This window comes from Oncorhynchus mykiss, chromosome 20, assembly GCF_057628025.1.
Source record: "Oncorhynchus mykiss isolate SJ-2025 chromosome 20, ASM5762802v1, whole genome shotgun sequence".
NCBI lineage: Eukaryota > Metazoa > Chordata > Actinopteri > Salmoniformes > Salmonidae > Oncorhynchus > Oncorhynchus mykiss.
Genome location: NC_143041.1, coordinates 17820803 through 17959434, shown reverse-complemented (window position 1 = coordinate 17959434; position 138632 = coordinate 17820803). Strand labels below are relative to the sequence as shown.

General features: G+C 42.4%; 3 protein-coding genes across 5 annotated transcripts; all 3 read left to right on the top strand.

Annotated features, from left to right (window-relative positions):
• The first annotated feature begins 11291 nt into the window (after positions 1–11291).
• On the top strand, positions 11292–29759 carry LOC110499008 (leucine-rich glioma-inactivated protein 1). Of its 2 annotated transcripts, XM_090212424.1 has the most exons (9): positions 11568–11941; positions 12172–12243; positions 12891–12962; positions 13057–13128; positions 16113–16534; positions 22579–22650; positions 22805–22974; positions 27990–28154; positions 28332–29759. In XM_090212424.1, exons 6-9 carry the CDS (start codon positions 22631–22633, stop codon positions 29150–29152), a joined length of 1176 nt encoding a protein of 391 aa, XP_090068550.1. In that variant the 5' UTR covers positions 11568–11941; positions 12172–12243; positions 12891–12962; positions 13057–13128; positions 16113–16534; positions 22579–22630; the 3' UTR covers positions 29153–29759. The 2 variants fall into 2 exon arrangements, with proteins under 2 accessions (XP_021431469.3, XP_090068550.1); XM_021575794.3 differs by lacking the exon at positions 16113–16534 and having other exon boundaries at positions 11292–11941.
• Positions 29760–30374: 615 nt separating this feature from the next.
• On the top strand, positions 30375–36275 carry slc35g1 (solute carrier family 35 member G1). The gene is made up of 3 exons (XM_021575792.3): positions 30375–30823; positions 35181–35352; positions 35457–36275. Exons 1-3 carry the CDS (start codon positions 30529–30531, stop codon positions 36247–36249), a joined length of 1260 nt encoding a protein of 419 aa, XP_021431467.2. The 5' UTR covers positions 30375–30528; the 3' UTR covers positions 36250–36275.
• Positions 36276–52057: 15782 nt separating this feature from the next.
• On the top strand, positions 52058–134672 carry plce1 (phospholipase C, epsilon 1). Of its 2 annotated transcripts, none has more exons than XM_021575790.3 (31): positions 52058–52224; positions 62659–63463; positions 79238–79499; positions 87989–88302; positions 96768–96913; positions 97970–98210; positions 98619–98815; positions 100962–101574; positions 101839–101979; positions 102082–102199; positions 108621–108735; positions 108979–109101; positions 109575–109711; positions 111802–112040; positions 112265–112326; positions 112448–112613; positions 112871–112978; positions 113165–113281; positions 113469–113627; positions 115431–115548; positions 117011–117135; positions 117321–117438; positions 117798–117920; positions 121046–121339; positions 122841–123004; positions 124437–124698; positions 124950–125068; positions 125223–125351; positions 125461–125658; positions 131487–131693; positions 132209–134672. In XM_021575790.3, exons 2-30 carry the CDS (start codon positions 62981–62983, stop codon positions 131652–131654), a joined length of 5559 nt encoding a protein of 1852 aa, XP_021431465.3. In that variant the 5' UTR covers positions 52058–52224; positions 62659–62980; the 3' UTR covers positions 131655–131693; positions 132209–134672. The 2 variants fall into 2 exon arrangements, with proteins under 2 accessions (XP_021431465.3, XP_090068549.1); XM_090212423.1 differs by having other exon boundaries at positions 52061–52256.
• Positions 134673–138632: the final 3960 nt, after the last annotated feature.

The following is a 138632-nucleotide window of genomic DNA, read 5'->3' as shown; positions in this document are numbered from 1 at the left end:
CCTTTACTGACCAGTGCACGCAATAAAATTGCCTCCCCTTACTATTAGCATCCCACTCCCTTTGCCAAAGATCAAGCCCCTTTGCCCCGACCAAGGACTTGACTTCCCTGCGGCCCAGCGGGACCTGAATATCTACCCCCTCTCTCCTCACCACACTCTTAGCCACAACATCAAGCCTTCTCATTACCCTCCACAACCAAATGGGCGGGAACCCAGCAAAAGCTTACCACCACTCCCATCCTCTCCAATCCCATTAACAGCACTATCATCTCCACAAACAAGTCTCCCCTATCCGACCTGCCCGCCTTCACACTACTCAACACTGCAGCCGAATCAGAGCAAATCACCACTCAGTGGTTTCACCTTCTCCACCCATCTCAGACCTATAATCATGTCCATCAACTCGGCCGCATACACCGACACATAATCAGTTAACCGCTTACATACTCTAACGTTGAAATCTGGGATATACACCCCTGCCCCGTACCCTACCACTAACTGGATCCTTTGAATCATCTGTATATATCCTTAAAAACGAATAAAAATGATTATCTACAGTATATATATCTCTCCACACACCTTCTCACGTCCTCATCCCATTCTCTGCTACCCTCAATCCTATCCACATCTACACTTGGTTTCGTAAAAAGCCACAGAGGAACATTCCCCACTGCAATTGCCGGCCCTATCTCTCTCTCCCCCAGTCCATATTCTACCACTTTCTGCCCAATTGTCCACCAGTACACGCTCTGCTTACCCACTCCTCACTCCCAGCAGTCCCCAGTTTCCGTGACTGCAGGATGTCCTTTTGAACTCTTTCAACCTCGCCCAGTACGCTAATGCAAGTTTGTCCCGGTCTTATCCTCAGTGGCAGTTCCCCACTATCCAGCTGCAATGCCTCAACAGGTGTCGTATTGGCAAAGTCGCGTATTGATTACGTATAAGAGAACGTTCACACATTTTCTTTGTGATTGAGGTCAGGGCTTTGTGATAGCCACTCCAATACCTTGACTTTGTTGTCCTTAAGCCATTTTGCCACAACTTTGGAAGTATGCTTGGGGTGATTGTCCATTTGGAAGACCCATTTGCGACCAAGCTTTAACTTCCTGACTGAAGTCTTGAGATGTTGTTTCCATATATCCACATAATTTTCCAGCCTCATGATGCCATCTACTTTGTGAAGTGCACCAGTCCCTCCTGCAGCAAAGCACCACCACAACATGATTCCTGCCACCCCCGTGCTTCATTGTTGGGATGGTGTTCTTCGGCTTGCAAGCCTCCCCCTTTTTCCCCCAAACATAACGATGGTCATTATGGCCAAACAGTTCTATTTTTGTTTCATCAGACCAGAGTACATTTCTCCAAAAAGTACAATCTTTGTCCCCATGTGCAGTTGCAAACCGTAGTCTGGCTTTTTTTATGGCGGTTTTGGAGCAGTGGCTTCTTCTTTGCTGAGCGGCCTTTCATGTTATGTCGATATAGGACTCGTTTTACTGTGGATATAAATACTTTTGTACCTGTTTCCTCCAGCATATTCACAAGGTCCTTTGCTGTTGTTCTGGGATCAATTTGCACTTTTCACACCATCTCTAGGAGACAGAACGCATCTCCTTCCTGAGCGGTATGACGGCTGCGTGATCCCATGGTGTTTATACTTGCGTACTATTGTTTGTACAGATGAACGTGGTACCTTCAGGTGTTTGGAAATTGCTCCCAAGGATGAACCAGACTTGTGGAGGTCTACAATATATATCTTTTTTTTTTTGGCTGATTTCTTTTGATTTTCTCATAATGTCAAGCAAAGAGTCAGAGGAGTTTGATGGTAGGCCTGGAAATACATCCACAGGTACACCTCCAATTGACTCAAATTATGTCAATGAGCCTATCAGAAGCTTCTAAAGACATGACATAATTTCCTGGAATTTTCCATGCTGTTTAAAGACAGTCAACTTAGTGTATGTAAACTTCTGACCCATTGGAATTGTAATACAATGAATTATGAGTGAAATAATCTGTCTGTAAACAATTGTTGGAAAAATTACTTGTGTCTTTGTAACGGTTTTCTTTCGGTGAAAGAGAGTCAGACCAAAATGCAGCGTTGTGATGATTCATGTTTAATAAAGACGACACACGATCAATACAAAACAAGAAACGTATCGAGAAAACCTAACAGCCTATACTGGTGCACAAACAAACACAGAGACAGGAACAATCACCCACAAACACACAGTGAAACCCAGGCTACCTAAATATGGTTCCCAATCAGAGACAATGACTAACACCTGCCTCTGATTGAGAACCATATCAGGCCAAACATAGAAATAGACAAACCAGACACACAACATAGAATGCCCACCCAGCTCACGTCCTGACCAACACCAAAACAAGGAAAACACACACGAACGATGGTTAGAACGTGACAGTACCCCCCCCCCCCTCCAAGGTGCAGACTCTGGATGCACAACCTAAACCTATAGGGGAGGGTGTGGGTGGGCATCTGTCCGCGGTGGTGGCTCTGGCGCTGGACGTGGACCCCACTCCATAATAGTCTTAGTCCACCTCCTTAGCAGCCCTAGATAGGCGACCCTCGCCGCCGACCTTGGCCTAGTTGTCCTCACCAAGGGCCCCACTGGACTGAGGGGCAGCTTGGGACTGAGGTAGCTCGGGACTGAGGGGTAGCTCGGGACTGAGGGGTAGCTCGGGACTGAGGGGAAGCTCAGCACTGAGAGGAAGCCCAGGCAGGTAGTTGGCTCTGGCAGATCCCGGCTGACTGGCAGTTCTGGCAGATCCTGGCTGACTGGCAGTTCTGGCAGATCCCGGCTGACTGGCGGATCCTGGCTGACTGGCGGATCTGGAAGATCCTGGCTGACTGGCAGCTCTGGCTGCTCCATGCTGACTGGCAGCTCTGGCTGCTCCATGCTGACTGGCAGCTCTGGCTGCTCTATGCTGACTGGCTGCTCCATGCTGACTGGCGACTCTGGTTGCTCCATGCTGACTGGCGACTCTGGCTGCTCCATGCTGACTGGCGACTCTGGCTGCTCCATGCTGACTGGCGACTCTGGCTGCTCCATGCTGACTGGCGACTCTGGCTGCTCCATGCTGACTGGCGGCCCTGGCTGCTCCATGCTGACTGGCGGCTCTGGCTGCTCCATGCTGACTGGCGGATCTGGCGGCTCCTTGCAGACTGGCAGCTCTGGCGGCTCCTTGCAGACTGGCAGCTCTGGCGGCTCCTTGCAGACTGGCAGCTCTGGCGGATCCTTGCAGACTTGCAGCTCCTTGCAGACTGGCAGCTCCTTGCAGACTGGCAGCTCCTTGCAGACTGGCAGCTCTTTTTTCTTTACATAGTTGAATGTGCTGACAACAAAATCACAGAAAAATTATCAATGGAAATCAAATTTATCAACCCATAGAGGTCTGGATTTGAAGTCACACTCAAAATTAAAGTGGAAAACCACACTACAAGCTGATCCAACTTTGATGTAATGTCCTTAAAACAAGTCAAAATGAGGCTCAGTAGTGTGTGTGGCCTCCAAGTGCCTGTATGACCTCCCTACAACGCCTGGGCATGCTCCTGATGAGGTGGCGGATGGTCTCCTGAGGGATCTCCTCCCAGACCTGGACTAAAGCATCCGCCAACTCCTGGACAGTCTGTGGTGCAACGTGGCGTTGGTGGATGGAGCGAGACATGATGTCCCAGATGTGCTCAATTGGATTCAGGTCTGGGGAACGGGCGGGCCAGTCCATAGCATCAATGCCTTCCTCTTGCAGGAACTGCTGACACACTCCAGCCACATGAGGTCTAGCATTGTCTTGCAGGAGGAACCCAGGGCCAACCGCACCAGCATATGGTCTCTCAAGGGGTCTGAGGATCTCATCTCTGTACCTAATGGCAGTCAGGCTACCCTTGGTGAGCACATGGAGGGCTGTGCGGCCCCCCAAAGAAATGCCACCCCACACCATGACTGACCCACCGCCAAACCGGTCATGCTGGAGGATGCTGCAGGCAGCAGAACGTTCTCCACGGCGTCTCCAGATTCTGTAACGTCTGTCACATGTGCTCAGTGTGAACCTGCGTTCATCTGTGAAGAGCACAGGGCGCCAGTGGCGAATTTGCCAATCTTGGTGTTCTCTGGCAAATGTCAAACATCCTGCATGGTGTTGGGCTGTAAGCACAACCCCCACCTGTGGACGTCGGGCCCTCATACCACCCTCATGGAGTCTGTTTCTGATCGTTTGAGCAGACACATGCACATTTGTGGCCTGCTGGAGGTCATTTTGCAGGGCTCTGGCAGTGCTCCTCCTGCTCCTCTTTGCACAAAGGCGGAGGTAGTGGTCCTGCTGCTGGGTTGTTGCCCTCCTACGGCCTCCTCCACGTCTCCTGATGTGCTGGCCTGTCTCCTGGTAGCGCCTCCATGCTCTGGACACTACGCTGACAGACACAGCAAACCTTCTTGCCACAGCTCGCATTGATGTGCCATCCTGGATGAGCTGCACTACCTGAGCCACTTGTGTGGGTTGTAGACTCCGTCTCATGCTACCACTAGAGTGAAAGCACCGCCAGCATTCAAAAGTGACCAAAACATCAGCCAGGAAGCATAGGAACTGAGAAGTGATCTGTGGTCACCACCTGCAGAACCACTCCTTTATTGGGGGTGTCTTGCTAATTGCCTATAATTTCCACCTGTTGTCTATTCCATTTGCACAACAGCATGTGAAATGTATTGTCAATCAGTGTTGCTTCCTAAGTGGACAGTTTGATTTCACAGAAGTGTGATTGACTTGGAGTTGCATTGTGTTGTTTAAGTGTTCCCTTAATTTTTTTGAATAGTGTAGACTTTTCTGCTGTATTATTGATTGTATGTTTGTTTATTCCATGTGTAACTCTGTGTTGTTGTATGTGTCGAACTGCTTTGCTTTATCTTGGCCAGGTCGCAGTTGCAAATGAGAACTTCCTCTCAACTAACCTACCTGGTTAAAAAAAAGGTTAAATAAAATAAATAAAAATGTCCTAACCGAATTGCCAAAACTAAAGTTTGTTTACAATAAATTTGTGGAGTGGTTGAAAAATGAGTTTTAATGACTCCAACCTAAGTGTATGTAAACTTCCGTCTTCAACTGTATATAATTTGGTCAGTATATATGCCATCTTGACATTTCTTATGCCAATAGGACATGGTTCACTGACTTTTGGGTGTCGGCAGCGGACTTCCTATGATCATATATGGCAAATGGACATAACATCCTGATTTGGTACTTTCAATACGTATATATGTCATTTAGACATTTCTTATGCCATTAGGACATGATTCACTGACTTTTGGGTTCGGGAGCCAACTTCCTATGATCACATATGGCAAATGGACATAACATAGGCCTTATGGACAAACTCAATAAAATAAGACAAATGTATGTCCATACGGTTACTACATATGTATAATTGGCAATATTTCACCCTTGACTTTGTGATCATTTCCCATATGAAATCCTACGGTGGGGCACTCTCGCCCCCCAATGGGATTTTTGGTTTATGAAGCTTGGCATTTGCAATATTCCGGTTGCAATATGTTTTTGATGAACTGCCGTCTGTTTGAATGGTATTTGCGATCGTGTATATGGTTTGCCCAATGCCAATAAGATGCCATTCATTTTTGTCCATTTCATGGGGGTCTTCCCTTACCTGAACACTAACTTTAACCCCTACCCTTACCCTAACCATAATCCTTACTTAATCATAACCATTTAAAATGTAAACTTTAATGGGGTAGGGACATCCCAAGGATTTCACATATTTTGCTCATTTGCGTAGTTCATTGTTTAAATCCAGCATTCACATCCAGCATTTTATTCAATGTCTTAATTTTCTGCACTGTGTTATCATTTACACACTGTCACATTTATTTTGTCTTAGTATCCCTCTATTTCAACCACAGCAAAAACTTTTCCTTGACAGAATAATTATTCTCCTCTGACTGTGCATTTTCTGCATTTATACTTTCGCCAATAGAGGTTTATTGACCAATTTCAATGGGTTCTGTACTCCTGAAGGCGTTGACTGTTTTTGTGCTTGCCAGTTAGCTAGCAGTTCTCAGCTGTCAGCAGCCATTGGCTAGCAGTTTCTGACTGGCATTAAAAACTGATGATTCCCATCATTTTTCGAGTCATTACTAAATCAAACATTAAACCTTGTAAACAACTAATGGTAATTTATGGTAACCTGGTAAACAATTAATTTAGACCCAATATTTATTTGATACAGGCGTTAATTTGCTGAAATGTGTGCCATTGCGCGGCTATGAGAAGGAAGATGAGGCTATTTGAGACTCGCCGATTTAATTGAAGTTTCACAGTAGGTTAATAACAATATAATCAAAACCAAATCAAAATCATAATAATAATACAATTGTAATAGCCTATGTAATATGATGCAGCTAAATATATTATCCTCCCCACAGATCTTATTTTAATCAGTTTTGTTCCCAGGGGGCTTACTTACCAGTTACATTTCTGTGCTCAACCAAATGTTTATTTCTTTGCTGCTCTCTCAGCGAACATGCTGAATCACATGCTGTGTCTTTTTGTTGACTTTAATGGGGGATCAACCCCAATAACAGTGGAGTTCTGTTCAAGACTGGAAAAGTTCACTCCTACTATCCCACCATTTTCCGAGGACTTCAATTACAGCATTCAGAAGAATAAGAGATCTATTGTTCCCATTTGGCATAACTGATCTATAACGTAATCTTTGCTGGAATCTATGAGCACACAGAAGTACAGTCAGGTAGCAGATATGACTAATGGTTACTTCTCCACCACATTTCCCTACACAAAAAAATATTGTTTTCACATATTAGTGTTATTTAACACTGTTCAACGCTGTTAAACATAGGAATTTGTGGTTTGGGGTGGATTATCCCTTTCAAAAGTTTGGATATCGGCAAACAAAGAAAGGCAAGCAACAACAAAGGACACATACTGTAGGTACATACTGCGCAGTGGAGCTTGGTAGGAGAAGCTATAGGAGGACGGCTCATTGGAATGGCTGGAATGGAACAGCGTCAAACATGTCGCTTCCATACAGTTGAAGTCGGAAGTTTACATACACTTAGGTTGGAGTCATTAAAACTCGTTTTTCAACCACTCCACAAATTTCTTGTTTACAAACTATCGTTTTGGCAAATTGGTTAGGACATCTACTTTGTGCATGACACAAGTCATTTTTCCAACAATTGTTTACAGACAGATTATTTCACTTATATCACTGTATCACAATTCCAGTGGGTCAGAAGTTTACATACACTAAGTTGACTGTGCCTTTAAACAGCTTGGAAAATTCTAGGAAATTATGTCATGGCTTTAGAAGCTTCTGATAGTCTAATTGACATAATTTGAGTCAATTGGAGGTGTACCTGAGGATGTATTTCAAGGCCTACCGTCAAACTCAGTGCCTCTTTGCTTGACATCATGGGAAAATCAAAAAAAAATCTGCCAAATTGTAGACCTCCACAAGTCTGGTTCATTCTTGGGAGAAATTTCCAAACACTGGAAGGTACCATGTTCATCTGTACAAACAATAGTATGCAAGTATAAACACCATGGGACCACACAGCTGTCACACCACTCAGGAAGGAGATGCATTCTGTCTCCTAGAGATGAAGTACTTTGGTGCGAAAAGTGCAAATCAATCCCAGAACAACAGCAAAGGACCTTGTGAAGATGCTGGAGGAAACAGGTACAAAAGTATCTATATCCACAGAAAAACTAGTCCTATATCGACATAAACTGGAAGGCCGCTCAGCAAGGAATAAGCCACTGCTCCAACAGCCATAAGAAAAGCCAGACTATGGGTTGCAACTACACATGGGGACAAAGATTGTACTTTTTGGAGAAATGTTCTCTGGTCTGATGAAACAAAAGTAGAACTGTTTGGCCATAATGACCATCGTTTTGTTTGGAGGAAAAGGGGAGAGGCTTGCAAGCCCGAAGAACACCATCCCAACCGTGAAGCACGGGGGTGGCAGCATCATGTTGTGGGGGTGCTTTGCTGCAGGAGGGACTGGTGCACTTCACAAAATAGATGGCATCATGAGGCTGGAAAATTATGTGGATATATTGAAGCAACATCTCAAGACATCAGTCAGGAAGTTAAAGCTTGGTTGCAAATGGTTCTTCCAAATAGACAATGACCCCAAGCATACTTCCAAAGTTGTGGCAAAACGGCTTAAGGACAACAAAGTCAAGGTATTGGAGTGGCCATCACAAAGCCCTGACCTTAATCCCCAAGACAATTTGTGGGCAGAACTGAAAAAGTGTGTGCGAGCAAGGAGGCCTACAAACCTGATTAAGTTACACCAGCTCTGTCAGGAGGAATGGGCCAAAATTCACCCAACTTTTTGTGGGAAGCTTGTGGAAGGCTACCCGAAATGTTTGACCCAAGTCAAACAATTTAAAGGCAATGCTACCAAATACTAATTGAGTGTATGTAAACTTCTGACCCACTGGGAATGTGGTGAAAGAAATATAAGCTGAAAAAAATAATTTTCTCTACTATTATTCTGACATTTCACATTCTTAAAATAAAGTGGTGATCCTAACTGACCTAAGACAGGGAATGTTTACTAGGATTACATGTCAGGAATTGTGAAAAACTGAGTTTAAATGTATTTGGCTAAGGTGTTTGTAAACTTCCGACTTCAACTGTATATCACTATGTTAAGTCAGAATTTCTCGTTGGTGTTGATTTAGCATGTCCATTTCGTAATGGGAAGTCCTTATGGATATATATTGGCAATGTACACTGTCAACTTGCAGTTGAGCATGTTCACAGTGACAATATAGCATATGTGTAATGGACACTGTCCAATCGCGCGTTGGTGTTAATTTCATTTGGTGTCCATCACCATTTGGTGATGGTAAATCCCTCATTAAATACATTTGCAATGTACACTGTCCATTTGCAATGTATTACAATGGGCATTTACCAACATGGATTGGATAGGCTCTAATATACTGCAGAAAGGCCCAATTTACTGGTTTGTTGAACTCGGGATGGCCAAGCAGTGATAGTGGTTCCTCTCCACAGCTCGTTGGGGTTGATTTCAGCCTGTCCATTTGGTGATGGTAAATCCCTCATTAAATACATTGGAAATGTACACTGTCCATTTGCAATGTAAAATGTACAATGCCAGTATATTATACTGCCATCAAGTCAGCCATCAGTCAATAAGATATCATACTGACACCAAACTTATACATACTGACACCAAACTCACTTTGTCCAACTTTTTTAGAAGCCAACTATAACATATTTCAGATCCGGCCCACAATTCACAGCGCCTTCTGTTAAAGCCATAAAAAAACCTTCCAAAACATAGTTACATTCAACCTGCGGGTCCAGTTCTGACATTATGTGTAGGCATAGCTGAGGCGACCCCGAATCCCGAGTTTCGGGTCGATAGGTAATTCAGAGGCCGAGCAAGGACCTTAATTAATGGCCAGTAATGTGTAGGGTCAGTTTCTATGGGTCGAGGCTGTTTCAATGCACCTAGTCTTGTAATTCTGGGACTTTTCTAAATATCATAATTTTCACGATGTTAAAGATGAATTGAGTACATTGCAAATGAATGAGGCTGTTTCTCGGCCTGAGAACCTTCTAAAGCCACATAACTCACTGTGCACAACCAACTTAAGCTCTAGAACAGGTTTATAACGTTTCAGAGCTCTAGGTCTGACAATTCTTTGATGGTTCGGACATCGATATCTATTACAGGCTCTGTGTGTGTGTGTTTTTTCTTGGACATCTGATTGGAGAACTGACTGATTTACAGTTAATGAGGGTTGCCTTTTTAACCCTTCGAAACATCTCCTATCTCCCATTTAAGGCACTTCATGATGTCACAGAAAGCTGAAAGTAAACACATATCCTCATTGGGGCAGGTTTTTACATAATCCTGAGTTTCAAGTCTGACTGATTTACAGTGGGTTGAATGCAGTGTTTTTCACTAACTGTAGGTTGTGAAATAAAAACCACTTGTAGGGTCAATTAAACCACTTTCGGTTGCCCCAGGAAGCTTAAAATCAACATAGTAATCCTCATAGTGGCCTGATGGAATGTCATTGAAGTCAGTTTGATATGGCAATCATAACCCACATAGGCATCAGGTTGAAGTTAGGGGAGCAGGCAATATATTCTGTTAGAAGAAAGCACCATGTTTTCACTGTTAAGGGTTAATTCCACATGGTACAGATCGGAAAACGTTCCTGTTGTTGAATTGTGCCTCTAGCCTTAACGGTTCTACCACTGTCATCCAAAAGCACCTCAAATGTAGGTCAGGCTTCATTTTGGGCTTGTTCTATGACCTTTCTGGATGTCAATATATTACCCCAATAACATTAGAGACAGCTGCTACTCACTAGTGGCTCTTTATATGCCCCCCAAACATAATCTGGAAATATATAAAATTCAGACTATACATGGATACGGTCAGACTTCATTTTGGCCTAATGATGTCATTGATCTTCGAGTCGGAATGTCGTAGCACTAGAAAGAGGCCAGAGTTCCCAGAGTTGGAATTCCAAGTTGGATGACTGTTCAAATCGATTTTTCCCAGTCAGAGCTTGTTTTTCCCCAAGTTCCCAGTTGTTTTGAACGCAGAAAAACCCATAAAACCTACCATTCATTTTTTCCCATTGAGTTTTTTAGAAACACTTCAAATGTGTGTAATGTGTAGGCGTACCCCGGCGTGACATTTTGAGAACCGTGTAAATCTCTTTAGGACAAAGTGACTTATCAATATATTTGCCTGTATTTACCCCCCCCCCCCAAAAAAAAATGCTAATTAGCTGCTAATGTGGCTTTCATAAAGAATTACAAATGCCATGATGATCTGAAGAAGACTGAATCGAGGCAAAGGTAAGAATCTCTGTATTAATGATAAAATGTTAGCTAAATGTTAGCTAAATGTAGTAATGAATAATTGGCTACATTTATTTAAATAGTCTTAAGTAGTCTTGTGTGAAGTCTACTTCGATGCTAATTAGCATTTTCAAATCTGAGTGTATATAAAGCCAATTATTTTGATAAGTCACATTGTCCGAGAGAAATGTACATGGTTATGAAAACGTTACGCCAGGGTTAGCCTATACGAAACAAAATCCTTGTTTTAAGTGTTTCTAAAGTCCCCTATGGAAAAAATGAATGGTGGAAAAACAATTGGAACCATTTTCCTGTTCAACAGCTACGTTTTATGGGTACTAGGACACCTCCACTGTGGGGCTCCATACCACCTAGCCATAAAATAAGCGCAGCTCTCTGAGCTCTCTCTAAGGGGACTGAGGCTTTCATCGTTTCTTATATATATGCACAAGCCAAATAGATGCTCAGTCAGAGCTTCATAATAAAACACAGAGCCAACCTAGTTACAAAAATATACAATATAAAATTGTGTAGCCTACATTGTGTACATTTTCACTTTTGGAATGACAACGTATTTTGGAGGATTTTAATCCGTCCAAGGATCGGTGACGTTTGCCGTATTTTCCCTGTCCTGCATTTACATACTGCGCCTTGCAGAACGAATCTTTTGGATGAGTGCCTGGTCATTGAGATACAAGCTGCATGCATCACTGCATAACTCGAAGCAAATACAGACATTCAAGATTTGACATTGAAACATTTTAAGTTTGGATATTTAATTGAGGTTCATGTTCAGAAATCTTCGACGGACTGGTTGTCACCAGAGAGCACCAAAAGGATGGGATATGGAAACAAAACCCTGAAAGAATGCACGGTCTTGCTTTGCGTCGCCACCATCCTGCTTTTAGCGGAGAGCAGAAGAGTGAAGCAACCTAGATGCCCCGCATCTTGTACGTGCACCAAAGATAATGCATTGTGTGAAAATATAAGATCGGTCCCTCACAGCTTTCCACCTGATGTCTTTTCCTTGTAAGTGCTTGGAATTAAATATTGTAAATTATTTAAATAATAATATTGGCAATGGCATTATGATGGGGATATCGTATGATCTCTCTTTTGTCGAGTATTAGGAACATGTTGAATGGAATAAATAACACCGTAAACAAAGCAGCTAATTTAAATAATGTACGGCTACAATCAAATTAAATGGTTGATATATTATCAATAACGTGAATCTTTTGTACCATGTTTCTATTCAGATCTTTTCTCAAATCAGGATTCACCCAAATCACTGGAGGAAGCTTCTTACACTCCCCAGCGCTACATCTTCTGTGAGTTTTGACGTTACTAAACGACGTTTTATAATATACGTTAACATGATGGTCCATGTGCATTAACATAGCACAGCTCTGCTCCCTCAGAGGAAGAGCAGGATTATGTAATAACACACTACATGAACTCAGTGGGGCGTAGGATATTGGCTGCTTAGCTCAAATAAAAGCTGCCCAATGAAATGAAACCAAAAACTTTTCTCGGGAATACTGTTACTCCACTGCAGTAAATCGATTGTCTGAGGACCCACCCATATCTCACCATGATAGGCTACAGTGTGAAAACATTTCAGGAAAACATGCATTTGTGGCATGGTGGTTTCCCTCATGCCTAATGATGCAAAATGAGTCAAGAGTTTGTGGGCAATATTAATAATACTGAATAGGCTATGTTATGACAAGTTATGTTGGGACCACATATGTTATTGTTATAGGCTTGTGAAACAGAGTTGTTTTGGAAACGCAGAGTAAGAAAACATTACAAGTGTGAACAGAAGGATTAGGCTACATGAAAATGAAGTGGTTCACATTTTTTTTAGCAGTGGGTTGCTTGGAAACTCAACCACAATGTGAAATATTTATATTCAAGTGTGAGTAAAAGCAAAAATGTTATAGAAATGATGGAATGTAAACTATTTTCTTAACAGCCTATTCACTGCCAACACATTTGACTCAATTGATGAGGATGCATTCCTAGGTCTACCGCATCTGGAGTACCTGTGAGTTGTACTCTCTCTATTGGATACGATCCTCAAATGCATCATATGATGATTAAATCTCAAAATATGTTATTAAATGTTAACTCATTCACAGGTTTATCGAAAACAACAAAATTGCAACAATATCACAATATGCATTCCGGGGCCTAAAAGCAGTTATACACCTGTAAGTATAAGAATGTCATTTTTTACTTAATTACAATCCGAAATCATGTAAAATGTGTTAGAACAATGGACTTGTGTCATTTGCATATTGTGTTAACCATACTTGAACATTTTTCGAGTCACAAGCTAGTCTCAAGGTCTGAGTCTCAAATTGAGTCCCAAGTAGAACGTCCAAGACGTGCATTCTTAGTCACACGTTTTTTTATTAAGTCAAGTCTCAAATCAAGATTTAAAAAAATATCTATACATGCAATGACTTGTTCAAATACAAATATTTGTCAATTGAGGCTACCAGACAAGTCTTTTTCATTATTTTGTCTACAACACATTTTGATGATGTAATAATTCATTAAAAAAAACAAATTCCAAATGCAAGCTTCATAAGTAAATTATGCATTTCAAGCCATATTGACTTACCAAAAGAACCGTAGGCCTATGCTAGTAATTGTTGCTTGATGCCAAATTGCGGGTGAGATTGCAAAGTAAACTGTTAGCCTAATATTTTTGATCACCGAACAATTTTGGAGCTGCATATGACAATCCAACGCACCCGATCCTATAGCTTACAGCAAATCATAGGTTCTCAAGCTTTGAAACACGCATTTTTAGAGGTTGCGGATCAAAGAGTTTGTGAACCTATGAACGAGCGAACATATTGCTGATTTGCGTCAAATTGTAGGGAGAGGATTGCCATACATGCAGTTCCAAAAATTGTTTGGTGATCACGTATAAGCAAGCGCACGCACACAGGTCGAACCAGCGCGCACAATCGCTGCGCGAATGTTGTCTGTCATTACAGCCGTAAACGGTGCTGCATTTTTTAAACGCAATATACACAAATAAACGATGTTTTCCACCAGCATTTTGAGCTGAACGTAAATCATGTTTGCAATGTCACCGCCTACCTGTAGCCTATTGTCAGGAGAATTCTATACTCTTGTTCATTTACCAATTCAATTATGATACCCTCAGTCTGTTTTATCAGGATTTGTAAGATACTGATAGAAACGAAAACAGACAGAGGCCCAGTCTACCAAAGTTAAATGTTTATTCACGGGAACGTTCTGAAGTCAAGAATACAAATCTATTTATTTTATACTGACTTCTCACGCCCACACATACACACAAACATACGCATACACATGTCCTGCTACGCACACACTGTCTGTCTCACTTCCCAGCCGACAGAGAGAGTGACTTTGTCCTTGAGACGTACTCCCCGTTCTCTCCCAAATCTCTAGTCAGGTCAGCACCAAGCTGAGACAGTGTGTTTAGAATACCATAAAGACATATTGTTTTACCCTAATTCTGACTAGGACTACACATTTATTGATTATGATTTCATACATTATAATCAATTCCATACAATTATATGTTTCAAGGCGGAATATTCTAATCCTTCAATTAACAGACAATTCTCACCTATCACCTATGCAGCGGAGGTTGAGGATCAGTTGGAAGGCATGGTCTGTCTGTAGCCTTTTTCTTCCTCATAAATATCGTTCTTGATTTAATATGTTACATCTTCATCCTATAAGTATTGAAGGAAGTGCTAGGTTAGTTATCTTTAGACATATAACCAGTACCCACCACTGAGGTATATAATTCACCCAACCAAGGCCTATCATCTGAAATATGAAAATTAACAATTAAATCACCAGGTAGCCTATTGTTCTGGCAAAGATCCGTTGCAGATTGCTAAACTGTATTTTATATGGATAATATGAATGCAGGCTACTCAGTTTTTTGACAAACAAAACCAGAGAAAATGAAACAAGTGCTTTATGGTCACTAATCGGGAAATGTGCCTTTGCTCGCCAATGCTGATGTCTGGTCATTGGTCAAACGTCTCTGGCTGCATGGAGAGTAAGTGTCCCACAAAATGAATGACAAAACATTACACAACCTGGCCAGATCATTTCAAGTCATCAGTCTCAAGGCAAAGTTGAGATCCACGTCTTGAGTTTCCAAATCCAGTCTCAAGTCATCAAATTTGTGACTTGAGTCCGACTCAAGTCAAAGTCATGTGACTCTAGTCCGCACCTCTGTTGCTTTTCCCATGGTGCATAGCATTATCAAAACCATTGTTCACTGAGGCCTCCCATAGGTACATTCAAATATTAAGCAAATGTACCTCAATTGTATTATTGTGAAAACTGCATATGATGCAAATCCTATTTCAGTGATATTAAGCAAGGTTAGCCTCCTTCACTTCTGCCATATCAAGTTGCCAAAGGACACTGTGGTGGGTCTATGTAAACTTGGTGACCTCTCTGACTGGGAATACTTCCAGTTTTCATTTCAGAATATTTGCTAATAGGGGAGACCGGGGATGGTTGTAACACTTTATTATATATACAAACTGCAAATGCATGGTGTTGTCTTAAATACAAGGAGTGAAGTGTTACAATCTACCCCATGATCTGGGTTAGTTGTAAAAGTGCTTGAGGTGAATTGTAACAGATTGAAAAAGTTCATAAATCATGACATGCAACACATTTTTGAACGCCTTCATTGAGACCATGAGAGCAACATTGCCATGTTTAACATTTTGTTTGGCAGAAATAATAATAAATATAAATAATAAAAATGTTAATTTGTATTTTTTTTTAACTAGGCATGTTATTTAACCCTCCACTAAATGGTCTTTCTCAACCAGACAACAACTAGGCTAAACTAAACACCTGAACATTTCTGGTGTGTGTGTGATTGTATGTTGAACATTTAATCAGTCACAGTTGCGACAGTGGTACAGGCTTGGTGCCTACATAATTTGCATTCCTAGCACTGCAACCAGACCTCCTCGGACTTGGAATTGTTAAAGTGCTCCATGCACACCATGCAGAACTTTTCCTCGATGAAGGAATCTGAATCTTCTGGTTCAATCTGCTTTATTTTTTATTTTTTTTCTGAAGCAGGACAGTTTTTGTTGTTGTTTGGTGTGGTTTGTTTTGGCTTTCTTCTTTCGATCTGTTTTTCTTTTAGGAAGAGCAACATTTGTTTTGCCTTCCGAGTGATTGAATGGGTACATCAACTGGGTTGAAATCAGAAGAGTAATCAGGCGTTTCCACCTGGCCTAGAGAGTTGGCCTGGAAGGCAGCTGGAGAGGTGGCCTGGAAGGCAGCTGGAAAGATGGCCTAGAAGGCAGCTGGAGAGGTGGCCTGGAAGGCAGCTGGAGAGGTGGCCTGGAAGGCAGCTGGAGAGGTGGCCTGGAAGGCAGCTGGAGAGGTGGCCTGGAAGGCAGCTGGAGAGGTGGCCTGGAAGGCAGCTGGAGAGGTGGCCTGGGAGGCAGCTGGAGAGGTGGCCTGGATAGCAGTGGGCACAGTGGGCATAAATCAGCTGCCCTCAAGAGATACTCTTGACAACTTCTGCTCCTGCTCGTCAACGAAGACCCTGTTTCCACTACGGTAGCCTACAAGCTCTCTCGACCCCTTCTCCAGTGGTTTCTTTCTCTCTTTGCAGAATCTGCACAGCATCACATGACATATGCCATACAACTTTGCAACTGATCTGATTGATTCCCCCTGCTCTGTTACATCATTTTACGTTATTTTCAAAGTGTGGAGAGGTCCTCCCCTGTCTGTCTTTCTCTTCCATGATCTAGGCATGCTGAAAGTAAAAGAAAACATGTACCAAAAACATCCAGTTTTAGTCGGGGTTAATTGTAACATGTTACAACCAACCCTGACCCTTGCAGCCATTAGCTAGCTTCCATTTTAGCTAAATGTTAAAACTTTACCATTGCTAACTTGCATCAAATATCTCTACACAGACTGGTTATAAACCTGATATAAGTTTGGTGAATGAAGCTACTGTCAGGTGCGTGAATGAGGACCCAAAAGCGAATTAACAAACAGAGTTTCTTTAATGATGAACACACGTGGGCTCAGATGGACAGGTAGATTCCGACAGGACAGGACAAGGTTGCAGCAAACACGATGATAGTCTGGTTCAGGCATGAGACACACAAACAAGAATCCGACAAAGACAGGAGCAGAAACAGAGAGAGATATAGGGACCTAATCAGAGGGAAAAAGGGAACAGGTGGGAAAAGGGGTGAATGAGGTAGTCAGAGAAGACAAGGAACAGCTGGGGGAAAGAGGGACAGAAACGGTAACCTAGTACGACCAGCAGAGGGAGACAGGGTGAAAGGAAAGGACAGAAAGACACAACATGACAATACATGACAGTACCCCCCCACTCACCGAGCGCCTCCTGGCGCACTCGAGGAGGAAACCTGGCGGCAACGGAGGAAATCCTCGATCAGCGCACGGTCCAGCACGTCCCGAGAGGGAACCCAACTCCTCTCCTCAGGACCGTACCCCTCCCAATCTACGAGGTACTGGTGACCACGGCCCCGAGGACGCATGTCCAAAATCCTACGGACCCTGTAGATGGGTGCGCCCTCGACAAGGATGGGGGGGGGGGGGGGAAGACGAGCGGGGGCGCGAAGAACGGGCTTGATACAGGAGACATGGAAGACCGGGTGGACGCGACGAAGGTATCGCGGAAGAAGAAGTCGAACTGCGACAGGATTAATGACCCGAGAAATACGGAACGGACCAATGAACCGCGGGGTCAACTTGCGAGAAGCCGTCTTAAGGGGAAGGTTCTGAGTGGAGAGCCAAACTCTCTGACCGCGACAATATCTAGGACTCTTAGTTCTACGCTTATTAGCAGCCCTCACAGTCTGCGTCCTATAACGGCAAAGTGCAGACCTGACCCTCTTCCAGGTGCGCTCGCAACGTTGGACAAAAGCCTGAGCGGAGGGGACGCTGGACTCGGCGAACTGAGATGAGAACAGCGGAGGCTGGTACCCGAGGCTACTCTGAAAAGGAGATAGCCCGGTCGCAGACGAAGGAAGCGAGTTGTGGGCGTATTCTGCCCAGGGGAGCTGTTCTGACCAAGACGCAGGGTTGCGAAAAGAAAGACTGCGTAAGATGCGACCAATAGTCTGATTGGCCCGTTCTGCTTGACCGTTAGACTGGGGGTGAAAGCCGGAAGAGAGACTGACGGAAGCCCCAATCAAACGGCAAAACTCCCTCCAAAATTGAGACGTGAATTGCGGACCTCTGTCCGAAACGACGTCTGACGGAAGGCCATGAATTCTGAAAACATTCTCGATGATGATTTGTGCCGTCTCTTTAGCAGAAGGAAGCTTAGCAAGGGGAATGAAATGAGCCGCCTTAGAGAACCTATCGACAACCGTAAGAATAACAGTCTTCCCCGCTGACGAAGGCAGTCCGGTGACAAAATCTAAGGCGATGTGAGACCACGGTCGAGAGGGAATGGGAAGCGGCCTGAGACGGCCGGCAGGAGGGGAGTTACCGGACTTAGTCTGCGCGCAGACCGAACAAGCAGCCACGAAACGACGCGTGTCATGCTCCCGGGTGGGCCACCAAAAACGCTGGCGAATGGAAGCAAGCGTACCCCGAACGCCAGGGTGGCCGGCTAACTTGGCAGAGTGAGCCCACTGAAGAACGGCCAGACGAGTAGGAACGGGAACGAAAAGAAGGTTCCTAGGACAAGCGCGCGGCGACGGAGTGTGAGTGAGCGCTTGCTTTACCTGCCTCTCAATTCCCCAGACAGTCAACCCGACAACACGCCCCTCAGGGAGAATCCCCTCGGGGTCAGTGGAGGCTACTGAAGAACTGAAGAGACGAGATAAAGCATCAGGCTTGGTGTTCTTAGAGCCCGGACGATAAGAAATCACGAACTCGAAACGAGCGAAAAACAGCGCCCAACGCGCCTGACGCGCATTAAGTCGTTTGGCAGAACGGATGTACTCAAGGTTCCTATGGTCAGTCCAAATGACAAAAGGAACGGTCGCCCCCTCCAACCACTGTCGCCATTCGCCTAGGGCTAACCGGATGGCGAGCAGTTCGCGGTTTCCCACATCATAGTTACGTTCCGACGGCGACAGGCGATGAGAAAAATACGCGCATGGGTGGACCTTGTCGTCAGAGAGGGAGCGCTGAGAAAGAATGGCTCCCACGCCCACCTCTGACGCGTCAACCTCGACAACGAACTGTCTAGAGACGTCAGGTGTAACAAGGATAGGAGCGGATGTAAAACGATTCTTGAGGAGATCAAAAGCTCCCTGGGCGGAAACGGACCACTTAAAGCACGTCTTGACAGAAGTAAGGGCTGTGAGAGGAGCTGCCACCTGACCGAAATTACGGATGAAACGACGATAGAAGTTCGCGAAGCCGAGAAAGCGCTGCAGCTCGACGCGTGACTTAGGGGCGGGCCAATCAATGACAGCTTGGACCTTAGCGGGATCCATCTTAATGCCTTCAGCGGAAATAACAGAACCGAGAAATGTGACGGAGGAGGCATGAAAAGTGCACTTCTCAGCCTTCACAAAAAGACAATTCTCTAAAAGGCGCTGGAGGACACGTCGAACGTGCTGAACATGAATCTGGAGTGACGGTGAAAAAATCAGGATATCGTCAAGGTAAACGAAAACAAAGATGTTCAGCATGTCTCTCAGGACATCATTGACTAATGCCTGAAAGACAGCTGGAGCGTTAGCGAGGCCGAAAGGAAGAACCCGGTATTCAAAGTGCCCTAACGGAGTGTTAAACGCCGTCTTCCACTCGTCCCCCTCCCTGATGCGCACGAGATGGTAAGCGTTACGAAGGTCCAACTTAGTGAAAAACCTGGCTCCCTGCAGGATCTCGAAGGCTGAAGACATAAGAGGAAGCGGATAACGATTCTTCACTGTTATGTCATTCAGCCCTCGATAATCTATGCAGGGGCGCAGAGACCCGTCCTTCTTCTTGACAAAAAAAACCCCCGCTCCGGCGGGAGAGGAGGAGGGGACTATGGTACCGGCGTCAAGAGCTACAGACAAATAATCCTCGAGAGCCTTACGTTCGGGAGCCGACAGAGAGTATAGTCTACCCCGGGGGGGAGTGGTTCCCGGAAGGAGATCAATACTACAATCATACGACCGGTGTGGAGGAAGAGAGGTGGCCCTGGACCGACTGAACACCGTGCGCAGATCGTGATATTCCTCCGGCACCCCTGTCAAATCACCAGGCTCCTCCTGTGAAGAAGAGACAGAGGAAACAGGAGGGATAGCAGACATTAAACATTTCACATGACAAGAGACGTTCCAGGAGAGGATAGAATTACTAGACCAATTAATGGAAGGATTATGACAAACTAGCCAGGGATGGCCCAAAACAACAGGTGTAAAAGGTGAACGAAAAATTAAAAAAGAAATGGTTTCGCTATGATTACCAGAAACAGTGAGGGTTAAAGGTAGCGTCTCACGCTGAATCCTGGGGAGAGGACTACCATCCAGGGCGAACAAGGCCGTGGACTCCCTTAACTGTCTGAGAGGAATGTCATGTTCCCGAGCCCAGGTCTCGTCCATAAAACAGCCCTCCGCCCCAGAGTCTATTAAGGCACTGCAGGAAGCTGACGAACCGGTCCAGCGTAGATGGACCGACAAGGTAGTGCAGGATCTTGAAGGAGAGACAGGAGTAGTAGCGCTCACCAGTAGCCCTCCGCTTACTAATGAGCTCTGGCTTTTACTGGACATGAAGTGACAAAATGACCAGCAGAACCGCAATAGAGACAGAGGCGGTTGGTGATTCTCCGTTCCCTCTCCTTAGTCGAGATGCGGATACCTCCCAGCTGCATAGGCTCAGCTCCCGAGCCGGCAGAGGAAGATGGTAGTGATGCGGAGAGGGGGGCAACGGAGAACGCGAGCTCCTTTCCACGAGCTCGGTGACGAAGATCAACCCGTCGCTCAATGCGAATAGCGAGTTCAATCAAGGAATCCACGCTGGAAGGAACCTCCCGGGAGAGAATCTCATCCTTTACCTCTGCGCGGAGACCCTCCAGAAGACGAGCGAGCAAAGCCGGCTCGTTCCAGCCACTGGAGGCAGCAAGAGTGCGAAACTCAATAGAGTAGTCTGTTATGGATCGATTGCCTTGACATAGGGAAGACAGGGCCCTGGAAGCCTCCTCCCCAAAAACAGATCGATCAAAAACCCGTATCATCTCCTCCTTAAAGTCCTGATACTGGTTAGTACACTCAGCCCTTGCCTCCCAGATTGCCGTGCCCCACTCACGAGCCCGTCCAGTAAGGAGAGATATGACGTAGGCGACACGAGCAGTGCTCCTGGCGTAAGTGTTGGGCTGGAGAGAAAACACAATATCACACTGGGTGAGGAACGAGCGGCATTCAGTGGGCTCCCCAGAGTAACACGGCGGGTTATTGATTCTGGGCTCCGGAGATTCGAAAGCCCTGGAAGTGGCCGGTGGATCGAGGCGGAGATGGTGAACCTGTTCTGTGAGGTTGGAGACTTGGGTGGCCAGGGTCTCAACGGCATGTCGAGCAGCAGACAATTCCTGCTCGTGTCTGCCTAGCATCGCTCCCTGGATCTCGACGGCTGAGTGGAGAGGATCCGAAGTCGCTGGGTCCATTCTTGGTCGGATTCTTCTGTCAGGTGCGTGAATGAGGACCCAAAAGCGAATTAACAAACAGAGTTTCTTTAATGATGAACACACGTGGGCTCAGATGGACAGGTAGATTCCGACAGGACAGGACAAGGTTGCAGCAAACACGATGATAGTCTGGTTCAGGCATGAGACACACAAACAAGAATCCGACAAAGACAGGAGCAGAAACAGAGAGAGATATAGGGACCTAATCAGAGGGAAAAAGGGAACAGGTGGGAAAAGGGGTGAATGAGGTAGTCAGAGAAGACAAGGAACAGCTGGGGGAAAGAGGGACAGAAACGGTAACCTAGTACGACCAGCAGAGGGAGACAGGGTGAAAGGAAAGGACAGAAAGACACAACATGACAATACATGACAGCTACACTTTTATACAATCACAAAAACACATTCGGTCAAAATAATGACTTTCTTACCTCAAAATCAGATTTCTGTCAATAGAATTTGCAGAGTTTATCACAGTGACTTGCTTTTTCACATAAGGATTCAGGACTAAACTGAGCATGTGCACAGTGAATCATATGATTCTACCTCGCTCCTGATTGGAGGAATTGCAAGTGTTACAACTGTCCCGTGTCACCACCATCCCGTTTTACCCTACACTCCTTTGTATAGAAAAAAAAGGCAAACATGAGTGGACATATAAGTTTGTCGAATCGTAATTCTAAGAATGTATCGCCTTTCACTATTTTCAGTAGATTGTCTGAGTGTACTGTGTACTCTTGACAATCAAATTATAACCAAGAACAATATGTCCTGGGGTGCAAAACAAAACATGATTTCTGCTCTGTAACCTCTCCTCCTTACTCATTCTGGACCGAAGTGACAGTCAGGGCAGTGACAGGGGGGAAACATAATGCTGAGTTCCAAGAACAACTCTTTTTAGAAGTCAGACACAATGTATTGTGTTGATTCAGGACATACTGTATTTTGTGGTCTAAAACACAATGTTTTCCTTTTTTAAATTTTTTATCAGGAGCCTGGCCTATAATAACCTGGGTACATTACCCAAAGATGTTTTCAAGGGCATGGATGCTTTGGTGAAAGTGTGAGTATTTTTTTATTTTCTTCACATAACCAGCCGCTTAATCTGCAACATCGCCATCTAAAGTGTACTTATGTAAAACAAAAAAAAGTGTTTTATTTTCATTCAAAATATTCAGGTTTTGATTTATGCATACTGTGTTAACCTGTTTTACCAGGGATCTGAAAGGGAACAACCTGGAATGTGACTGCAAACTAAAGTGGCTGGTGGAGTGGATGCATACCACCAATGCGATGGTTGATCAGATCCTCTGCAGTGGGCCCCCGCTTTTTCAAGGGAAACTGATCAATGACCTTGTGCCCGGGTCTTTTGACTGCATAACTGCAGGTGATTGGTGCAATTATTTAAAATAAAATAAAATGTTATTTGTCACATGCGCCGAATACAACAGTGAAATGCTTACTTACAAGCCCTTAACCAACAATGCAGTTAAGAAAAACACATGTAATTAAGGAAAAAATAGATGAGTAAAAAATAAGAAATAAAAGTAACAAATAATTAAAGAGCAGCAGTAAAATAACAATTGCGAGGCTATATACAGGGGGTACCGGTACAGAGTCAATGTGCTCGGGCACAGGTTAGTCGAGGTAATTGAGGTAATATGTACATGTAGGAAGAGTTAAAGTGACTATGCATTGCACACCTTGCAATGTTAATCTCCTTAACCACTGCTGCTTCATGCTATTCAGCAGTGGCCATTACACAATAGACTCAAAGACTGTAAATTAATTACAAGTCAGAATAAAGTGAAAATGATAACACTAATACTGTAGAGTATGTACCTAGAGTAGCCTACAAACACTAAAAACAGTCACCAAGGAAGAATGCCAGTAATGTTGCCTTCTCTGGTAGTGATGGTAATCCTTATCAACTTCGACTTCAAGTCATCTGCCCTGGGCTCTTTGTGTACCTCTGACCCAATCTTCGGGATACCCAAGAGGAAATGCAGGCGAAAAAGAGAAGAGTGGGCATCCTGGTGGGACTAAGGCAAAGGGAAAACCGGCGACCACTTCCCTGTATTCTATTGGCCACTTGATAATAAGATGGAAGACTGATCGCAGCTTTGCTGTCAACGGGACTCTCGTAACTGCAATATTCTGTTTTTCTGAAACATGGCTTTCAGACCCCCCGCAGCTATCCAACTCAGTGGATTCTCCATTTACTGAGCGTACAGGACATTGGATTCAGGGAAATCAAAAGGGGAGGGGTAAGTCTCTTCATCACCAACAATGTATTGTTCACCCGTCTTGGAATTTCCACGATGGTGAAATGCAGACCCTCCTACCTCTCGAGAGTGTTGATGTATATATTCCACCTCAGGCCTACTACAACAACAAGCTGGCACTTAACGAACTGTACGAGGCTGCTTTTCTTGGTGCCAGTAATTTTATTTCCGTGTCACTAAGACACTTGATTCCCAACTTCTATGAACACGTCTCCTTTGCCACTAAGGGCGATAAAGTCCTAGACCACTGTTACTCAACCCACATGCAAGCATACAAGGCCCACCATGATCCCCCTTAGGCAAATCAGATCATGACTCATGCTTCCTGTTTACAAACAGAAGCTCAAACAGGAAGTACCTGTGATGCGTTCCGTGGACATTTATTTACAATGACGGTAGATAAATGATACCCAAAGCGGAAGCTATACTGCAGGACTGCTTTCCTAGATCTGACTGGAATATGTTCTGGGACTGCACCGATAGCATCAACGAGCTGGCAACCACAGTCACCGGCTTCATCAGGAAACGCATTGCAGATGCTTCCCCAATCAAAAGCCCTGGATTAACACTGAGGTAAGTGCTAAAATAAAGGACAGAAATATTGCACACACAGGGCTACCACAGCCAACCCCGGCACTATGGCTGACACAAACACGTACAAGAAGTTCCGCTACAACCTCCGCAAAGCCATCAAACAGACGAAAGGACAATATGGGAATCCTATTACACCGGCTCTGACACTCGACGTATGTGGCAGGGGCTACAGTCCATTACAGATTACAAAGGAAGGCCTAGCCGTGATCTGCCCAACGATGCCTCTCTACCAGACGAACTCAATGCATTTTATGCACGCTTCGATAAAAACAACACCAAGCTGTGCATGAGGGCCCCCGCCATTTCATTGGACTGGGTGATCTCGCTCTGAGGCCGACGTGAGTAAAGCTTTTAATCTGTTCAATACTCGCAAGGCCACGGGGCCAGACGGTTCTCACAACATCTGGCATCTTCACAGTCATTTTCAACCTCTACTGATCCCAGTCTGTAATCCCCACGTCTCAAGCTGACCACCATCATTCCTGTTCCCAAGAACTCAAAGGCTACCTATCACAATGACTATGGCCCTGTAGCACTCACATCTGTAATCATAAAATGCTTTGAAAGGCTGGTCATGGCACACATCAACTCCATCATCCCAGACACCTTAGTCCAGGTGTCTCCAAAAAAGTTTTAAATTATTTATGTCTATCTTCAATCTACACAAAAACAGGTTTTTCTACATTTTTGCATTATTTACTAAAAATAAAAAATAGAAATACATTATTTACATAAGTATTCAGACCCTTTGCTATGAGACTCAAAATTGTGCATCCTGTTTCCATTGATCATCCTTGTGATGTTTCTACAACTTGATAGAGGAGTCCATCTGTAGTAAATTAAATTGATTTGATATGATATGGAAAGGCACACACATGTCTATATAAGGTCCAACAGTTGACAGTGGATGTCAGAGCAAAAACCAAGTCCACAGGTTGAAGGAATTGCCCGTAGAGCTCCGAGACAGGATTGTGTCGAGGCACAGATCTGGTGAAGGGTACCAAAAAATGTCAGCAGCATTGAAGGTCCACAAGAACACAGTGGCCTCCATGATTCTCAAATGGAAGAATTTTAGAACCACCAATACTCTTCCTAGAGCTGGCCGCCCTTGCCAAACTGAGCAATAGGGGGAGAAGGGCCTTGGTCAGAGAGGTCACCAAGAACCCGATGGTCACTGACAGTGGTCCAGAATTCCTCTGTAGATATGGGAGAACCTTCCAGAAGGACAAACATCTCTGCAGCACTCCACCAATCAGGCCTTTATGATAGAGCGGCCAGACGGAAGCCACTCCTCAGTTAAAGGTACATGACAGCCCACCTGGAGTTTGCCAAAAGGCACCTAAAGGACTCTCAGACCATGAGAAACTCTGGTCTGATGAAACCAAGATGGAACTCTTTGACCTGAATGCCAAGCTTCACGTCTGGAGGAAACCTTGCACCGTTCCTACGGTGAAGCATGTCGGTGGCAGCATCATGCTTTGGGGATGTTTTTCAGTGGCAGGGACTTGGAGACTAGTCAAGATCGAGGGAAAGATGAACGAAGCAAAGTACAGAGAGATCCTTGATGAAAACCTGCTCCAGAGCGCTCAGGACCTCAGACTGGGGAGAAGGTTCACCTTCCAACAGGACAACAACCAGCCAAGACAACACAGCAGTGGCTTCAGGAATAGTCTCTGAATGTTCTTGAGTGGTCCAGCCAGAGCCCGGACTTGAACCTGATCGAACATCTCTGGAGAGACCTGTGCAGCGACGCTCCCCATCTAACCTGACAGAGTTTGAGAGGATCTGCAGAGACGAATGGGAGAAACTCCCAAAATACAGGTGTGCCAAGCTTGTAGCGTCATACCCAAGAAGACTCGAGGCTGTAAACGCTGCCAAAACATTTCTAAAAATATTGTGTATTTATTCCTCGTGTTATTATTTATTATTCTTTTATTTCTCTCTGCATTGTTGGGAAGGGCTCGTAAGTAAGCATTTCACTGTTAGTTTATGAAGCATGTGACAAATTCGATTTTATGCTTAGTCTAATACAGTGAAAACAAACTTAAAGATACCAAAAACGTTTTAGTCCAATCAACATTGCTAAATAACATGTGGCAGTCCATGGTGTTGATTTCTCTGTGTGTGTGTGTGTGTGTGTGTGTGTATGTGTGTGTGTGTGTGTGTGTGTGTGTGTGTGTGTGTGTGTGTGTGTGTGCGTGTGTGTGTGTGTGCACCGTGCGAGCAAGAAGAAAAAACATGTTGACTCACCCTACTTGTACATTAGATGAATGTCCAGGGCCGACTCTAGCCTTTTGGGTACCCTAAACTAGAGTTGGTTGCCCCCCCCCCCCCCCCATCTTGCAGCAAGACATTTTAGTGGCCACCCTCTTAACAGCGGTGAGAAACATTTAGGATTGAAAGTAAATTTGACTAATTTTACCATGGGGCAGAGAGAAAAATGCTAATTTCCTACAATTCTAAACATTTTGTCATGACTTATGCCATGTTAATATGATATATGAGTGAGAATGACTGACAAAATCAATGGGGGCCCCCTGGATGTCAGGGCCCTGGGCATGTGCCCTGCGTTCCCTTCAGTATTTGGCCACAAATACTACAAGTTTAGATAGTCTAGCCAGATTAACTACCAATCTACAAATTGTTAGCTGGCATGGCTAATTGAGTGTTTTTCAGTGAGTGACATACTAAGAGAAAAACTGTTGAAGGATGCAAAACCACATGTAAAAAATTGCACCTGGTGTATTCTACTATTCTTATTCTCAATAGTAATTTGAGACCATGACGGAGTTCCAAAAAATGAAAATTAAGTGACCGCTTATTTTGCTTATGCCTGTAGCCGGCCCTGTGAATGCCAATGCCTCCTCCTCTCTTTCATGTTGGCAAAACGGTCTATGACTGTCAGTATACGCAGTACATGCACCTTCAAAAAAGATAGCTCAGATGTGCGAGTGCCTTTTGAATTTTGTATTGTGGAGTAACTACAATATTGTTTTTCCATCCTCAGTTTTTTCCTATCACAGCCATTAAACGCTGTAACTGTTTTAAAATCACCATTGGCCTTGTGGTAAAATCCCAGAGCGATTTCCTTCCTCTCCGGCAACGGAGTTAGGAAGGACTCCTGTATCTTTGTAGTGACTGGGTGTACTGATACACCATCCAAAGTGTAATTAAGAACTTCACCATGCTCAAAGGGGTATTCAATTTTTCTTCTACTTTGACATTAGAGTATTTTGAGTGGACAATAAAATGACAATTTAATCCATTTTAGTCTCACTTTGTAACACAAACAAATGTGGAAACAGTCAGGGGGTGTGAACACTTTCTGAAGGCACTGTACTTGCATTCTTATGTTCAACTTACATCATACATCTTGTTTTTTTATTCCATTTTCAATGATCTACATTATTATTGCTTCATTTTTGGGAAATAGCTCTCAAGTAAGAATTTCACTGTACTGTCTTACACCGGTTTTGCACTTGTCGAATAAACATTGAAACATGAAATCTGTTTTGTATTGCAGAGTTTGCCTCTTATCAGCCACTGATGTTTGAGTCCATTTCAGTGGAGTCCTTTATCTTTGGTATGGATACATTTGTTGTGTTTGCCCAGCCCTTTACTGGAACGTGCAGCTTCCTGGAATGGGATCACGTTGAAACTGTTTTCAGAACCTATGACAGCATTCAAAGTGAGCAATGTTTATTTTATATCACGAGATGTCGAAATGATATGCCATGAATACAGTGGCGTACTATATCTTGTGCATCCTAAAAATGTATAGTGTATATGTATTTAGTGTTTCTCGCAAATGTTGACTTCATGTTCCTATGTTCTAATACTTTGTTTTTTGGTCCTTGTTTTACAGGTACATCCACTGTGGTATGCAAACCCATGGTGATTGATAATCAGCTGTTCATCTTCGTAGCCCAGCTCTTTGGTGGCTCTCACATTTACAAGCGGGACATTTCAGCCAACAAATTCATCAAAATCCAGGATATTGACATCCTAAAAATCAGGAAACCTAATGACATTGAGACTTTCCTCATAGACGGTGAGTCCTTCTTCGTGATCGCAGACAGCTCCAAGGCCGGTTATACCACAGTGTACAAGTGGAATGGCTATGGGTTCTACTCTCACCAGTCCCTCCATCTCTGGTACCGTGACACAGACGTGGAGTACCTGGAGATCTCTGGAAAGCCCCATCTGATCCTAGCCAGCAGTTCCCAGAGGCCTGTCATCTACCAGTGGAGCAAGAGTCTGAAGCAGTTCGACAGGCGCACTGATATCCCCGAAATGGAGGACGTGTATGCGGTCAAGCACTTCAAGGTGAAGAGTGATCTTTTCATCTGCCTGACGCGTTTTATTGGGGACTCCAAGGTGATGAGGTGGGACGGCGCCATGTTCAAAGAGGTACAGACAATGCCTTCGCGGGGCTCCATGGTCTTCCAGCCAGTCTCCATCGGCAACTGGCAGTACGCCATCCTCGGCAGCGACTACTCACTGACGCAGGTCTATCAGTGGGATTTGAAGAGGGGCCAATTTGTTCACTTCCAGGACCTGAACATCCAGGCACCAAGGGCATTCTCTGTGGTGTCCATTGACAACAGAGAGTTTCTGCTGGCCTCCAGCTTTAGAGGGAAAACTCAGATATACGAGCACATAATGATTGACCTGAGTAATAATTAATTAATGAAAACAATTAAGGAGTGTGTAGTTGATAAATGCAGTATCACATAACACTGGAGGGGATGACTATACTGTAGGGCTATATGCATGATATAGTCCACTAATAAGAATTCCTGATGAATGCCTTGCTAGAAACATCTACTGTATCCCTTTCTTTCACAGCACTCTCCTCTTTTCTTCCTTGTAGACAAAGCAATTGTTGACTGACTGCAACTAAGCCCTATACTACGACAATAGCTGTGCTTTAGGTAAAGAAAATAACGAGAATACATTCAAATGTAACTCAAATGTTAAATTGAACATTTCATTGACAAACAATTTGCCAAATAAAATGTTTACGTTTTTATAATGAGCCAATTAATTTATACGATACCGCATTTTGTATGTAGAGGGGACCACTCCAATCATGTTATATCTTTCATATGGAGCTAGTTTTAGATTTTGAAATTACATTTTGAATTTAACCTAATGTAGGCCAAGATATATAACTGCAATACTACAAAAAACATGTGTATTCTAATCTGTAGTAAGAGTGTATTTTGTTTTTACTTTAGCTGTATTTTATGTGTAGTAGGCTAGTAATAAACACATTTCATAAAACCATAAATGTGTTATCTTCATGTCCTTGTTTAATAAAACACCACAATTGCATTAGCCTACACTAGTGGCGGTTGGTGGGAGGAGCTATAGGAGGACGGGCCCATTGTAATGGCTGGAATGGAATAAATGGAACAGTATCAAACGTATGGAAACTGTGTTTGACCCTGTTCCAAAAACTCCATTCCAACCATTACAATGTGCCCATCCTCCTATAGCTCCTCCCACCAGCCTCCACAGGCCTACACATATTCAAATCTTGATCATTCTATAACAAGAACAGCACTTTAGTTTAGTACCCCAATAATGTCCACTATTCTTTCATATTTTTTGAATAAGGTGAAGGTTGAACCGTTTTTTGAACTAGACCTGTATTTAGGGTAACGTTTTGGTTGGCCAACTGGCTTGCCCCTTACCGGTATGTCATTTGCTTGAGCGCGGCTAGAAGGGATCCATCTTTTGACAAATTAACGTCAAAAGTGTATTTTTTTGTGAATTTTAGCTACCCCTAACTCTTTTCCTACCCCAAAACGAATTCTCCTAACCTGCTACCAAAAGTCAAATCTGAGGTTAATTTGACAAACGCTGGATCCCTTCTAGCCATGACCCCGGAGAGCTGCCCACTGGAGCTGTCCCCCGTGGTTAAAGTAACTATTGCATGCTACTACAGTGGCCACTAAGGTTACATATTAAACCGGTCTGACAACTCACTCACCCTCAGACATAAAGGGTGTAAAATACATCCAAGGCATGCTCACCTGTTGCAGTTGCATTTTACAATGGGGGATTTGAAGGACAGTAATAGTATAGACGACAGAGTTCTATCGGCCGTTCCCTTTAGACAGGGGGACATTAAAGTTGTATTTCACAAAGTTGGCGATGACGACGAGGATGAACACACTACTGAGAGGATTAATTTACAAAGTAACAGTCATGATGAGCGGGGTAATGAAGAGGCAAGGACTAGAACAGTGGAAAGCAGTGCGAAGCAAAGATTATGTCCTCCCTTGTGTTGTAGAATTGGCGGCGGCGGGGATCCCATCTCAACGGACGCAGGAGACACAGTTGCCAAAGGTAGCCTTCAAGCTAAAACTAGAGATAATTTATATAATTTAGCTAGCTATCTTTAGAGGTCTACCAACGTAACCACTTGAACACACTTGTTTGCGGTTTATTAACACAGTCCATTATATGACTGGATCTGCTTCCATCTAGGTAAAGTTGTATGACCTTTTGAGGTAGATGGGAATGAGAAATTATAACCAGCGGAGTAGCCAATGACGACCTCCGTAGCAGCACGTTATGTAACGGACCTAATCGTGGTTCTCTAATTACTATACTGGTAATAAACATTGCCTCACAAACTCTTTCAGATTAAACTAGCTAATATTCCACATTGCATCATTGTGGCTGCTTCACCCCCACTTTAATCTGTCTGATTATGAATTATTGAATGGTAATCCGTTTAAACATTTTCATCATCCTCAAAGGTGATGATCAGGCAATTTCCCACCAGGATGAATTATATTATTATATTATACCTCTAGGATGGTGGGCATTTATTTAAAAACATATAATTTAATAGACAGGGAGGGGTCTCCAACCTTGTCTATCATTTTTTATAACCTTTTCTACTTAAAAAATGTGTAGTAGCTACTTATTTATATTTTTATATATAGCTTTCAAATAGGAACATTCTTGTCTTCTTCTCTACCCTGCAACTCTTCCCCTCTTCCCCGGTAACAAGAGGTTGCTCTGTTATACCTGGTAAGATACACAAAGTGTACAAAACATTAAGAACAACTGCTTTTTCCATGCCATTCACTGAATGGGAAAGACAAAAGATTGAAGTGCCTTTGAACGGGGTATGATAAGTAGGTGCCAGGCACACCGGTTTGAGTGTGTCAAGAACTGAAATGCTGCTGGGTTTTTCACGCTCAACAGTTCCCCGTGTGTATCAAGGATGGTCCACTACCCAATGGGCATCCAGCCAATTTGACAACTGTGGGAAGCATTGGAGTCAACATGGGCCAGCATTCCTGTGGAATGCTTTCGACACCTTGTAGAGTCCATTCCCCAGCGAATTTAAGCTGTTCTGATGGCAATGTTTTGTACACTCAGTGTAATGGCTAATAAACGGCATTTGGAATGACAGGCCCCATAAAAGAATCTTCTGTGTTTTCCCAAATTCTGTTCTCAGTAAAGAAAAAATCCTGGTATGGGACTTTTCTGTTTTTTACTCTCATATTACACTTATTCATAGAGAAACAACAAAAATGTATGTGCGTTAGAGACCTCTCTAACACCCAGGAAGCTCTCCCATTCACCAGCTCTGCAAGTGTTATAATATCAAAATACGTTCTGTACTCAACAAATATGTTTCACTGAACAACTATCTTCCTTTACTCCCGTTACGGCCAGTAGAGTGCCTTCAGAAAGTATTCATACCCCTTGACTTATTACATATTTTGTTGTGTTACAGTCTGAATTCAAAATGTTCTCACCCATCTATACACAATACCCCATAATGACTAAATGAAAACATGTTTTTAGACATTTTTGCAAAATGTATTGAAAATGAAATACAGAAATCTCATTTACAAGTATTCACACCCCTGAGTCAATACTTTGTAGAAGCACCTTTGGCAGTGATTACAGCTTTGAGTCTTTCTGGTTACGTCTGTAAGAGCTTTCCACACCAGGATTGTGCAACAATTTCCCATTATTCTTTTCAAAATTCTTCAAGCTTTGTCAAATTGGTTGTTGATGATTGCTAGACAACCATTTTCAGGTCAAGTAGATTTAATCAAAACTGAAACTCGTCTACTCCGGAACATTCAGTGTCTTCTTGTGTTTTAGGTTATTGTCCTACTGAAAGGTGAATTCATCTCCCAGTGTCTGGTGGAAAGCAGAAAACCAGGTTTTCCTCTAGGGTTTTGCCTGTGCTTAGTTCCATTACATTTATTTTCTATCCTGAAAAACTCTGCACTCCTTAACAATTACAAGCATACCCATAACATGATGCAGCCACCACTATGCTTGGAAATATGGAGGTTCAGTAATGTGTTGTATTGGATTTGCCCCAAACATAATACTTTGTATTCAGGTCAAAAAGTGAGTAACTTGCCACATTTTTTGCAATATTACTTTAGAGCCTTGTTTCAGTCCATGTTTTGGAATATTTGTATTCTGTACAAGCTTCCTTCTTTTCACTCTGTCAATTAAGTTAGAATTGTGGAGTAACTACAATGTTTCCTATCACAGCCATTCAACTCTGTAACTGTTTAAAGTCACAATTGGCATCATGGTGAAATCCCTGAACTGAGTTAAGAAGGACGCCTGTATCTTTGTCGTGTATGGAGACCCTCGATTTAAGGTATGATTACAAAATGGGGAAGGAAGTCACACAATGGTGTTGTCTGTTCTCAGATGAGTAATGCTCTTCTGTGTCCTTCCACACTGTTTTCCATATATCTAGTCATATATATTTTTTTCTTTTTTATTTTACCTTTATTTAACTAGGCAAGTCAGTTAAGAACAAATTCTTATTTTCAATGACGGCCTAGGAACTGCTTTGTTCAGGGGCAGAACGACAGATTTGTCAGCTCCGGGGTTTGAACTTGCAACCTTCCAGTTACTAGTCCAACGCTCTAACCACTAGGCTACCCTGCCGCCCGATATATATACACCATCCAAAGTGTAATTAATAACTTCACCATGTCAGCTGTCTGCTTTTTTTTAATTTTTAGCCATCTACCAATAGGTGCCCTTCTTTGCAAGGCATTGGAAATCCTCTGTGTTTTTATTTTATTTATTTATTTAACCAGGCAAGTCTGATAAAAACAAATTCTTATTTACAATGACGGCATACACCGTCCAAACCCGGACGATCCTAGGCCAATTGTTTTGATACAGCCTGGATTCAAACACTGAGATGCAGTGCCTTAGTCACTAGTGGGCGATGGCACAAGAACATCCCGGCCAAACCCTCCCCTAACCCGGACGACGCTGGGCCAATTGTGCACCGCCCAATGGGTCTCCCGGTTGCGGCCAGCTACGACAGAGCCTGGACTCGAACCAGGATCTCTAGTGGTACAACTAGCACTGCGATGCAGTGAAGACCACTGCACCACTTAGTAGGCCTCAAAACATCTTATGTTAAATTCAGGCTGGAATAAAACAAAATGTGGAAAAAGGCAAGGGGTGTGAATAATTTCTGAAGGCACTGTATGTATGTACTTCCAAAAAAGGTCTAAATAAAAATGTACAAGTAACCGGAAAAAAAAAATGCATATGTAATTCACATATTTCTGCCACGCACACGTCGGAGGTCTACAACAGCTCAATACATTGGTGGTGCCGAAGAGGCATTTTTTTCTGTTGCTTGTACATTTATATTTATACCTTTTTTGGATGTCCATACTGGCCGTAACGGGAGTAAATGAGATATATTTGGTGAGTAAACAAACGTTTTTTATAATGCTTGCAGAGCTGGTGAATGGGAGTTTGAATCTGAGCTTCCTGGGCGTTAGAGAGGTCTCTCAGACAGAGATACTGGGGCAACTGACCTGGTTACATACAAATAGCCAGCTATACAGCCTAGTGCACACCAAACGTGCACACCAAACAGACAGAGGAAATATTGCTGGAAATTAATTGGCAGACTGTGTTACGTTTGACTTTTTAAGACAAAAGTGCCTAACCAGGGATGTTGTCAATGTGACTTTGATTGGATAGTATCCGGGAGCTTTATGTTTATGACAGATGGAACACATGAAAAAATGAATGTACTTTCAGAATAGATTGGCCGAGCTATTGATACAGTAGGTGCGCTGCGAGCTACTGGTAGCTTGCAATCTACCTGTTGGAGACCCCTGATTTAAGGTACGATTACAAAATGGGAAAGAATGAGCACCTACAGTGCCCACAGGGTGTTAATCAAACTCACAAGGAAGTCTAACAATGGTGTTGTCTGTTCTCAGATGAGTAATGCTCTTCTGCGTCCTTCCACACTGTTTTCCATATATCTAGTTAGTACAGGCTAAAATGGCCCCTTCTTATACTTCCTGTTCAATTTGAGTCTCCCTCTATTTAGGGGACATTGGTTCATTGCCCTCTTTCTATGTTGGCAATAAACATGAGTAATCAGTAGGTACAGTGTGTGACAGGCCAACTCCCAGGTAGATATATCTAATAATATTCAACACCTCAAATCACCCTGCAGATTTCAATTTGTCAAGAAGCTGCCAGTAACTAAGCTTTAGCAGGGATTCTTTTCAACAAAGTTGCATTTGATATCACATTTGAGTACTGTACCTCTTCCCCATCTCAGACAAACAACTATTAAATTACTTCCCTCTTAGTAGGTTAATGTTCAGTTCCATTCAAGCTATTTTAACCAGTTCATGTGTCCTTCTCCCTCTGTCCTCAGAGAATAAACATTGTCCAGGACTGGGCCTGTTTTATGGCCTGCTGGCAACAGTATTCTTCTCCATTATAGCTCTTCTGGTGAAGACAATAGATGGAGTCCATGCTGTAGAAATCAGTGCCTTTCGCTGCTTCTTCCAGATGCTGTTTGTGATGCCTATGCTTATCTATTACAAGTAAGTTATTACATAACTGTATTTATACTATATTGGACCACTTGACCCCTTGAACCTTGATAATCCCATACAAATATTTAACCTATCAATTTTCTGTTTTTCAGGACTGGCTTCCTTGGACCAAGAGACAAGCGGATCTATTTGGTGATGAGAGGGTTCTTGGGTTCCAACGCCATGATCCTATTGTTCTATGCAGTTCAGCAGATGCCCCTGGCTGATGCAACAGTCATCATGTTCAGCAACCCAGTGTTCACTGCCTTGTTAGCCTGGATCTTCCTCAAAGAGAAATGCACAATCTGGGACTGTGTCTTCACTGTCTTCACACTGGCTGGTGTCATAATGATAGCCAGGCCTCCCTTTATATTTGGTGCTCGTAGAGAGGGAATAGAGGGAGACTACACCAATCATCTCAAGGGGACTATTGCAGCCTTCGGTGGAGCGTTAGGAGCAGCCTGCACTTTAGTTATACTCAGGAAAATGGGCAAAAGTGTCCACTACTATCTGTCTGTGTGGTACTATGCGGTCATTGGTTTCATTGAGTGTGTCATCACTTTGTTTATACTTGGTGAATGGACCATTCCATTCTGTGGGAGAGACAGGTGGGTCCTTATGCTGATAGCAATCCTGGGTATTGCTGGCCAAACGTTCCTCACCAAAGCACTTCAGATTGAGAAGGCCGGCCCTGTGGCCTTGATGAGGACCGTTGACGTGGTCCTGGCCTTTATTTTCCAGTTCTTTTTTTTCAACCGTAAGCCCACCATGTGGAGTCTCGGTGGGGCATGTTGTGTGGTCGTCAGTACCTGTGGTGTGGCTCTAAGGAAGTGGTACAGCAACACACACCCAAGAAAGAGCCGCGAACCACGCATCAGACAAATATTTGATTCCAGGAATAAATGAAAGGTTATCAATTAACATGATGTTAATGTTCAGCAGTCAAGAGTGTTATTTAAACCAAAGAACCAATATTACATCCAAATGTTACTGTGAGGTTTTGAGCACAAAACTGGAAATGTTTTAGTATTTACATCAACACACTTAGAAAAGAGGGTTCTTTGGTAAGGGTGATGGTTCTATGTGGAACCATAAGGACTCAAAATAACCATTTGAGCTCTTCAATGGTTCTTTGCCGTTCAGAAAACGGTGCTTTAATCTTTTAGTGATAATTCAAATGTAGGGGAGGTGGCTCATTCTAATATTTTGGGGCGTGGTTTTCTCACAGCTCTTTTTGTGCAGCCGAGAGTGAATGTCATTCCAGTTGACATAATCTGTTGTATTATGTCACTGCATGTTAAATATGACTGGCCAGTAATAGTGTCTTGTGAGAGACTTATGTAAGGCCTCGTGTCAACTGTTGACTAAATCTCAATTATCTATAATATAATATGGCTAACCCTCTTTATAGCACCATAAAGGTTCCATTTAGAACCTCATGAACATGGTAGAACCTTCAAAAAGGGTTCCACTATGGTTACAAGACAAATTACCCTTATTTGGCAGTGGCACTATATACGGTGCCTTCAGAAAGTATTCATACCCCTTGACTTATTCCACAATTTGTTGTGTTACAGCCTGAATTCAAAATCGAAACCCCATAATGACAAAGTGAAAACATGTTTTTAGAAATATAAGCAAATTGATTGAAAATCAAATACAGAAATAATTCATTTAACATAAGTATTTACACTCCTTTGCTATAACACTCCAAATTGAGCTCAGGTGCATCCAATTTCCTTTGATCATCCATTAGATGTCACTACAACTTGCATGTCTGAGCAGAAACTATACCAAGAAGTCCAAGGAACTGTCCATAGATCTCTGAGATAGAATTGTGTTGAAAAATATGGAACTACCCAGACTCTGCCTAGAGCAGTCCGTCTGACCAAACTGAGCAAACAGGCAAGAAGGACCTAGGTAAGGCAGGTGACCAAGAACCTAATGACCACTCTGATAGAACTACAGTTCCTTGGCTGAGATGGGAGAACCTGCCAGAAGGACAACCGTGTCTACAGCACTTCACAAATCTGGGGTTTATGGGAGTGTGGCCAGACTGAAGCCACTCCTGAGAAAAAGGCACGACAGCACACCTGGAGTTTGCCAAAAAGGCAAGTGAAATACAAAAATATTATTTGGTCTGATGAGACAAAAATTTGAGTCTTTGGCCTAAATGCAAAGCGCTAAGTCTGGAAAAAAACAGCAATAACTCATCACACATTGAACACCATCACTACCTACCGTGGAGCATGGCGGTAGCAACATGCTATGGGGATGCTTTTCAGCGGCTGTGACTGGGAGACTGGTAAGGATAGGGAGAACAATGAATGGAGCCAAATACAGGCAACTCCTTGAGAACCTGCTTCAGAGTGCAAACAACAGACTGGGGCAAAAATGTACATTCCAACAGGACAAATGACCCCAAGCATACAGCAAAAGCAATGCTGAAATGGCTTCAGAAGAAGAATGTGAAAGTCCTTGAGGCCCTCAGCTAAAGCCCAGGCTTGAATCCCATTGAAAATGTGTGGAAAGACTTGAAGATTACTGTTCACCGCCACTCTCCATCTAACGGAGCTTGAGAAAATCTGCAGGGAAGAATGGGAAAAAATCCCCAAATATAGATGAGTATGTCTGTATCAGCTTTGCACAAGACGACTCAAGGCTGTAATCATCACCAAAGGTGCTTCTACAAAGTATTGACTCTGGGGTGTGAATACTTATGTGAATTAGATATGTCTGTATTTCACTTTCAATACATTTGCAAAAGTTCTAAAAATATGTTTTCACTATTGTGTGTAGATGGGTGAGAAAAAATATCAATTTAATCCATTTTGAATTCAGACTCAAACACAACAAAATGTGGAATAAGTCAATGAGTATCAATACTTTCTGAAGGCACTGTAGAACCATTTTTGCACGTGTACTGAGTGTCACGGTTTTCTTCCTGGGAAGGAGAGGCGGACCAAAACGTAGCGTGGTTATAGTTCATGGTTCTTTAATAAGAAAACTCAAACATGAACAAACTACAAAACAATAAACTTGAAAACCGAAACAGCCCCAACTGGTGCATAAAACACAAAGACAGGAAACAATCACCCACAAAATACCCAAAGAATATGGCTGCCTAAATATGGCTCCCAATCAGAGACAACGATAAACACCTGCCTCTGATTGAGAACCAATCTAGGCAACCATAGACTTACCTACACACCTAAACTGAACACAACCCCATAAATCTACAAAAACCCCTAGACGAGACAAAACACATAAATCACCCATATCACACCCTGGCCTAACCAAAATAATAAAGAAAACAAAGATAACTAAGGCCAGGGCGTGACACTGAGGTTAATCAGCTAAGCTTATATTAGCATATATTTCTATTTAAAATGGGCTGATGTCCTTTATTTTATTACACTACTGGTCAGAATAGTTTTTTTGTGGAAATGTTAAGTGTGACATTATTTTTTACAAAATGCAAAGATTTTTAAAAGATTTGCTTTGTGCGATGTGTCACAGCTAGCAATAATATTTTGTTGACCCATAGACAGATGACTTTATGCATCTCACATTTATGCTGCCTACAGTAGTTAAATAGTATAATATGATGGAAACTTGACATTTACAGTACAAATAGCTTTATGACAGTATACCCCAAAAAACAACTTGTTGTGCCTTCCTTTTGAAATGTGTACTACTAATTCAGAACTAATCACTTGACTTTGCACATTTCTGTTACATGCCGTGTCGGTTGTGATGCTTTGTATACGTGTTATACTCCTAGTTATGCCAGCGTGACTGCTGTTTTATAGTATTTATTTATCAATAGAAATCAAATACATATTTCTCTATCAAAAGCACTTTCTCAGACTGATTGAATGTATGACTTGTTTATCAAATATGTGGCAAAAATGCTTCTTAACATTAACTGTGTTCAATCATTTAATTGTAGGTCTACATAAATTGGTTATAAACAACAGTATGAACAATTTAAATGAACCATTTAATTGTTCAATGTAATTCTGAGCCTACTGTGCCCTGCTCTTTCATATATTGTTTCTACAACTTGAAATAACTTTACTTCTTTATGGGACCATAATTCACAACATGTTTGTCCTCAATTAAGGTGGACACCGAGACATATAGGATATCTAAACCTTTGTGTGGTTCATGTTCGATTTGATTTGATTGATACGGATTTGATTGACACTGAAAAGTTGGATGCATTTGCACAAAGGAGAGAGCATAACAGATGAGTTTTTTTAAACTTATTTTTTGACAGTTGAATAGAATGTTACCACCTTCATGCCTTGCTAAATCCTTTTTTAACTATGTAATTATTATACTACTATTTCAGATTGTTTTATTGGAGTTAAGGATTACTCTAAAAGTTGTATATTCATACACAATGCCGGATGTCATTTTTGAATTCTAAAATAAATGACATATACATTTCACCTATGTGTCTTGATCTCTTGAACTAAGGACGTTTTCCGTTTTCCATTTGATCATACATGAGCATGGCTGCAATTCCTGTTGTGATTTAACAGATCGGACAGAATGATGTTTACGCCAATGTTGCCCACAGTTGTTCCAACCTGGCTAAACAAAGTACTCAGTTATGAACAATGGTAGAAACAAGACGACACTATAGCTTTTCACAAAACACTGAGTCAGAGCCTCTAAGGGGAACCATTGTCATGTTACCCTACGTTTGAGGTTTTGGACTTTGCCATGACCTTTCCATGGTTCTCCCTTGACCCTTCATTGAACAACAACGCTTGTGTATTGTTGTATTGTAGAGGGGACAGATAACTTGATACGGTATAGATTATTTTCTGTGTAACCCATGTATAAAATGTGTAACCAGCAGAGGGCAGAAGGAACTTTAAAATCATGCAACGTGTTCAGACTAATGATGTATATAAACTCTGGACTGCAGATACTATTCACTGAGTAGCAGGCTAGTGATTGCTTTGCAATGCTTGCAGTTAGCCACTGATTCCTTCCAAACCAGTCATTGTTGAATTTGCAATTGTATGGTCCCAATTCTCGGTTTATGGGTCTCTTTTCCAAGCTTAAAATTATAAACATTCCACATTGGCCATGCTGTCAATCCATTTCTGCTGTGCTCAAAACAACTGTTAACTCAGAATTGGGAAATCTGACTTCAGTGAGTTCAAGACAACTGGGAACTCAGGAAAAAACTAGCTCAGACTGGGAAAATAAGTTTTGAACGGTCATCCAACTCGGAATTGTAAGTCAGGAACTCAGGCCTCTTTCTCAGGCCTCTTTCTAAATCCAGAGAACACCAGACTTTGTGGACAAAGTTTGATGACGAAATTTTCCCACGAACGACCGCCTTGCCACTTTACTGTTCAAGTGAGCACAGCACAACAAGGTGAGTCCAAACATGTATTGTATGCTGCTGCATAAATTATGTAATATGCCAGGGAGATATGTACAGTCAGCCACCAATTGTGCAAGTTCTCCCACTTAAAAAGATGAGAGACCTGTAATTTTCATCATAGGTACACTTCAACTATGACAGACAAAATGATTTTTTTTAAATCCAGAAAATCACATTGTAGGATTTTTAATGAATTTATTTGCAAATTATGGTGGAAAATGAGTATTTGGTCAATAACAAAAGTTTCTCAATACTTTGTTATATACCCTGTTGGCAATGACAGAGGTCAAACATTTCTGTAAGTCTTCACAAGGTTTTCACACACTGCTGCTGGTATTTTGGCCCATTCCTCCGTGCAGATCTCCTCTAGAGCAGTATTGTTTTGGGGCTGTTGCTGGGCAACACGGACTTTCAACTCCCTCCAAAGATTTTCTATGGGGTTGAGATCTGGAGACTGACTAGGCCACTCCAGGACCTTGAAATGCTTCTTACGAAGCCACTCCTTCGTTGCCCGGGCGGTGTGTTTGGGATCATTGTCATGCTGAAAGACCCAGCCACGTTTCATCTTCAATGCCCTTGCTGATGGAAGGAGGTTTTCACTCAAAATCACACGATACATGGCCCCATTTATTCTTTCTTTACACGGATCAGTCGTCCTGGTCCCTTTGCAGAAAAACAGCCCCAAAGCATGATGTTTCCACCCCCATGCTTCACAGTAGGTCTGGTGTTCTTTGGATGCAACTCAGCATTCTTTGTCCTCCAAACACGACGAGTTGAGTTTTTACCAAAAAGTTATATTTTGGTTTCATCTGACTATATGACATTCTCCCAATCTTCTTCTGGATCTTCCAAATGCTCTCTAGCAAACTTCAGATGGGCGTGGACATGTACTGGCTAAAGCAGGGGGACACATCTGGCACTGCAGGATTTGAGTCCCTGGCGGCGTAGTGTGTTACTGATGGTAGGCTTTGTTACTTTGGTCCCAGCTCTCTGCAGGTCATTCACTAGGTCCCCCCGTGTGGTTCTGGGATTTTTGCTCACCGTTCTTGTGATCATTTTGATCCCACGGGGTGAGATCTTGCGTGGAGCCCCAGATCGAGGGAGATTATCAGTGGTCTTGTATGTCTTCAATTTCCTAATAATTGCTCCCACAGTTGATTTCTTCAAACCAAGCTGCTTACCTATTGCAGATTAATTCTTCCCAGCCTGGTGCAGGTCTACAATTTTGTTTCTGGTGTCCTTTGACAGCTCTTTGGTCTTGGCCATAGTGGAGTTTGGAGTGTGACTGTTTGAGGTTGTGGACAGGTGTCTTTTATACTGATAACAAGTTCAAATAGGTGCCATTAATACAGGTAACAAGTGGAGGACAGAGGAGCCTCTTAAAGAAGAAGTTACAGGTCTGTGAGAGCCAGAAATCTTGCTTGTTTGTAGGTGACCAAATATTTATTTTCCACCATAATTTGCAAATAAATTCATTAAAAATTCTACAATGTGATTTTCTGGATTTGTTTTTCTCGTTTTGTCTGTCATAGTTGAAGTGTACCTATGATGAAAATTACAGGCCTCTCTCATCTTTTTAAGTGGGAGAACTTGCACAATTGGTGGCTGACTAAATACTTTTTTGCCCCACTGTATACTGTAGCTAAGAAAGTAATACTAAGTGTATGTTGTGAAGTAAGCTGATCGAAGCCCATGTGCCTCACCCTAATAATTTGGTCCCTTTCCCCTCTTAATTAATTTTGCCTACTGTTCTGACTTGGTGGTGCACATGTAGCCTATAGCCTGTTTTAGAGAAATATAATCATCAAATATTATAAGAGCTTTCATTGTCTGCTTATATGCCTCCTTTATTTATCCTACGGTTCTGACATGGTGTACAGGGAGAATACTGGAAGAACGGCTCATGTTCTGAATTCAGTCGCTGTACATTTTCAAAAGAGCTGAATAAATAGTTGTATTGCCTGAGTCCGTCCAAGCTCTTAATCGAAATGACTGATTGCCTCTTATCCTCTTGTCATCCCTTTATGCCATTGTTTGTACATCTCAATTGTCAGTAGAAACCACATTTGCTTAAGCAATCCAGCCATATCAGCTAAGTTTTTTAAAAAGGCAGTAAATGAGGCTGAAAGAACTGTTTCACTGCCAGACAAGGCTCCACTGATAGCCAGGTGTAACATTGGTAAGATGCTTTTGTTGGGACAGCTTTATGTAGGCCCTAAAAGTTTGTGGGCACCGTTTGTAACCGTTATAGTGCAATTAATGTATTGTTTAGTGTTGTGTTGTGTAGTGGCTTTGCTGGCACGCATCCCCATATTTGGGGGGGGGCTACCAAGATTTACATGCTAAAATTGCCACTGATGTAATCTCCCTGAGGAGGATGAGCTGGCCAATCAGCAGTCTAGAGGAAGGATGAGCTAGCCAAACACTACTTGCATGAATATTTTTAATGACCAGTATACGCCCACAGAAAATATGCTTTTTAACATACTTATAACAATTTTTTGGAGGGAAAACTATTTCTCTCATATTGAAGGGAAACTACTTCATTCATATTATGAGTAATTATAGGTCATATTTCATAGAAATCTGGAAACATTGGGCAGTTACTTTAAGTATTTGTTTGTTGTAGTGGAGACAGTAACATCAGTACTATAAAATAAATTATACTGTCAGGATAATGTTTTTAGATATTTTTTATTTTACATCTTTAAATTTAAAAGTATGCATTATGTGTCTGTAATAGAATACAAGTGTCAAAAACAAATGTAGATAGTAATACATGCATTTCTATATCTTCCTAAATATTTAAACGGTGGGGGTGTGCCTGATTTTGCTTTTGTTTGTTTTGGATCATTGTCTTGTTGGAAGACAAATCTCCGTCCCAGTCTCAGGTCTTTTGCAGACTCCATCAGGTTTTCTTCCAGAATGGTCCTGTATTTGGCTCCATCCATCTTCCCATCAATTTTAACCATCTTCCCTGTCCCTGCTGAAGAAAAGCAGGCCCAAACCATGATGCTGCCACCACCATGTTTGACAGTGGGGATGGTGTGTTCAGCTGTGTTGCTTTTACGCCAAACATAACGTTTTGCATTGTTGCCAAAAAGTTCAATTTTGGTTTCATCTGACCAGAGCACCTTCTTCCACATGTTTGGTGTGTCTCCCAGGTGGCTTTTGGCAAACTTTAAACAACACTTTTTATGGATATCTTTAAGAAATGTCTTTCTTCTTGCCACTCTTCCATAAAGGCCAGATTTGTGCAATATACGACTGATTGTTGTCCTATGGACAGAGTCTCCCACCTCAGCTGTAGATCTCTGCAGTTCATCCAGAGTGATCATGGGCCTCTTGGCTGCATCTCTGATCAGTCTTCTCCTTGTATGAGCTGAAAGTTTAGAGGGACGGCCAGGTCTTGGTAGATTTGCAGTGGTCTGATACTCCTTCCATTTCAATATTATCGCTTGCACAGTGCTCCTTGGGATGTTTAAAGCTTGGGAAATATTTTTGTATCCAAATCCGGCTTTAAACTTCTTCACAACAGTATCTCGGACCTGCCTGGTGTGTTCCTTGTTCTTCATGATGCTCTCTGCGCTTTTAACGGACCTCTGAGACTATCACAGTGCAGGTGCATTTATACGGAGACTTGATTACACACAGGTGGATTGTATTTATCATCATTAGTCATTTAGGTCAACATTGGATCATTCAGAGATCCTCACTGAACTTCTGGAGAGAGTTTGCTGCACTGAAAGTAAAGGGGCTGAATAATTTTGCACGCCCAATTTTTCAGTTTTTGATTTGTTAAAAAAGTTTGAAATATCCAATAAATGTCATTCCACTTCATGATTGTGTCCCACTTGTTGTTGATTCTTCACAAAAAAATACATACAGTTTTATATCTTTATGTTTGAAGCCTGAAATGTGGCAAAAGGTCGCAAAGTTCAAGGGGGCCGAATACTTTCGCAAGGCACTGTATATATAAACCATTTGTTCAGACCAATGACATAAATAAACCCTCGGTTGCAGATGCTGTTGTGTAGTTGCCATGGAGAGGCTTTGAAGCCACCAGTCAGCCATATTGGCACTCTCTAATAGAGCAGTCCCCTATAGGAATTTCTGGAATTCTACAGTATTTCAATTAAATGTTTCAAGGACAAAATTACATGTATTTAAGTATTGTTTTGATATAGTGGGGACAGTAACATTAGTAGCAAAAAAAATTAAGGAACATTTTTAGGTTTAGCTCACATAATATAATGTAAAAGTATGCATTAAGGTGTCTTTAATATAATAAACATGTCAGAAACTAATGTAGACATTAATAAATGCATTTCTATAGCTTCCAAAATATTTTTTACAATTGAGGAGTGCCAAGATGGCTGCACTGTGGCTTCAATACAGCGCCCCTGTCAGTCATCCAGGGTTTATACACATCATTGGTTCAACAAACTCCTCATGCATAGATTTTTTTCTAAACAATTTAAACATATGGGTAACATTAATTTGCTTATGCCTGTGTAGTAACTAATTACTTTGGTAACATTGTTAATGCATAATAATGTAGTTATAGCTTTGCAATTGCATAGCAGTTTATGTTATTACACAAGCGGAATAATTGAAACAGTCCCCGCTGTGTAATTGCAATTAAAATGATATTACTGAAGTGGTATGTGTTAATAAAATAGGTAGGCTTAAATAGCATATTCATCTTGTTTTAAACTTAATACAAGTTAAGCAATTATCTTTAAAAGAACTGCTGAACTGTTTGTGCAGATATCGTAAAGACTGGTACCTAAAAAGGTGAACAATAGCAGTGTCGTGTCTTTTGCAGAGATCTCCACCATCTCCTTTGTGGTAAATTATCTGTCATGATATTGCCTTACACTCATGTTGCAAAATAACTTGAGGACATGAATTATGAAAGCCCCATCAAGTCTTTTATACATGTGTATCTGACTCATGCTGCAGTTTTACAGTCAATTGTGAAGAATCTGGTTTAATTGGTGAACTAAGATAAAAATATTTATGGTAAATCAGTTGAATTTAATGTGCCAATTTGATTGGGAGTTGAGGGCTTGTGCTGCACATTCTTCCTGGATGGCATACAAGTTCCTTTCAGAGGAGGATAATGGAAAACAATCTCACCTTTTCCAGGTTAACATAAGTGCAGCTGACAACTAGCAATATCTTGGGAAGTGGTTAGATGAAATATACGACTCCATACCTCCCAGTCTTCTCCATCCACACACACACACACACACACACACACACACACACACACACACGCCAGAGGTGGGTTCAGTTAGATATTACATTTTCTACATTGAGTGGTGGTTTGTACTGAATGCAGGGGCGCAACTTTCACTGAAATGTCATTTTGGTCGCCCCCAGCTTTAACACTGGAATGTGATACAAAGCGTGGCTCCGGGGTGCTTTAGGACACCACAGAGCGTGCTGACAGGCTGTGTGAAGGCAAAGCTTCTGGATGGCTGGCTGGACCAGCATGGGAGAGTTGAGCATGGTTCAGTGTGTACGTGTTGCACTCTTTCACCGAGTTGTAAAGCTGGCAAAACAGAAACGACCTACTCTTTAGTTGACTGATGACCTTTGCTTCCTTGGGCACAGGGACTATGGTGGTCTGCTTGAAACATGCAAGTAATACAGACTGGATCAGGGAGAGTTTGAAAATGTCAGTGCAGACACTTGCCAGTTGGTCCACACATGCTCGGAGTACACGTCCTGGAAATCCGTCTGTCCCCACAGCTTTGTGAATGTTGACCTGTTTAAAGGTCTTGCTCACATTGGCTACGGAGAGCTTGATCACACAGTCAGGAACGGGTGGTGCTCTCATGCATGCTTCAGTGTTGTTTACCTTGAAGCAAGCATAAAAGGCATTTAGCCCATCTGAGAAGGCTCAGATGGGCAGCTCACAGCTGGGTTTCCCTTTGTAGTCTGTAATAGTTTGCAAGCCCTGCAACATCCGACGATGTGTAGTAGGATTCAATCTTAGTCCTGTACTGACGCTTTGCCTGTTTAATGGTTCATCTGAGGGCATAGCGGGATTTCTTATCAGCGTCCAGATTAGTGTCCCGCTCCTTGAAGCAGCAGCTCTAGCCTTTAGCTAGGTGAGGATGTTGCCTGTAATCCATGGCTTCTAGTTGGGATATGTACGTATGGTCACTGTTGGGACGACGTTGTCGATGCACTTATTGATGAAGCTGGTGACTGAGGTGGTATACTCCTCAACTTCACTTGATGAATCCCGGAACATATTCCAGTCTATGCTAGCAAATCAGTCCTGTCGCGTAGCATCCGCGTCATCTGATCACATCCATATTGAGTGAGTCACTGGTACTTCCTGCTTTAGTTTTTGCTTCAAAGTAGGAATCAGGAGGATAGAATTATGGTCAGAATTGCCAAATGGAGGGTGAGGGAAAGCTTTAAAGGTTGTCTAGAGTTTTTTTCACTTTGGTTGCACATGTGATATGCTGGTAGAAATGAGGTCAAACAGATTTAAGTTTGCCTGCATTAAAGTCCCCGGCCACTAGGAGTGCCACTTCTGGATGAGCATTTTCTTGTTTGCTTATGGCCTTATACAGCTCATTGAGTGTGGTCTTAGTACCAGCATCTGTTTGTGGTGGTAAATAGACGGCTACGAAAAATAGATGAAAACTCTCTTGGTAGAGAGTGTGGTCTACAGTTCATCTTGAGGTACTCTGCTTCTGGCGAGCATTACCTTGAGACCTCTTTAATATTAGACATTGCGCACCAGCTGTTATTGACAAAAAGACACCACCACCACTCGTCTAACCAGACGTATCTGTTCTGTCTTGCCGATGCACGGAAAACCCGGCCAACTGTATATTATCTGTGTCGTCATTCAGCCACAACTCATGAAACATAAGATATCCAGTTTTTAATCTCCCGTTGGTAGGATAGTCTAGAGTGGATATCATTCAGTTTATTTTCCAGTGATTGCAAGTTGGCCAATAGAACAGATGGTAGTGGCGGGTTACCCACTTGCCGACAAATTCTCACAAGGCACCCTGATCTCCGCCCCCTGTATTTCCATCTTTTCTTCACGCGAACGACAGGGATTTGGGACTGGTCTCGGAGAAGCAGTATATCCTTCACGTCGGGCTCATTAAAGAAAAATCTTTGTCCAGTGCGAGGTGAGTAACCACTGTTCTGCTATCCAGAAGCTCTTTTCAGTCATAAGAGACGGCAGCAGCAACATTATGTACAAAATAAGTTACAAACAATGCGAAAAAACACATAAAATAGCACAATTGGTTAGGAGCCCGTAAAACGGCAGCAATCCCCTCCAGCGCTATTCTTCTGATCACTCTGGCCTTGGCCTAACACACCTGAAACCAATAAGATCCTAAAGCTGAGTGGGGTGTGTTGGGTTGGGGTGGGGTGCTACAGGGCTGTGGACCCATAGGGGCAGAACGGGGTGACCTAGCTATATTGTGTCCAAGTAAGCTGATCTAAAAAATAAATGATATGTCCCCCCAACTTCTAAAACCAAAGTTGTGGCCCTGACTGAATGACACGTTTCCTCGAAACAGCACGCACTGTACTTCAACTGCCGTAGCAGTACATTTGCTCCAATTTGGTGGGTGTGGTGAGGTGTGGCTTGATCAATATAGGTGTGACCAACACCTTACCACTGCTACACCTTGCTATCAGCGGAGCCTTGTCTGGCAGCGAAACAGTTCATTCAGCCTCATTTACTGCCTTTTAAAAAAAACATAGCTGATATGGCTGACTTGCTTAAACAAATGTGTTCTAATGACAATTGAGATGTACAAACTATGGCATAAAGGGATGACAAGTGGTAAGAGGCAATCCGTCATTTCGATTAAGATATTAATGAGCAAGCTTAGACGGACGCAGTCAATATAACTATTTGTTCAGCTCTTTTGAAAATGTACAGCGACTGAATTCAGAACATGGGACGTTCTTCCAGTATACTCCCTGTACACCAAGTCGGAACCGTAGGATAAATAAAGGGGGCATATAAGCAGACAATGAAATCTCAAACAATATTCGATGATTACATTTCTCTAAAACAGGCTATAGGCTGCATGTGCACCACCAAATCAGAACAGAAGGCTAAATTAAGGCACATAGGCTACTAACACCTTACTTCACAACATACACTTAGCATTACATTCTTCAAATCAAATAAAATTGTATTGGTCACATACACATGGTTAGCAGATGTTAATGTGAGTGTAGTGAAATGCTTGTGCTTATAGTTCCAACTATGCAGTAATATCTCACAAGTTATCTAACAATTTCATGACAACTACCTATTACACACAAGTGTAAAGGAACGAATAAGAATATGTACATGTAAATATATGGATGAGCGATGGCCGAGCGGCATAGGCAAGATGCAGTAGATGGTAAAGAGTACAGTATATACATATGAGATGAGTATTGTAGGGTATGTAAACATTATATAAAGTGGCATTGTTTAAAGTGACTAGTGATACTTTTATTACATCCCATTTTTAATTATTAAAGTGGCTAGAGATTTGAGTCAGTATGTTGGCAGCAACCACTCAATGTTAGTGATGGCTGTTTAACAGTCTGATGGCCTTGAGATAGAAGCTGTTTTTCTGTCTCTCGGTCCCAGCTTTGATGCACCTGTACTGACCTCGCCTTCTGGATGGTAGCGGGGTGAACAGGCAGTGGCTCGGGTGGTGGTTGTCCTTGATGATCTTTTTGGCCTTCCTGTGACATCAGGTGGTGTAGGTTTCCTGGAGGGCAGGTAGTTTTCCCCGGGTGATGTGTTGTGCAGACCTCACTACCCTCTGGAGAGCCTTACGGTTGTGGGCGGAGCAGTTGCCGTACCAGGTGGTGATACAGCCCGACAGGATGCTCTCGATTGTGCATCTGTAAAAGTTTGTGAGTGTTTTTGTTGACGAGACAAATTTCTTCAGCCTCCTGAGGTTGAAGAGGCGCTGTTGCGCCTTCTTCACCACGCTGTCTGTGTGGGTGGACCATTTCAGTTTGTCCGTGATGTGTACATCGAGGAACTTAAAACTTTCCACCTTCTTCACTACTGTCCCATCGATGTGGGGTGCTCCCTCTGCTGTTTCGTGAAGTCCACGATTATCTCCTTAGTTTTGTTGACATTGAGTGCAAGGTTATTTTCCTGACACCACACTCCGAGGGCCCTCACCTCCTCCCTGTAGGCCATCTCGTTGTTGTTGGTAATCAAGCCTACCACTGTAGTGTCGTCTGCAAACTTGATGATTGAGTTGGAGGCGTGCATGGCCACGCAGTCATGGGTGAACAGGGAGTACAGGAGAGGGCTGAGAACACACGCTTGTGGGGCCCCAGTGTTGAGGATCAACATTGTGGAGATGTTGTTTCCTACCCTCACCACCTGGGGGCGTCCCGTCAGAAAGTCCAGGACCCAGGGCGGGGTTGAGACCCAGGGTCTCGAGCTTAATGATGAGTTTGGAGGGTACTATGGTGTTAAATGCTGAGCTGTAGTTGATGAACAGCATTCTTACATAGGTGTTCCTCTTGTCCAGATGGGTTAGGGCAGTGTGCAGTGTGATTGCGATTGCGTCGTCTGTGGACCTATTGGGGCGGTAAGCAAATTGGAGTGGGTCTAGGGTGTCAGGTAGGGTGGAGGTGATATGATCCTTGACTAGTCTCTCAAAGCACCTCATGATGACGGAAGTGAGTGCTACGGGGCGATAGTCGTTTAGCTCAGTTACCTTAGCTTTCTTGGGAACAGGAACGATGGTGGCCCTCTTGAAGCATGTGGGAACAGCAGACTGGGATAGGGATTGATTGAATATGTCCGTAAACACACCAGCCAGCTGGTCTGTGCATGTTCTGAGGACGCGGCTAGGGATGCCGTCTGGGCCTGCAGCCTTGCAAAGGGTTAACGCGTTTAAAAGTTTTACTCACATTGGCTGCGGTGAAGGAGAGCCGCAGGTTTTGATAGCGGGCCATGTCGGTGGCACTGTATTGTCTTCGAAGCGAGCAAAAAAATAGTTTAGTTTGTCTGGAAGCAAGACAGAGCTACAGTATACATATCTCCCTGGCATATTACATCATTTATGCAGCAGCTTACCATCCATTTTTTGGACTCACCTTGTGCTCACTTGAACAGGAAGGCGGCGCGGCGGTCCTTAAATGGGCAAATTTGCACAGTATAGGGGATTTAACAAACACTTAAAATATAGGCTGTGTTTTGTGTAGGTTTACCCTGGTGTGACGCTTTGATAACCGTGTACACTTCTCTAGGACAAGAGGATTTTTAATCAATATAGTCACCTGTATTTACCCCCCAAAAATGAAATGTTAATTAGCTGCTAATGTGGCTATCATAAAGAACTACAAATGCCATGATGTCTGGACGAGACTGCCGAATTTAGGCAAAGGTAAGAATCTCTGGATAATTATCTATTGTTAGTTAAATTTAGCAATTCATTAATTACCTACATTTATTTAAATAGTACATTTTGTGAACTGTCTTGAGCAAGTTTTACATTTACAGGTCTATTTTGATGTGAATTAGTATTTTCAATTCTGAGAGTAAATAGATCCGAATATATTGATAAAAGTCACCTTGCCCGAGTGAGATTTGCATGGTTATCAACACATCACACGGGGGTAAGCTGACAAGAAACACAGCCCTTATTGTAAGTGTTTCTAAAATTCCCCATGGGAAAAATAAGTGGTGGAAAAAACGATTGGAATAATTTTTTTGTTTGACCGGAAGGTTTTATGGGTATTACGACACCACCACTGTGGAGCTCTATAGTTAGGGGGTCTAACCAATATACAGATTCCCAATGCTAGATTGCCTATTTAAACTGCATACTACATACTATTTACAACGTACTGTTTAGTAAAAACGACTGTAGTAAGCAACAAATATCAGCATGCTAGGCTCATCCCACTGAGAATGCATAATCTAATGCACAATTCCGTTGTTTCCCACCAATCGTTAATTTTGGTACAGCTTGTCCCTTCAGCTATTGTCATACACGTGGGTCTGGAAAGATAAGTATCTTCCTCAATAGTGCGCTGCAAAATCCTACTAGATGAAAATCCGAAATGTGTATGAAATCCTGGAATTAAAAGCATACCACATTTTCACATACTATAAAACGTTATTTTATCGCATACTATTTAAAACGCAAGTATAAGTATTTGGACAAGGCCACTGTCAAACTAATTGCCTCGTGAAACGCTAGCCACAGACATTCCAATGTAGTGACAGTGCATTGAATTTGCATATCTTAACTACCCAGCGGCTATTGTCCAACCGCCATCGCAGCAAATGGGCTACCAACACAACAGCAGCAGGTCCTAATCAATGCTACTAAGGGGTGGCCTTTTCATCTCATTCGGCAACTTTCACGGTTTCGTGATTCGTCGTGGGGGATAAAAGTCCTATAACTTTTTCATTGAATCGTTTTTGAGGACTGTTTACCGTGAGTTTCCACTACATTTGCCTACATTTTTGGTACGTTATGCACATTTTCTGGGAGATGTAGCTAAGTCTTGGCTAAATGTAGAGAAAGCAAGTTGGAGCGCACATGCATATGCATACACGTGCCAAGGCATGCTTCAAATGACTAGTGATTCCTTACTGCCATTGTAACTATCGATTTTCATAATGTTTATGGGTACAGACTTCACGATGCTCTGCTCTTGTATATCTCATCTTGGTGATTATTTTAAGTCCATTCATTGAAATGAATTTGTTAAATGAACCTCAGTCTGCACAGATGAGTTATGTAGGCCTAATTGTCTGATTTCATTGTTGACTCAGAAATGAATAATTTGCTCAGGACCGGGTGTAACAGCCAATGCTATCCATGTTTGAATTGACTTAGTCATCCAATCAAAGTTTATTGGTCCATACACAGTTTAGCAGGTGCATGAAACTGCCTATGTTACTTACTCCTAACATTGCAGTAAAATGTTTGTATACAGTACCAGTCAAAAGTTTGGACAACTTCTCATTCAAGTTTAGTTTTTGTTGTACTATTTTCTACATTGTATAATAATAGTGAAGACATCAAAACTATTAAATAACACATGGCATTATGTAGTAACCAAAAAAAGTGTTAAACAAATCAAAACTATATTTGAGATTCTACAAAGTAGCCACCCTTTGCCTTGAAGGCAGCTTTGTACACTCTAGGCATTCTCTCAACCAGCTTCACCTGGAATGCTTTCCCGTCTTGCAGGAGTTCCCACATATGCTGAGCACTTGTTTGCTGCTTTTCCTTCACTCTGTGGTCCAACTCATCCCAAACCATCTCAATTGGGTTGAGGGCAGGTGATTGTGGAGGCCAGGTCCTCTGATGCAGCACTTCATCACTCTCCTTGGTCAAATAGCCACTTTACAGCCCGGAGGTGTGGTTTGGATCAATGTTTTGTTGAATAACAAATGATAGTCCACACTAAGCGCAAACCAGATGGGATGGCGTATTGCTGCAGAATGCTGTGGTAGCCATGCTGGTTAAGTGTACCTTGAATTCTAAATAAATCGCTGACAGTGTCACCAGCAAAGCACCATCACGCCACCTCCCCCATGCTTCATTGTGGGAACCACCAGAGATCATCTGTTCACTTACTCTGCATCTCACAGAGACACGGCGGTTGGAACCAAAAATCTCAAATTTAGACTGAGCCATTGGCGATTTTGGCATATAATTCTTGGTGGGGTAAACCCCCCCCCCCCCCCCCCCCCCACACTTTTTCTTTTTTTGGGGATGCATGCCAGCAAAGCCACTAAACAATACGTTAATTGCACTATAATGGTGACAAATGATGCCCACAAACTGTTAGGGCCTACATAAAGCTGTCCCAACAACAGCATCTTACCAATGCTACACCTGGCTATCAGCTGAGCCTTGTCTGGCAGTGAAACAGTTCTTTCAGCCTCATTTACTGCCTTTAAATTATTTTTTGCTGATATGGCTGACTTGCTTAAACAAATGTGGTTTCTAATGACAATTGAGATGACGACAAGCAGATAAGAGGCAATCTGTCATTTCGATTAAGAGCTAGGACGGACATAGTCAATATAACTATTTGTTTATCACTTAATGTACAGCGACAGAATTCAGAAACATGGGTTGTTCTTCCAGTATTCTCCCTGTACACCAAGTCAGAACCGTAAGATAAATGAAGGGGGCATATAGGCAGACAATGAAAGCTCTTATAATATTCAATGATTACATTTCTCTAAAACAGGCTATAGGCTTCATGTGCACCACCAAATCAGAACAGTAGGCAAAATTTAAGAAGGGGGAAAGGGACCAAATTATTAGGGTGAGGCACATGGGCTACTAACGGCTTACTTCACAACATACATTTAGTATTAGTTTCTTAGCTACAGTGTTACATATGTCCCTGGCATATTACATTAATTTATGCAGCAGCATAAAATACATTTTTGTACTCACCTTGTCCTGTGCTCACTTGAACAGGAAGGTGGCGCGGCAGTCCTCCGTGGGCAAATTTTGTAATCAAAGTCTGGTATTCTCTGCATTTATGGCGCTTTCAAAACAACTTGGAACTCGGGGAAAAAATCAAGGTTAAATCATGATGACGTCAGGTCGTAGCTTTAGAAAAAGGCCGGGTTTACAATTCCGAGTTGGATGACCGTTCATAACCTTTTTTCCCAGTCGGAGCTCGTTTATTCCCGATTTCCCAGGTAACTTGACTTCAGGGAGTTCAAGACCTCATAGTTCCGAGTTAAGTTGTTTTGAGCGCAGCACAAATCATACTTCATTGACAGCATGGCCAATGTTGAATGTTTATCATTTTAACTTGGAAAAGAGCCCTTAATCCCAGATTTGGGACCACACAGACACTCTACTGAATAGCAGGCTAGTGATTGCTTTGCAATGATAGCAGTTAGCCACTGGCTGTCACTTATTCCTTCCAAACCACTCATTGTTGAATTTGCGATTTCCAACTTGTTGCCTAATGTTTATGTCCAATGGCAGATGAGCACTGATACTTTTTTATCTATAATTTCTCTTCTTATGACAAGGTTTAAAAATGATTTGCAAGTAGATTGTCAATTTGATTCACCTGGAATTCACCTGGACTGCTAGCTAAGATTTTTGAATGTATGTTGACGACATGATCAGTCCAATCAATGCTACTGTACATATATGTGATTTGATATCATTTTATCTGTGGCCAATGACCTTGTTCCTTCATGGATGGGCACTTCTATTGTAACTCTATGGCAGCATCCAAAGGACTTTTCTAGCTCTACCATTAGACTTGGCGGTGATGTAGTGTCCCCATGGGTGACAGAACATTGAGCCAAACACGGCGCAATGTTCCGTATTTTCTGCTGGCTTGCCCCACCACAACAGAAATCACTGAGCTAGGCTGAAACACCTGCATTTTGGAGCTGCCTTACTCAAGAAAACAAGAGACCGTGTTTGTATGCAACTTTTTAAACTAAATTATATATTTTTTACATTGTTTACAAATTGATATGTGACGCGTATTAATGCCAAAATAATATGCAAAACAGGCAAGCCCCACCTGCTCTGAATGACGGGTCGGCTCTGGACTCGTCAGACCAAAGGACAGATTTCCACCGGTCTAATGTCCATTGCTCGTATTTCTTTGCCCAAGCAAGTCTTCATCTTATTGGTGTCCTTTTGTATTGGTTTCTTTGCAGCAATTCGACCATGAAGGCCTGATTCATGCAGTCTCCTCTGAACAGTTGATGTTAAAATATGCTGTTACTTGAACTCTGAAGCATTTATTTAGGCTGCAATCTGAGGTGCAGTTAACTATAATGAATTTATCCTCTACAGCAGAGGTGTCTCTGGTTCTTCCTTTCCTGTGGCGAACCTCATGAGAGCCAGTTTCATCATAGCACTTGGTTTTTGCGACTGCACTTGAAGAACTCTAAGCTCTTGACATTTTCCGAATTGACTGACCTTCATTAAAATAATGATGGACTGTCGTTTCTCTTTGCTTATTTGAGCTGTCATAATATGGACTTAGCCCTATTTGGTAAAATACCATCTTCTGTATACCACCCCTACCTTGTCACAACACAACTGATTGGCTCAAATGCATTAAGAAGGAAAGAAATTCCACAAATTAAGAAGGAAAACCTGTTAATTAAAACACATTCCAGGTGACAACCTCATGAAGCTGGTTGAGAGAATGCCAAAGGTGTGTAAAGCCGGCAAAGGGTGGCTACTTTGAAGAGTCTCGAGTATAAAATACATTTAGATTTCTTTAACACTTTTTTTTGGTTACTACATGATTCCATATGTGCTATTTCATAGTTTTGATGTGTTTACTGTTACTCTACAATGTAGAACATAGTAAAAATAAAGAAAAACCCTTGAATGAGTAGGTGTGTCCAAACCTTTGACTAGTACTGTATATTTTTAAGAAATGTCGGAAACAAATCTAACAACCCAAATATCACTAACAGTACAGTATGCAATCTATACATATGTAAACGATATGTTGCCTGTAAAAAAAATAAAATCAGTTGACGTTTTCAGGAATAAAATTCATATAGTCCCGTTCTTACCACATGCTTTGGCTGGGATAAACCTTTTCATACCTAACGTGCACATGTCGGCAAGTTAAGGAGTGGAAAGAGGCGTGGGCCGATACGGGTGCACGTCTATTTTAATAAATTCATTTTATTCATTTTATACACCATCACAAAGAGATCCATTATACATTTGTTTAGGCAGGTCCTAAAAGATGACTAATGTATTTTCTACAGACAATTTGAGCATATTTTGAGTTGAATTATGTTACTGGTTTGTGCAGCCAATGTACTACATGGCTGTGTCATGCACATGAAATCCATAGTTATTTTGTTCATTTAACAGACAACAACTTACCCTGATCACAGTCAACACACACAGCCTAAATTGTATAGTAGGCTAAGAATATAATGGAATATAGAATAATATTTTTCCCACAACTTCCCACGTCAACGTGGGCCATGGGCTCCCTAGTGGCGCAGTGGTCTAAGGCACTGCATCTCAGTGCTGGAGGTGTCATTACAGATTCTGGTTCAATTCCAGGCTGTATCATAACTGGCCATGATTGGTAGGCCCATAGGGCGGTGCACAATTGGCCCAGCGTCGTCCAGGTTAGGGTTTCGCCGGGGTACGGTGTCATTGTAATGAAGAATTTGTTCTTAACTGATTGACCTAGTTTAAATAAATAATGTTTTTTTTTTAAGGGTTAGGGTTAGCCTAACCCCTTCCTACCTGTACTCCTCTGATAGGGTGTAGAGTCTTACATTGCCATTTCATTATCAATATATTTTCAATCTCTAATCCATAAAATAGCAATCTGTATTTTCAAAAGCATGTCTCATTTAGCACTAATAACTGTAGAGGTAAGGACCGAAATTGACCATTTATAGGCTATATAAAATAGTTTTGAATATGTTCATATCTGCTGTCTCTGCAGTGTCTTCTCGGTGACCTGACCTGATTCCCCCTCCCCAATTTCTATTGCACCAAGCTGTGATTTGCAGTTCAAGAGCTCTGTTTGTATAGTCATAATTGCAGCTAAGCCGATAACAAAGGAACTTTGATCAGTTGACGTGTGGACTGAGGCGGTTGAGTCCCAAACTCTGCAAGGGATAAGAGGAATTTAAGCTATTAGTGCTTCGCCTTTGCAATATTCTGTATGGGGGCCCAATGCTCATTTCCATTGAGTGTTGACGGAGAGGTTCACTATTTTACAACTTGATGTTAGATAGTTCCTCACCCTGAAAGTAGTATATGGGCCAAGTCGAAACTGAACCATGGACTACAGTTCTCTTTAAACAGCCACCACAAACCTCAGCGAACCTTAGCCACTACAAGCTACCAATTAATGGAACTGATGGGGGCATGTGAGCATGATTTAAAAAAACAAAAACAATGTCCAAATCAACTCCATATTTGGTTTGATGTTTCTTAAAGGTGATTTGGCCATAAAAAAACATGTTGCTTGCTTTCCCAGCTTTCCTTTGCTTTCAAGATTAATGTTTTTCCTCATCTGATCTGTTAGTTTAGTGTGATTCATGGATCATAGACGTTTCCAGTGGATTGGACACCTACTCATTCAAGGGTTTTTATTTGTACTATTTTCTATATTGTAGAATAATAGTGAAGGCATCAAAACTATGAAATAACATATATGGAATCATGTTTGTTAAACAAATCAAAATGTATTTTAGATTCTTCAAAGTAGCCACCCTTTGCCTTGATGACAGCTTTGCACACTTGTGGCTTTTTCTCAACCAGCTTCACAAGGTCACCTGGAATGCATTTCAATTAACAGGTGTGCCTTAAGTTAATTTGTGGAATTTCTTTCCTTAACTGATTTGCTCAAACGTATTGTGTTGTGACAAGGTAGGGGTGGTATACAGAATATAGCCTTATTTGGTTAAAGACCAAGTCCGTAGTATGGCAAGAACCTCTCAAATAAGCAAAGATAAAGGACAGTTCATTACTTGAAGACAGAAAATATCAAGAGCTTTGAGTTTCTTCAAGTGCAGTTGCAAAAACCATCAAGCTATGATAAAATTGGCTCTCGTGAGGCCCGCCACAGGAAAGGAAGACCCAGAGTTACCTCTGCTGCAGAGGGTAAGTTCATTAGATATAACTGCACCTCAGATTGCAGGCCAAATAAATGCTTCGCAAAGTTCAAGCAATAGACACATCTCAACATCAACTGTTCAGGCCTTCATGGCTGAATTGCTGCAAATAAACCACTACTAAAGGACACCAATAAGAAGAAGAGACTTGCTTGGGCCAAGAAACATGAACAATGGACATTAGACCGGTGGAAATCTGTCCTTTTGGTCTGAGTCCAAATTTGAGATTTTTGGTCCAACCGCCGTGTCTTTGTGAGACGCTGAGTAGGTGAACGGATGATGCGGTTCCGCATGTGTGGTTCTGTCCCGAGAATTAGGTTCTCAATGTTCATAAACCAATTCATTTAAATTACTCAGTCTGTGACCAGGATTTGTAATATACTGGTTGGAATGAAAACAGAGGCCCAGTCCACAATAGTACAATATTTATTCACGGGAACGTTCTGGCGTGCACAGTACAAAGACCTTCGTTTTATAGCGACACACATACTTCCACACCAAACATTAGGTATCCTACGCCCACACTGTCCTGCTACCCAGCCGACAAAGATTAGGGGAGTCCGTGAGAATAACTTCTTCCCGCCCTCCCTCAAGATCGGGAGAGACCCTGGGAAGTTCTCAGTACCCCCAGCCAAGGTCTGCACCGAATCTTGCTCAGACAGTCTGTTATCAAGGTACTAGACATATTGTCACCAAAACATTAATTCTGACTAAGAACTACACTCCAGGATATAATTCTACTAACTAAAACCACACACAGCATTAAGATAATCTAATGATTCTAGTCAATTTCATACAATATGGTTTCAGAGTTATAGTTTCAGAGTGTAATATTCTAATAATTTATTAAAGCATAACCCATTAATAGGTTCCCACCGTGAAGCATGGAGGAGGAGATGTGGGGGTGCTTTGCTGGTGACACTGTCAGTGATTTATTTAGAATTCAAGGCACACTTAACCAGCATGACTACCACAGCATTCTACAGCGATACGCCATCCCATCTGGTTTACGCTTAGTGGGACTATCATTGTCCTGTTGAAAAACCAATGACACAAACCACACCTCCAGGCTGTATGAGGGCTATTTGACCAAGGAGAGTAATAGTGCTGCATCAGATGACCTGGCCTACACAATCACCCAGCCTCAACCCAATTGAGATGGTTTGGGATGAGTTGGACTGCTAATGTAATATATAAAAAAAAAATAGATTTTTTAAAATTTTTATTTATTTATTTATTTGGTTACTACATGATTGTAGTGATGCACCGATATTACATTTATGGCCGATACCATATTCGATATTTTCCTTGACAAAAAAACAATACCGATAATCGATATTTAACATTTTAGCGGCCTTTCAAGCATTCTAGTACAGTTAAATAGTTACACACACATGTACGCAGAGGTCTTAGGCACTGCATCTCCGTGCTAGAGGCGTCACTACAGTCCCTGGTTCGAATCCAGGCTGTATCACATCTGGCCGTGATTGGGAGTCTCATAGGGTGTCGTCCGGGTTTGGCCGGGGTAGACCGTCATTGTAAATAAGAATATGTTCTTACCTGACTTGCCTAGTTAAATAAAGGTTACACACCCATTGACCCAAAAGTTTTCTTGGCATTTACGGCTGTCCCCATTACCAGTAAAACATAATTGAAATCTATTTCTTTCACTTACTTGCTGTGCTGTTTTGTTGTTCAGTCATTTTCATTCTCAACCAGGATTTCGCCCTACATGTCAAGCAGTGAAGTTTCAGCTCTGTCTGTCCATGGCCTCTCTTCCTCGGCATGCACTGTCACTGTCCAATTCCATCTTGTCCAGCTGTGTATGTAACATTTCACGTAAACCCTGTTTCTTGTCTGCATCGAAGTAGCGGTCCTTGTACATGGCATCGAGCATGGTGGCGACACAGTAAAGAGAATGCCAACAATTGCTTGTTCACAGCCTATGTCGGCAGTTTTGTTGAGCAGGCGTTTCAATGCCATGACAGAGGGTATCGCGTTTGCTGTAGACGTAGTTGATGAGCTTATTTCTCCAGTCAGTTGTTCGAATGGAGCTAGCTAGTGTGTTCATGTTTCAAAAATGTTCTCAAATGCCATTGAAATGGCGGCATCAGTATGACAACCAGCACATTCATGAGCATGCAATACGACTTTCCTCAGTACAAACTTTTAATAAATTTTTATTTCACCTTTATTTAACCAGGTAGGCTCGTTGAGAACAAGTTCTCATTTACAACTCCGACCTGGCCAAGATAAAGTAAAGCAGTGCGACACAAACAACAACAGTTACACATGGAATACACAACCATAGTCAATAACACAATAGAGAAAAAGTCTATATACAGTGTGCAAATGAGGTAAGAGAAGGGAGGTAAGGCAATAAATAGGCCCTAGTGATGAAATAATTACAATTTAGCAATTAAACACGAGTGATCGATGTGCAGAAGGTGAATGTGCAAGTAGAGATACTGGGGTGCAAAGGAGCAAAACAATAAATAACAGATTGGGGATGAGGTAGTTAGATGGGCTTTTTACAGATGGGCTATGTACAGGTGCAGTGATCTCTGTGAGCTGCTCTGACAGCTGTTGCTTAATAAAGTTAGTGAGGGAGATATGGGTCTCCAGCTTCAGTGATTTAAAAAAAAAAAAAAAAATTAGCAATTCGTTCCAGTCATTGGCAGCAGAGAACTGGAAGGAAAGGCTGCCAAAGGAGGAGTTGGCTTTGGGGGTGACCAGTGATTCTTGAATTATAACCTTTTACATGCTTCATGAGCTTAGTTTAACTGTGAAACCCCATCAGAACCCCAAATATATTATATACTCAATGACAGTGAATTTAGGCCTAAACTTGTTTTACTCCAATGCTTTGTAACATAGTATAAATAAACTCAGCATAGCCTCCAAAGGCTTTGTTGTTTAGGTTTGCCCCTTTTAATAAAGAGATTTAAACACTTGGTACTTGTTTTCTGTCATTGTGATGACAGCTTTTCATTAAAGGGCACAGAGAGTCGGGCAGTCAACTGAATTCCATTGTATTGAGAATTGCTGCAACTTCCAAACTAATGGATTCTTCCATTGGTCTAAGTTCTTTTAATTTTTCTTACATAATTTGACATTTATCTGTAAAAATAGGCTGTTGCTCTTCAGACACCTTGCTTTACTGTGTGTCTGCTGTGTGGGAAGTTGGCGGGTTACTAGGCCTTGACTACTAGATAAATTCACCCAGGATCAATGGACCCAATTCTCCTCCAACTTTTCTAAACTGGTCCTCCCTTGTGCAGGCCTGACATTCCAATTACCCACGCCTTTTTTACAGCAGGATTTTCTGCTGCAGTCCGCAGTAGTGGATGTGAACATCAGCTGTTTGTTCACCTGCACCTGCCCACAATGGCTAATAACCCACCCACAACTGCCCGACTATACAGTGAGCTCAAAGTTTTGGGACAGTGACAATTTTTTGCCTCTATACTCCAGCACTTTGGATTTGAAATGATACAAGGACTGAATTTAAGGTGCAGCTTTAATTTGAGGGTATTTTCTTCCATATCGGGTGAACCGTTTAATCATTTTTACCTAGTCCAACATTAGGGGACCAAAAGTATTGGGACATTCACTTATGTGTATTAAAGTAGTCAAAGGTTTAGTATTTGGTCTCATATATTCCTAACACACAATGATTTCATCAAGCTTGTGACTACAAACTTGTTGCATGCATTTGCTGTTTGTTTTGGTTGCGTTTCAGATTATTTTGTGCCCAATAATATAAATTAATATTAAATCATTTTGCCGATTGACATTTAGCGATTGACAATTTGGCGCACTAAAAGTTAGTGCGGAAGCCTAAGCTTCAGGGCCTAATGCCAGATAGCCTAAAAATAATGAAAGGAAAATCTAAATGTAGCTTATAGATTGCACAAGAATGATGCGTTTAAAAAAAATGAGTCTTTATTCAATCCAACCGCCACCCACCTGTCTTCATCCATACAATATTTTATGACCCTAAACCAGCCTGCCCGTGGATGTAAACGAGGGGACTGGTTATGAGTCAACCTGCGCTTCAGTAGTGGATGTTGTCCAGGCTGGAGACAGACGAAAGACTTCAGAACCCCCCCCCCCCCCCCCCCCCCCCCGAACAGCATGATGAGTCTCTACAAAGATCAAGTATCAAAGGAACTTGGCTTGTGTTACAGTATGTGATTGTGTCTGTTCTGGTGCTAATCTGTGTTTCCCTTTTGTCTTCTGCTTTTCTCAGATCCAGAAAGCAGGCATGGCTGTTGGACTCTGGAGGAGCGAGCCAAAGCGTCAGTGACTGCCTTGTCACACACCCCACTCTGAAGAAGGGATATGCATGCTCTCAACACCAGACAGATCTCTCAGGAAATTCCTAATTTTGCCAAGGGTCACCTGTTCTCCGGGCTGGTTTGTACACCTGAAAAAGCTTCTATTTTCACTTCTGTCCGGAGGAGTATGACTGGCTGTGTATGTTCCTGATAAAGACCATCCCTATCCTCCACCTTTTAAATAGCCTGTGATCTGAAGCCCCGTGCCAGGAAGGTGGGACATTGAGCGTCACTATGGCATCTGAGGACATAGCAGCTGCTGTGGGTCGTGGGACCATGCTGGAGTCTGCCGTGTCAGCCGAGACCAGAAATGACTTTATCACTTCAGACTACAGCATGTCTTGGAGTCCAAGCAAAGCACGCCCACGTTCTCACCAGCCAGAAGTTAGCAACCAGGGCAGCAGAGGCTGCTGCTGCTCACCCCTCCCTCTGTCTCTGAAGTTATCTTATGACACCGGGCAGGGGATGTTTTTGGATGCAGGATGCAAATGCTGGGATTACTCTAACCCTAAACATGCTAGTGCCTTAGACCAGCTCAGCGCCACGTCTCTGGGGGAGCGGAGGATGGGAGGGTTGGGTTTTAGGGCCTGGAAGGCTGGTTGCAGAAGGACCTGGCACCCCATCGTATCAGTTAGAGGGCACGGCGCGGAAACTCTGGCCATCAGCCTGCGGGTTTGCAGGGGGCTGCTCGGCTACTCCGGAGTCAGACTCTCGGAGGTAAGCACGTTTGTTCTTCAACCTCAGGCTACAGGTTTCATGTAAGAACCCTCTTATCAGAGCTCTGTGCAGCTGCAGCGCCTTTCTGTTATAAAAGTGTCGGTTTAGGTCCCACACACGAAAAATCTACTCCATCAGATTGTAACGCTATCTTGAAACACAATGCAAATATTTCTGTAGTGTGCAGTATTTTGCTCATTACTAGGCATCAGCAATTCAATCCCTCTCAACAAGAACAACAAATCATTGGTTCACAGAAAAAAAAACGATGTTTTTAGTTTTTCTTCTCTGATTGAAATGTTCCACCTATTATACTCTGCAGGAAGAGTAAGCGGAACCACAGTCATACTGTCGTTTTGTCCGCAGTCCGCAGCAGTGGAACAATTATTTAGGGCCAGTTAGTTCAGATCCCAATATTACTGAGCCTGAGCTACCATTCTATTGAAGTTATAGCCATGGAAATCTGTAATATCCACAGAGCGGGAGAGGCCCGGTTCTGTGTTAAGGTTCATTTGTGTTGTGAGGACTTTTTGGAGGACTTTTTGCGACGCTGAGAGGACCTGTCACCGAGCGTTTAGATGACTAGGGCCGGAGAAAGTGCAGTTATCTGACTTCAACCTTCCTTGTCAAATAAACCACTGCCATGGACGTTTAACGGACACCACTGTGTGTACATACACTAAATACGACAACGGAGTGAACATCTGAGAGAGTCTGTGGTAACCAACCCGGCCACTGCAGTGGTTAGAAATGAAGGGTTGTTATGGGTCATTTGTAGTGCAATATGGGCTGCATTTATCTAAGGCTCGCATCTTTGCAAATAGGGAGGCCATTGAAAAGGGTAATCATCACAGCACCTGTCAACTCAATCTGCGCTATTCCTATGGTGTTACTATAGGAACAAAACAGAATGCTCACTGAATCTTGTGCTTTTCTCTGCCTAAACCCCCTGGAGTTTTTAACTATACAATAATTTAAGTGGAGTTTCATGCGAGAAATTCCAAGGTATCCTGTGTTTATTTCCACAGCAAATTAAGTGAGCCAAGACACACAGGATTATATGGTGAAGGGATCTTAGCGGGGCAACACTGGAGTAGTGAACTCAAGAGTGCGGAAAGGGGCAATTCACAATAACGGAATTACGCTGAGATGTACAGTACCAGTCAAAGTTAGGACACACTTACTCATTCCAGGGTTTTTCTTTATTTGTACTATTTCCTACATTATAGAATAATTGTGAAGACATCAAAACTATGAAATAACACGTATGGAATCATGTAGTAACCCTAAAAGTGTTAAATCAAAATATATTTTATATTCAAGATTATTCAAAGTAACCTTGATGACAGCTTGGCATTCTCTCCACCAGCTTCATGAGGTAGTCACCTGGAATGCATTTCAATTAACAGGTGTGCCTTAAGTTCATTTTGTTGAATTTCTTTCCTCAATGTGTTTGAGCCAATCAGTTGTGTTACAAGGTAGGGGTGGTATACATAAGATATCCCTATTTGGTAAAAGACCAAGTCCATATTATGGAAAGAACTAGAGGTTGACCGATTATGATTTTTCAACGCAGATTCCAATTTATTGAAGGACCAAAAAAGCCGATACCGATTAATCGGACATATACAGTTGAAGTCATAAGTTTACATACACTTAGGTTGGAGTCATTAAAACTTGTTTTTCAACCACCCCAAAAAGGTCTTGTTAACAAACTATAGTTTTGGCATGTCGGTTAGGACATCTACAAGTAATTTTTCCAACAATTGTTTACTGACAGATTATTTAACTTATAATTCACCGTATCACAATTCCAGTGGGTCAGAAGTTTACATACACTAAGTTGACTGAGCCTTTTAAATAGCATGGAAAATTCCAGAAAATGATGTCATGGCTTTAGAAGCTTCTGATATGCTAATTGACATCGTTTGAGTCAAATGGAGGTGTACCTGTGACTGTATTTCAAGGCATACCTTCAAACTCAGTGCCTCTTTGCTTGACATGATAGGAAATTCAAAAGAAATCTGCCAAGACCTCAGAAAAAAAATTGTAGACCTCCACAAGTCTAGTTTATCAATGGGAGCAATTTCCATATGCCTGAAGGTACCACGTTCATCCGTACAAACAATAGTACGCAAGTATGAACACCATGGGACCATGCAGCCGCCATACCTCTCAGGAAGGAGATGCGTTCTGTCTCCTAGAGATGAACGTGCTTTGGTGCGAAAAGTGCAAATCAATCCCAGAACAACAGCAAAGGACCTTGTGAAGATGCTGGAGGAAACGGGTACAAAAGTATCTATATCCACAGTAAAACGAGTCCTATATTGACATAACCTGAAAGGCCGCTCAGCAAGGAAGAAGCCACTGCTCCAAAACAGCCATAAAAAAAGCCAGACTACGGTTTGAAGTCATAAACAGCGCTGTGAGGCAAGCATTGCTAAGAGCTGCTGGAAAACTCAGTAAAATTTGAATGAATCTTACGAGCCTGCTGCCGCCTACCATCACTCAGTCAGACTGCTCTATCAAATCATAGACTTAATTATAATATAATAAACACAGAAATACGAGCCGTTGGTCATTAATATGGTCAAACCCGGTAACTATCATTTTGAAAACAAAACGTTTATTCTTTCTGTGACATACAAAACCATTCCGTATTTTTATTGAATGGGTGGCAACCCTAAGTCTAAATATTGCTGTTACATTGCACAACCTTCAATGTTATGTCATAATTATGTGAAATTCTGACTAATGAGTTCACAACGAACTTGTGAACTTACCTTGGTCCTTGCTGCACTCGCGTAACAGGTGGTCAGCCTGCCACGCAGTTTCCTCGTGGGTGGAATGCAATATAATCTGCCATAATTGGCATCCAAAAATGCCGATTTATGAAAACTTGAAATCGGCCCTAATTAATCGGCCATGCCGACCTCTAGCAAGAACAGCTCAAATAAACAAAGAGAAACGACAGTCCATTACTTTTAAGACATGAAGGTCAGTCAATCCGGAAAATGTAAACTTTGACAGTTTCTTCAAGTGCAGTCATAAAAACCATCAAGCGCTATGATGAAACTGGCACTCATGAGGACCGCCACGGAGGATAAGTTCATTAGAGAACTGCACCTCAGATTTCAGACCAAATAAATGCTTCACATAGTTCAAGTAACAGGCACATCTCAACATCAACTGTTCAGAGGAGACTGCGTGAATCAGGCCTTCATGGTTGAATTGCTGCAAAGAAACCACTACTAAAGAACACCAATAAGAAGAAGAGACTTGCTTGGGCCAAGAAACACGAGCAATGGACATTAGACCGGTGGAAATCTGTCCTTTTGGTCTGAGTTTAAAGATGTTCGGTACCAACCTCTGTCTTTGAGCGACGCGGAGTAAGTGAACGGCTGAGCTCTGCATGTGTCATTCCCACTGTGAAGCATGGAGGAGGTGTGATGGGGTGCTTTGCTGGTGACACTGGCAGTGATTTATTTAGACGCGTAACCAGCATGGCTACCATAGCATTCTGCAGCGATAAGCCATCCCATCTGGGTTGTGCTTAGTGGAACGATCATTTGTTTTCAAACAGGACAATGACCCAACCCACCTCCAGGCTCTGTCAGGGCTATTTGACCAAGGAGAGTGATGGCGTGTTACCTCTGACCTGGCCTCCACAATCACCCAACCTCAACCCGTTTGGGATGAGTTGGACTGCAGAGTGATGGAAAAGCAGCCAACAAGTGCGCAGCATAAGTGTGAACTCCTTCAAGACTGTAGGAAAATAATTCCAGGTGAAGTTGCTTGAGGAAATGCCAAGAGTGTGCAAAGCTGTCAAGGCAAAAGGTGGCTACTTTTGAAGAATCTCAAATGTAAAATATATTTTGAATTATCACACTTGGTTACTACATGATTCCACATGTGTTATTTCATAGTTTTGATGTCTTCACTATTATTCTACAATGGAGAAAATAGTAAAAATAAAGAAAAACCCTTGAATGAGTAGGTGTGGTTAAACTTCTGACTGGTATTGTATGCCAAACAAACCATGCAACTCAATGCACAATGACTAATTTGAACGATTTACACAAAAACAAAATTACTTGATAAAATGTGCAGATACAAAGTTAGCAGAATTAACTGAGGGATATTTTATTGTAATTCTGTTACCAAACTTTGTACCTGCACAGTTCTTCCTGTAAATGTGTTTTTGTACAATTTTCTGTGGAATTTGTTAAAAGTAGTGCTTGTGCATGGCGTTCTATTGTTTGTTGAACTGTCAAATCAATTGTTTTTGTTTGCTTCACATTTTGTGAAGTGAAAAATCGAAGTCTCGGCGTATATCAGTTACCCTGGAATTGCCCACCGGAAAAGAGGGTGAGAGAGAGACCCAGCTTTTCTCTGTTTAGTTTTTGCTGGGCTAGTAGGTTAACAAAAGTTAGTTGAGTTGGGCAGCAAGCTAGATTGTAGTTGAAAGCTGGTAGCTCATCTTTGTAACTAGTTTGAATGTTAATTTGCATGCTGTGGTAATTGACAAGAGATCAACCTCTCATGCAAACTGTATTAGTTACTTGCAAGTTTCCATGATTTTATTCAAATGAGACCTTCTCAACAGCTTTATTTGTTTCTCTGTTGAGAAACTCTACATAATCAATTCAGTTTAACAGCCCTGTAGTGCAGTGTTTGTTTATAGAGACCAGACCACTGCTTTGACATTCACCACCATTAATATGATTTTAATAATTGAAAGATATATTTATATTTTTGTTCTTTTACCCCTTTTTCTCACCAATTTCGTGATATCCAATTGGTAGTTAGTCTTGTCCCATCTCTGCAACTTCCTTATGAAGAGGCCGAGAGCCATGCGTCCTACAAAACACGACCTTGCCAAGCCACATTTGCTTCTTGGCAATGTGTCGGAGGAAACACCGTCCAGCTGGCGACCGTGGTCAGCTTGCAGGCGCCCGGCCCGCCACAAGGAGTCGCTGGCGCGTGATGGGACAAGGGAATCCTGGCCAGCCAAACCCTCCCCTAACCCGGACGATGCTGGGCCAATTCTGCTCTGCCATGCGTCATAGGTGCCTGGTCACGGCCGGCTGTGACGTAGCCTGGGATTGACCCCGGGGCTGTAGTGACGCCTCAAGCACTGCGATGCAGTTCCTTAGACCACTGCGCCGCTCGGGAGGCCGACCATGAATGTGTTTACCTGTAAAACACAGTCCCAGCTCACGTACACCCAGGATCAAACATCTTCAGGGCGAAGACGGTGCTTTTTACGGTTTGCTTTTCAGGGCTGTACCAATTAGACCGGACCGACTCCTTTTAATTTCCCCCCAAAGCAGTTTTTCATGCCAACATTCAGCTCTAAGTTTGCACATGTATAGCCTCCTGGCAACAGATGTTTTACTATTGGCCAGAGGGAATGGCGAGAAGGGTAGGTTGCTTCACAGAAAGTAGCATGTAAGAAAATCGGCCCACCCACTGGGGAGCCAGTCCCAGCCAATCAGAATGAGTTTTTTCCCCACAATCAGAAATACTTTCGGCCCCTGGGCAGGTGTGGTTACACGTGGTCTGCCGTTGTGAGGCTGGTTGGACGTACTGCCATATTCTGTAAAACGGCGTTGGAGGCGGCTTATTGAGAAATTAGCATTAATTTCTCTGGCAACAGCTTTGGTGGACATTCCTGCAGTCAACATGCCAATTGCATGCTCCCTCAAAACTTGAGAAATCTGTGGCATTATGTTCTGTGACAACTGCACAGTGGCCTTTTATTGTCCCCAGAACAAGGTGCACCTGTGTAATGATCATGCTGTTAACTTCTTGGCGCACCCATCCCGTTAGCGGGATCATTTTCGTCAACATCTGCTGAATTGCAGAGCGCCAAATTCAAATTAAATTACTAAAAATATTTATTTTCATGAAACCACAAGTGCGGTATAGCAAAACACAGCTTAGCTTGTTGTTAATCAACCTGGCATGTCAGATTTCAAAAAAGCTTTACAGCAAAAGCTATCCAAGCATTTATGTTAGAACATCTCTCTCAGCAGTCAAAACATTACAAACAGCTAGCAGCAAAGTAGATTGGTCAGAAAAGCAATAAAATGAATCACTTACCTTTGCTCTTCAGATGTTTGCACTCACGAGACTCCCAGTTACACAATAAATGTTCCTTTTGTTCCATAAAGATTTATTTTTATATCCAAAATACCTCCATTTGGTTGGCGCGTTTTGTACAGAAATCCACAGGCTCGAGCGGTCACGACGGGGCAGACAAATTCCAAATAATATCCGCAAAGTTCGTAGAAACATGTCAAATGTTTTTTAGAATCAATCCTCAGGTTGTTTTTACAATAAATCATCGATAATATTTCAATAAGAGAGAGAGAGAGAGAAAATGTCTGCTCCAAGCTGTTGCGCATGCAGAACTCTGCTGGCACCCAGCCATCCACTGACACGATGTGATCCTTCTCGCTCATTTTTCAGAAGAGAAGCCTGAAACTATGTCTAAAGACTGTTCACACCATGTAAAAGCCATAGGGAAAGGAATCTGGTTGATATCCCTTTAAATGGAGGGAAGGCATGCAATGGAACAGGGAGATTCGTTTCTCTTAGGCACTTCATTGTTGGAGTTTCCTCAGGTTTTCGCCTGCAATTTAAATTATGTTATACTCACAGACAATATTTTGACAGTTTTGGAAACTTTAGAGTTTTCTATCCTAATCTGACAATTATATGCACATTCTAGCTTCTGGGCCTGAGAAATAGGCAGTTTAATTTGGGTACATTTTTTTCATCCAAACATCAAAATACTGCCCCCTACACTCAACAGGTTAAATCAGCTTCTTGATATGTCACACCTGTCAGGTGGATGGATTATTTTGGCAATGGAGAAATGTTCACTAACCCGGATGTAAACGCAGGGGTGCACAAAATTTGAGAAGCTTTTTGTGTTTATGGAAAACTTTTGGGATTTTTAATTTCATAAAACATGGGAACAACACTTTATATGTTGCATTTAGATTTTTGTTCAGTATAGATGGCACACAGCTGATATAGTATGTGAATAAAAGGATAGGCTTTGCAGTTTTACCTTGTATTAAGTGGGATATCCGACAGGATCTGACTAATATAGCGACGACGTTATTGAAATCTGAACTTTGAAATGACGCATTAACTACACACACAACTATACACACAATTCTCTTTATTTGGGGTCTTTTTTCAGTCTTGGCTCGGCCCAGCGCCCCTTAACTACAGGAACTCAGTCTGCTGTTTGATTCACAAAAACAACAGTCCTGACTAACCTTCATGGCCGTATCACTTCCTGTCTGTTGGGTGTCAGGAGAGCAGAATGACAGGATTCCGCTGATAAGGACACTCACTAGCACACCACTGTCACTTGCGAGAGAGAGAGAGACTCTATGGCCTTACTCATAAGAAAAGTATGAAGAAACAGGGATAGGAGTCAGTAGTATCGGTGCAGATCAGTTGTAGCTGGAAGTTGCTAGCTAGTAGCTTCCTGCTTCCATGAACCTAATCCTTGAATACAAAATCTTAGGGGCTCTGCTGTTTGACAAACTCTGATTAGGTGAAGTGTAATGGATACCAGGAAATTAGAAAGATATGCGCGCGGGCACACACACAAAGTCCAATAGGACTCCTCTGTAATTAGCTTTCAGGGTCTGGGACCATCACTAGGCCACTGAATAGCTGATTTGTAGAGGCAGGTGGTAGAGCCATTCTCTACCTGCTCCATAGCATTATGTTGTGCTATTCCAGTGGAATGTGACGAGGCGGCGTGTTTTTTTCCCCCAGTTGGGTGATGCAGAGATTAGGGGAGTGTAACACTTCAGTTTGTCCAGATGCCCTCCTACACAAAAAAAGGGTGAGTAGTAAACACATCACTATTTGAGGAATCTCCTATAGGACGGCCTGGGGCTTTGTTTTGAGGAAGGGGCTTTGTTTTGAGGAAGGACCTTCAGCTAGCCTATCCGTAAGACAAATATCCACTGCATATTTATTTCCTTATCTATTGATTGAGTCAATGATTCCCTGCACTGTAACTGTTTTTAAAATGATTTTGATGGAACTGTGATCATGCAATCCTCATTCTGCCATTCACTATGTTTAGGAATTATCCTAAATATGCAAGATAAATTATCATAGAGGCCCCATGATGTATTGTATTGTGAGTACAGTACTGATGTGGGACCCCCCCCCATCTCGTCTACCGCGAGGTCCAGAAAGAACATCCCTATTGTCATGTCCTGTGGAGAGCTTGTGTGTGTGTGTGTGTGTGTGTGTGTGTGTGTGTGCTCCACTTTGAGAGTTAACAAACCTTGTTAGAGGCTGGAGGAATATGGTTTATTAAACTACTCCCTAAGGGTGTGTATCCTCCACCCTTGGTCAGTGTTTTCTTTAGGCATTACATACCTCATGAACTGGAGCCTCGCAGTTCCTCGTCACTCACATGTTACCAAAATGACTACATTATTTACCATTAATTTCTACTGGGCAGAACATCATCTGAAACACAGCCAAAACAAATGTATCCAACAAGTTTGTAGAGTCACAATCTTGATAAAGTCATTGTGAGCTAGGAAAATTGGACCAAATACTAAATGTAACTTTGTAAGTGAATTTGTCTAAATACTTATGACCCCTTCAAATGAGGGAACTATATACATCAAGTGCTTTAATTTCCAAACGGCAAAACAGATACAGCTGTCTTCAGAACATATTCACACCCCTTAACATTTTCCACATTTTGTTGTGTTAAAATTGATCAAATTGAGATTTTGGCCCTGGCCTACACACAATACCCCATAATGTCAAAGCGGAATTATGTTTTTAGAAATGTTTCTGAATTAGTAAAACATTTAAAACTGATGTCTTGAGTCAGTAAGTACTCAACCCCTTTTGTTCTGTCAAGCCTAAATAAGTTGAGTAAAAATATGCTTAACAAGTTGCAATGTGTTTTAATTTGATTTTTGAATGACGACCTCTTTACCCCACACATAGTTACTTGTAAGGTCCCTCAGTCCAGCAGTGAATTTCAAACACCAGGCAGGGCACCTATTGCTATATGGGTAAAAAAGCAGACATTGGATTTCCCTTTGAGCATGGTGAAGTTATAATTACACTTTGGATGGTGTATCAATACACCCAGTCACTACAAAGATACAGGCTTATTTCCTAACTCTGTTACCAGAGAGGAAGGAAACCGCTCAGTGATTTCACCATGAGGCCAATAAAACAGTTACGGAGTTAAATGGTTGTGATGGGTAAAATAACTGAGGATGGGATCAACAACCGTTGACTCCACAATACTAACCTAATTTACAGAGTGAAAAGGAAACCTGTACAAAATAAAAAATATTCCAAAACATGCATCCTGTTTACTACAGAGCACTGTAGTACTGCAAAAAATATGACAAAGCTCATTAACTTTGGCAGCGATTTAAAGGTGATTCTAACATGTATAAACTCCAAGGGGTTGAATACTTATCTAATCAGGACATGAGTTATTTTTCATGAATTGTTAACAAATATAATTATTGTTCCACTTTGACAGAACACTTTGTGTAGATCGGTGTCAAACAAGGACAACTCAATTTTAAACCCACTTTGTAACACAACAAAATGTGGAGAAAGTCCAAGGGTGTGAATATTCTCTGAAAGCACTGTAACAATCTCCCTCTAGTACAATATGTTGGCTTTTTACTAGAGCGATTTTACAAGTCATTTGATTTCGTAAATAGAATTTAGTACCTCATTGAATGGATGGTTTACAAGAGCACAGGCTGTGGAAACTGAGTTCTCGTAAGCCAGCAGCATGGCTGCTATTGGGTGCCATCTAGTGACCACAGGCAGTATTTTTGGACGACTTCTCAAGTTTTGCTGGCATTTGAAAGCTTAGATTGTGAAAGAACTGGCCCCAAGGCAAATTTCTTGGTCAGATTTCATGTCCTTCCTTTTACTTGGACAAATGTGGTTTTGTGTGTATGAACGGTGAACACCGTTAGGGTGAGGCTGTATACTGGAAGTATTGCCTCAGCCTGATACTCCTTATGCTTTATCAGTTCATTTTATCAGCAGATTTTAGGCTCCTTTATTCAGCATTGTGATCTATCCTGTTAGTGTACTTTCACCACATGGTGGCAGTACTTATGTAATCTGAACCAGAACCTCGGCTCCTCAATCGCTCCATGGAAACAAAAGGAATTATCTCCCCTCCTAAAATGATTACGCGAATAATCTATATCACCACCATGTCAAGGGAATAGTGTTCAACGTATCGAAGGGCGTTGTACCTAATTTAATTACAGTAGTGTATTTCATTTGACAAAGTATTGATCAAAGGCATTGATGTGGAAGGAAGTCCTTTGTTCATGGGATCACTTAGGTGCTTACAAAGCATGGAATGGGTGAGTTTTCCCACTTTAATTAAGTGGATGGACTAAGGGTCTGTGTTTAGGTAAATGTCTTCACCTCCTGCCACACAGCTACTGATGGAGGTTGCAAGACAAAAACACAAGTGAAAAACATGAAAATATGTTCATTTGGGGTCAGTTCAATTCTGAATATATCATTTGAACAGAAAAGCTGAAACGTAATGGCTCATGGTGGATATTGTGTGACGTTCTGTGTTGCAGTGTGAACAGTGTCAAAGCGTTTCAACAAAGAAAGCTGACATTTGTTAAGGGCTTTTTCTAAAGGTTTCTCATGCCAAATGTGGGCATAGCTGGTTAATGACCAGGATCAAGTGGTCCGACGTTCCAGGGTGGCATGTTCCATCAGCTTCCCACAGTCTCAGGGGACATTAGTGGGCAGCCATATTGCATGGGTGGAGAGATGATTGGCCCACACACTTATTATCAGAGACTTGCTTTAATTAGACATACCAAGTAGGTTACTAAATAAACATAGTGTTAACTTTGTGCCTTGAAGCCGCCCCCCCTCACCAGATAGCATATGAATGCACCGTGGTGAAAATGTTTAGAATTACAGGAAATGAGCTGTAAAACGTCAATGTTTTTAAAATTTTTTGTACATGTGTATAATAGCCTGAGATTTAGCTATACAACTGCAAATCTTTCTCTGCTCCATGGCAATGCGTGTAGAATTGCAGGAAATTTGCTTTACAACGGCAGCATTTTGTCTTTGCTCCATTTGCAAAATTTGTCAAATTGTAGGGTGTTAACTGTCACGGAAAATGTGCAGTACGCCCACTGCAAGTGCTTATCCCTGTGATTTTCAGGAAGGTGTGTCTCCAACATCAGTGTTATCTAACAGCTTGTTCTGTTAAAGGGAAAATGAGTGTCATTTTTAAGCTTGTTCAGATTTAAGCTTGTTCAGATCCTATGGATACCTCTTATGTCTCTGCGTGCAGTAAGGGAAAAGGGGACACCTAGTCAGTTGTACAACTGAATGCCTTCAACTGAAATGTGTCTTCTGCATTTAACTCAACCCCTCTGAATTAGAGAGGTGCGGGGTGCTTCCTTAATCGACATCCACGTCTTCGTCTGTATCACAACTAAAGTAGCCAAAATAAATCTTAAAATAAGGCACATTAGTCCGCTTTACAGTGGGTGTTGAGTCTAACTGGCATACATTCGCAGCAAGTTTGGGGAAGAGAATTTTCACTATTAAAAATGCACCTTTTTATAATAAAAGCATTATATGCATTAATTGATTTTTGTGGTCACTTTTGAGTATGGTGTTTTCTAATGGAACAATCTTGCTTATAGCCTACTATCGTGTGCTCATTGCTGCGCTTATAATGTGAAGAAATAAACTTAGGCTATCAACATTTTAAGCTAAACGTTCTGTTGTGTCAGCCTCGTAGTATATTTTTATGCTAGTGGTTGTAATAATTTGGAATCTATCGCATCACACAACTGTCCCAGACTGTTTGGTATATTTATTTCTCGCACATAATAGAATAGGTGATTTTATTTATTTATTTTTCCTATGGGGGATAGTAGATTGACATAGGCTCGTGCTTTTGCTGTTCGTTTAGGCCGACTCGTTTTGTTGGCTGACGAATGGTAAATGTGGACAGTTCTTCCAATATGCTCCTCGGAATTGGTTAAGGATGCGCATAGTTGTCCCCGATGTGTCGGTCTTCACTTGTAGCCTGTGAGAAAGACCCGATCGATCACATGACAGAACCATGTGAGTGGTGCTTTGGCACACAGCGGGGAGAAGGGAATTATAACGGCCACTGGCCACAAAATGCATGATTTTATTCGGGGGATTATGGCCACACAACGGGGATGCAGCCGGGAAATTGTAAGTGAGAGACTGAAGTGTGCACAGCCTGCGCAAAAAAAACAAAGCAGAGCTCATGCCTTTTAATGTTAACTAGCTAACTTCCATTCATGGGCAACGTTAAGCTAGCAAGCAAGCATTTTAGTCAAGTAGTCTAGGACAACAAAAAAGCAATTGTGTACTGTATGATAGAGTGATACTGTTTCATCAACATGAGAGGATGGCATTGGTGTTTCTCTACAATTAGGGTGAGCCAACATGTTTTTCTACTTGCATGAACATGCGCACACGCAATATGCTTTGTGGACTTCTCTGGACAGTGGTTGCTATCTGGTTTTGTGATACATCAAAGGTGTGGTTGAATTTATTATGCCACTGTCTTGGCCTACATATCACGGTCGCAAGGCATGTAAATTAACAGGTTATAGAGCAAGCAATGCAGTTATCACAACCCAGGTTGTAATATGGCTTAAAACAAAATTGGGGTTGGAGTGATTTTTTTACCCACGCACCGCTACTGACTGTCAGCAACGGATGTGTCTGAAATAGGTGAATTCACTCATTTGAAGGGGTGTCCACATACTTTTGGGTGTATGTAGTGTATATGGCAGATATATTCGTGACATTTAAAGGGTAATAACGGTTACATTGCTCATTAGAAGATAGGTGACTAGGCCTCCCGAGTGGTGCAGTGATATAAGACACTGTATCGTAGTGCTTGAGGTGCCACTACTGACCCGGGTTCGTTCCCAGACTGTGTCACAACCAGCCGTGACCGGGAGTCCCGTAGGGCTTCGCACAATTGGTCCAGCATCGTCTGGGTTAGGGGAGGGTTTTGCCGTGGGGGCTGTAGTTGGCTCATTACACTCTAGCGACTCCTTGTGGCGAGCCGGGCATCTGCAGGCTGACTGGTCGTCAGTTGAACAGTGTTTCCTTCAACACATTGGTGCAGCTTGCTTCCGGGTTTCGGAGGACGCATGACTCGACCTTCACTTCTCCCGAGCCCATTGGGGAGTTGCAGCAAGGAGACAAGATTGTCATTGGGGAGAAAAAGGGGGTAAAAAAAAATGTAAATGTATAAAAAAAAAAGATTGCTACTAAACCGTACTGTATTGAAAGGTTACTTTCTCTTGTACACTATAAGACTTAAGAAATCACAAGTAGCCTACTGGATATCTGGAATACTGTAAGTATGCAAATTGTAGCAGAGGGCCAGCTAGATAAGACATGAGAACGAGTTGATGAGCTGGTGTAGTTCTGTGGTGCTGGGAGCCCCAGTGAGACACCCTCTCTCTGCCTGGTAATAATGGGTTTTAGGATGGCTCTGGAGTCTGGAGGGAACCAAACTCTGCTTTTTCTCTCAACTCCTACAGTTCTCTAGGCTGTGGGGTTCAACACGCTCTGTTACTCAATGTGACGCTACACCAGAACATAGTTAGAGTTTCTCATGCAATTTGTTTAGAATAATAGCTTGTTGTTTTAAAGGCCCAGTGCAGTCAAAAACTTGTCTTGCCCAGTGCAGTCCACACTGTTGAAATAATTGTTTCTGTGATGATAATGCCCTTTTAGTGTAACAGCTGTTTGAAAAGACCACCTGAAATGTCTGCCTGTTTAGGTGGGATGGAGTTTTGGCCAGCCTGGTTAATTAGTTATTAGACCAATAAGAAAGTGTTCCAAACTTCTCTGCCAATACCGGCTAGTTTCCACTCAGACCACTCCGACAGTCCTAGCAAATAGTTGGAGGAGGATTTGCTCTTTGCTAAGAAGCTTTTTTTGATTCTGTTACATTTTAATTGAAAACAATAACTTAATTGTTAGACCGAAATGATTTGATATTGAGAAACGGCTGCATTAGACCTGTAAGTCGCCTCACTCAAGCTCACGCACTCTCACAACATGCGCACACACACGCCAATTAAGCCTGAACTTGTTCAAACGTGTACAGTTTTTGGTAGGAGCAGTGGTGTAAAGTACTTAACCCCAAAAAATACTTAAGTAAAAAAAATGTATCTTTATTTATATTTTTGACTACTTTTACTCCACTACATTCCTAAAGACAATATACCTTTTTTTTTTTCTTTTACATTTTCCCTGACACTCAGAAGTAGTCGTTACATTTTGAATGCTTAGCACAGTGTGCACTTTTGGGGCTATTCTATTGGTTCCATTGCAAGAGGCAAGATCAATCAAGTACAGCTAATGTATCTTTTATGATTTTAAATCATTTTTGAACCCAGGTCTGGTTAAAAAGGACAAGAGACTAGCCAGACATGATTTATTACATATAAAGTGTCACACTGTAGCCCCTGACCATCAGAGTTGTCCTTGTATTCTTGAACAGTTCAGACAACTGTATATTTATAAGCTGTGATATGTAGTTTTCTGTGGCAATGAAGTAGAGAGGCAGAAATGAGAAGCAGCTAATTGACTTGCTAAGTATTAAAGAGTAGTGGTCCCCAATTGCATTCAGCCGCGGGCCAATAGTGTTTGACAAAAACAGAATCATTTCCAACCTTAATTACATTAGGATACGATCACATATGCCTCCATTTATGTATGGAAATACTTTGGAACATTTTCTACATTCAAATCACTTTCAGCTGATTTTCTTAGTGATTTTTAGACTTACGTCCAACAATTTTACTCATACAAATTTGGGGGCCAAATTTGGGGGCCAAATAAAATCACTGGGCCTCCTATTCTTATCCTGGATGATGTGGCTTTAACGAGGCAAGGATGGTGTTATTGGAGTAATGATATTGAAACATGATCTACCTGATGATTTCAGGATTTCTGTTATGAATATTTAGTCAGCCCTTGGAAGATACATTTACCATAACTGGATGAGTCATTTCTTAATACATTCAAAACCAACATGCAGTTCACAAAATCAAACGGTCTGGCTGTCTCTTCTGAGGAGATTTGAAAGTATTCAGTGCTGCTCTGACTTCAAAGGTCTGTGAACTGACCTAACAGAGCACAGTGTTCCATTCCCTTATATCATGCTGTCTCCAGAGTTGACAACCTCCTAAACTACAGTCTGGCAATGGTGCAGCTCCTGCTCAGGCCCTCCATTCAAACCATTTGATCCAGTCCATCCTTTTTCATATTGTCACCATCTGAGAGTGCTGTAGATCTTGTGAAGTAGCAGGGTCATTCTGCTCAGAGGAAGGGCTAGTAAATGGTTTTCCTGAAACCGCCTGGCAGAATAGTGCTCCGGGGTTACTAATGGCAGCTGGATTCACAGAACCGTTTTCAGAGTGAGATGAAGTGCTCTTGAAAGAGACTGAAATGAATTGGGAAGAGGTGGCCGGCCTCTAAGGTCAAGCTGTTGCTTTAGACTTTTTCCTTCGATGCAAAATTGCTTTTGGACAACATTATAAAAACATCCTCTGATCTTTTCACGTTTTACATAAGATTGCCAGGATTAAATGTGTTAAAGTTAGTCACTTTAACACCTTTGTTTATACCAAAGTCTCGATAAATACATTTCTTCTCTTCTGTCCACAGATCCACCATGTGCTGAGTGTTGACAACCTGGTCCACCCATGCAGGAAGCTCCTAGCCTTTGCCAGATGTGTTTGTCTTAGGGTGGAATGGCCTCCCTACCTCTGCCCGGCTCAGCCTAGGTACGGGTACCGGGCCAGCTCCCAGAAGACCTCTGTGTATGCCTGTCTGACCGGGGCCCTGCTGGAGGCCACCGCCGCCATCGGGGCCCGCAGTGCTCTGCCCAGAGTCACTGTGTGCTCCACTGGCCACGCCATGCTCAAAGGTAAGAGGGGGGCGGTTATAAAGGGCGCAGTGCTCTAAGGCACGGCATCTCCGTGCTAGAGGCGTCACTACAGACCCTGGTTCGATTCCAGGCTGTATCACAACCGTACGTGATTGGGAGTCCCATAGGGCAGCACACAGTTGACACCGCATCGTTAGGGTTTGTCCGGGGTAGGCCGTCATTGTAAATAAGAATTGGTTCTTAACTGACTTGCCTAGTTAATTGAAGGTTAAATCAAATTATTTGTCACGTGCGCAGAATACAGCAGGTAGACCTTACCGTGAAATGCTTACTTACAAGCCCCTAACCAACAATGCAGTTCCAGAAATATAGTTAAGAAAATATTTACTAAATAAACTAAAGTACAGAGTCCATGTGCGGTGGTACATCATAGTTTGTTGAGGTGGACACCAAGGAACTTTGAAACTCTCGACCCGCTCCACTACATCCCCGTCGTTTTTATGGGGGCCTGTTCAGCCCTCCTTTTCCTGTAGTCCACGATCATTTCCTTTTGTCCTGCTCACATTGAGGGAGAGGTTGTTGTCCTGGTACCACACTGCCAGCTCTCTGACCACCTCCCTATAGGCTGTCTCATCATTGTCGGTGACCACTGTTGTCATCAGCAAACTTTAATGATGCTGTTGGAGTCGTGCTTGGCCATTCAGTCGTGGGTGAACGGGGAGTACAGGAGGGGACTAAGCACACACCCCTGAGGGGCACTGGTGTTGAGGATGTAAGCGAATAAAAGTTAATCCAAAATGACACACTAAATTATTTAGCTTTCATTTCTTTTGGGTAATAAATCATTTGAAACAACTAAAATTAACTGCAAATGCATTCAACAAGTGTGGAGAGTCACAAGCTTGATGTAGTCGAATACTACATTTGACTACTTTATTTATACAAATCTTTAGGGGTGTCAATTGTGACCACCTCCTCCCTTTTTTAGAAAAATAAATCAACTTGTTAAACAAAATACATTTTTCTGGGCAATTGTATTAGTATAATATAATTTCCATATTTTTTGGGGAGCATACAATATAGCTCGCTATTTGAATGTTGCTCATTTTTATCAAGGGTGTCAATTTCGTACCCCACTGTATATCTGAAACATTTTACAACCACCAGTAAATCAATGGAACACTTTTCTCAGTGATTTCCCTCCACTTTTGAAATGAGTCATACTGAGCTTTTAGCTGACGTGTTTAGATACTTGACTCCCTTCAGCCTTCGTATGCAAACGGCTCACATAGAGAGGAGCATGGGTGAGAGGAGAGGGAGGAGTGTAGGGGCTATATGTTTCTCTGTGAGTTGGGGGGGATAGCTGGTGGTAGGGATAGTGGGGTTGTGGGCTGGCTGCAGGTGTTGCTGGCGCATGGCTGAGATTGTGTGTGTGTGACCTCGGGGAGAAACGAGAGCTGGAGAGGAGCTTCCGCCCCTGGGCTGCTTAAATGTGGACAAGTGCACGTCGCCGGTGCTGTGTGAACAACCACTTAGCTAACAGTAACGACAGGGCTGCTCCCGCCGGCCACTGCTCAGCCATGAAGCAATCCCGCAGGATGGAACTACATTGTGAAGACAGACGGGATTGCTTTAATGCTTTCATCTTACGGAATTGACTATACTGCGAGTGGGTGGACTATACTGTACGGTCAGTGTGTGGAGGCTCTCTTCACTTAAGTTACCCATCTGCCTGCCCCTGCACCTTAGCAGCCTGCTCAAGTTTCTGTGAGATCTTCCGTTTCTATAGCCTGCCCCTGTGTTTTGTCACTTGCCTGTGTGACTAGTCTCCACAGGCTGATTTCTGTCTCCAGTGCTGTCACTGACTGTTGCTACTCCTGTCGGTCTGTCCGTAGCTAGTTTATCAGGACAGTTTTAAACACAGTTTTCTGCAATTCTACGTATTTTTCAATGGGACCGAAAGTCATTTTTCCAGTTTTAAAGCTACAGTGCCTTCAGAAAGTATTCATACCCCTTATTCCACTTTCTGTTATGTTACAGCCTGAATTCAAAAAATATTTTTTTTCGCACTCATATACACAATAACCCATAATGACAAAGTGAAAACATGTTTTTTGAAATATCTCATTTACGTAAGTATTCACACCCCTGAGTCAATACATGTTAGAATTATCTTTGGCAGCGGTTATAGCTGTCAGTCTTTCTGAGTAAGTCTCTTAAGGGCATTGCCCACCTGGGGCTTAATGTATCAATATTGTGTAGAAACTATTCTAAAATACTACTTATGAACTGAATTTACAATGTTCGTATGCATAGAAAACATGTGATTTTATGTATAAGCACACTGGTAGAAGAGAACCATTGCTAAATACCAGTTATTCTCAGTGCTCATGCGCGACCTTGGCTATTTGCATTTTGAAACGCCCCTAATTAACCATATATGGTCAATCATCCCTTTAAAGCCTGTGGGGAATATACAGCCCTGTACCATGAAATACAACGATGCAACCCAAAAATACTTTCTTTTCGGAGACTGAAAAAGAGGCGCTGGTGTCAGAGATTGAGTACAACCGAAGGGTTTGGCTTCTCAGTTGTGGCTTGACCAGTAAAACTAAAAACATAGCTACAAAGAAAAGACCATTAAGACGATTAGTTGCTTTAGAAATGGCAAATATACTTCAAATGAGTAGGCAACACACACCAAAAAGCCATCCATCCTCAACAGCTCCCTCCTGTAGGCATATAGGCCAACATTGCTGTTCTGCTGAATGAACGAGTTGTGCGTACCACCTTGCCACCACATTCAGCAGTGTCTTTTGCGTGTCACATAACCGATCACCTGCACATTAAGAGTGGAAGCCTTTTCTGTTCACATAGTTTATTCATCGCCAGTTTTGCGATGGTGCTTTTATAGCTGTGGGTGCCGTCTATTGCTCTGTTCATATTTCGGAACGCATTGATGGCAAAGAACCCCCTCTTGACTTCAACCTGTTGTGTGATAATGTATGTTAGTTTTGTTGCTTGCATCCAAAGAATTGGCTCATCGAGGGCTGTGAAGATGCCAATCGACAAGCTCCCGCTGAAAAGTGCTGTTGCCAAAAACCTGAGGGTGGATAGCACTGGAATGGCACGTGTATGCTTTTTTAAAAAAGTAGGTCTTAAATCCTTGCAAAGATCCTGTAAGATTGGTTTTGGAAAACAATATCTGTACTTTCTGCAAAAAAGTCCCACCAGTCTCTAAAATACGCTCTCTGCCAACTGCAGAAAATCTGTAACTAGGCCACTCAGGAACGTTCTTGGTAAGCAACTCCAATGCATATTTGGCCTTGTGTTTTAGGTTATTACCCTGCTGAAAGGGGAATTTGTCTCCCAGTGTCTGTTGGAAGCCGAATGATCCAGGTTTTCCTTTAGTATTTTGTCTGTGTTTAGCTCTATTCCGTTTCTTTTTATCCAAAAACACCCTCCATAGTCCTTGTAGATGACAAGCATACCCATAACATGATCCAGCCACCCCCATACTTGAAAATATGAAGGGATACTCAGTGACGTGTTGGATTTGCACCAAACATAACGTTTTGCATTCAGGACATAGTTCATTTCTTTGCCTCGTTTTTGGCTGTTTAACTTTATATCCTTGTACAAAACATGCATTCTGTTTGTAGACTTCATATTCACTTTGTCATTTAGGTTAGTATTGTGGAGATACATCCTCAGTTTCCTCCTCTATCACAGCCATTAAACTCTGTAACTGTTTAAAATCACCATTGGCCTCATGGTGAAATCCCTGAGTGGTTTCCTTCCTCTCCAGCAACTGAGTTAGGAAGGATGCCTGTGTCTTTGTGACTGGGTGTATTGATACACCATCCAAAGTGTAATTGATTACTTCACCATGCTCAAAGGGATATTCAGTATCTGCTTTTTATTTTATTTATTTTTTACCAATCTTCTAATAGGTGACCTTTCTTTACAAGGCATTTGAAAACCTCCCTTGTCTTTGTGGTTGAATCTGTTTGAAATTCACTGCTCGACTGAAGGAACCTTACGGATAATTGGATGTGTGGGGTACAGCGATGAGGTAGTCATTCAAGAAAATCCATGTTAAACACTATTATTGCACACAGTGAATCCATGCAACTTATTATTTGACTTGTTAAGCATGTTTTTACTCCTTTAGGCTTACCATCAGAAAGGGGTTGAATGCTTATTGGTTCAAGACATTTCATCTTTTCCTGTTTTTATTAATTTGTAAACATTTAGAAAAAGGCCACTTTGACATTATGGGGTATTGTGTGTAGGCCAATGGAAGAAAAACGAAATATCTAATCCATTTTAAACTCGGTCTGTAACAATAACAAAATGTGGAAAAAATTCAAGAGGTGTGAATACTTTCTGAAGGCACTGTAATTACCTGCGATTCTACACATTTTGCCATGACTTATGCCATGTTAATGATATCTGAGGGAGAGTGACTAAGAAAATCAAGGGGGACGCCTGGAGGTTAGGGCATCTGGGCACATGCCCTGCATGCTTGGTCAGTGTTCGGCCATGGTTACTACAAGTTTAGATAGCTGGCTAGACTGGTAAATTAGCCTAAAGATTTTTTGCTGACATGGTTAATTCTGTGACTGACATAACAAGAGAAACTGCTGATGCACAACTACATTTCGAAATTGCACCTGTATCCTAATAATCTAACTCAACAGTGGGTGGGGGTCGCTATAATTTCTTAATCCGGCCCTGATTGTCATCACAGCAGCGGTGAGTAACGTCAGACTTCATGTTCAAGGTTCTGTGCTCTGCTCGGGTCAATATACTGTAAATATCCAGGTGATTCATCATACCGTGTGGTTCATGCTACAGTAATTGAAAGCTTCTTAGTTGGTGGCACCAACACACGATTTGGTAGCACCCACAAAAAATTGCGGTGCACACACAATAGAAAAAATAGTCATCTTTATAAAGTCATTCAGTGCTTTTGAGGGTCAATAGACTTCTGATATGGCTTTCGATAAATGCGTTGTTTAATCTAACCTGTTCATGCAGGAATGCATGGTTCAAGATATTTTGATGTGTAATACAATTCATGTCAATCAATGGATTTATATGTTGACAAATAAGCATTTATTGTTATTTTATTGTTAAAATAGGGCTCCAGAATTCAGATTTTTCCTATGTTCAATAGATATAAATTTGCCTACATCTTAGGCTAAATTATTTGGGGCTAATTCACCATCTGAGTAAGTGGAAACTTAAAACACATTAGCTAGATCGCTAATTCTAAACTTAATATCCACTGATATTGAGCTCAGGTGCATCCTGTTTCCATTGATCATCCTTTGTTTCTACAACTTAATTGGAGTCCACCTGTGGTAAATTCAATTGATTGGACTTGATTTGGAAAGGCACACACCTGTCTATATAAGGTCCCACAGTTGACAGTGTATGTCATAGCAAAACCAAGCCATGAGGTCGAAGGAATTACCAGTAGAGCCCCTGAGACCGGATTGGGTCGAGGCACAGATCTGGAGAAGGGTACCAAAAATGTCTGCAGCATTGACCATCCCCAAGAACACAGTATTCTTAAATGGAGAAGTTTGGAACCACAACGACACTTCCTAGAGCTGGCCGCCCGGCCAAACTGAGCAATCGGGAGAAGGGCCTTGGTCAGGGAGGTGATCAAGAACTAATGGTCAGTCTGACAGAGCTCCAGAGTTCCTCTGTGGAGATGGTTGTCCTTCTGGAAAATTCTCCCATCTCTGCAGCACTCCACCAATCAGGCCTTTTATGGTGGAGTGGCCAGATGGAAGCCACTCTTCAGTAAAAGGCACATGACAGCCAGCTTGGAGTTTGCCAAAAGGCACCTAAGGACTCTCAGACCATGAGAAACAAGTTTCTTTGGTCTTATGAAACCAAGATTGAACTCTTTGGCTGAATACAAAGCATCATGTCTGGAGGAAACCTGCCTCCATCCCTACGGTGAAGCATGGTGGTAGCAGCATCATGCTGTGGGGATTTTTTTCAGAGACCGGGACTGGGAGACTAGTCAGGATCGAGGGAAAGATGAATGGAGCGAAGTACAGAGAGCTCCTTGGCGAAAACCTGCTCCAGAGTGCTCAAGACCTCATACGGGGTCAAAGGTGTACCTTCCAACAGAACAATGACCCTAGGCACACAGCCAAGACAACGCAGGAGTGGCTTCGGGACAAGTCTCTGAATGTCCTTGAGTGGCCCAGCCAGAGCCCGGACTTGAACCCGATCGAACATCTCTGAAGATGCCTTGAAATAGCTTTGCAGCGACGCTCAATGTCAAGTGGTCTGAAGACTTTCCTAATGCACTGTACATGCACATATTACCTCGACTAACCTGTATATAGCCTCGTTATTTTAATGTTATTGTTATTTTAATTTTACTTTGACTAAATAAACTAATCTTTTTCTTAACCCTTGTTTTTCTTAACTACGTTGGTTAAGGGCTTCTAAGTAAACATTTCACGGTAAGGTCTTATTCCGGTCATGTGACAAATAACATTAGATTTGAAATCTAATTTACCCCTTGTTGTCAATTATGACACTAATGTTTCTGACTCATATCGATGATACACAGAACCAACTTTTCAGGTGTTAAAACTGCCTAAGCGGCAATTGACCCTTAGAATTTGTGTACAGTAGGCCTTATTGTCTCACTGGAAAATACAACTATATCCCAGAGTTAGGTGTTCAGAAGACTGAGGCAGGTTTTCCTTAAACTTTTTACCTGGGCTTTTCTCCCTTATATGTATTGTTATTCTGACAAATTCCCCAGTCCCTGTTTCACTCTGCGTTGTATTCGATTTGAAGTTTGACATTTAGGCCAAAAACTTTTATTTGCCATTTTGTTTTGTAGTATTGTTCAACAGCCATGTTGCAAACAGAATGGATGATTTGGAATGTTTTTGTTTTTTTAACAGACTTCTTTCTTTTCACTTTGTCATACAAGCCAGTAATGTTGAGTGAATACAATGTTAATCCATGCACAGTTTATCAGCTCAGCCAATGAATTCAGTGGCTTTTTAAAATTATCTTAAACCTTGTAGTGATGTCCCTGAGCAGTTTCCATTCATTTTTTTCCCAGCTCAGTGCGGAAGGATGGCCAGATATTTGCGGTGTTTGGGTGATTTTAGATTTTTTTTGTTCAATTTAAACTTTTTAACTAGGCAAGTCAGTTAACCTCGTAAGGACCAGACCCCTTTTTTTTTCTTCAATTTTCACCTAAAATTACATACCCAAATCTAACTGCCTGTAGCTCAGGACCGGAAGCAAGGATATGCATATTCTTGATAACATTTGAATGGAAACACTTTGAAGTTTGTGGAAATGTGAAATTAATGTAGGAGAATATAACACATTATATATGGTAAAAGATAATGCAAAGAAAAAAATGTTTGTTTTTCTCCATCTTTGAAATGCAGGAGAAAGGCCACAATGCATTATTCCAGTTTAGGCGCAGTTTAGATTTTGGCCACTAGGTGGCAGCAGTGCATGTGCCAAGTTTTAGACTGATCCAATGAACCATTGTATTTCTGTTCAAAATGTTGTATCAAGTCTGGCCAAATGTGCCAAATTGGTTTATTAATACATTTTCAAGTTCATAACTGCACTCTCAACAATAGCATGGTATTATTTCACTATAACAGCTACTGTAAATTGGACATTGCAGTTAGCTTAAATTCTTGTTAATCTTTCTGCCCATATCAGATTTGTCTATGTCCTGGGATATGTTCTTGTTACTTACAACCTCATGCTAATCACATTAGCGCACGTTAGCTCAACCGTCCCGCAGGGGGGGGACAATGACGGATTACACCGGCCAAACCCGGGCGATACTGGGCCAATTGTGCGCCGCCCTATGGGATTCCCAATCACGGCCGGTTGTGATACCATCAGGATTCGAACCAGGGTGTCTAATGACGCCTCTAGCACTGAGTTGTAGTGCCTTAGACCACTGTGCCACTCGGGAGCCCAAGTGGGAACCCACCACCCATAGAGGAATTACAATACTGGACCATACTAAAAGGGATATTCAGTTATTCAGTGTTAACAAATTATTTCTTAATCTCCCCTGATCTACGCCTGTCTAAAAATCTATTCTATACATGATTTTTAAAGCTCATTGGTGTGTCTGAGGTTCAATCATTGTTTGACATTCATTGGTCCAAAGGGACCTTACAGGGAAAGTTATTCTTAAATCACAAGAACTACTACTTTTGCAAATAGATGTGTAAATCAATGGAGAATGAATCACAATTGGATCACTTTTTAGATTGAAATTTAAGGCAGCAGAATGTGAACTGTGCAAAGGTAGACTTTCAGTAGGTACTATAAATGTGGGATTCTGAGGGCACTGAAGTTTAATGTCTGAACTACGGAGTTTAAGACTTTTGTTATGAAAGGCCGTGGTGTTCAGCTTTCTCACCATGTTTAATATTACCTTGGCATTCACATTGAAGTTAACATTTTTAGTTGACTATGTACATCTGTCTGTCTCTCAGAGCGTCAGATGTGCAGCATGTTAGTGTCGAGCGCCCTTCCGCCCAACATGATGGACATCAGCAAGGAGCTGGCTGAGCTGTGCCACCTGATCCAGTTCCCCGAGGAGATTGCTCGGATCCTGACGGAGCAGGAGCGGCAGCTGTACCGACGCATCTTACCCCTGGACTACCTCTGCTTCCTCACTAGGGACCTGGGCAGCCCCGACTGTAGCAAGCACCTGCACCCCAGCCTCGAGGACTCGCTGTCGGGCCCGGCCTTGCCCACGCAGACCCAGAGGAACTCTGTGGAGGACCTGGTCACACGATTCAATGAGGTGAGACTATTGTTGAGAGGATATGCTAATGTTACTATGCTTTGAGTGGTCAATAACAATCCTTGTCCTAAATATCTAATGGATGGGATTCAAATAATGAAGGTCTTGATGCTTAATGAAGTTGGGTCATGTGTGTTTAGTGATGGGCTAGAACAAAAGCCTGCGCACATTGTTGCTCTCCGGGACCAAGATTGGTGATCACTCTTGTACTAGATTATCAAGGTTCTCACTTGACAGTAATGTTAGAGTTATAATTTTTTGTAGAATTGACCACCTCGTGCGTGCTATAGTGTATCTTATTCTGACAGTTTTTCTCATACTTGTGGTGATCACACTAAACTCAGCCCTTTGAGCTACTCCCTACGCTGATTGATTTTGAGATTTCACAACTACGAAAAACGTATCTGCCACATCGGAATAAGGTCAGTCCCAAGCACGGAGTACCGAGCGGAGGAGTGGAAATGTCATCTTTAGGTTGCATGTCTTAACATCAGCTGGCTTTCATTAAGTGAACAAAGCAGAGGGAGTAAAAAATACAATTCCCCAAATGTGCATCCTGACCATTTTTGGTTATGTGGCAGAGCTCGAACCAAATGAGTGACTCTTCCCAATAGAGAACAAGTCTGACAACCTCCACAGCATGATGAGATGGACTCACTGTGTGCTGGGTTACCTGCTGTGTCCCAGTTTCCCAAACTGGAGCAGATAAACTGGGGGAAGTTATTGGATGGTTTGAGCCTGTAGTAGCTGTCTGGAGTGGTTATTTCTGACAAACACAATATGCTCCTATGGTGAGTTTGTAATAACTCTCTGTCAACCTTCAATATGTAAAAGTTTCATCATGGGAATCCTGAACCCTAATAATGCTATAGCACACACAACAAATGAATCAAGTTTGTAAGTACATTGTGTAGGTTTTTATTCACTGATCAAATGACGCCAATAGGATGTAATCAAAGTGCCGCTTGGTTTTCAGTCCAGTCGATTATAGGTTGTCATTCTGATGCAACCCTTGTGTTATTATCAAAGGGACACCACATAACAGCTAGAGCCTATTTTAGATCACCACCGATCTCTCACCATTTAATACTGACTTAGCACAACTCCCATCCTCCCATCGATATCTAGAATATCAGCTGCTCTGCAAAGTATGTGCCTGCCTCTAATCTACTTGGCCTACCAGTGCTTTCAAGTCCACCGCCAAAACGGTTTATAACGCTGAGAAACATAACTTATTTGAATCCAAACGGACATTATAGCTATCTCATGTACTGCAAACACTTGGAGAGGGAGAAAAGGAATGTTTTCGCTTCTCTATCACTTTGGTACTGTCTCTCAGTGACGGTCGTTCCTGGAAACGAGGGAGGAGGATGTATGGGTGGGTGATATCTGTAATGGGGCTGTAACTTTTTATTTAGTGTCTCTGAAGTGTTTTCTCTGGAGGAAATCAAACTGTTTCAAACCCACAGTTTGGTACGTATTGCAGTTTTAGGGTACCGTTTTCGGTACAGCCGCAAAATAAAATGCCATTGATCCAGATCTGATGCTGCGTTTGTAACTTTGTAGGAGGTGGGAATTTACCAGTTGTGAAGCCATAAATACTAGTTGGATGCGTTCATGTGATTTGGACTTGTCAACCATAAACTAAAAGTACAGCTGTCATGCTGGTTAACAAATGATAGTTAAAAAAAACACTAATAGTTTGCATTTTATAAATGTTTAGTTGCATTTAAATGTTGCAAATGCTGTTAGACGCCATTTCCTTAGTAGGTGACATCCGAGGTCACCATGTGGGAGAAGAGCTTGCTTAGGATGATAGATTTTCCCAATAGTACTTGTGCAAAAAACTAAGCAGAGCTAATGGCTTTCATGCTCCTTTTTTCAAATCATCATTAGTCGCATCATGCAGCCTTAGAATGTATTACAAATCTAAACAAATAGTCCAACATTTGTATCACATCTAAAGTTACATAATGCTAAATTAAGCATAGGTGTACCTGTTTCTTTGTTAACTGCTCAACATAGAATAGCCGCATGTGTGCACTGCCTCAAACGTTTGGAGAAAATATTCGTTATATTTTATTCAGCTATTTTCAATTGTATTCTTCATACTGTAAAATAATGCCACGGAATTCAAAGATAAGTTTGTTTGCTAAATGAACTAGTGTAGCCCATAGCCAGATCAGGGCCTAACATTACTACAACGCAGAGTATGCTATTCTGTTCTTCTGAAATAGACTACCTTTTTTTCTTCATATCATGTTTCTTTAGAACGGTCTAAAATCAATAATGGATTTATTGTGATGGTGTAGGCTATATTATTTATTATATTAATTAATTATATATTATTTAATATACTTTTTTTAAATGTAGGTGTTCCAAAGGTCTGCATCAGTGGTATCATGTCTGGAAGCCAGGAGATGCTAAATGTGTTAACTTCTCTGGCACAAGTGGGACGGTAGCGTCCCACCTCGACAACAGCCAGTGAAATTGCAGGGCATCAAATTCAAAACAACAGAAATCCCATAATTAAAATTCCTCAAACATACAAGTGTTTTACACCATTTTAAAGAAACTTCTTGTGTCCGATTTCAAAAAGGCTTTACGACGAAAGCACACCAAACGATTATGTCACAGAAAAACACAGCCATTTTTCCAGCCAAAGAGAAGAGTCACAAAAAGCAGAAATAGAGATAAAATTCATCACTAACCTTTGATCTTCATCAGATGACACTCATAGGACTTCATGTTGCCTACAGTGTGATTTTCTGGATTTTTTGTCTCATTTTGTCTGTCATAGTTGAAGTGTACCTATGATGAAAATTACAGGCCTCATCTTTTTAAATGGGAGAACTTGCACAATTGGTGGTTGACTAAATACTTTTTGGCCCCACTGTATATACAGTGGGGAGAACAAGTATTTTATACACTGCGGATTTTGCAGGTTTTCCGACTTACAAAGCATGTACAGGTGTAATTTTTATCATAGGTACACTTCAACTGTGAGAGACGGAATATAAAACAAAAATCCAGTAAATCACATTGTATGATTTTTAAGTAATTAATTTGCATTTTGTTGAAGGATCAAAAATATTTTTACCAGTCGGAGCTCGTTTTTTTCCACGTTCCCAGTTGTCTTGAACGCACTGAGTCAGAGATTTCTGAGTTCCCTGTTGTTTTGAACGCGGCATCAGATTGTAACTATGGTACCTAAGGGTTGGCAGCTCAGACCCTCCTTTCCAGGGGTTTTATTTTTATTTAACTTTTGTTCATAAATTTATTCATAAATCCCCCATCGTAATATTTCCTGCATCATATCCCCCCTCGAAGCCTTCCCCCATTTTTTTTTTTTACCACACATGGAATTGAAAACCCCCCTAAAATGGTTTCATCCCTGTTTAGCTTTCATGCTGCAGTTAGGCTAGGCAGTAGGCTTGTATTTGGTGTGATGATCTGTGAGGTGATAACATTATATTTTCCTTGTGATTTGTCAAAAACGGGTAACAACTTGTCAAGTGATTTGCTCCGGTTCTTGTATGCACTGTAACAAGTACATTGAAGATTTTAATATGCTGGAAAGTGGCTAAACTAAGTAAAGATTTTTCAGGCAATGGGACAGCTATCTTTGACTTTGTATATTTGCGTCTTATAGTGAATGGCATTCTGTGATCAGGGAGTTTTTGCTTGTCTAACATAAACAAACATGGCTGCCATCATAAAGAATTTAGCTGCTGTCAGCTTAGCTGATGCACATCTCTTTTCTAAACATTATTATTATTCATCCCTTGTGCTCACCAGAGATGTGGTACATTGTAAACTAGTCTAGATGCTACGTCGCTAACACATGTTTTGTTTTTTTGTCAGCGCAACATGTTATTTAGACTGGTTTATGGAATGAGTTTGGATGTGTTCCGTGTGATGTTTGGATGATAAAGTTTGCGTTTATCTTTTACAATAAAAGGTGCAATGAAGTTCTGAAGACTTATCTCCCATCAGTACAAAAACATTGTTTGGATGCTTTTCAGACAGCAATGCTGTTTAGATGCGTTTTGTTGCATCATACGTTCTGTTGCTACTGTTCCAATCACTTATTTGTGATGTTACGCTACAGGGACCTCTCAACAATGATCACAAATATGTGATCGTATGCGTCAAAGGGTTAACCAATGACAGGCATTCCGCATTTAACCCCATCCCTTTTTTGTTTTTTTTGTTTGATGTGCAAAAACAAATAAGCCATTTTCAGTGTGTTCTATTTCTATTCAAAAACAAATAAACAAGCCATTTTCACGTTCCCAATTTGCCCCATTTTAATCAAGAAAACAAATTATCTAAATGTACACTGACCATAATCTTACCTCAGGAATCTTGACATAATGTTGTCCAGGACATAGGCTAATTATCTTGACCGCAGTAACAATAGACACCCAAATGTTCTGTCAATTCTCCAGCTCAACAATAATTCCAGCACTTTGGCTGTTGTTCAATCGCATGTAGTATCACACCCGCTCTGTATCATTTGACTTTCATTAGGGCTGTGGCGGTTACTGTCATGCAAAAATCTGCCTGTCTCATGGTATTTGACCATTAATTAACATTTAACATGTTTAGCATCTCCAGACCTCCATGCATACAAGCTGCTGATGTATCCCTTTGGAACATCCTACATTTAAAGGTATATTAAATCAATATACAGTCATGGCCAAAGGTTTTGAGAATGACACATATTAATTTCCACAAAGTTTGCTGCTTCTGTGTCCAGATATTTTTGTCACATGTTATGGAATAGTGAAGTATAATTACAAGCTTTTCATAAGTGTCAAAGGCTTTTATTAACAATTACATGAAGTTGATGCAGAGAGTCATTATTTGCTGTGTTGACCCTTCTTTTTCAAGACCTCTGATATCCGTCCTGGCATGCTGTCAATTAACTTCTGGGCCACTGATGGCAGCCCATTCTTGCATAATCAATGCTTGGAGTTTGTCAGAATTTGTGGGGTTTTGTTTGTCTATCCACCTCTTGAGGATTTACCACAAGTTCTCAATGGGATTCAGGTCTGGGGAGTTTCCTTGCCATGGACCCAAAATATTGATGTTTTGTTCCCCGAGCCACTTAGTGTTACGAGAATTTTCAATGACGATAACTTAACGATTATTTAAGCTTTGACCAATCCCCGAGGTTTGTAAGACCCTGGGTTTAATAGTAATAAGGCAAAGACTCAGATTCTGCAAAAGGTCCGTAAGCTTTATTCAGAGAACGTTCTAAAGTCCACCAAAATGTGAGCAGTCTTTATAACCCCCCATATACATACAAACAGTAGGTGGGCTGTATCATTTTCCACAGTTCACATTCCTCGTTTATCACTATTCAACCAAGCTGGCAGTTCCATGCCGTTCCCTTCCTCCCTAGATTAGAGGGGCCTTGACAGGGCCTCTTTCCTGTCGTAAGTTCCAACCAGGTCAGGTCATGTATAGTTCAATTGTCCTCTGTTTTCTCAGTCACACATTTCTCACCCTTACATTATTGGATTATTATGCTAATACATTTCACATAATCTAATAATTACATTTCAGGGTGCAATTCCTTAGTCATTACTTTAAACATAGAAATTCCCTTATCGCTTAATTATCACTTTTGCCTTATGCCAAGGTGCTCCATCATGCTGGAAAAGGCATTGTTCGTCACCAAACTGTTCCTGGATGGTTGGGAGAAGTTTTTCTCCGAGGATGTGTTGGTACCATTCTTTATTAATGGCTGTGTTCTTAGGCAAAATTGTGAGTGAGCCCACTCCCTTGGCTGAGAAGCAACCCCATACATGAGTGGTCTCAGGATGCTTTACTGTTGTCATGACACAGAACTGATGGTAGCGCTCAACCTTGTCTTCTCCGGACAAGCTTTTTTTCCGAATGCCCAAACAATCTGAAAGGGATTCATCAGAGAAAATGACTTTACCCCAGTCCTCAGCAGTCCAATCCCTGTACCTTTTGCAGAATATCAGTCTGTCCCTGATGTTTTTCCTGGAGAGAAGTGGCTTCTTTGCTGCGCTTCTTGACACCAGGCCATCCTCCAAAAGTATTCGCCTCACTGTGCGTGCAGATGCACTCACACCTGCCTGCTGCCATTCCTGAGCAAGCTCTGTACTGGTGGTGCTTCGATCCCGCAGCTGAATCAAATTTAGGAGACGGTCCTGGCGCTTGCTGGACTTTCTTGGGCGCCCTGAAGCCTTCCTCACAACAATTGAACTGCTCTCATTGAAGTTCTTGATGATCCGATAAATGGTTGATTTAGGTGTGACCTTACTGGCAGCAATATCCTTGCCTATGAAGCCCTTTTTTGTGCATAGCAATGATGACGGCACGTGTTTCCTTGCAGGTAACCATGGCTGACAAGGGAAGAACAATGATTCCAAGCACCACCCTCCTTTTGAAGCTTCCAGTCTGTTATTCAAACTCAATCAGCATGACAGAGTGATCTCCAGCCTTGTCCTCCTCAACACTCACACCTGTGTTAACGAGAGAATCACTGACATGTCAGCTGGTCCTTTTGTGGCAGGGCTGAAATGCAGTGGAAATGTTGTTTTGGGATTCAGTTCATTTGCATGGCAAAGAGGGACTTTGCAATTAATTGCAATTCATCGGATCACTCTTCATAGCATTCTGGAGTATATGTAAATTGCCAGCAGCAGACTTTGTGAAAATTGATATTTGTGTCATTCTCAACTTTTGGCCACGACTGTACACCATCACAATAAATCCATTATTTATTTGAGTCGGGTCTGAAGAAACATTATGATATGAAGAAAATGTATTTCAGAAGAACAGAATGAGTTGTAGGCCTATGTTATCTGGCTATACTCCATGCCATAGGCTGTAGGCTTTTTCATTTAGCTGACAATATATGCTTTTATTGTATTGTATGATTAATGTAATTGAACTTAACTGAATGAAATAGAAAGGATATTTTCCCATTACGGATCGAGTGCGTTTATGAAGTGGCTATGTTGAGCTTAAAAGTGATCATTTGAAAAAGGTCCTATTTGCTAGATTTAGAGTTTTGGGTACTTTAGTTGTGAATATGATACAAATCTTAGAACGTCTTAGAAATCCAGACATCTAAATGCTGCATGCGGGGACAGGACTCTACCCTAAATGCCTGATTGGTGGAGTGCTTTAAAGATGGGAGAACCAAACACTGGTGCTCTATCAGAGTGACCATTGGGTTCTTGGTCACCTCCTTGACCAAGGCCCTTCTCTCCTAATTGCTCAGTTTGTATTATTTTGAATGTACCCATGTTTCCCATTGATGTCCTATACTTATTCACTTAAAAAAGGTAAATTATTATGACTTGTATTGTAACAGCTCCAAACAGATGCTCGCTGGCACCCTAGTTTATAGAAAGACCCATAACTGCGTCAACATATTTGAGGTGTTGGCAGCTGCATAGGCTATTCTTGATGAGCATGGCGACATACTGTTTTCATTTTATCCAGAACTTTCTGTCCATCGGTTGTAATTTCCTGGGAAGCCCCCCACCACTCAAATAATCTACTGGGAAGCCCCCCACCACTCGGCGTCATAGTCCTACAGAACTAGTTCCTGGCTGCGCCTCACAAAAGGACAGTTTGAAATGCGCCAATTAGAGTTTCAATTTTGTTGTTGAGGTGCACGTGAGCTCTAGTTGAATGGAATAGCCTGCCATGTTTATTTACTCTAGGCATAGGACTGCAATGCAGACCTAGTGTTTTTGTTGGAAATATATTTTTATTGTAAACTGAGGTCCCTGTTCAGAATGGTACAAATACATGTACCATTACACCCCTAATCAGGGTCCTGCCTGTGGAACTGTTTATCTAACCATCATTGTTTCGGGGGGGGGGGGGGTGGTTAGCTACAACATGACAGCTGGCAAATATTTGCGCCAACTGTTATGTCCAGGCCACGGTTTCTGCCAGCACTTGGATAAAGCCAATATAGCTTTTGCCTTAGGCCTACTATTGTGTTGGATTTATGTGCCAGTGAAACAAACAAGACCTGGTGCAATCAGGAGTTTCATGACTTGTTGTGGTGCCAACTACCAGCATCTTTTTGTATTTGGTTGGAGATGGTGACAGCGAAACCTGGGTTGAATTTAGGCTTATTTCCGTTTCAATGAGTTCACCTTGGTTCATCATAAATCATGCTGTGTAGAACATTAACCTGTGCAGTGAGAAACACTAGTCCTCGTCCTTGGTCTTTCACTCTAGGGTTATGTCCAAAATGGCACCTTATTCCCCATATAGTGCACTACATTAGACTAGAGCCCTATGGACCCTAATAAAGGTAGTGCACTATGTAGAGACTTTAAGTGCAGCCTGGCTTTTACAGATCATTGGCAGGTCATGAAGTAGTCTGTTTTAACACCGAGGTGCTCCAGAGGTGAGCTTGTGGGGTCCATGTTCTAACTGAGATTTGCTGCATCTAATAGGTGAGCTTGTGGGTGACCTGGTTAATCCTGACTGCGGGTACCATGGAGAAGAAGAGAGAGATGTTCTCCTACCTGGTCCATGTAGCCAAGTGCTGCTGGAACATGGGCAACTACAACGCTGTCATGGAGTTCCTGGCTGGACTACGGTATTTATGACTGACAACACTATAGTACAAATACATTTATTACACATCTAGCTTAGTCTTCCTACAGTATCTGTAAATTGTCATATTCAGAACGCAGCTATTGAAAGTCTTTCTGGATAAGTGTCTTCTACAATGTACAAAAACAATGTAGTTAACTTCTTTGGTACTGGGGGGCAGTATTGAGTAGCTTGGAAAAGGTAAGGTGCCCAGAGTAAACTGCCTGCTACTCAGGCCCAAAAGCTTGAATATGCATCTTATTAGTATATTTGGATAGAAAACACTGAAGTTTCTAAAACTGTTTGAATGATGTCTGTGAGTATAACAGAACTCATATGGCAGGCAAAAACCTGAGAAAAAATCCAACCAGGAAGTGGAAAATCTGAGGTTTGTAGTTTTTGCCTATCAAGTATACATGGGGTCATATTGCACTTCCTAAGGCTTCCACTAGATGTCAACAGTTTTTAGAACCTTGTTTCAGGCTTCAACTGGGAAGGGGGAGAGAATGAGAGCTGTTTGAGTCAGGTGTCTTGCAGAATGCCATGAGCTAAATTATGCGCGCGGCCGTGAGCGGTAGCTGCGTTCAGACAAAGGAATTGTCCGGTTGACATAAGAGAAGATTTATGATAAAAACATCCTAAAGATGGATTCTATACATCGTTTGACATGTTTCTACGAACTGTAATAAAACTTTTTGGACTTTTCGTCTGGACTTGCCCGCACCTCGTGAGTTTGGATTTGTGAACTAAAAGCGTGAACAAAAAGGAGGTATTTGGACGTAAATGATGGACTTTATTGAACAAATCAAACATTTATTGTGGAACTGGGATTCCTGGGAGTGCATTCAGATGAAGATCATCAAAGGTAAGTGAATATTTATAACGCTATTTCTGAGTTTTGTGACACACAGCCATTTTCCAACCAAGGAGATATGTTTTTCTGTGGCTAGGTGCTGACTTAATATAATTAGCAATTTCACTGGCAATTTCACTAGCGTCCCACATATCCCAGAGAAGTTAAGATATGGTTAGATCAATATGGAATTATTCTCTGCTCCAGGTCTCGTAAAGTGCTGAAGATGTGGCAGTTCATGGACCAGTCAGACATTGAGACCATGCGCAGCCTGAAAGATGCCATGGCGCAGCACAAGTCTTTGTCCGAGTACAGGAAGGTGGCACTTAACATCCCAGGGTGCAAGGTGGTGCCCTTCTGTGGTGTCTTCCTCAAAGAGCTGAGTGACGCGTTGGATGGAGCAGCCAGCATTATCAGCCTGCGCCACTCACCGCATGACTTACCAGAGGTAAAGTGGGCCAGGCTTGTAGCAGTGGCTGAATAAAGCTCGATGTACTGACAACACCTGCGATCACCCTAAAGCTTTGAACACCGCTTTGATGGATCTTCCGGATCCTGTTTTCGCTTTGTCATTGATTTTGTGTGGGCGTGTGTTGGCGTGTGTTGGCGTGTGTTGGCGTGTGTTGGTGTGTGGCGTGTGTGTGTATTGATAAAAAATGTAATCAATTTTAGAATAAGGCTGTAACGTAACAATGTGAAAAAAGGTATATGGGTCTGAATACTTTGCTGGCTTTTCCGAAACAAGCAGTTTGACTATATAAACATGCTATGTACACTTTACATTTAATTGCTTATATACCTGTGTAGTAACAGTTATTACTACAGTAACCGGTTCATTGTGTTTCTCTTTGTGTAGTTTGTGACGGACTACGGCGGGCAGGAGCACTTCCTGCAGAGGGCGGGGCCAGACGGACTGCACAGCCACGTGAAGGAGGCCACGGTCAGTAACATCCTGCAGATCATCCGCTCCTGCAACCGCAGTCTGGAGACGGAGAAATGGGACCACCACAAAGGCTTCACCTCTCACAGGAACTATTTCATGGACAGGAACCAGTAAGTGACCAGGATCAGGAAGGCTCTGATCCCCAAATCCTAACCTTGACCTGTAGGGGGAAAACACAAAACTGACCTAAGATCTGGGCTAATCCTAAAGTGTTGGGAAGAATAGAGTCCGTCCATTCCTCTCGCCATTATACTGTGATGGCCTTCATCTGGTCTTTCCCTCTACTTGATGACACCACTCTACTGCATATTTAATTTCAGGTTATCTTGGGACTGTGAGTGTTGCTGATATGAATTCTTTGAGTCAATTTAAATAAATGCATTAGGCTCTAATGTATGGATTTCACATGACTGGGAATACAGATATGAATATGAATATGGAATAGAATACAGATATTAATTTTTTTGTTAAGGTAAGTGTGAGGATCAGAAAATCGGCGTGAACAACGTTTGCCTCATGCAGCGTGACGCATCTCCTTCATATAGAATTGATCGGTCTGTTGATTGTGGCCTGTGGAATGTTGTCCCACTTCTCTTCAATGGCTGTGCGAAGTTGCTGCATATTGTCGGAAACTGGAAAACGCTGTCGTTAAACAACAATCCAGAGCATTCCAACGTACTCAATGGGTGACATGTCTGGTGAGTATGCAGGCCATTTGAAGAACTGGGATATTTTCCACATCCAGGAATTATGTACAGATCTTTGCGACATGGGGCCATGAATTATCATGCTGAAACATGAGGTGATTGGGGAGGATGACTGGCACAACAATGGGCCTCAGGATTTCTTAAAGGTGCTTCTGTGCATTAAAATTGCCATCGATAAAATGCAGTTGTGTTCATTGTCTGTAGCTTATGCCTGCCCATACTGTAACCCCACCGCCATCATGGGGCTTTCTGTTCACAACGTTGACATCAGGAAACCACTTGACCATACAATGCCATACACGTGGTCTGAGGTTGTGAGACCGGTGGGAAGTACTGCCAAATTCTCCAAAACGACGTTGGAGGCAGCTTATGGTACAGAAATTAACATGAAATTCTCTGGCAACAGGTCTGGTGGATATACCTGCAGTCAGAATGCCAATTGTATTCTCCCTCAAATCTTGAGGCATCTGTGGCATTTTGTTGTGACAAAATGGCACATTTAAGTGGCCTTTTATTGTCTGTGCTGCGATGCTCCACATCCAACCTGACAGCGCTTTAGAGGATCTGTGGAGAAGAATGTGAGAAACTCCCCGAATACAGTTGTGCCAAGCTTGTGGCATCATACCCAAGAAGACCTGAGGCTGTAATCTCTGCCAAAGGTACAGGTGTGCCAAGCTTGAGTAAAGGGTCTGAATACGTATGTAATTGTGATATTTCTGGGGGTTTTTCTCCTAAATTTTCAAACATTTCTAAACCTGTTTTTGCTTTGTCATCGTGGGGTATTGTGTGTAGATTGAGGGGGGGAAACAGTTTAATCCATTTTAGAGTAAGGCTGTAAAAGTCAAGTGGTCTGAATACTTTCCTAATGCACTGTATATTTTTGTTCAGTGTAGTTTCCTGACCCTGATGGGAGATCGGTTTGTCCTCTGGGTGGAAAAGGCCTCTGATTTATGACTCCAGGGGGCCTCTGGATCCAGTCAATGGATTTCAGTGGAAGTTCTCAACAAGGCTGATTTGGAGGGAAGATGAGGGCGAATGTGACAGCCGTCATCCTTCTTTTACTCTTCTGTTTTACTATTTGTAGCTAGACACTTCCAGACCTTTTCTCTCTGTTCTTCCTCCTGCCACCGTAGCTCTTTCAGGAGCAGGTCTGATTCGAACCACCGTAAGGTATTAGACTGCCGTTTTTTAGAGGTTTCCCACTAACTGACTTTGCTTTAATTGTATGAGTAGAATTTGCTATTACAATTGCATGGTGCTTTTTTATGCTTGTTCAACTGTGCTAAATGTTTTAAATACAGTTTAACTGTTTTGAGACTGTTGCATTCAATGGATTTGCTATCCTCAAAGTGATATTCTTTAGGAAGATAACATGGCTGGGATGTGTTACACTCATTGAATAGAAGGTGGTGATGAGACAATTTCCTCTGTCCTACAGAAGAGACAAAAGATTGAAGTGTTGACAACTATTAACTCTTCTACAAATATCTATTGTTTGATGTTCTGCTTCTCTATTTCACGTCCTCCCAATTCTTCATCCTCCCATCAGGTTTGTGGAGGGCGACCTGTCTGAGCAGGCTAAAGAGGTGGCATTCCAGGGCACCGAGGAGACCCACCGTTCCTTTAGCCACGGCACAGAGCTCATCCCCTGGTACGTGCTCTCCCTCCAGCCTGACATCCACCAGTTCCTCCTGCAGGGATCCACCGTCATCCACTACGACCAGGAGAGCCACCTCACCGCTCGCTGCTTCCTCCGCCTGCAGCCCGACAACTGCTTTCTGACCTGGGCTAATCCCCAGAGCGGCAGCCCCCCCACAGATCCCCCAGGCCTGGGTCAACCCGTTGTGAGCGGCCTGGCGGAGGGCCTGCTGGACATCTCTGTGGTCAAGGCTGTGTTCATGGGCCACCAGGGGGTGGACATGTTCGCTGTATGTCTGCAGAACAAGCTGTGTAACACCATGAGGGCCGAGGAGAATGGGGTCAGTCTGCTCTACGGGCTCCATACTACAGACAACAGGCTACTGCACTTTGTGGCCCCCAGGCACACAGCCAGCATACTGTATGAGGGCCTGGTGGAGCTGGTCAACGCCATGAGGAAGCTGAAGAAGTTCCCAGATAAGAGGCTGCACTGGCTCAGGAGGCAGTACATCCACCTCTATTGGGTAAAAAACAACTAAATTTAGATTGTAGTGGATAATATGGAATGGCAAGTATATTGACTCAGTCTAGAATATACAAGTATGTAGAATTCATTTGTTTTGTCTAATGTCCTGTGAATCAATACTCAAAAGGGAAACAAACAGTGTGCCTCTAACATGAGCACAGATGCAAAGAAGATCATTTTGACTCACTTAATGCCAATAAGCCTTGAGTGAGCAATCTCCTCACTGCTGTGTGGTGTGTTTGTTGTCTCCCATCCACAATAGGAGGAGGGCAGGTTTGAGGGTCCCACCCTAGCTCAGGCCATCAAGCTGTTTGGGGGGCGGTGCTGGAACATGGGCACAGAGAAGCCCAGCACGCAGAAGAACAGCTCCACCACCAAGAAGAAGAAGAATGCTCTCGTCAGGGTTAGGATAAATATATTTTTTTAAATAGTCTTAGTTTGAGGAATATAGTCTTACATTTTTCTAAGTTTGTGTCATTGACAGTGTGTTTCATAAATCACACAGAAATACAGCGGGGATGCTACCGATGACGAGACGAGCCAACGTAAAACCAAGAGCTGCAAGGACACCCTGTGCAGAAACGGGCCGGAGCTATATGACAGCGTGCACCAGGAAGAGTTAGGTAACCTGTCTATTAGTATTTTATTAGGATCCCCATTAGCTGTTTCCAAGACAGCATGTTCTGGACTTGGGGCTGTGAAGAGACCCCTGGTGGCATGTCATGTACTTATTGAACAGACAGTTTGGCTGTTTCAATACGTCGATATCACTAACAAAGACTAAGGCCCTATAGTACTAATGTAGTTTGAGGAGTTAGCGAGGTAACTTTGGTCAGCTCTGAGGTCAACTTGGGATAACCAGTACCACGGAAGTGGCTAAACTTTTAGCCAGGTACATTTCTATGGCAGCGGATCCTTCAGATCTAACCTGCTCCGTGGCAGGCTACCTTCGGGGCTAACTATTGCCTGGAATTTATTTTTTATTTAACCTTTATTTAACTAGCAAGTCAGTTAAGAATAAATTCTTATTCACAATGACGGCCTATCCTAGCCAAACCCTAATCCGGACAACGCTAGGCCAATTGTGCGCCGCCATATGAGACTCCCAATCACGGCCGGTTGTAATACAGCCTGGAATCAAACCAGGGTCTGTAGTGACTCCTCTAGCACTAAGATGCAGTGCCTTAGATCGCTGCGCCACTCGGGAAGCCCAACGTTGAATTGCATAGAATTCTATGTCGGGCAGAAATTAGCGTTTTGAATCAGGAAAGTTTACCCTCACGACCTCTACAAGCCAGAATGTTGAATAAAATGATTTTTTAACATACTTTACCGGTTGGCCCTTTTGGTGGTAGGAATGTGAGACAATATATCTACAGGAAAGTATCATTACATTAACACTGGAAATGCATTCAGATTTCTAGCAACTCAAGCAAATGTTTTTTTTATACCTAAAATTCCAAATCAAATGGCTAAATGATCCTTGGTATGACCATCTTAAAACAATTCCATATATCAGTTTAGTAGAACCCACACCTGTGCTGCTCTGATCTGGGCACCAACTTTAATTTACTAATGTTGTTCTTTGCAGTACTTGACCAAAGAACTGGGCAGCAGTCTAGAAGTAATTAAACTAGGGCCTGTAGAACGATTAGGGCCTCTAGGTCGATTGTGATGTAAAGAAAGCACAGCAGTCCTTTGTCAAGTACCGACCTTTCCCCATCTTGGCAACCGTTGAATCGATATGTTTGGAGAATGTCAGTTTACAATCTAGGTTTACATCAAGCAGTTTAGTCTCAACTTGCACAATTGCCACATTCATCACTAGATTTAGATTAGGTTTATTACACAATATCTCACAATTATTCAGAGACATCTATAAGTCTATGCTAGGTAAAGCTCCACCTTATCTCAGTTCACCGGTCACGATAACACCCACCCGTAGCACACATTCCAGCAGGTATATCTCACTGATCATCCACAAAGCCAACACCTCATTTGGCCACCTTTCCTTCCAGTTCTCTGCTGCCAGTGACTGGAACGAATTGCAAAAAAAAAGTTGGAGACTTTTATTTCCCTCACCAAATTTAAACATCAACTATCTGAGCAGCTAACCGATCGCTGCAGCTGTACATAGTCCATCTGTAAATAGCCCACCCAATCTATCTACCTCATCCCCATACTTTAAACATTTTTATATACTTTTCTGCTCTTTTGCACACCAATATCTCTACTTGCACATCATCATCTGCTCATTTCTCACTCCAGTGTTAATCTGCTAAATTGTAACTATTCACTCCTGTGGCCTATTTATTGCCTTCCTCCTCATGCCTTTTGCACACACTGTATATAGACTTTCTTTTTTCGACTGTCATTGATTTGTTTATTGTGTTATTGGCTTGTTTATTGTTTACTCCATGTGTAACTCTGTTGTTGTCTGTCACACTGCTTTGCTTAATCTTGACCAGGTCGCAGTTGCAAATGAGAACTTGTTCTCAACTAGCCTACCTGGTTAAATCAAGGTGAAATAAAAAATAAACATGCAACTGTCCTCTCATACACTCCCCTATGTATTTATTTGGACGGTGAAACTAAAATATTTCATTTGGCTTTATACTCCAGCATTCTTTGAGGCGACGGTAAAGAATGTCACCTTTTATTTTAGGGTATTTTTATTCATATCTGTTTTACCTTGGGCTGTGACAGTCATGGATTTTGGATTATGCTGATTGGCTAGCCAGATCTCCGGTCCACGGTCTCCGTAATAACGGTTTGAATAGTAAAAAAATATATCCACCACCAGTCAAAAGTTTGGATACACTTACTCATTCCAGGGTTTTTCTTAATTTTTACTATTTTCTACATTGTAGAATAATAGTGAAGATATCAAAACTATGAAATAACATATATGGAGTGATGTAGTAACCAAAAAAGTGTTAAGCAAATCAAAATATATTTGAGATTTGAGATTCTTCAAAATAGCCACCCTTTGCCTTGATGACAGCTTTGCACACTCTTGGCATTCTCTCAAGCAGCTTTATGCGGTAGTCACTTGGAATGCATTTCAATCAACAGGTGTGCCTTGTTAAAAGTTCATTTGTGGAATTTATTTCCTCAATGCGTTTGAGCCAGTCAGTTGTGTTGTGACAAGGTAGGGGGGTATATATAAGAGAGCCCTATTTGGTAAAATACCAAGTCCATATTATGGCAAGAACAGCTCAAATAAGCAAAGATAAACAACAGTCCATCATTACTTTAAGACATGAAAGTCAGTCAATCCGGAAAATCTCAAGAACTTTTAAAGTGTCTTCAAGTGCAGTCGCAAAAAACCATCAAGCACTATGATGAAACTGTCTCTCATGAGGACCGCCACAGGAAAGGAAGACCCAGAGTTACCTCTGCTGCAAAGGATAAATTCATTGGAGTTATCAGCCTCAAATTGCAGCCCAAATAAATGCTTCAGAGTTCAAGTAACAGATGCATCTCAGCATCAACTGTTCAGAGGAAAATGCGTGAATCAGGCCTTCATGGTCGAATTGCTGCAAAGAAACCACTACTAAAGGACACCAATAAGAAGAAGAGACTTGCTTGGGCCAAGAAACACGAGCAATGGACATTAGACCGGTGGAAATCTGTCTTTTGGTCTGAGTCCAAATGTAAGATTTTTGGTTCCAACCGCTTTCTTTGTGAGATGCAGAGTAGGTGAACGGATGATCTCTGCATGTGTGGTTCCCACCGTGAAGCATGGAGGAGGAGATGTCAGATTGTGGGGGTGCTTTGCTTATGACACTGTCATTATTTAGAATTCATTGCACACTTAACCTGTATTCTGCAGCGATATGCCATCCCATCTGGTTTGTGCTATCATTTGTTTTTCAACAGGACAATGACCAAACACACCTCCAGGCTGTGTAGGGGCTATTTGACCAAGGAGAGTGATGGAGTGCTGCATCAGATGACCTGGCCTACACAATCACCTGACCTCAACCCAATTGAGATGGTTTGGGATGAGTTGGACCGCAGAGTGAAGGAAAAGCATCCACAAGTGCTCAGCATATGTGGGAACTCCTTCAAGACTGTTGGAAAAGCCTTCCTCATTTTAATTCTCATTTACAATGATGGCCTAGGAACAGTGGGTTAACTGCCTTTTTCAGTTAACTGCAGAACAACAGATTTGAACCTTGTCAGCTCGGGGATTCGATCTGGCAACCTTTCGGTTACTGGCCCAATGCTCTAACCACTAGGCTACTTGTCTCTCATGAAGCTGGTTAAGAGTATGCCAAGAGTGTGCAAAGCTGTCATCAAGGCGAAGGATGGCTACTTTGAAGAATCTCAAATATTAAATATATTTTGATTTAACACTTTTTTTTAAAGTTACTACATGATTCCATATGTGTTATTTCATAGTTTTGTTGTCTTTACTATTATTATACTATGTAGAAAATTGTAAAAAATAAAGAAAAACCCTTGAATGAATAGGTTTCCAAACTTTTGACTGGTACTGTATATAATCATGAATCGTGAATAATGAGAAAGTTACAGATGCCCAAATAAAACATGCTAACCTCTCACCATTGGTATTTTTTGTCCAAATACTTATGGCGCCTTCAATTGGGGGGACAAGCTGCATAGTGCTTTAATTTCCAAACGGTAAAACAGAAACGGTGCCTTCAAAAAGTATTCACTCCCTTTGACCTTTTCCACATTTTGCTGTGTTACAGCCTGAATTTAAAATGGAATACATTTAGATTTTTGGTCACTGGCCCACACACAATATCCTATAATGTCAAAGTGGAATTAAGTTTTTCAAATTATTACAAATTAAGTTCAGGAGCAAAAATGTACATATCAAGTCACGTAAGTTGCATTGACTCTGTGTACAATAAGTGTTTAACATGGTTTTTGAATGACTACCTCATCGCTGTACATCCAATTATCTGTAAGGTCCCTTCAGTCGAGCAGTGAATTTCTAACAGATTCAACCACAAAGACAAGGGAGGTTTTCCAATGCCTCACAAAGAAGGGCACCTATTGGTAGATGGGCACAAATAAAATAAAGAAGCAGATATTGAATATCCCTTTGAGCCTGGTGAAGTAAAAAATTACACTTTGGGTGTATCAATACACCTAGTCACTACGAAGTTACAGGCATCCTTCCTAACTCAGTTGCCGGAGAGGAAGGAAACCGCACCGGGATTTCACCATGAGGCCAATGGTGACTTTAAAACAGAGTTGAATGGCTGTGATAGGAGGAAACTGAGGATGGATCAACAACATTGTAGTTACTCCACTATACTAACCTAAATGAGTGGAAAGAAGGAAGCCTGAACAGAATATACATTTTCCAAAACATGCATCTTGTTTGCAACAAGGCACTAAAGTAATACTGCCAAAAATGTGGCAAAGACATCAACTTATTGTCCTGAATACAAAGTTATGTTTGGAGCAAATCCAATACAACACATTACCGAGTGCCACTCTCCATATTTTTGAGCATAGTGGTGGCTGCATCATGTTATGGGTATGCTTGTGATCGTTAAGGACTGTAGTTTTTCAGGATAAAAGGGAAACGGATTGGAGCTAAGCACAGGCAAAATGAAAATGTTGTTCAGTCTGCTTTCCACCAGACACTGGGAGAAGAATTCACCTTTCAGCAGGACAATAACCAAACACACAAGGCCAAATATACACTGGAGTTAATTACCAAGAAGACAGTAGCTTGAAGAATTTTGAAGAAAATAATGGGCAAATATTGCACAATCCAGGTGTTGAACGCTCTTAGACTTACCTGGAAAGACTCACAGCTGTAATCGCTGCCAAAAGTGTTTCTACAAAGTATTGACTCGGGTGTGCATTTTTATGTAAATTAGATTTTTGTGTTTCATTTTCAGTACATTTGCTAAAATTTCTAAAAACAGGTTTTCACTTTGTCATTATGGGGTATTGTGTGTAGATGGATGAGAGAGAAAAAAATATATTTAATCCATTTTGAATTCAGGCTGTACCACAACACAAATGTAGATTAAGTCAAGGGGTATGAATACCTTCTGAAAGCACTGTATGTATGAAAATACTCTCAAATTAAAGGTGACCTTCTGTCCTGTTGCCGTGCGTGTACACACACACACACACACACACACACACACACACACACACACACACACACACACACACACACACACACACAGTGGGGCAAAAAAGTATTTAGTCGGCCACCAATTGTGCAAATTCTCCCACTTAAAAAGATGAGGCCTGTAATTTCATCATAGGTACACTTCAACTATGACAGACAAAATGAGAGAAAAAATCCAGAAAATCACATTGTAGGATTTTTAATGAATTTATTTGCAAATTATGGTGGAAAATAAGTATTTGGTCACCTACAAACAAGCAAGATTTCTGGCTCTCACAGACCTGTAACTTCTTTAAGAGGCTCCTCTGTCCTCCACTCGTTACCTGTATTAATGGCACCTGTTTGAACTGGGTCCATGGCCAGGAGACCTTAATCCCATTGAGAATTTGTGGTCAATCTTCAAGCGGTGGGTGGACAAACAAAAACCCACAAATTCTGACAAACTCCAAGCACTGATTATGCAAGAATGGACTGTCAGTAGTCCGGATGTAGCCCAGAAGTTAATTGACAGCATGCCAGGGCGAATTGCAGAGGTCTTGAAAAATAAGGGTCAACACTGCATATATTGACTCTTTGCATCAACTTCATGTAATTGTCAATAAAAGCATTTGACACTTATGAAATGCTTGTAATTATACCTCACTATTCCATAGTAATATCTGACAAAAATATCTAAAGACACTGAAGCAGCAAACTTTGTGGAAATTAATATTTGTGTCATTCTCAAAACTTTTGTCCACGACTGTACCATCCGTGCTTATGTTTTATAGGGAGGGATACAAAAATGGGAATATTTGAGATATTAAATAGTGTCAGATTTAGTTTCCTTTGGAATGTTCTAGTTCACTGTGTTTGACCATTTATACTGTGTGTGTGTGTGTGTGTAACTCTGTACTTCATTGATTCCATAGAGGACGGCTTCCCTGGACCCCTCCCCCAACCGTGCTGCAAGAGCCCTGGTTCCCTGACCTCTGGCTCCCTGGCTTCCTCCCCCATCCTCTCAGGCAGCACCAAGGCCCAGCCAGGGTAAGACCCAAAACCTGACCCCAGACCTGTTCCTAATGGTAAACACTGCCTATCTATCACTCCATGGTTTATAATTCATCTGTAAACCTAGTGTCAAATACTTACATGTAAACCTACTCATACCGTGAACCTTGTACCAAGCACTTTATTTACTCATAATCTACAATATAAAATATCATTTTTAAAATCTAGTGTTTTTAAGTTAGAACAGTCACCAATCCCTCTCCTCGTGTCCCTGCGTAGTGCATGGAGCAGCAAGAGCTGGCACGGCCTAGGGAAGGGCTACTTCAAGGGCTTCCAGGACCTCATGAGCTCTGACAGCACTATGAGCTTCATCGAGTTCATCGAGCTCTTCAAGTCTTTCAGGTGCTCCATGCAACTTCCGAGCTCCTCTCTTTACCGTATACGGTCTATATAGGGATAGTAATTATATACAGGTAGTGATTTAAATTCAACATGTCTCTGTTAATCATTCCCACTTAGAATTCCTTCTGCATTCCCAAAGGACAAGAGCACAATTATGTGCTGTGTATATCATCCCTACACTATACAACACAGGCCTGCTGTACTTTCATAATACATACAGGATGGAGACATTGCATTCCATTCAGAAGAAGCTTTGACAAATCCAACCAATCTTTCCGAAGGTTGTTTTGTAAATGACATACTGGGTTCTTCTGAGGTTTCTCTCAGTTGATAAGACTAAGGCTAAACACCGAAACATGTAATAATTGCAAAACCATAACACTGTCCACTCCCATTGTCCCCCAAGAGTGGATAATAATTTCCCTCTCTTGTCAGTTGAATGTGAAAGCCCTTGTTCTTGTTTTGATGTGCAGCATTCGGAGCCGTAAAGACCTGAAGGAGCTGTTTGACACCTACGCCGTTCCTTGTAGGAGCTCCGGCCCAGAGTCTGCCCTCCTCTACACCACCCTGAGGATTGACGACAAGGAAACGGGACTGCAGCCTGACCTAGGTATGTCTCTCACATTGTGCTAATGTAACCCCATGTGTTTGTCTGTGAGTGGTTTGTATTTGGTACTGTTCAGTCATTGTTTAAAAGTAAAATAAAAAAGCTAAAATATAAGGTCAGAACGTGTATATACAACACCAGTCAAAAGTTTGCACACACCTACTCATTCAAGGTGTTTTCTTTATTTTTACTATTTTCTACATTGTAGAATAATAGTTAAGACAAAACAATGTAATAACACATATGGAATCATGTTGTAGCCAAAGAAGTGTTATTTATATACATACATACATGCATACATACATACATGCATAAACGTCCCTTTTTCAGGACCATGTCTTACAAAGATCATTCGTAAAAATCCAAATAACTTCACTGTAAAGTGTTTAAAGACCATTTCCCATGCTTGTTCAAAGAACCATAACCAATTAATGAACATGCACCTGTGGACTGGTCGTTAAGACACTAACAGCTTACAGACAGTAGGCGATTTAAGGTCACAGTTATGAAAACTTAGGACACTAAAGAGGCCTTTCTACTGACTCTGAAAAACACCAAAAGAAAGATGCCCAGGTTCCCTGCTCATCTGCATGATCTTGCCTTAGGCATGCTGCAAGGAGGCATGAGGACTGCAGATGTGGCCAGGGCAATAAATTGCAATGTCCATACTGTGAGATGCTTAAGACAGCACTACAGGGAGACAGGACAAACAGCTGATTGTCCTCGCAGTGGCAGACCACTTGTAACAACACCTGCACAGGATTGGTACATCCGAGCATCACACCTTCAGGACAGGTACAGGATGGCAACAACAACTGCCCGAGTTACACAAGGAACGCACAATCCCTCCATCAGTGCTGACTGTCCGCAATAGGCTCAGAGAGGCTGGACTGAGGGCTTGTAGGCCTGTTGTAAGGCAGGTCCTCACCAGACATCACCAGCAACAACGTCGCCTATGGGCACAAACCCACCCTTGCTGGACCAGACAGGACTGGCAAAAAGTGCTCTTCACTGATGAGTCGCGGTTTTGTCTCACCAGGGGGGAGGGTCGGATTCGCGTTTATTGTCAAAGGAATGAGCGTTACACCGAGGCCTGTACTCTGGAGCGGGATCGATTTCGAGGTGGAGGGTCCGTCATGGTCCTGGGGCGGTGTGTCACAGCATCATCGGACTGAGCTTGTTGTCATTGCAGGCAATCTCAACACTGTGCGTTACAGGGAAGACATTCTCCTCCCTCATGTGGTAGGTACCCTTCCTGCAGGCTCATCCTAACATGACCATCCAGCATGACAATGCCACCAGCCATACTGCTAATTCTCTGCATGATTTCCTCCAGACAGGAATGTCAGTGTTCTGCCATGGCAAGTGAAGAGCCCGGATCTCAATTCCATTGAGCACATCTGGGACTTGTTGGATCGGTGGGTGAGGGCTAGGGCCATTCCCCCCAGAAATGTCTGGGAACTTGCAAGGTGCCTTGGTGGAAGAGTAGGGTAACATCTCACAGCAAGAACTGGCAAATCTGGTGCAGTCCATGAGGAGGAGATGCACTGCAGTACTTAATGCAGCTGGTGGCCACACCCGATACTGACTGTTACTTTTGATTTTGATCCCCCCCCCCCCTTTGTTCAGGGACACATTATTCCATTTCTGTTAGTCACATGTCTGGAACTTGTTCTGTTTATGTCTGTTGTTGAATCTTGTTATGTTCATACAAATATTTACACGTTAAGTTTGCTGAAAATAAATGCAGTAGACAGTGAGAGGACTTTATTTTTTTGCTGAGTTTATAACCATATACAATTTCAGTAGCCCATGTCTTGTGATAAACTGTCCCGTCTCCACAATAGATTAGTCCACTCAGACAGGCGGGAATCAGACAGGTGTCTTGTACACCATGATTTTTGGTGCTATTGTTTGTTTAAAGAAGTGTCGGTCGACCAACAGCCTATCGACCAGTCGATTAAATGGGGTCAGCCCTATCATAATGTTACATGCTGATTTAGATCAGTAAGCAACACTGGGGAGTATTGGATGTTAATGTCTTAGTTAGGGAATTAATTCTAAAGATGCAGTTTTCCTGTCCTCCACCACAGACTTGCTGACCCGTAATGGATCGGACCTGGGCCTCTTCATCCGAACACGCCAGCAGACGTCGGAAAACCAGAAGCAGATCTCGGACGCCATTGCTGCAGCCAGCATCGTGACCAATGGGACGGGTGTGGAGAACGCCTCTCTAGGAGTGCTTGGGCTGGCCATCCCACAACTCAACGACTTCCTGGTCAACTGCCAGCGGAAACACCTGACCTACGATGAGATCCTCAGCATCATCCAGGTGGGTCTCATGACTTGTCCAGCAGGCTGAACTTGGATGTCTCCTACGGTCTGAAAACATCTGACATAATTTGATTTTGGGAATGTAATGTCCCTTCAACTTGGCAGACGTGTAACGCAATGCATTGCGACATACTGTACAGAACACAGACGTGATAGAAGTAAGACTTGGAGTATTATATTCCTGTGATGTATTGTTCAATTGTTTTCCTTTGTCTCCCTCAGACATTTGAGCCTTGTGTAAGCATACGTCAGATGGGTTGGATGTCCTTTGAAGGTTTTGCCAGGTACCTTAATTTCCCCTGAAAAATGATGTTCGTTAACTCGTCAGAAAATCGTCAGAGGAATTTTGAAATGACATTCATCAACAGTTTCAAGTAGTGACCTTTCTCCTCAAATCCTCCCCAGGTTTTTGATGGACAAGGAGAACTTTGCATCTAAGAACGAGGAGTCTCAGGTGAATGCGGAGGAGCTCCAGTACCCAATGTCATACTACTACATAGAGTCCTCTCACAACACGTACCTCACTGGACACCAGCTCAAAGGAGAGTCCTCCGTGGAGCTTTACAGCCAGGTGAGATCACCACTATCATCCTTTTAGATAATTGACGCAAACAAACATATTTTCTCCCGGAAAAGTGCCTTTTCTAGTTTAGGTTTGTCGGGGATTTCTAAGCATCGGATCAGTTTGTCATCTTCGGTTTGCCGTAAGCAGGGCTAGGAGTTTTTCCAGACTGTGACCTGACCAGGAAAACCTCTGGGCTCCTACTGTACTATAAGATGGATTATGTTTTGGTGTCTGTCTTGGGATGTGGTTGTTGTGTTGTCTAGGTGCTGCTGCAGGGCTGCAGGAGTGTGGAGCTGGACTGTTGGGATGGAGACGACGGATCACCCATTATTTACCACGGATACACCCTGACCACCAAGATCCCCTTTAAGGTTAGTCTGTAACCCTGCCACAACCTTGTCGCACTGCCGCTATTGTCCTTATGTCACTGTTTGGCCAAGATACAGTACAATGACAGCATACCTCTTTTATAGCATGCGTAATACTGCTTAGATGCTGGAATTATTGAATAAATAGGACTGTAGTTATGCCTCGTACTGTAACCCATTTTCTTCTAGGATGTGGTGGAGGCGATCAATCGCACTGCTTTTGTCAACTCGGACATGCCGGTCATCCTGTCCATTGAGAACCACTGCTCTCTGCCCCAGCAACGCAAAATGGCTGAAATCTTCAAGGTACCTCCTTCTGGCTCCAATGGACATGATCAGTACGGATTCTAGCTGACACTGTCATGTGTTTTATCCCTAAGAACCTCATTACTTCATCCCTTCCTCCTTTGGAGACCACTCTGATAGTGCTTTGATGAAACACCTTTGATTTTAGTGTGGTCAGCCCACTTGATCTGTTTATTTGTGTTTGAAGGCGGTGTTCGGAATCAAGCTGGTGAGCAAATTCCTGTTTGAAAGTGATTTCTCTGATGACCTGCTGCTCCCCTCCCCCCTGCAACTGAAGGGAAAGATCCTCCTCAAGAACAAGAAGCTGACAGCCCACCAAGCTCCTGTTGACATTCTCAAACAGAAGGTGAGACTGTAGGCTCGGCCCTAACGTATGTAACGTTTGTCACCTCTGGGTCTGCATGGAAAATGGCCCAGGAAAACAAGGAAAATATTCAAGAGGCAAAAATGCATCTCTCTCACACCAGTATCCAACGGACTGACTATTGAAATGAGTGTTAGTAACCAGGTGTCCATCCAACCTTTTTTAATGCGAGTAAAGTAAAAAATGTCACAACAAGGCTGATGGAAACAGCAAATGTGTTAGAAAACTTTCCAAATGCCGGCAAAACAAAATACGATCTTTTGAGTCTAAAATGAATTCTGTGAGAAATGAAGGTGGAAATGCCTTTTATGTGCAAATATTGATATTGTAACCATCTTATCGAATGTAAACGTGGAGTCACGCAATGATACTTTGTGATCCTCCCTCTACGACTCGGAAAGCGTGCGGTTTATTTGACTACAGATCATTTATGATGAACTTCACAGGGAGGTGAAAGTGCACGCGATGATGATGCTTGATGTTCCTTTCTATTAAATATCAAGGGTCCTATTCCGGTGACATGATCGATCCCTGGCTGCCATTTGACATGTAAAAAATCGTGCTCTTTTGTCCTTAATAATCTAATGTAGGCTGTACCTACACTATATCTGCGAATGGTTGGCTGGAACGCACGTTCCAATACCAGAGTGGGCACATAGAAAATGCTATACAACATTTTTATTGACAAAACCGTCAGTAGAGGGGGCCTCCCAAGCGGTGGAAGGCACTGCATCGCAGTGCTGGAGGCGTTACTACAGATCCGGGTTCATTCCCGGGCTTTGCCACAACCGGGTGTCCCATAGGACGGTGCACAATTGGCCCAGCGTCGTCCGGTTAGTACTCCGTACTTTGTTGAAGCACCTTTGGCAGCGATTACATCCTCGAATATTCTTGGGAATGACACTACAAGCTTGCCATACCTGTATTTGGGGAGTTTCTCCCATTCTTCTCTGCAGATCCTCTCAAACTCTGTCAGGTTGGATGAGGAGCGTCGCTGCTCAGCTATTCTCAGGTCTCTCCAAAGATGTTCGATCGAGCTCTGGCTGGGCCACTCAAGGACATTCAGAGACCTGTCCCGAAGCCACCCCTGCGTTGTCTTGGCGTGTGCTTAGGGTCATTGTCCTGTTGGAAGGGGAATTTTCAGCCCAGTCTGAGGTCCTGAGCACTCTAGAGCAGGTTTTCATCAAGCCCTCGATCCTGACTAGTCTCCCCGTCCCTGCCGCTGAAAAATATCCCCACAGCATGATGCTGCCACCACCATGCTTCACCGTAGGGATGGAGGCAGGTTTCCTCCAGACATGACGCTTTGCATTCAGGCCAAAGAGTTCAATCTTGGTTTCATCAAAGAATCTTGTTTCTCATGGTCTGAAAGTCCTTAGGTGCATCTTTTATCCTCTCAGGAAGTCTGTCATATCTCTATAGTACCCAGCACACCCCCTCAGGTCGTCACACATACAGTGCCTTAAAAAGGCTCCCCTTAGCTTTTTCCACATTTTGTTGATACAGCCTAAATTTAAATTTGAATACGTTTGGATTTTGTGTCACTGGCCTACACAATACCCCATAATTTCAGTGGAATTATGTTTTTTGAAATGTAGTATTATACACACACGGCCCCTCGCAGTCGAGGATGACGTCAGTCAAGCTGTCTTCGGAAGTGACTGAGGAGCCTAGTCCTGGAAGCACTCAGAAAGATAATGGCCCCATGTAAGAACAAGCTTTTATGTCTGTTGACATGGTGCAATGACTACAGGACTTTCCACTAATCATGCTCTGTTCTCTCAGACTCACCAGCTGGCCCACATAAAGGCACAGACCGGCAACGGGGCTCCTGGTAACCACGATGATGACGATGAAGAGGAAGAAGACGAGTATGACGATGACTGCGAATCCCTGTCTGATGGTGAGAGAGACTCGCTTTTGCTGTGGGATAAACACTCTAACATTGTGTACAACACGTACGCTGAGCAGGTCAAAGCTTCGGTCTCTTGTGGTTTCAATGACGTCCTCGCTAACTACTTTCTCACTCACTCCGCCCCTACAGTACGTCTCTGTAACAACGTATGGTTGTTATGAAGGTTAATGACGTAGGGGTGTGAGATCTTGAATTTACTCTTCTTTTTAACGCCTCCCTTGATTCCCTGTTATTAACGTAAGGGAATCCTCGAGTGGATTTACAGTAGCTCTACTTGGAGGTGTGTTTGTTTTCCTGTGCTCCTTCCTCCTATTACTCTGTCCCTGACTGTTCCTCTGTGCAGCAGCTGACGTCTTTCCAGATTCCACTGCCTCTTATAGCCTTGAAGGTAAACTGAACGACATAAGCGGTCTCACCCTGCATATACAGTACCAGCTCCACTGCGTGGCTCCAGCTGTAGCTCTCCGTCTGTGCAGTGAGCTTGAGCCGTGGGCCCGGGTACTGTACACTTTGCATGTTTCCCTCGCTTACCTGCTTGCTGGGGTGAAATCAAGGCTTTTACTGTACCAAGTGGGGGTTACTGGGTAGGTTAGAATTCTAGAACTTGACATTGTGATTGAGGGTAATTGTATTATTAAACTGCAGAGGGAGTAAGGTTAAAGCAGAAGAGCATGTGGTTTGTGGGTTGATGGCTCATGATCTGTTTGGTTCTGTGTTGTCAGTACACACAGGGCCAGTGTAGTGTAAATACATTCCCCCCCCCCCCCCCCCCCACCCCACCCATCTGCACTGCTGTGTATCTACGTCCTGACCTTGCTAGTGACACTGGCTCATCAGAGAGAGAAAACCAAGACATCTGGATTATTAGGCCCCTGTGTGACCCTGAAGAAACATGGAGCGGTGGGGGTGAAAATCACTAGCCCACTCCACTACCTCTGTGGATAGGCTCTCACCAGCCACCACACGTAACCAGAGCAGTGTGAGACAGACAGACAACACGACACTGAAACTGCACTGAACCAGTGTGATTCCTGCAGTAAAATAACTGTCATGATGCAGTGGTGGAAATGCAGTGGTGGAAATCATATTTGAGTGATCCATTGCTGACATCAAATCTGTGTTTACAGTCGTGTATTGTATCCTGCTGTGTGTGGGCGAGAGAAGAGCTGAAGGCTCAAACTCCCAGCTCTTTGTTTACAGACATTGCGTTGCATTTTGGGATTTGTGGAGGGCCACTGTTTTTGTCTGAATAGCATTTCCCCAATTCCCAGCATTGCAAGCATGTGGACTGTTATGGGATGTAATTCTTATCTCAGTTTACCGGTAATGGTTTCACAAGGAAGATTAAATGTGAAGCCATTGAATAACATTTCATTGGAAGCAGTCATTTGAGTAATTCAAGCTGTTCTGTCTGACTCCCTCACTCAAAGACAATGGTTTTGTTTCTCAGATAACATCCTGAATGATAAACCAGAAAGGAAGTCATCAGGTGACAAGGAAGACCATCCCATCACTGATGAGATGGCCAAGAGGATGAAGAAAGCAGACAATGCTGTAACTAAGTACAAAGGGAAGGTGGGTTTCACCTCTGACCTCTAGTCTCTGAGCCAGGAGAGACCATAGAGATAAAACTGATCTTAAATATTAACTACGAGACACCAGGCCTACAGTATATAAACGCTTGACAAATGCACCCTAAATGTATATTTTTCCCTAGAAGTAATCCCAGATCTGAATCACTGACTCTGCTCCTACCCCAGGTATTTGACATAGAGCTGGAAGAAGAGTTATATCCCCCCCAGAACAAGAAGGAGAGTCGACAGATCGCTCAGGAGCTCTCTGACCTCATCATCTACTGCCAGGCCGTCAAGTTCCCTGGTAGTCCTCCTTTAATTCAGTTCAATTAACTTTACTATATGGCTCATTCCAGCATAGAAATTGTTTATGTTCAGAATGTAGCGCAGTGTTTTTATTCTGCCTGGTGATTTTCCCAACCGAAAGAGAGAACGATGAATGTTCACAAAGGAGTTAAACAGGGCTCTGAATTGATTGTAAATTAGAATCGGGTGCACATCTTCTAGGGGTATAATTCTCCAGAACACAGCCAGAGCAAACAAGCAACATTAAACCAGCGTGAGAAAGGGAAAGGAGGGGAGGAAGCGTGATGGTGCCCTTAAGCCACGGCCTTGTCTTACACTCTCATCCGTCGCTTTCTTTCTGTGTGTGGGGGGGAACAGGCCTCTCCACCCTCTCTCATTCAGCCTCTGGCAGAAGAAAAGACAGAAAGAACAAGAAGTCCGTCTTTGGCATGGATCCTGGTCGTAGTGGAGGCAGCCCCAGGGAGGTGGTACCAGGGAAGGGTACGTATGGCCGAGCCTTTGAGCCAGACCCATAGACCTAGACCTGGAGCTGGGGGCGAGATGTGTAGGGACAGGTAAGGACACCCACATACAGACTCGGTCAGATTACCCCCCCCCCCCATTGGAACCAGCCTGTTAAAGGGATGGTTGGTTTTCCTTTATTGACATTTTAGCATTTGTGGCACAAATCTTATTCAAGTCATGCGACCAATATAAGCATTTTGTTTCGCTCGACATGTTCAAATCATCTTTAAGTGACTGAGTTTCACAGTAAATTTTTAGATACTTTCGTGTGATTTGGACATGCTAATATTGGTCCCATGACATGAATGGGTTTTGTGCCACAAATGCTCAAATGTTAGCATGTGGAAACAGTGCCAGGGAAACTAAACCAAAGCATGGATTGCTGTCAGACCTTGTCCATAGACTGCTTACAAAGTAAGGAAACCAATGTCATGTTGTAAGTTGGGTGGACTATCCCTTTAACTTTTCCATAAAATGGCCCTCTTAGTGTGCACACGCTGCATTACAGAGTATAGTGAAAGATGCTGAGAGAAGCTGTGGAGTTTTTAAAGGGTTTGTAAAAAGGGTTGAAATGGGATTGTTAGAAACTGCATATCTTGGAGGCATGTTTTTTCTGTCTCAGGACTGACTCTTGGCATAGAGTTTGAATAGCTGTGTAGCTAATGCCTCTTTCATGATCAATCATAACCCTTCGAAAGGTTCAGGTAACTTCCGAAGTAAAGGAAACCCTTTACTCTATGGCGTTGGCCCACAACCAGCCACCAGAACAGCTTCAGTGTACCTTGGCATAGATTCTATAAGTGTCTAACTATTGGAGGGATGAGACAACATTCTTCCATGAGAAATTCCATCATTTTGGTGTTTTGTTGATGGTGGTGGAAAACGCTGTCTCAGGCGCCGCTCCAGAATCTCCCATAAGTGTTCAATTGGGTTGAGATCTGGTGACTGAGACGGCCACGGCGTATGGTTTACATCATTTTCAGGCTCCTCAAACGATTCGGTGACCACTTGTGCCCTGTGGATGGGAGGGCATTGTCATCTAGAGGTGTGAACATTTAAACGTTTATTTGCCACGGATATAAGGCACTTCATCATCGTTAACGGTTGGAAAAATGCCAGTGAGTGAGACAGGGAAGTGACAGCACAAAGTCCTGTATGGCTTTTATTGACAATTACATGAAGTTGATGCAAAGAGTCAATATTTGCAGTGTTGACCCTTGTTTGTCAAGACCTCTGCAATCCGCCCTGGCATGCTGTCAATTAACTTCTGGGCCACATCCTGACTACTGGCAGCCCATTCTTGCATAAGCAATGTTGGAGTTTGTCAGAATTTGTGGGTTTTTGTTCGTCCACCCACCTTTTGAGGATAAGGTCTGGGCAGTTTCCTGGCCATGGACCCAAAATATCGATGTTTTGTTCCCCGAGCCACTTAGTTATCACTTTTGCCTTATGGCAAGGTGCTCCATCATGCTGGAAAAGGCATTGTTCGTCACCAAACTGTTCCTGGATGGTTGGGAGAAGTTGCTCTCTGAGGATGTGTTGGTACCATTCTTTATTCATGGCTGTGTTCTTAGGCAAAATGGTGAGTGAGCCCACTCCCTTGGCTGAGAAGCAACCCCACACATGAATGTTCTCAGGATGCTTTACTGTTGGCATGACACAGGACTGATGGTAGTGCTCACCTTGTCTTCTCCGGACAAGCTTTTTTCTGGATGCCCAAACAACTGGAAAGTGGATTAATCAGAGAAAATGACTTTACCCCAGTCCTCAGCAGTCCAATCCCTGTATGTACATTTTGCAGAATATCAGTCTGTCCCTTATGTTTTTCCTGGAGAGAAGTGGCTTCTTTGCTGCCCTTCTTGACTCCAGGCCATCCTCCAAAAGTCTTCGCATCACTGTGCGTGCAGATGTACTCACACCTGCCTGCTGCCATTCCTGAGTAAGCTCTGTACTGGTGGTGCCCCGATCCCGCAGCTGAATCAACTTTAGGAGACGGTCCTGGAGCTTGCTGGACTTTCTTGGGCGCCCTGAAGCCGCCTTCACAACAATTGAGCCGCTCTCCTTGAAGTTCTTGATGATTAGATAAATGCTTGATTTAGGTGCAATCTTACCGGCAGCAATATCCTTGCCTGTGAAGCCCTTTTTGTGTAAAGCAATGATGACGGCACGTGTTTCCTTGCAGGTAACCAAAGGTTGACAGAGGAAGGACAATGATTCCAAGCGCCACCCTCCTTGGGAAGCTTCCAGTCTGTTATTCAAACTCAATCAGCATGACAGAGTGATCTCCAGCCTTGTCCTCGTCAACACTCACACCTGTGTTAACGAGCGAATCACTGACAACTGAGAACATGGAGGGGAGGGACACAGCAGAGAACCTATAACAGCATTACGTAGCATCGTTGCTGAGTGGGTGGGGGACAGCAGTAAGGGTGAGCGCCGTCTGGTAGGTAACCAGGGTAGATTGAACTGCTTTGCAGGACCATATCTGAATCGTGAATTCACTTCATTTTATGATTTTTTTTCTTATGGTTTAAATCACGTGTCAAACTCATTCCATGGAGGGCTGAGTGTCTGCGGGTTTTCACTCCTCCCTTGTACTTGATTGATGAAATAAGATCACTAATTAGTAAGGAACTCTCCTCACCTGGTTGTGTATCTTCATTAAAAAAAATGGCAGTTTAAACATTCAGAAATGTTTTACATTTGCCACATCCCAATTGTCATCCTATAGGGCCAAAGGTAGTCAAATAACGGCCTGACCAGCATTTTTATACATGACCCTAAGCATGATGGGATGGATGTTAATTTCTTAATTAACTCAGGAACCACACCTGTGCGGAAGTACCTGCTTTCAATATACTTTGTATCTCTGATTTACTCAAGTGTTTTCATTATTTTGGCAGTTACCTGTACTATTTGGGTTAGTTAAATGTTAGTGTTACATTGTCTTACTATCCTGGGAAAAAGCTTTTCTTTTGAAAATGTGTTCAAATCGTTATTCGAGCTGTCCTTGTTTCTGCTTCCTTTTCACTGCTATCGCTCTGGATAAACGTATCCGCCAAATGACTAGATTGTAAATGTGTAACTGTTGCCCCCTCTAGGTAGCGTGGAGGGCATCCGTCTGAGCTGGGAAGAGCAGACATCGCCCGTGCTCAGCCCCAATGCCTCAGTGAGTGCCGTCATCCACACTCCCAAGTGCTACCACATCTCCTCTGTCAACGAGAACACTGCCAAGCGCCTGTGCCGCCGCAACTCAGAGAAGCTAATCCAGCACACCACCTGCCAGCTGTTAAGGACCTACCCGGCCGCCACACGCATCGACTCAGCCAACCCCAACCCTCTGCCCTTCTGGCTACACGGCATGCAAGTGGTGGCTCTCAATTATCAGACTGATGGTAAGGACATGGAGAGGAGTCTTACTGATAAGGTTGGTCCAGTTTAGTCCCTGTTTACTATGCTCAATGGAGATTCTTCATTGCAAGTTATTTTTAGTCCAGGACCAGGCTGGGATGTTTTCTGGGTATGAGGAAATAACCCCTATATACTAAACAAAAATAGAAACGCAACATGCAATAATTTCAAAGATCTCACATAGTTACAGTTCATAGGAGGAAATCAGTCAAATGAAATCAATAAATTAGGCCCTAATCTATGCATTTCACATGACTGGGAATACAGATATGCATCTGTTGGTCACAGATACCTTTAAAAAAAATGGGCCTCACAATGGGCCTCAGGATTTCTTCAAGGTATTTCTATGCATTCAAATTGCCATCGATAAAATGCACTTGTGTTCATTCTGTAGCTTATGCCTGCACATACCATAACCCCAACGCCACCATGAGGCGCTCTGTTCAGCAAACCGCTTGCCCACATGACTCCATACACGTGGTCTGCGGTTGTGAGGCCTGTTGGATGTACTGCCAAATTCTCTAAAACAACGTTGGAGGCGGCTTTCAATTCTCTGGCAACAGCTCTGGTGGACATTCCTGCAGTCAGCATGCCAATCGCACGCTCCCGCGAGACGTGTGGCATTGTGTTGTGCGACAACACTGCGCATTTTAAGGTGGCCTTTTATTGTCCCCAGCACAAGGTGCGCCTGTGTAATGATAAGGCTGTTTAAACAGCTTCTTGATATGCCACACCTGTCAGGTGGATGGATTATCTTGGCAACGGAAAAATGCTCACTAACAGGGATGTAAACAAGTTTGTGTACAAAATATGAGCGGAAAAAGCTTTATGTGCGTATGGAATTTTTCTGGGATCGTTTACTTCGGCTAATTGGAGCAATACTTTATATGTTCTATTTTTGTTCAGTGTCGTCCTTAACTAGGTAATTTTGTACCCTGGTCAGGTGACATGGTCAGGAAAAACTCTGGGCCCTACTTACAACTTATGAACTCTTAACTTTTCAAGAAACTCTAGTTGCCTATTCATTGGAAATGGCTTGGACAGGGTACAATATGACCGTGTGGAGATGTATTGGGGAAACACTGGGTTATGTTATCTTGCATGTCATTGCTCATTTCTCTGTAAGGGGGAGCTCTGACCTGGGCAGCACTGAGTCAACTCGGTACGCTGGACATGGTCGTGATGCTGATAGGCTGTCATTGTAACTAAGAATTTGTTCTTAACGGACTTGCCTAGTTAAAGAAGTAAATAAAACATGCATTTTACAGGCTTGTCTGTTTTACACCTTTATAAAGCCTAGTTGCAGATTTGCAAGCTATGTTTCTCCACTCACCTGTGCCAATTTTCAAACTAAAATTAGGATAAGTGATGCTTGTGAAACAATGGATGGTCTGCTGTTGTCTGTTTCCTTACTCTTTCTCCTCTCTCATTCTCTCACCACCTTCTCTCTTTCACTCTCTCTGTCGCCACCTCTGCTCTCTCCAGACCTGCCCATGCAGTTGAACACAGCTCTGTTTGAGGCAAATGGGCATTGTGGATATGTCCTGAAACCTCCAGTGCTGTGGGATCGCTGCTGTCCCCTCTACCAGCAACTCTGCTCCCTGGAGAGAGACGTGGAGAGCATAAGCCCAACACTCTACTCTCTGACTGTGAGTACACACAAACACACCCACTCCCCTCCATATGTATTTGGACTGCTAAAACCATTTTTGGCTCTACTTCATAGGCTCGATACTACTTTTGGATTTGAGATCAAATGTTTCATATGAGGTGACAGTACAGAATGGCACCTTTTTACGTGAGGGTATTTTCATACAAATCTGTTATACTGTTTACAAATGAAAGCACTATGCATCTTGTCCCCCCCCTCCCATTTAGAAAGAATATGTGGACAAATTTGCTTATCGTCAAAAGTTTAGTATTTTGTCCCATATTCCTTCCACGCAATGAATACATCAAGCTTGTGACTACAAACTAATTGGATGTATTTCCAGTTTGTTTTGATTGTGTTTTGGATTCTATTTTGTCTAATAGGAACTGAATGGATATGAACATATGGAGGGGAGTGTACATGGATGCACACAAGCAAGCATGCGAACATACACTTTTTATAAAAAAAATATCTATTTTACCCTTATTTTTCAAAGTATGTTGACTGAGAACACATTCTCATTTACAGCAAAGTCCTGGGGAATAGTTACATGGGAGATGAATGAGCCAATTGGAAGCTGGGGATGATTAGGTGGACATGATAGCTAGATGGGGAATTTAGTCAGGACATCGGGGTTAACACCCCTATGATAAGTGCCATGAGCTCTTTAGTGACCACAGAGAATCGGTACAGCTGTTTAACGTCCCATCTAAAAATGGCACCCGACACAGGGCATTGTCCCCAATCACTGCCCTGGGGCATTGGGAAAGTTTTTTTTGTACATTTTAGACCAGAGGAAAGAGTGCCTCCTAATGGCCCTCCAGCAGCATTTGGTCTCTCATCAAGGGATCATCCCTGCTTAGCTTCAGAGGCAAGCCAGCAATGGGATGCAGGGTGGTATGCTGCTGGGAGTACACACACACACAATCTCTCCCCCTCTAGGGATACACAGACACTCAACCCATCAAAAATGTATTTTAAAATGTAGCCAAACACACTTCAATATTACCCATATACTGGTCTCTCTCACTAACTACCCTGCTGGGTATACACACACACACACCACACACTTACCCAAAGCACTCCCATCGGGCTCTTCAACATGGTTTTGATGGGTTTATTGGAGATATTTGCACCATATATACAGTATGATTTCTCTATTTGAGACAAGGACACCACCCAATTAATCTTCCGCAATAGTGAATGGGAAAAGAGGTCGTAAAACGAGTTGTGTAAACAGATGTTTAATTTCTTATAAAATCTGTCAGGAATATGACATACAGTAAGTATGATAAAGTATTAAGTAAAACAGAGTAATGTAATTACACGTGTAATGCCAAGTATCTGTCTTATAGTGGATTGAGATTATTAAATACAGTTTTGATATACAGTATATAATGAATAAAAGGTGTCCTTTCCCCCTCTGTCAGATTGTGTCTGGGCAGAACGTGTGCCCAGCCATCGGCGCGGGCAGCCCCTGTGTGGAGGTGGAAGTAATGGGCATGCCCGTGGACAGCTTCCAATTCCGCACCAAGCCCATCCACCGCAACTCGCTCAACCCCATGTGGTCAGAGCACTTCCGATTCCCCGTGCACTTTGAGGACGCCTGCTTCCTGCGCATCGCTGTGGTCGAGAACAACAGCTACCAAACCACTGCTCAAAGGATTCTGCCCCTACGGGCCCTCAAACCAGGTGAGGGAGAAGATGGGGTGGAAAAGGGGAGGAAGAAAGTGAAGACTTTAAACTTCTATTTACACTTGAAACATTCCTGACAATTTTTTTCTCAAGTATACACATCAATAGCATGTAACCTATTAATAGATAATTGAACAATGATATTTAGCAACATGCTATGTACAGAGTTTGCTAGCAGCATGTTGCCAGGTAATATACATTTCTACTCCCTGTTCTTAATGTCTGTGGTTGGTTGTCTGTTGTTCCAGGCTATAGACACATCCAGCTGAGGACGCAGCACAACGAGCCCCTGGAGGTGTCCAGTCTGTTCATCTATAGCCGCAGAGTAGAGGAGAGCCCCACCGGCACAGCCCTGCCTGCTGCCATGGTAACGCACACACACACCCCTGAGGAGCAGCTAGGGATTGCTTATATTATTGTAGCTCTTCGAACAGCATCTGATGAGCTAATTAGCTAGTAACCTTAAAATACATGTAAGGACTATGTAAATATCTATCTACAACACTGTATTTCCCTGGCAGCTGTTTAGTTCTGAGGAGCGGAGGGCAGCCCAGCAGCACAAAGTGACTGTCCACGGTGTGCCAGGTCGAGAGCCTTTCACTGTAGTGTCTGTGAAAGAGCAGACCACCGCCGGACAGCTACTGGACACGGTCAGTCCCGGCACACCCACCCATAGGAAAATGTACCCACACAAACACACCAGACCCGCCACGCTCTCAGTTCATAGTGGCCTATCTATTTCTCCTCTCCCCACTTTAGTTGCTGATGTCCACAGATGGTGCCAGTGAGTACTTCCTTTGTGAGGAGAAGGTGTCACTGGGGAAGGAGCGCAGTGACCGTAAGAGGTGTCCTCAGCAGCGCCCCGTAGCCCCTGAGGAGGAGATCATCAGGGTTATCAACAGCTGGCAGCCCGAAGAGGGATATGTGGGCAGAATCTGCCTTAAAACCAAGGAAGAGGTACTACTTTAATTTCCCATGACTGCTGTAGAGTCAAGCTATTTTAATGAGAAACCGGTCAAGCAAATACTGTATTTTTTTAATCAATTTCTTCATTCTAAGTGCCCTGTCCTGGGGTCATATTATGAAATACACACTACTTTCCTTTCATATACAGTAGACGGGTTGGCTGACAACGTCATGAAATCGATGCGTGCGTGTCGATGGGGTTGTGATTCTGGACAGTCGGATAGCTAGCAACAATGACAAGAAGCTGTCACGTGGGGAATCGTAGATGGCTCGTTTCAGCTCGTTGCATCTTATTGATACCATGTCTTGTTTTTAGGTCTTCTGTATGCTAATATGCCAAAACATGTGCTAGCTGGATAAGAAGCAACTGTAACAATTTGAGACAAGTGCTCATTGTGCAATTGAAATATGTTTTTATAATGATATGGAGAGGAAGTACAGCTTCAATATTGTCAACCATCCCTTGATTCTAAGCCAACCCTGCCTAAATTTGTCCACAGTTGCACATGCATTGGTTTTATTGCTTATAGGGAAAATAAGTGGTGGGCCGAACCAATTTTTTTTTAAAAGTTGATGATCAATCCGTGTCGAGGGAGGAGCTGATTTTATTTTGTATATGACAGTGACTAAAATGTATTTGTGCTTGTTTTCTTTTATACTAATGTAAAGCTGTGTAACTGTGATGGACCACACACTCCATCACAGTAGGTGGTGGCATGCACCTTAAACAATTGTTTGCGGACCGCCATTATACCGAAGAAGAAATCATAAGCTGCTGTCGGTGTGTGATGATGATGATGATGATGATGATGATGATAAAATCTAGCTAGCTCCCAAAGACTAAAATAAGATAAATATATTGTTTTGAGTGCACTTGACATATGCAGACATATGATGCTAGAGTCTGACACAACTTGCTTAGGCAGGGAGGGAGAGACATTTTCCACGCTTCAGTGCAATAACTGTTTTCCAAAATTTAGATGGATCACCAGCAGAGTCTGAGATAGAACTTAGAAAGTAGCAGGATTTGGCTTTCTTAATTGAGGAGGTTCATCTATTTCTCAATTGCCTGAAAAGCTGCCAATCCGCTACAGTGTCAATTTTTCTAGCCTTGGCTCAGGCCTGATTTCTCATTCTAACAAGGTTTGAAAGTTCTAGAGAGACCAAAGGATTTGTTCTGTTTTTTACTCTAAGGCGTTTAACGGGTGCGTGTTTGTCTGCCAGAGAGATAAAAAAATAGATAACGTAGCTAATTCAGGGTCAGGCATGCAGCTGACTCAAAGTAATAGGCCAACACTTTTTTATGTATCTTTACAGTGGCTTGCGAATGTATTCAATCCCCTTGGCATTTTTTCCTATTTTGTTGCCTTACAACCTGGAATTAAAATAGATTTTTTGGGGGCTTTGTATCATTTGATTTACACGACATGCCTACCAGTTTGATCCGTGGGCTTCCCATTTGGACGAGCTGATCCATGAGCTTCCCATTTGGACGAGCTGATCCATGAGCTTCCCATTTGGGCTAACCGTAACAGAGGGAACAGTGGAATTCAAGTGTATGGTCACAAGATTATTACTGTCAATACCACTGGCAATGATTATCTGTAGCAGTATGATGATAATAATGTGGGAATGGGAAGAATTACCTGAGCAGGGGTTGGGCTGTTGTTGAGTCAATGTTTTATATGAGCCTCCTCGGGTAAGTAACTTTACCCCTCCTATTTGGTTGCAAGCCATCCTTCTTGTTAAACTGGGGCCTCTCCCAGAAGTGGTCAAAATTGTCAATGTACTCAAAATCTACCGAGGAACAGTAGGATTTAAGCCAGTAGTGTAGCCAGAGTAGATGACTAAAGTGTTCCATTCCGCAACCTGTTGTTGGTTTCGGCCCGGAAATTAGAACCTGCTTGTCTGTCTCCTTTAAGCTGCCTGTGAGCACTCTGAAGTCAGCTTTTAATTGCTCCGACTTATGAAGATTGATGTAGTTTGTACCGACAGGAATTGACTAATGTGTGAGCATTCGGTTGCTCCATCACAGCAAGGACCTGGTGATCTATGTCCTGAACGTGGGCTGCAGGGAAGCCGAGGGTCCTTGCTTCCGTGACCACCCTAACTATGGAGCTTCCTAAAACTACCACTAGAGGACGAGAGTGTCCCTGCGAGGTGTGGAACGTGCTCTGGGGGCTGCTCCAGTGGATAGCCGGCTCAGTAACCCAGGACCAGATCCAGAGGAGCTTGCTCTCGGTACTGAGGTGGAATGGGAAGGACGGGTAGAGAGGCGAAGGGCCCTGTTGGAGACGGAGCTCAGAGCCTATGAAACTGTTAGATAGCCACAGGTCTGGACGAGAGGGCAAATGGAAGATACGTTGACATTTTCCTCCTCTTCTACCTCTAACTCGACTCCGCCTTGTCTCCGGTGGTGTAGAGCAAGACGCAGTAGTTCTCTGGTTCTCGTCGGTGGGATGTTTAATACCGTAAAGTGGCCCATGTTAGTGTCCACATTAGCTACTGCAGAGGAGCCCAGTTTTGTAGAGCACCCCCTGGATTATCCCCTCGATCGTTTCGAATTGTCGCATCAAAAACAGCATGCAGCCTTGAAGTCTTTTTGGCCAGAGCAAGACTTTTATTTAGGACCCCGTTCAATGATCCGGTCTTTTGAGGCAACGAACTGTTTACACTTATCACAAGTGTATGTCAGTAAATTCTTTCTTCTTTCACACGTCTCATATTTCAAGAATTTTGTGGCCATTTCCAGATCAGTCTACAAATCAGAGTAGTCAGAAACAGCCTTCCCGGCTACAAGAGCCATCCGCAAAGCGAGACAAGCTTTGCCGGTGACAGCAATGTAGCCTAGCTAGTCGTGGGCTAGACCTATCAGTTCAGTCAGGACAGTAAAATCCTGTCAAAAAACTGGGGGTTAAGAACAGCACTAACACATTGGTCCCAAAATAATGTTTTTAAAAGTATAAAACGCTGTGTCACCACTCAAACGTTCTGCTTCCTACTTTAAAAAAATATATATTTAACCTTTATTTAACTAGGCAAGTCCGTTAAGAACAAATTCTTATTTACAATGAGGGCCTAGGAACAGTGGGTTAACTACCTTGTTCAGGGGCATAAGGACAGATTTTTACCTTGTCAGCTCGGGGATTTGATCTAGCAACCTTTTGGTTACTGGCCCAACGCTATATATAACCACTAGGCTACCTGCCGCCCCTACTTCCTGGTCATTTGACATGAATTAACCACTCATGTATGGGGACACGCTCCAGCAGAGACGTTAGGAAAAGGGTTCGGGTTTTTACAGTTGTCACGTTGGTGACGAGTTGTTGACAACTAGATGGCGCTGTACTCATCTAGCCACAACCGTACAAACCATCAGTGCCATAAAACCAGAACTACTAATGCTTATTATCCCTCGCATCCCATTCCTTCCCGACAAATTCTATGGTGCAAATTAGGTTTACGTAGATCTGTCCACTAGAGATTAATTGAGATATGTTTTCTCACGGAGAATGATAGTCTGCAGGATTAGAGAAAGCAGTTTGGTAATGAATGTTTGAATTTCATATACTTAACATTCAATGAATGAGTATAACTTGATGTGGTTCAAATTATTAACTTTCCTCATAACCTTTTAAAAGTTGGTGTCAAAATCTGCCAATTCATTATTCTACTAACTATGACTGAGTGTGAGACATGTTTTACATAATGTCATGCATATGCAGTAGGGTCCGAAATTATTTGCACCCACTGACGTACCGGACATAATCGCAGCCCGTGCACCAGTCATCAATGACAATTTGTGTTTTTTTCCATATGTATACTGAACAGAAATCTGAATGCAACAAGCAACAATTTCAAATATTTTACTGAGTTACAGTTCATATAAGCAAATCAGTCAATTGAATTAAATAAATGATGCCCTAATCTATGGATTTCACATAACTGGGAATACAGATACGCATCTGTTGGTCATAGATACCTTTAAAATATATATACAGTGGGGCAAAATAGTATTTAGTCAGCCACCAATTGCAAGTTCTCCCACTTAAAAAGATGAGGGAGGCCTGTAATTTTCATCATAGGTACACTTCAACTATGACAGACAAAATGAGAAGAAAAAATCCAGAAAATAACATTAAAGGATGTTTTTATGAATTTATTTGCAAATTATGGTGGAAAATAAGTATTTGGTCACCTACAAACAAGCAAGATTTCTGGCTCTCACAGACCTGTAACTTCTTCTTTAAGAGGCTCCTCTGTCCTCCACTCATTACCTGTATTAATGGCACCTGTTTGAACTTGTTATCAGTATAAAAGATACCTGTCCATAACCTCAAACAGTCACACTCCAAACTCCACTATGGCCAAGACCAAAGAGCTGTCAAAGGACACCAGAAACAAAATTGTAGACCTGCACCAGGCTGGAAAGACTGAATCTGCAATAGGTAAGCAGCTTGGTTTGAAGAAATCAACTGTGGGAGCAATTATTAGGAAATAGAAGACATACAAGACCACTGATAATCTCTCTCGATCTGGGGCTCCACGCAAGATCTCACCCCAATATGATCACAAAAATCCCAGAACCCAGAACCTACAATGTGATATTCTGGGTTTTTTTTCTCATTTTGTCTGTCATAGTTGAAGTGTACCTATGATGAAAATTACAGGCCTCTCTCATATTTTTAAGTGGGAGAACTTGCACAATTGGTGGCTGACTAAATACTTTTTTGCCTCACTGTATATTTTTAAAGTAGAGGTGTGGATCAGAAAACCAGTCTGGTGTGACTACCATTTGCCTCATTCAGTGCGACATATCGCATAGAGTTGATCAGGCTGTTGATTCTGGCCTGTGGAATGTTGTCCTACTCTTTAATGGGTGTGCAAAGTTGCTGTATATTGGTGGGAACTGGAGAACACTGTCGTACCAGTCGATCCAGAGCATCCCAAACATGATCAATGGGTGACATGTCTGGTGAGTATCCAGGCCATGGAAGAACTGGGACATCTACAGCTTCCCGGAATTGTGTACAGATCCTTGCGACATGGGGCTGTGCATTATGCTGAAACATGAAGGGATTTAATGGCACGACAATGGGCCTCAGGATCTCGTCATAGTATCTCTGTGCATAAAAATTGCCATGGATAAAATATAATTGTGTTCGTTGGCCGTAGCTTATGCCTGCCCATACCATAAGCCAACCGCCACCATGGGACACTCTGTTCACAATGAAAGACATCGGCAAACCGCTCACCCACATGACCCCATACACGTGGTCTGCGGTTGTGAGGCCGGTTGGACGTACTGCCAAATTCTCTAAAACAATGTTGGAGGTGGTTTATGATAGAGAAATGAACATTCAATTCTTTGGCAACAGCTCTGGTGGATATTCATGCAGTCAGCACACTCAAACTTTAGACTGTGGAATCTGTGGAATTGTGCACATTTTAGTGCCATTTTATTCTCCCCAGCGCAAGTTGCACCTATGTAATGATCATGCTGTTTAGTCAACTTCTTGATTTGCCACTCCTGTCAGGTGGATGGATTATCTTGGCAAAGGAGAAATGCTCACTAACAGGGATGTAAACAAATTTGGATTCAAAATTTGAGAGAAATGTCTGGGATGTTTTTATTTCAGCTCATGAAACATGGGACTAACACTTTACATGTTGTGTTTACATGTTGTGTTTATATTTTTGTTCAGTAATATACGAACATAACACACCCACATTAAACCACAAGTTCAAGTGATTATTGTTGCTCCTTAGAATTCTTGCTTTTATCAGAAATAACTCTGTGTGTGTGCGTGCGCACTCAGATGGCCCGTGAGGACAAGAGGAAAGGCATCTCGTTTGTCAGCGAACTGAAGAAACTGACGAGTTGCAGCCAGAGCGTCGTTGCCCTGGCCGCACAAGAGAGCAGCCACAGTAAGGATGAAAGCAGCAGGGCAGCATACTGTGTGCCTCTGACTGAGACCCGGGAGTGAGACGCTCAGTCTGCAGTGTGTGGATGGAGTCCCCAGAAGGTACGGAAGTCCCTACTGTTTCCTATTGTCTTTACAACTAGGGCTTTCCCTATTGGCCCTAGTAGCCCCCATCTTTTTTGTCTCCTCCTTCTGGCCATGCCTATAAATGTCTTCCACAGTCAGTTTTCCTTTTTCAATTTCTTAACTTTTGACATCTTAATTTATTTATACAATATTTATATAATGCTATTTTTATGTTTTACCAATTATTTATAGCCTCATTAATTAGGATAAATGATTCACTCGGGGACAATGTCGAAGTCTATGTTATCTGCAGTGTTTCAAACAAAATGTTGTTTATTTTAATATTGTATATGTAGTATTTTATTATTATTATTATTGATACTTTAACTAGCATAACATAACAACACAATGACCTATAGATTGATATGCATTAGTATGTTTGAGTGGACAATGACCTGGGCAGTTGTGTATTGCATCATGCATATGAAGTACTGTATACTCCAGATATGTCTGTTGTGCTGTTGTCCACTACTTCCCTCTCCCTTTTGCAGGGTCTCCCTCTATAGGACTCGAAGGCCTGGGTAGTGGAGGGCTGGGCGGAGGCGGAGAGGCTCCTCCTGTGGGGTGGTGACCGTCCTTGGGAGCAGGGCCCACACCGGCTATCTGACCTCCAGACAGTGTATTTAGTTGAGGTGCAGGAAGCAGCAGTAGCTGCGGCTACCAGCCTTTCTCTTGCTAAGAATGAGGGCATTGTGAATGTGGCCAACAAGCTGGCTTGTTGTTTGATTCCCTTTGGCTGCATTTACACAGGCAACCCAATTCTGATCATTTGCCTAGTTATTGGCAAAATAGCTGATCTGATTGGTCAAAAGGCCAATTAGTGAGAGAAAAAACGATGCAGGCCTTATGTCCCAATTTTCACAGTACTGTAATTTATAACTATATAGTTGTGTATTTGATGATATTCAGTGTTGTGCACGTAGTAGTTTTGCTGTTATATTCAGTATTTTTTTATCTCCATTTTTCCGATGGTTTATCTTGTTTGATATGAAAGTGTGCTTCAAAAGTATTGTAACGGTGACTGTTTTTGTTTTGACTCCTTACTCCCGCACTTTGGATTTGAAATTATACAATGATTATGAGTTTATTAAAGTGCGGACTGTCAGCTTTAATTTGAGGGTAAAAAATATTTTGTCATTTTGGAGAATCTAAGAATCTAATATGTTTCGAAACACTTCTACATGAATGTGTATGCGACCGTTATTACGGATAGTCCTGAATTGTATCGTGAATAATGAGTGAGAAAGTTAGACACACAAATATCATACCCCAAAAACAATGCTAACCTCCCCTGTTATTGTAATGGTGTGAGGTAAGCATGTCTTGGGGGTATGATATTTGTGCGTCTGTCTTACTCATCATTATTCATTATCCGTAATCATGGTAGCATCCACGTTAATGTAAAAGTGTTAAGAAACATATTCAATTCTTATTTACAATAAAAGTGACACCAAAATGACAATGCATGATTTACCATTCATTCCTATTGGTCACAAAATAATCTGAAACACAACCACAACAAACTGCAAATCCATCCAAGTTTGTAGAGTTACAAGCTTGAAGTAATCATAGCGTGCTAGGAATATGGGACCGAATACTAAACCTTTGACTACTTTAATACACTGGAGTACTCACTGTATGATGGTGTATGGTGTTTGATATGATATTTGAAAACAAAATGAGATTTTGGTTTCAAATTCAACTCGTCATTGCAGCAGGTCCAAGCGTATCAGCACTTGAGAACCCCATCACCTCTTGATGTCAAAAGCAAGAGAGGTTTTCGAATACCCAGGTATAATTTATTTTTGTAAAACATCAAATCAAAAGTACATTTTTAAAGGGGCAATCAGCAATTCCTACATCCATTTTTGGACTAATAAATTGATAAGTACCCATTTGATTCTTGAATAATATAACTTTAATTTAAAGGCCTCATAAGCTTAGTTCAACTGTCGTACCCCATCAGAACCCAAAATGTAAGCTTGTTTTACTCCAATGTTTGCAAACAAACAAAATGTAAACAAACTATATAGCCTTGAAACATGGTTTAAAGTTTAATTTTGATATCATGGTTGGTCAATCCTTGCATCCATAGCTCGGTCTATGAATTTGAGTGATTACATTTCTCCAGCCCCGTCCCTCAACCCGTCATACACAACTATCATAATGTCAATACAGGGTTTAGTGATTTCTGATATTGTTCCTAAGTTGTTTATTGATGAAATTGATGATAGTATTATACTGAGTTGTCTACTAGGTGTTTTAACCTATGCCCATTTCAGTCTGTTGTCAGAAACTTGTTTCAATGGGGGCCCATGTTGTTTCCCTCCTTAATTTAGAATGTGGATCACTAAGTGTGAGATTTGTATAACAGTCAGTCCGTAGTTTTTTTTCAACTTAAGTTTTAAAACAAACTTATACTATGAAGGTGTGGCATTTCTAATGAATGATTTATATTGTACTTGGTGTCTGATTATTGGTACTGCAAAAGTGTCAACTTCCTTATAGATCTAGATAAACATTTAAGCCTCTCTCCCTGGGTCCATACAATTTCACAGCAAACAAAATGATGGGCTTTTATGCAGCGTCTGTATGATATGTATAAATACTACAGTAGTTATAATATATAGTCCACTACACTCGTGCCCGTTTACGGGTTGAAAATGGCAGATTTAGTCACTGATAAGTGTCTAAATTGGAACACAGTGGCTGTACAGTAACATGCTATACATTACGTCAGAGCTCTGCGCTTCACAGCGCTGTGTGGGTTTTGACTGACAGCCATTCTGAACTTGAGCACCGCACGCGACAAGAAGCTGCTCCCACCCCTCCTGCTAATTGGGCAACTTTTGCAAATGTTTTGTTTCAGTGAGGGAAATGCTGTCAATCAAGAGGATTCAATGTATTTTGAAAGATGAGACGATGATTTATAATAAATACCGCTTTGATGTCATGCAAGCAAGCCAATGTGCACTTCACATTTCCATATCATGAAACTCATGTCATATACAGTAAGGTTTGATCACTGATGTACAGTTACAATATGACATGGTGTCATACCCTGGGTTGTGCTGAGCAGAATCTGTTTGTCTTTTGTGAAGAAAATTCGCTGTGGAACACGCACCTGAATGCACCCATGACTCCTTTCTATGCGCACCAAAATGACGATCTGTTTCTCTGAATTGGCCTGTGTAAGACTAACACTTTTTAAAATCGTATTTTATAACTTTGCTGGTCATGTTGGCAATCGAACAAGCTTATAAATGATGCCAACCTGACCCAGATTGAGATATATAATGGCCCATTTTTGAATTACATAAACAACAATTGTGTGATGGCGGGGATGCAGGGTTGTGTTCCAAACAAAACAAATGTGCTTGCTCTAGTTTCTCAACAGCACAGCTTGGAGGGCTCAAAAAAGCACATTATCGTTGAAGACTGAGTCAAAGTGCATTGAAATGACTTAGGAACTGTGCACACACCAGTTAGTCCTCTCACTCAAACCGTTGTCTTAGGTTGCACCTACCCCATATTTTCCAATAATATTCTTATGTTACGGAATGTATCCAGAGTATTTTCAGATTTAGGCATCAACAAACGCAGTGAAAAGTACAGAAAATGTAAAGTGTTTGGAGTCAGTCTTGTGTCAAGGGAACTTTCCCATAATCTTAATCTGTTGCCTTTCAATTGCTACCATGCTTATGCATGTGCTTTTCATATTTCTTTTGTAAGAAACATTTCAATTTAACCCAATCAATGTAGGCCAATTCCCACGAGTGTAAATGGTTAAATGTCCAATATCAACAAATGTACAACCAATGAATGGGGTTGAGGGCATGGCTAAAATTGGTACAGAATTGGCACCGGAGTGTGAAATGTGATGGTTTTCAGCTATTTTCCTGCCATTCTATACAAATTGCAAGAAATGAACAAGTACCACAATGCCTACTTCCACATCGATGGTGCTGGAGTGGATCGGGTCGAAAGCTTCAAGTTCCTCAGTGTGTTCATATCACTAAGGAATTAACATGGTCCACACAGTTGTGCAAAAGCATTTCCCCCTCAGGAGGCTGAAAAGATTTGGTATGATGCACAAAAAGTTATAATGCTGCACCATTGAGAGCATCTTCGCTGGCTGCATCACCTCCTGGTACGGCAACTGCAGGGCACCTGACTTCCAGGCACTACAGAGATTGATGAGTACGGCCCAGTACATCCCTGGGTCCGAGCTCCCTGCCATCTAGGACCTCTATACCAGGCGGTGTCGAGGAAGATCCAAAAAATTGTCAGACTCCAGCCACCCAAGTCAGACTTATTTCGGAAACACTTTACTTGATACTCAGCATCATAACATTATGACAGTCATAACCATGACTGCGGTAAATAAAATTGATTGGACATGATTTGGAAAGGCACAACTGTTTATATAAGGTCCTAAAGTTGACAGTGCATGTCAGAGAAAAAAACCAAGCTATGAAATCGAAGGAATTGTTCGTAAAGCCCCGAGACCAGATTGTGTCGGCACAGATCTGGGGAAGGGTACAACAAAATGACTGCAGCATTGAAGGTTCTCATGAAGATAGTGGCCTCCATCATTCTTAAATGGAAGAAGTTTGGAACCACCAAGACTCTCTTTTCTACAGCTGTCTGCCCGGCCAAACTGAGCAATCAGGGGAGAAGGGCCTTGGTCAGGGAGGTGACCAAGAATCCAATGGTCATTCTGACAGAGCTCCAGAGTTCCTCGGTGGAGATGGGAGAACCTTCCAGAAGGACAACCGTTTCTGCAGGACTCCACCAATCAGAGCTTTATGGTAGACTGGCCAGATGGAAGACACGCATCAGTAAAAAGCACAGCCCTCTTGGAGTTTGCCAAAGGGCACATAAAGTGCTCTGAAACAAGATTCTCTGGTCTGATGAAACCAAGATTGAAATCTTTGGCCTGCATGCCAAGCGTCACGTCTGGAGGAAACCAGGCACCATCCCTACGGTGAAGCATGGTGGGGGCAGCCATCATGCTGTGGGGGTGTTTTTCAGCGGCAGGGACTGGGAGACTAGTCAGGATCGAGGGAAAGCTGAAATGAAGCAAAGTACAGCGAGATCCGTGATTAAAACCTGCTCCAGAGTGCTCAGGACCTCAGACTGGGGTGAAGGTTCACCTTCCACCAAGACAACGACCCTAAGCACACAGCCAAGACAACGCAGGAGTGGCTTCGGGACAGGTCTTAGAATGTCCTTGAGTGGTCCAGCCAGAGCCCGAACTTGAACCCAATCGAACATCTCTGGAGAGATCCTGAAAATAGCTGTGCAGCAACGCTCCCCATCCAACCTGACAGAGCTTGAGATGATCTGCAGAGAAGAATGGGAGAAACTCCCAGCTACCTCAATTACCTCGTCCCCTGCACATCAACTCGGTACTGGTACTCCCTGTATATAGACATGTTATTTTTACTCGTTATTGTTATTTACAGTGTATTTATTCCTCGTGTCACTATTTACATGGACATATAGTTATCTTTAATTCTGCATTGTTGGAAAAGTACCCATAAGTAAGTGTTTCACTGTTAGTCTACAGCTGTAAATGAAGGTTTTCCAGCACACAGCTTTGACCTGCTACAGTATTGGATTATTCACACACCACACTAAGACATTATCCCATTCCACTAACATTTCAAGCTTTTATTTATTATATGAAAGCAAGCTTTTATACTTACAGTTGAAGTCGGAAGTTTACATACACCTTAGTAAAATACATTTAAACTCAGTTTTGCACAATTCCTGACATTTAATCCTAGTGAGGAGTTTGAAGGTAGGCCTTGAAATACATCCACAAGTTCACCTCAATTTGACTCAAATGATGTCAATTAGCAAATCAGAAGCTTCTAAAGCCATGACATCATTTTCTGGAATTTTCCAAGCTGTTTAAAAGCACAGTCAACTTAGTGTATGTAAACTTCTGACCCACTGGAATTGTGATACAGTGAAATAATCTGTCTGTAAACAATTGTTGAAAAAATGACGTGTGTCATGCTCAAAGTAGATGTCCTAACCAACTTGCCAAAACTAGTTTGTTAATAAGAAATTTGTGAAGTGGTTGAAAAACGAGTTTTAATGACGCCAACCTAATTGTATGTAAACTTCCGACTTCAACTGTACAAGACCACCAGGCTTGATTGAGTGAGCTGTTCTGTATTGTAGTAATGTGGTGCCTGCCTATATTTCCTTAATCCTTTACTTTAGCAATACATGTAATTGAGAAGAAAAAAAATGTAATCATAATGTTTTGGTCAGTAAGTGCCAAACATAACTACAGGCGGTGGTGTGTTGGACACATTCACTAGATGTCTGTATGCATTCCTGATATTATCAAACCATTAGCTTACCAGTGTAATGGTGAATTAAGTGCAGAACCACATGTTTTGCAAACATGGTCTTCTTTTATCAATGGACAGTTCATTACCTATGTCAAATGAAGATGTAGCTTAAAGTTCTGTTTATTCCTTTGTTGGGTAACGTAATGACAGTCATAATCACTCAGTCATGTCATAACGGCTGACATAACTTGTCATAACACTGTCATGAGCCACATTTAACTTAAGAAATGACACTTTGACACTTTCATGAAGCATTATGACCATCCTGTGTCACTTTACTTGGACTAACAAAATAAACTTTATGACACTGTCCAAGAAGCATTATGACATAATCATATAAGCCAGATAGGCCTATCACGTACATGCCCTTATATCCTGCTCCTGAAATCTGCTTTGTTTTAGGTGCATGTCTGACATTGTGTACACTATTACAATAATATGGTGAATAAAAAAAGAGTATATATTTAACATGTCAACCGTATGTTTATGGTATAATGGAATATTTTGCCTTGTGTGGTACGTTTTGTGAGTTTTGACACTTGTG

Coding starts and splice junctions, on each gene's coding strand:
- LOC110499008 (XM_021575794.3), top strand. CDS start 11,751: ATGGGATATGGAAACAAAACCCTGAAAGAATGCACGGTCTTGCTTTGC. Junction 12,963..13,056: donor CTACCGCATCTGGAGTACCT/GTGAGTTGTACT, acceptor ACTCATTCACAG/GTTTATCGAAAACAACAAAA. Junction 22,651..22,804: donor ATGGATGCTTTGGTGAAAGT/GTGAGTATTTTT, acceptor CTGTTTTACCAG/GGATCTGAAAGGGAACAACC.
- plce1 (XM_021575790.3), top strand. CDS start 62,981: ATGGCATCTGAGGACATAGCAGCTGCTGTGGGTCGTGGGACCATGCTG. Junction 109,712..111,801: donor GGGACTGCAGCCTGACCTAG/GTATGTCTCTCA, acceptor CCTCCACCACAG/ACTTGCTGACCCGTAATGGA. Junction 121,340..122,840: donor TCTCAATTATCAGACTGATG/GTAAGGACATGG, acceptor TGCTCTCTCCAG/ACCTGCCCATGCAGTTGAAC.
- slc35g1 (XM_021575792.3), top strand. CDS start 30,529: ATGGGGGATTTGAAGGACAGTAATAGTATAGACGACAGAGTTCTATCG. Junction 30,824..35,180: donor AGGAGACACAGTTGCCAAAG/GTAGCCTTCAAG, acceptor CTCTGTCCTCAG/AGAATAAACATTGTCCAGGA. Junction 35,353..35,456: donor CCTATGCTTATCTATTACAA/GTAAGTTATTAC, acceptor TCTGTTTTTCAG/GACTGGCTTCCTTGGACCAA.